At 43.8% G+C, this 121,896-nt stretch overlaps 1 protein-coding gene across 2 annotated transcripts; it reads right to left on the bottom strand.

Moving 5' to 3' along the window:
- Nucleotides 1–2,939: 2,939 nt before the first annotated feature.
- On the bottom strand, nt 2,940–61,508 carry SLC7A4 (solute carrier family 7 member 4). 2 transcript variants are annotated; one of them, XM_063454611.1, is made up of 6 exons: nt 61,305–61,508; nt 35,361–35,403; nt 30,670–31,745; nt 26,195–26,889; nt 9,364–9,472; nt 2,940–4,537 (listed from the first exon to the last, which is right to left on the bottom strand). In XM_063454611.1, exons 3-6 carry the CDS (start codon nt 31,649–31,651, stop codon nt 4,341–4,343), a joined length of 1,983 nt encoding a protein of 660 aa, XP_063310681.1. In that variant the 5' UTR covers nt 31,652–31,745; nt 35,361–35,403; nt 61,305–61,508; the 3' UTR covers nt 2,940–4,340. The 2 variants fall into 2 exon arrangements, with proteins under 2 accessions (XP_063310681.1, XP_063310683.1); XM_063454613.1 differs by lacking the exon at nt 35,361–35,403.
- Between the last annotated feature and the right edge of the window lie 60,388 nt (nt 61,509–121,896).

Genomic DNA, 121,896 nt, shown 5'->3' with positions numbered 1-121,896 from the left:
GGACTGCAATAATATAAACAGCTAAAAATATTTCTTATATATAAGCGATTGCAGATCAATGGATGTGTAATCTAAAACTTAACATTTTATATAATATAGTGTACCATGTTTGTAAACATATTATAGCACATTATGGAATTATAACTTCTGGAAAGGACTTCTGTTGGAGCCTATATTTATTTACTTCTGTGTTTTTGAATTTGGTTTGTCTGTGTTTATTTTATTTTTAAATTGTGTTTCTGGCTTATAGGGTTATGCACAGCAAATTTCAGAACTTCATCATACATTCCCAAATAATAAGTTCCTAAGGGAACTTGAAGGAGCAGTTTACATAACTTACTTTTACAACTTAGTGTAAGCAGTCCATCTCATTTTTAGAAGGTCTGATTGGTTTATCATATGAAAGCTATTTTACAAATGCAAAAGAAATGCCTACACCTATATGTGAATTCTGTACAGTATACATAAACAGTTGGAGAGACACATTTATTTATACACTGCTGCCATTTACAACACAAATCATCATGGCCTATTTGGTATTATTTGTGCCTGTACAGTATGCATTATGTTATCAGAATGGATTTTATAAATGAGAAACCAAAAAGGTGTATATTACAGTTTTTATTTTTTTATTTTCACATTGTGACTTTTCACACAGTACACATAATGGCAGATACAGGTTGGTGAAGAATTATATTGAAACAAATGAATCTAACAAAAACAAAAACAAAAACTAAAATTGTATCAATCTTGTATTTTGGTGAAACGGATATACTGGGGTATTACCCAGATTATATGCGAAGTCGCTAGTTAGATCACAAGTGCGTTCCTCTTTTCATTATAACCCTCAGTATTATTTATTCAGAATATCCTGTGGGCCAATTCATTTGCCTACCATTTGTTTCATCTCTTAGCCTAGATGGATGTAACAGGCAAAGCTATGATAACAACTTAGATGCCTTTAGAAAAGAGAAAAAAACAAAAAACATACGTCTCATTTGACATTCTCAAGTATATTTTAAGTTAAAATATATCCAGGACATAGCTGGAATTGTGTGCACGAAAATGTAGGCATTCTTTGTAGTAGCTCATGGCACCCTGAATAATCTCATACCTGTTAACTGTGCCAAGTGGAGATCAGTATGGGCAGACCTGTAAGGCAGTGATGAGAACGGTGCAGGTCTGTAAAATAGAGGTACATCAGTCTGACTGACAGTCTCCCTGGCCAACCCCACTCAGGGCTGAAGCACTGGATCCTAGCATCAGACAGTAAGCACAGTGCAAGCATGTCCAATGATACAATTGCAATGCACTTCCTGGGATAGTTCCTGCCTTGGGGCACACCAGGGAGAAAACACTGGACAGTGGAACATGCCATTGACATCAGGAGGGTCCTACCAGATCGGAGACTGGTGGGATGTATGCAGTTTTAGCCTTGCCAACTCATTTGTTACACTTACAAGTTACAAGTTCTCAGAATTGGCTTTTACCAAGTCATATTTTATGCTGCATTTGTTTATTATTTGGGGTTGAAAAATACAAACAAGGCTCTATATTTGTACAATATTTATCTCCTTTTTATGTGCATTATTCTAAATTTGTCAGGTGCTTGAAAGGGGAGTATAACTTATTTCAGCCATCACCATGTTATTCTCCATGATGCTGCTCTGCCTCTCCGCTAATGCAGTGTTTCCCTGTAGGGAAACTTTGGGAGGCTAGTGCTCATGCACCAATCAAATGGTCTCTATGACTCCATCTGTCCGAATAGCTGAGTTTAACTCTGCTATTGGGGAAGAATGGCCTTTAGTGGCTTTTAGGATGACAGCCACGAGCAGCATGCTAGCCATGCAATGTAAACATTGCTGTATCTACTAAATGGCAATGTATTTATTTGCAGGGTTAAAAAGACAGGGGCATCGTACCCCGACTACTACTTTGAAATGAAGTGGTCTGGGTTCCTGTAGAGTCCATTTAAACAGCTACTTCATAATGCCAACCTTTTAGGCAGCAATACATTTAAGATTTTTTTTAAATATCATGTACAAATTAATCGAAGACTTCATTCCACATATTAGTATTTGGTAGAGTTCCACTGTTATCAGAAAATGTAAATATACATTTATATATCTTTTAAATATTAAAATGAAGAAGCTTCACCTTTAAAGTTCTCAATTATCCTGCAGAACCGTAGCCAGGCAGCGAGACCATTGCAGACCTCTTATCCAGACCTTGTTGTTTAGATCTATGGAGTCTGTTTTACGGTTCTACTGTCCAGCAAGAATTGATGGGATATTTAAATTACATTCATCAAATCTGATAAGTGGAACTGTTAAATAAAAAGATAGCCATTGCACAGCAGCAAATGGTCCCATTAACAGTTAGGCAGCTGTGCCTTGGGTGCTCTTCGAGAGTTGGACAGGGGTATTAGGAGTTTGCACAGCACGCCCTCACACAGTCAGTACACACTGTATAAATATTGCTCTGTCAAAAGAGGAAGTGCCTATTCTTTGACATCAGATTGGGAAAAGGGGCAGGGTAGCTATTCCTTGCAAATAGGTGTAGTCATAAGAAACAATGTGCAATTAGACAGGTACAGAGTGCCTTCTTACACTAGGACATATGCAATGAACATTGGTTGTTGTGGAGTTTGGAGTGTTACTTAACATTTAGCATTCCGTGGGTGGGCAGCTTAAGCACACAACATCAGAGAGACCAAGGACTAGTATCTTTTCTGCACAGTGGAAAGCAAGAGGTTACCATGCAAATCAGATCGGACGGGTCTCTTCAGAAAGAATTGTTTTTAACGGTTATTCAAAGTATAGTTTTGAATTTAATTATGTTGGATAAAGAAACTTTAAAATCTGCCCAATTACTCTTCAACAAAATTACAATAGCCAAAGCACACCCTTTTAAAAGTGTAAAAAATGCAATCAGCAGTATTTCCACTTATAATAACCAAATTACATTTGGAATGAGGTATTAAAAAAACACTATATGGTCAGCAATACAAACATGTATTCCTGACACTATAGTGCAGGAATCACTGTTTAGATTTCCAGACCCCCCTCTCTGTGGAGTTTAAAGGTAATTTTACTCACCTTTTTTCCCCGCAGGTCTCAATGTGGCTGGCCCTACCTCCATGACTGAGATCATCAACATTGATGATCATAGCCAATCAATGCCTTCCCATCAGAAATGCATTTCTGTGGAGAACCCTGAATGTCTCCATGCATGCTGAAGGCCACTAGTGCTGTAGCCAGCAATGTATACACTGCCTTTTCTCTGAAAACACAGTATTTACAGTTCTAAGGCTGCTGCAACAGGCTATTGACACCAGACTCATTACATTCAGCGGGGGTGGTTCTGGTGTCTATACTGTCCCTTTAAGAGTTAAAATGCTTCTGATATTGTATGTATTACATTTTTTTTCTAGGTCATTTGGTCTTTTAGGGTATAGGACCTTACTATTTAGCATATTTTTCTTTGAGTATTTCTAATTACATGATCCTTGTACTGGTGCACCTCTTATTACTGTATTCTATTACTCTACTTCAAAAGATCAGTCAGATCAGACCAGCTTTGTTGTGGAATAAAATCACTGCATATATACTCTTATTGTAAAATATAGTATGACATTTAGAAACTTAGAATTTGAAAAAAAAAAAAAAAACCCCAAAAAACCATACTTTTATGGTAACCATTAACTTGAATGTTAGAATATTACATAGAAAAGAAGAACCGTAAAATGCGGAGAGAGCAATATTTTCAAACAATTTATTTCTCAGCACTGGGTTGTGAGTACATCTATCACAAAGGTTGGTGGCCCTTAAAAAGCTATTTGAGAAATAAATAAAGGATTTTCACTTTTCGTTTATATATATATATATATATTTATCAATTTAGTGCAGGTCTGCTCATTTATCTTCTGTACATTAATGCTACAATTTTATAAATAATATGCGTAATTCAAACATTATAACATTTGTACAGGAATGCAATGCTTGAAATAAATTGAGAGGTGCGTTGCTCATCCCTCTGGCACTGACACGGTTAAAAGTGTTTTTTGTGCTTTAACAACCCAATTCTTTTAGTTTGTGTTGCCACAACGTTTTCCTATATCCGAATGTTTGTAAAAATTAGATTTTCTGTTTGAGAACAGTTTCAGGACATGGTTATATGGATAATGAACAAGTAACACATCTAAAGCGCTTAAAAAAAATAATTAAAATACGGTTCAGTAGTTCTCTAATTTCTCAGTGCAGATGACAAATTCCATGTGACCCAGATACACTATTACATAGAAGTCCTTTTACTGTAAAGACATTCAGTTTTCAAAGCCATCATCTATTTTGCATTTCATCATCAATAATCTCAGCCCTTCCCATGGAGTCCTGTGTGTTTGGTTGGATCTGCTGAACAGTTTCTTCCATACTGCTGCTTGGAAAGACAACATAACGAGCTGTGACTCCATGACTCTTGGAGTCGTGCAAGTTTTCTTTGCTGTGCCAGATGCCATAACCAAAATACACGATCAGACCTACAAATTTAAAAAAACAAACAAACAAACAAATAAATAAATAAATAAATAAATAATGGAATACATTCATTAGAAATAGGTACATCAATGCATGGTTTCAGAAATTTGCAGAAAACACGTACTTTTTTTTTTAAAATTGATCCTAAGTTATGTTCCTTGTTTATACAGACCTTTTAATGAACCAGTTATGTTATTCATTACTTCAAAATAAATACAATTATATTTTTGGCATTGACCTCTCTTCAAGATGTGAAATTCACACCGTCAATTAAAAAGTGAATTCTTGGGAATTTAAAGTGAATAAAAAAAAAAAAAAAATTGATGGCCCAAACAGCAAAAACTCTGACTCCGCTAAGGTCTACAAACCTCATAAAAAAAAAAAAAAAATATAAGACCACCAGACCCCTAAAGCACTACAGCTCCGTTAGGAACTTTATGTGTTTTTCATTTTACAAGAAGTGCAGATTTAAATAGAAATCTGCACAATTATGCATTTACCGTGTAGCAATCCCCTGGCTGCCAATCAAACAACAGGTCATGTTACTTCCTGGTTTGTTTAGATCAGGGTATATAAACACAAGAGGCAGGGAATTGTTCAGAAAACCTGCCTCACAGAGTCTTCTCATTGAGCTGCATTGGGAAGATTTGATTGGACAGCCACAGAAAGGCTTTGCATTCATAAAATTATAAACTTTGTAATACTTTAAAAAAAAATAAAAATAGGCCTTCTTTGGAATGTTAAATAGGAATAAAATATTAAAAAAAACCATACATTTAATAATTTCTACACACCAAGTGCAACTAAAAAAAACTCAAAATGGATTCACTGATTAGTCCTGATTGTGAATATGTCCTATATGTCTAGGAGTTAAATACATTTTTAGAAGTTTTAAAACAAAATACTTCAAGATTTAATCCTGACCATAATCCCGCAACGAAAACATCTCCTAAATCCATCTCAGAGGGATTCCCTCTTCTGACATCAGCAGAGGGATTGCAGCATGAAAGAGAAAACTACCTCTCGTGCTTCAGCTCCTACACACCGTGATTGTGCTGGGCAAATGGCAAAGCCCAGCACTGATCCAAGAGCAGAGGACAAGTAGGGGGTGATGTCAGCATTACCTATGGGTTAAAATGTGATTAGGATAGAAATATATTAAAATTACATTTAGAGGAAGCTATATTTAGAGTCCCCCTCCCCTAAAACAGCAGTCCTACAGCTGTTGGGCAACATAGATATTTTCTTTTAAGTTCACCTGCCATAGATTGAGTATGGCAACTATATATAGTTCAGCCTCTCTCCTTATAGAAAAACTCAGATACAGCCCAATCAGTTTGGGACTCCTTGGTTGAAAGTTACTATATTAGATTATATTAACTCAAGATCCTGGTATGTCTTTAATATCCTGTCTATGGTTTAACAGTCTATCCTGAAGTGGTAAGGAAGCTATATGTTTCCTTTGACTTCTAATATAATTTTATTTAACTATATAATGCTTGATACATATTTTGTATTAAAATATCAACCTTACATTGTGGCTTCCTCAAGAAAAAAAATTAGCAGTAAAAGGTGAGCTTTTGTGACTCTATATTAATAGTGATGTACCGAACGGTTCGCTGGCGAATAGTTTCTGGCGAACATAGTGTGTTCGTGTTCGCCACGGCGGGCGAACATATGCGCAGTTCGATCCGCCTCCTATTCGTCATCATTGAGTAAACTTTGACCCTGTGCCTCACAGTCAGCAGACACATTCCAGCCAATCAGCAGCAGACCCTCCCTTCTCCTGTACAGCATCCATTTTACATTCATTGTGAAGCTGCATTTTTAGTGAGAGGAGGGACAGTGTAGCTGCTGCTGATTTGAAAGGGAAATTGATAGCTAGGCTAGTGTATTCAGTGTCCACTACAGTCCTGAAGGACTCATCTGATCTCTGCTGTAAGGACAGCACTCCAAAAAGCCATTTTTAGGGCTAGAACATCAGTCTGCTTTTTTCCCTGTGTAATCTAATTGCAGTTGCATGCCAGCCAGCTTCAGTGTCAGGCTCACAGTGGATACTGTGCCCACTTGCCCAGTGCCACCACTCTTATCTGGTGTCACAATAGCTTGCATTTAAAAACCAAATTTTTTTTTAGATTGAATAGCAGTTAGTTGTCTGCAAGCGGGTGTGTCAGGCCTACAGCGTCTACTCTGTCAACCTATGCCAGTGCACAGTGCCACTCATATCTGGTCTCACAGTAGCTTGCACGCATAGTACCACTAATCAAAAAAAAAAAATGACAGGCAGAGGCAGGCCACCCCGCAGGGGCCGTCGTGGTCGTGGTGCTGTGATTCCCTTTTGCCCTAGAATAATGCCCAGTTTTCAGAGGCCACGTACCCTGAACTTGATTCAGGTGATTATTTCTGATGACTTAAAGGTAGGCAGACAATGTAATAGAGCAGCAGGAAATGCTAGCAGAATGCTTGGTTGTATAGGGAGAGGTATTAGCAGTAGAAAGAGGGAAGTGCTCATGCCATTGTACAGAACACTGGTGAGACCTCACTTGGAGTACTGTACACTGTACTGGAGACCCTATCTTCAGAAGGATATTGATATCAAAGAAGGGCTACTAAACTGGTTCATGGATTGCAGGATAAAACTTACCAGGAAAGGTTAAAGGATCTTAACATGTATAGCTTGGAGGAAAGACAAGACAGGGGGGATATGATAGAAACATTTAAATACATAAAGGGAATCAACACAGTAAAGGAGGAGACTATATTTAAACGAAGAAAAACTACCACAACAAGAGGACATAGTCTTAAATTAGATGGACAAAGGTTTAAAAATAATATCAGGAAGTATTACTTTACTGAGAGGGTAGTGGATGCATGGAATAGCCTTCCAGCTGAAGTGGTAGAGGTTAACACAGTAAAGGAGTTTAAGCATGCGTGGGATAGGCATAAGGCTATCCTAACTATAAGATAAGGCCAGGGACTAGATGGGCCGAATGGTTCTTATCTGCCGACACATTCTATGTTTCTATGACATAGTTGACTGGCTAACACAGGACACCCAATCTTCTACAGCTTCCACTCGGAACCTTGACGCACCATCCTCCTCCAGCTTAGCTTCAGGCACCTCTCAAGATACCACTCACCTGCCTGCCGCCACCACCAACACTAGCACCACAGCCGCTTCACTTTATCTGTCAGAGGAGTGATTTACACATCCGTTTGAAGAAATGAGTGATGCGCAACCATTATTTCCAGAGGATGTAGATAACAGGGATATGTCTCAGTCAGGCAGCATTACACACATGGACGTAAGGTGTGAGGATGATTATGTTGTACCCGCTGCTGCTTCCTTTGCTAAGTTGTCAGATACAAGTGAAGTGGTTGATGATGACGTTGCGTCCATGGATGTCACGTGGGTGCCCGCTCGGAAAGAAGAAGAACAGGGCGAAAGTTCAGATGGGGAGACAGAGAGGAGGAAGAGACGAGTTGGAAGCAGGGGGAGGTCGTCGCAAGGAGCTAGTGGCACAGTCAGACAGCATGCATCGACATCCGGGGTCAGCCCGACAGCACGTCAATCAACGCATGCTGTGTCCACCACCAGAATGCCGTCATTGCAGAGCTCAGCAGTGTGGAATTTTTTTTGTGTGTCTGCCTCTGACAACAGCGATGCCATTTGCAACCTGTTCCAAAAGAAACTGAGTCGTGGGAAGTCCAACACCCACCTAGGTACAACTGCTTTGCGTAGGCACATCACAAACGCTTCCTTTAATTTTAATATCCCTGTCCTAATCAGCTGAGAGGAAGATGCTTTACTCATTGGTGATGCGGACATGGGTATTAGCCAAAAAAAGAAAATTACGGTATGTATTTAAACACTTTTTGTTTCGATAACCTTCGGATAAAATGGACAGCTTTGGGAAAAAAAAAAAAAAAAAAAAAAAAGCAGTGTTGCAGAATCTTTTCATCTTGGGTATTTTGATGCAAAGATAACATATCTAATATTCATTTCTCAGTTAAGTGCAAACACTATATTGTTAATGCCAGTAATATATTTAGAAAACAAACATAATAGTGCAGTGCATTTAACCCCTTAAGGACCAAACTTCTGGAATAAAAGGGAATTAAGGGGTTAAATACTCCATGACTAGCTATGATCCGGGTCTTAAAGGATCACAATAGGATCAGGAACACAAACATGTATTCCTGACCCTTTAGTGTTAAAACCACCATCTAGCCCCCCTGGGCCCCTCATGCCTCCATAAATATAGCAAAATCTTACTTGTATTTAAGCCTGAAGGTGTAACTCTGCATGTTGTTAGTTTAAAAAAAAACAAACAAAAAAAACAGTCTGCTGACATCATTAGAAGTGGTAGCCCGATTCAATCACAATGCTTCCCCATAGGATTGGCTGAGACTGACAAAGAGGCAGATCAGGGGCAGAGCCAGCATGATTCAAACACAGCCCTGGCCAATCAGCATCTCCTCATAGAGATGAACTGAATCAATGAATCTCTATGAGGAAAGTTCAGTGTCTGCATGCAGAGGGAGGAGACACTGAATGTTTGGATGCATTTTAGGCAGCCATGACCCAGGAAGGCTCTCCAACAGCTACCTGAGGAGCGGCCAATGAAGTTATCACTAGACTGTAATGTAAACACTGCATTTTCTCTGAAAAGACAGTGTTTACAGCAAAAAGCCTGAAGGTAATGATTCTACTCACCAGAACAAATTCAATAAGCTGTAGTTGATCTGGTGACTATATTGTCCCATTTAAATGGGGATAAAACAAAAAACAAAAACAAAAAAACTAACACAAAAAGAGGCAACTTACCAAGAGCTAACCACACCATAAATCGAATCCATGTCATGTAGTTCAGTTTAAGCATGAGATATACATTCAAAAGTATACTCGTAGCAGGAATCAGTGGGACTAATGGGACCTGGAAAATGAAAACAACAGAATAGGTTTGTAAAAACATGCCCATGTCAATATTAACCAACTCTAATTAACAGACAGGTTAGATGATTAATCAACAGTTGAATATTGCTGGAACTTAACTGGATAGGGAAAGAGATTGATATTTTAGATCTGGACTTTGTTTATGGTAATTTAGGTCCATTTAGCTCATATTACCACCCTTTAGAGCACAATTAACCATAAGGCAACATTAAGCAGTTTACCAAATCTGGGATATTCTACTAGCAGCTCCCAGTAAAATGCAAGTAAGTAAAAATGATAGAGAAACAATTGCATTTTACTGAGAGCTGCTGACAGAACATCCATTGAAGATAGGCTCTAAACTCTGCAGCCTTTTAAAAGGCAAGTCCCTACTTCTACAATTAAGCGCAGCACTCACACTTCATATATTAGGTAGGGGTGTATCACCTTAATATACGGTGCATATTTGGTATAGTATTTATTTGGCGAGTTATTTGGAGTGTCCATAGAGTGATTACAGCTGCTGTACAAAAAATAAAAATCACTTAAATAATAAATAAGCGCCACACATTTCACACTAGTTTTCAATTTTTCTTAACATTAGGCAGTTGCCCAGGGCCCAGGTGTTAGATTGGGGTCTCTTGCCCCATTCACCATCTCTATGTGGTGAATGAAGGGGGGAGGGGGGGGGGGTTAGGGGGGAGAGCCCAACAAACGGGTTACCCGCCTAGAGCGTTGCGAGACACTCCGCACCAATACACCTTTAATGCATTTGATTCATTTTGGCCTCAATATGTTTTAATTTTTGTTTTTGCACGCTCAATTCTTTAAAGTTTTTGGACACAAAAGTATGCTCGCAGTCTCAGCCCCAACAGCACTGAGCGATTTGCTTTTTATTCACAACCTGGCTGCAGTCAGTCAGAGAGACTTTAAACAAGTAGTCACAGCCGTACTATAGGTCTCCCTTGGTATCCTCCTTTTAATGCAGGATTCTTTGTAGTTCAGATCACTCAGTGGCTGGGCTGTCTACATATGTTTGATCTAATATATATATCTATCAATCTCTTATAAAATAAAATAACTTGAGAATTATTGTAATGTGTTGGGAGACTGGAACAAAACACACAAAATATAACACTTTAATGCAGGGCCGGCCCAAAACATTGTGCTGCCTGGGTCCAAGGATGATATGCTGCCTGTCACCAAAACACACCCATATCCATTATGTTATGCAGTGTATGTAGTGAACTTTTGTGTAGTGGATAAATAATTTGTAAATACACAAAAGGATTAGCACTTGACTTTATATATACTTATCTGTGGTATATCGAGCAGAGCAGTGCGCACCGCGGTTCAGGAACTTATGTTTCCTGTACCGGCCGAACTGAAAGGAAGTGCTCACTGAGAGAGCACTTCCGGTCAGTCCATTCGGGTACAGGAGACAATCTCTTGTACTGCGGTGCACACTGCTCCGCTCTGCCACGCTACCAGGAGACACACCAGGGAGCGGGGACCAAGGAGGGGAGAGAGAGAGGGGCACACTATGGGATGAGGGGGAAGGGGGGGTTGGAAAGGAACACTATGGGACAAGGAAGGGGGGGAGAGAGGAATATTAAGGAAGAACACTAAGGTACAGGGGAGGGGTGGGAAAAGGAACACTGGGGTAGGGGGGGAACCACTAAAAGAGAAGGGAAAGGAACAGGGGAGGCGGAAAGTTTCTACCGCACATATTTAGGCCCAAACACACTGCATCCACTACACAAACACACACACACACACACACACACACACACACACTGCATCCACTACACAAACAAGGACCTCCAAGGTAATATTTTCAGAAATATTACCTGTGCCGCGCACTACAGCAGAAAAGCAGCAGGAGATGAGAGAGGTCAATGCGTGGCTGAAGTCTTGGTGCAGGAAAGAGGGGTTTGGGTTGTTAGAGCACTGGGCCAATTTTGCGCTTGGGTACAACCTGTATAGTCATGATGGATTGCACCTAAATGGAAGAGGGTCTGCTGTGCTGGGGGATAGGATGGCTAGAATGTTGGAGGAGATGTTAAACTAGTAGTAGGGGGGTAGGGTACAAACAATATAGAAAATGGAGATAGGATAGAAAGGAGATGGGTTTTAGCTCAGGTATAGGGGGGGGTGGAGATGGGGGGGAGGGGAAGCTCAGAACAGAGGAGGTATGTAATATTGATGAAAATTCACAAAAAGTACAAATGACTCATGATAATATTAAATGTATGCTTACTAATGCAAGAAGCCTATATAACAAAATGAGGGAACTAGAGGCAATAGCATACACTGAACGATATGATATAATGGGCATAACAGAAACATGGTGAGATGAGACACATGACCAAGGACGTATTAGCCGCGAGGTATAAAAGGCATTCCTAGCATTCCTAAAGGTAAGGAGGCGGGGGGGTTAAATTAAAAAAATTTAAAAAGTGAGTGTGTGTAGCGGAGGCCTGATATTCCACGGGTTAACTCCACTATAGATCCCAGTGAGACTCAGGAACAAGCAGTAAAAACGCCATGAAGCAGTAATTCCAGCAAATCACGTAATCCAAGAATATCCCCATACAGATCCCAATGACTGGACGACACACAGCATCAGGAGCAGAACTGACTTTTAATCCACACAGTCTCCTTATAAAGCATTCTCCCATGCAAGGGAAGGATTCACATTAATTAGGACAGTATCCAATAGTATGACCGTTAATTAGGACAGTATCCAATAGTATGACCGTTAATTAGGACAGTATCCAATAGTATGACACATCTCCTCCCCTCAGTATGACACTTAATCTCATTACACATACTGTAGTTTCCCCCCAGTTCTGAATGTACCCTAAAACAAGTAGTTACAATAATCCTGGGGGTACCCCTGGTAGCCCTGATCTGGGTGACTAACATATCCAAAAATCACCCAGATCAGCCCAGGGGTTCGGGAGTTAGGTGGAGGGTATAATTTGACCGACCGCACACGAGATGGTATCCGAAAAGAGTTCCATAGGTCATTTTGGCCCTGCGGTCGGTCTTCGTTCGGGAGGTAAAATACACATTAAATACTGCCATCCACGATTAATCTTGGATTCGCATGAATCCCCTTGTTCGGTACTTTGAAACTACCGAACGGGAGACTGATTAGCCTTCCCGTTCGTGAGTTACGGAGCTATGGAGGTCTCAGCGGTGTTCGGGTAATCGAGTGTCCGATTTGAGTTCCAGACACTCGACGACCAAACACCGCTGAGATTTTCGTGCGTAAGATGGCCGCCGACACGTGTTCGTATCCCGAACAGCGGCCACCCAGATACCGCACTAAAGTACCAATTAACCTGCGGTTAGAGAAGTGTGAACGATTAATAAGGTACACACTTCTCTCTGAGGTGGTCTATTGGTTCGGTAGTTTACATTCGTATGGAGTGGCTGGCAGGAAGAGTTTACTTACTTTTCCTGCAGCTCCTGTCAGCTCCCTCCTCCTCCGCGCCGGTCCAGTCAGCTCCCTTCTCCTCCAGTGTAAGTCTCGCGAGAGCCACGGGGTCAGAGCGTTGCCACGGCTGCGAGACTTACAGTGGAGGAGAAGGGAGCTGACCGAAGCTGCAGGAAAGGTAAGTAAACTCTTCCTGCCAGCCTCCCTCCTGCACAGCCCATCCACTGGACCACCAGGGAATGAGAGCCCCTCTCCCTGGCCATGTATCAAGCAGGGAGGGGGGGCGAAAAAAATCTACATAAAAATGTAAATAATAATAAAAACAATTAATATTAAAATAAAATCAAAAAAATGCCCACCCCCCACCAAGGCTCTGCATCACACACACACACTGCATTCATTATATAAACACACACACACTGTAAATAAATATTCAATTAATATAATTTTTTTTAGGATCTAATTTTATTTAGAAATGTACCAGTAGCTGCTGCATTTCTCACCCTAGGCTTATACTCGAGTCAGTTTTTTTGGGTAAAATTAGGGGCCTCGGCTTATATTCGGGTCGGCTTATACTCGAGTATATACGGTAATTAAAAAAAACAATTTCAATAATAGGGCAGCTCTACAACATATCGACTGGCATAAAGTCCTTAGTGAAAAACCACTGAGGATAAATGGAAAATATTGGAATGGTACATTTCTCAGTATGTACCATTGGGTAATAAATATAAAAAAACAAAGTGAAACCATTGTGGCTTAGTAGAGAAGTAAAACGAGATAAAAAAAAAAAAAATAAGAAAAGAGCATTTAAAGCATTAAAAAAAATGAAAAAAAATGAAAGTGGCTAAACTAGAAAATGAGAAATTGATAGCAAAAGAATGCAAAACAACATTTTAAACATTCTAAACAACATTTTCTTCAGTATAGATTAATGAGGATCATATGGCAAGAGATATGCAAATGATTGCTGAAAAAAAACAACCTACTGATAACTTGTGATTGGATGACTTGAGACAAGGTGCTACAGCAGTTAAAGAAAATGTATGTAAATAACATTGCGGAGCCTGATGTTATTCACCCACGAGTACTTAAGGAGCCAAGTGGGGAAATAAGTGAACCTCTGTATTTAATTTTTCAAGATTCTTGTGTTTCAGGTATAGTACCGGATTGGAGGAAGTCCTTCCAGGAAATCCTTGCCTGGAAATTATAGACCTGTGAGCATAACTTCTGTGACTGGGAAAATATATTTGAAGGGCTAATAAGGGATAATATTCATGAATTCATTGGGAAGAACTTTGTTTTTAGCAATAATCAGCATGGTTTTATGAAATATAGGTCATGTCAAACTAACCTAATTGCATTCTACAAATAAGTAAGTAGAAGTATAGATCAGGGTGTTGCAGTGATCTACTTGGAGATTTGGCCAAGGCATTTGATTTGGTTCCTCACAATAGGTTAGTCTTCAAACTAAAAGAAATTGGTCTAGATTAATATTCTTGTACTTGGGTAGAACATTGGCTTACGGATAGAGTACAACAAGTTGTCATTAATGGTAAATTTTCAGGATGGACAAAAGTGGTAAGTGGTGTCCCTCAGGGTTCTGTTTTGGGACTGCTTCTACTTAACATTTATAAATTATCTTGATAAAGGCATTGAAAGCCATGTTTCAGTGTTTGCAGATGACACAAAACTTTGTAAAGTAATAAAATGTGAGTAGGATATTCCTTTGCTGCAAAGCGATTTGGATAGATTGGGGGAATGGGCACTAAAATGGCAAATTAAATTTAATGTAGAGAAATGCAAAGTTATGCATTTCGGGGTCAAGAATGCCCCATCAACTTACACCTTAAATGGTAGTGAACTAGGGACAACCACACACGACTAGGATTTGGGAATTGTTATAGACAACAAATTAGGCAGCAATATGCAATGTCAATCTGCAGTTGTTAAGGCCAGTAAAGTTTTGTCATGTATAAATAGGGGCATATATTAACGGGATGAAAATATAAGTTTGCCTCTTTATAAATTGCTAGTAAGACCACAACTGGAATATGCTGTGCAATTTTGAGCACCTGTTCTAAAGAAAGATATCATGGCACTAGAAAAAATGCAGAGACGAGCTACAAAATTAATAAAAGGAATGGAGCATTTTAGTTATGAAGAAAGGTTAAAAAATGTAAATCTCTTTAGTTTGGAAAAACGGTGCCTCAGAGGGGATATAATAACATTATACAAATATATTCGGGGCCAGTACAAACCATTATCTGGAAATCTATTCATAAACAGGGTTATACATAGGACACAAGGTCACGCATTTAGGCTGGAAGAAAGGAGATTTCATCGAAGGCAAAGAAAAGTTTGGAATATGGAATTCTCTGCCTGAAGAGGTGGTTTTATCCTCTTCATACAGATGTTTAAACTGCAATTGGATAAATACTTGCAAAAACAAAACATACAGGGATATCATTTATAATTAGTGGGGTAATAGCTGGTTGATCCAAGGAGACATCTGACTGCTATTTTGGGGTCAAGAAGGAGTTTTTCCCAAGTTTGTTGCAAAATTGGAAGCACTTCAGACTAGGTTTTTAGCCTTCTTTTAAGTACGCTCCCGTACTCAAACAATTCGGTATTCAAACAAAAATATATTTGAGAAAAAAAATAAAAAGTCTCGGTATGAGAACAAAATCACACAGCATTAAACTCTATGGTTCCACTTATAAAACTCGTTGGTAGGACGCATCGGTCTCCTAGCACTAGACAAAGCGAACAGAGCTCCATTCTGTCGGTAAACAGAGCTGAAGTTACATTTTCATTTCATTTACATTGTGTTCAGGGCCGGATTAACATAGGGGCTCTTGGAGCTGCAGCTCCAGGCCCTGGCCCAGGCCCATTTAAAAAAAAATTAAAAAAAAATTTCTACTACTCTTAGGTTTGCCACCTGACTGGTATTTTACTGGCACGGCCGGTATTTGAGGCTGCCTGGCCATGCCGGTATTGCAGTAATACCAACAATACAAATGCAGGTATTTTTCTCAGAATAAATGAGAAAATAAATAGATTACTCTGCAATACCAGCACCGGCCAGTAGGGGTCACTTTGTGTGGAGAGAGGCAGGGTTAGGAAGTTACAGCATATCCCTGCCTCTCTCTACTACTCACTGATCCTTGGGGGAGTAGCAACACAGCACAGAGTCCAGACAGTAGCTCTACAGCTCAGATAAGTGAGGGATGGGGGGGAAAGGCAGCAGGGACACATGGGGACACTGAGACACTAGGGGACACAGACACATGGGGACACAGACACTGGGAGACCTGTGAACATTGAGACACTAGGGGACAGATGGGAACACAGACACTAAGGGACACAGACACTAGTGGACACTGAGACACTAGGACACAGACACTGGGAGACCTGGGAACACTGAGACACTTGAGGACACTGGAAAACATGGGGACACAGACACATGGGGATGCTGAGACATATGGGGATATTGGGAGACACAGACACGGAGACACTATGTCCCCATGTCTCCCAGTGTCCCTAGTGTCTCAGTGTCCCCAAGTCTCCCAGTGTCTGTGTCCCATGTCTCTGTGTGCCTAGTGACCCCATGTGTCCCTATATGTCCCAGTTTCCCTTACGTCTATGTCCACAACTGTCCCCAAGTGTCTGTCTCCCAGTGTCTGTGTTCCTAGTGTCCCCTAGTCTGCCAGTGTCCCCTAGTCTGCCAGTGTCCCCTAGTCTGCCAGTGTCCCCTAGTCTGCCAGTGTCCCCTAGTCTGCCAGTGTCCCCTAGTCTGCCAGTGTCCCCTAGTCTGCCAGTGTCCCCTAGTCTGCCAGTGTCCCCTAGTCTGCCAGTGTCCCCTAGTCTGCCAGTGTCCCCTAGTCTGCCAGTGTCCCCTAGTCTGCCAGTGTCCCCTAGTCTGCCAGTGTCCCCTAGTCTGCCAGTGTCCCCTAGTCTGCCAGTGTCCCCTAGTCTGCCAGTGTCCCCTAGTCTGCCAGTGTCCCCTAGTCTGCCAGTGTCCCCTAGTCTGCCAGTGTCCCCTAGTCTGCCAGTGTCCCCTAGTCTGCCAGTGTCTCCTAGTCTGCCAGTGTCCTAGTCTCCCAGTGTCTGTGTTCCCATGTCTCTGTGTCCCTAGTGTCTTAGTGTCCCCAAATGTTTCAGTTTCCCCATGTCTCACAGTGTTTGTGTCCCTAGTGTCTGTGTCCCCATTTCTCCCAGTTTCCCTAAATGTCTCAGTGTCCCCCTGTCTCCCAGTCCCCGGGTCTCTTAGTGTCCCCAGTATCCTAGTGACATGAGGACACACTGAGACATTGGGACACTGGGAGACTAGGCGACACTGAGACACTGTGATACATAGGGACACTGAGACACTAGGTGACTTGCGAGACTGAGACACTGGGAGACAGGGAGACACTGGGAGCAATCCATCTATACAGCAGAATCAAACTGAGTAGTTTGTTGGTGATTTTACAGAATTTTCTCTGATGTCACTCCTTGTGATTTACATCATGTGATGTCACGCATTACTAATTAATTATACAAATGATTAAGGCTGGTATTTTTTTCCAAGAAAGGTGGCAACCTTAACTAACTACTCTTCACGTACTCTTGCTTAAAGGAGCACTATAGGGTTAGGAACACAATCATGTATTTCTGACACTATTATGTTAAAACCACCACCCTGGCCCCTTCTTGCCTCCCTAAATATAGTAAAATATTACTTGTATTCAAATCTGCAGCTGCTGGCTCTGCCTCTGAACTGACTGTCTGCTGAGATCATCAGAAGTGGTGGTCTGAGCAAATTACAATACTTCCCCATAGGATTGGCCGAGACTGTCAACTAGGCAGATCAGGGGCAGAGCCAGCACAAGTCCAACATAGCCCTGGCCAATCAGCATCTCCTCATAACAATAAATTGAATCAATGCATTCCTATGAGGAAAGTTCAGCGTCTGCATGGAGAGGGTGGAGACACTGAATGGCAGTGCTGCACACTAGGGAGTACTGCCCCAGGAAGCACCTCTAGCAGCCATCTAAGGAGCGGCCAGTAGAGTTAATTTTCTCTGAAAAGCCTGAATGGAATGATTCTACTTACCAGAACAAATACAATAAGCTGTAGTTGTTCTGGTGACTATATTGTCCCTTTAAGTTTGGAAGCTTAAGAGGGATGTATGGGAACAAAACTTGTGTGGACTGGCTGACAATAAAATTAGTTTAGGTAATGCAGACGTTGGTCACTTCAACACTGTGGCATGTGCCCTTTATTCTACACTCACTACATACACCTTTTCTCTGCCTCAGACTATATACCAGGAACTTCTGCATGCTAGTAAGAAGGTAAGGAGACTAGTGGACCAGCGAATGCTAGGGGACAGTCCTTAGAAAGCATTGAGTGAGCTCATCATTAGACGCATTTATGTCAAGCTCAGGGTGCTGCCTGCATAGTATGCCCTTAGTTGGACAGCCTGCAGAATTGGCAGGCATATCAGAAGATAGGGATTTTGGGATATCGCTTAAGTGCCTAAAATAAAGGACAGAAAACGTAGTGCAATATTGTCTGAAACCAGTATAATGCAAGGTGTAACATTACACTCACAAATTCCAAGCGTGTTAAAACGTATTAGAGGTGCCTCCCCACGATATAGATGGGGGGTTGAAATGGAAGACCTCCTTCAATAATGACTGCAGGGTGCCCCGGTTTCTAGGACGTTGCAAATATCCAGCCTTACCAAACAGATCCCAAAAACGGTTAATTGATAAATAAAATCAAGATACAAAATACATTAAAAAGTCCACAGGTCCTACGCGTTTCGTTCTATGCAAGAACTTCCTCAGGGACCAAATAATAAAACAATGATTAAAATTCATTCATCAAAAAAAAAAAAATCAAACAATCAGTTCTAACACACCGCTTTAAATAGGGCTAACCCTTAGAGTTCATTGATGTAATAGATGGGCGTCTTCTCTTTCAGGCTTCTTTCATTTGCTCATAGAATTTCTTCCATCTGTGAAGTATTACCGGCTTGATGAAATTTTCGATGGCTTTTTTTTGGATGACTTCCGTGTTCATACACGTGGTGCGCTTGCGTTCCAACGAAAATGGCCGTGCGTTCCAAGGGGTGAAAATATGTGTAAACTCATCATCTCCCCCTCTGGTCGCCGAGAGAAATAATTAACGCCGATGTTGGTACTATTTATAAAGTATATTTGATAATAAGTGTGTAACTGAAAAAAAAAAATAGTAATGTTAATAATAAAATTTTTTGACACCTTAGCACTTTATCATTTTTCACAATGAAATTAACTCAATGAAATATACATTTAATTATGTTTTTCATAAAAGTATATATAAACAAGTGGGATGCTGTGATAGGGAGCCCCATTTTGTTGCATAAATAGGATTAGATTTCATTATTATATGTTAATTATTAGGACGTTTTTTTGTTAGTGCATTATACTGCTCAGTAACAGTTTCTTATTTAGATACATCGGCGTTAATTTTTTCTCTCGGTGACCAGAGGGGGAGATGATGAGTTTACACATATTTTCACCCCACGGCCATTTTCGTTGGAACGCAAGCGCACCACGTGTATGAACATGGAAGTCATCCAAAAAAAAAGCCATCGGAAATGTCATCAAGCCGGTAATACTTCACAGATAGAAGAAATTCTATGAGCAAATGAAAGAAACCTGAAAGAGAAGACGCCCATCTATTAAATCAATTAACTCTAAGGGTTAGCCCTATTTAAAGCAGTGTGTTAGAACCGATTGTTAGATTGATTTTTTGATGAATACATTTTAATCATTGTTTTATTATTTGGTCCCTGAGTAAGTTCTTGCATAGAACAAAACGCGTAGGACCTGTGGACTTAATGTATTTTGTATCTTGATTTTATTTATCAATTAAAACCGTTTTTGGGAGCTGTTTGGGGAGGCTGGATATTTGCAACGTCCATGCAACCGGGGCACCCTGCAGTCATTATTGAAGGAGGTCTTCCATTTCAACCCCCCATCTATATCGTGGGGAGGCACCTCTAATACGTTTTAACACGCTTGGAATTTGTGAGTGTAATGTTACACCTTGCATTATACTGGTTTCAGACAATATTGCACTACGTTTTCTGTCCTTTATTTTAGGCACTTCAGCGATATCCCAAAATCCCTATCTTCTGATATATCTATACTATATGGTTACCAACTGGGAGGCAACCGTGGGATGCTGTTTGTACCTATAAGTTAAGTTATTTTGATATATAACTTGTGTTTGCACTAATCATTTAACTACTGGTGGTTTGCAATTGTTCTTTTTACACAGAATTGGCAGGCAGCCTGACATGCATTCATGCCAGGCTGACCTTCCAATTCTTTGGACAAACATGCCCCCTTTTTGGGCATGTTCACCCCTTTTGGCAGGTCTGGTCACGTGATTCGCGCCAGTGGCACACCCTTTTACCGCACCCATTGATTTCCTGCTTCACTGGACAGTGCTGTTAGATGTTATGGATTTACTTGAAAGATGAAAGCATAAATTAGAGAGAGATTAGCATAGAGTATGTGTTTTTTTATAGCTGCATCCTATGGAGTTTCCCTCCAGCACCATCTCCATCAGATACATGATGCTTGGGAAATATGACTGTTTTAGTGTTTTTGGTCGATAAGATTCCGTAATTAGGCCCATCATAATTGTCAGCACCAGGCCCACTGTGCTCCTAATCCGGCCCTGATTGTGTTTATTGGTTTTCTGTATGATTTTATGCATTTGAGGGATTATTAAACTGTAAAATGTGTGTTAAAATGCTGTACAATTGGGGGTCTGTAACGGATTAATCTAAATTTACATTAATTCTAATAGGAAATTTTGATTCGGTTTTCAAACAACTCGGTTCTCAAACAGCCTTCTGGAATGGATTGAGTTCGAGTTCAGAGGTTCCACTGTATATTTTAACTATTTTTATCATATACATCACTTGAGAACCCCATCTGTCGCCTTATCCATTTTTCCCTGGGTTCCAGTCATGGTGAACCAAACGGACACCTCCAATACATCTTATAAGTATGGATTATACCACCACACGCTAGAGCTGGCTAAGGCTCTATAAAATGTGAGTGTGATACTGTAATTTTTTTTTATTATATAATTAGATTTGATGTATTACACTATTTCCACCCTTTCTGCTTTTGTCTTCCTACATACATCAACAAGAAAATAAAGACAGCTGCCCTACACAAATAAAAGTCCTGCTGTACTAAAGACTAAAACGTCTACGATCAAGAGACTATTATTTGTGAGGACTATCACATGGACTTATTTCTTGCTTGTTCCAAATATCTATTTATTTTTTATGGTCTATTCGCACAGCCCTTTATCTTTTTATTTTTGTATATTCTCTAAAGCAGGGCTTCCCAAACTTTTATGGGCCGAGACCCACTTTTCAAAATGGTAATTTTTCGAGACCCACTTGCTTTTAATGCATATTTTAAAAAGTGAACACCATGGCAATCAGCGCTAGAGGCATACAATTGGCACACCATAGCAATCCGCTTTAGATGCATACAATTGGCACACTATCAGCTTTAGATGCATACATTTGGCACACCGTGGCAATCAGCTTTACATGCATACAATTGGAACATTATGTCAGCTTTAGATGCATAAAATTGGCACACTATAGCAATCCGCTTTAGATGCATACAACTGGCATACCATGGCAATCAGCTTTAGATGCATAAAATTGGTACATCATGGCAATCAGTTGTAGATGTATAAACTTGGCACATCATGGCAACTTTAAGTGCATACAATTGGCGCACCATGGCAATCAGTTTTAGAGGCTTACAATTGGCACACCTTGGCAACCAGCTTCAGAGGCATAAATTCAGAACATCGTGGCAATCAGTTTTAGAGGCATAAAATTGGAACATCATGGCAGCTTTAAATACATAAACTTGGCACAGCATGGCAATAAGCTTTAGATGCATATACTTGGCATATCGTGGTAATCACTTTTAGATGGATAAACTTGGCACAGAATGGCAATAAGCTTTAAATACATAAACTTGGCATATCATGGCAATCAGCTTCAGAGGCATACGATTGGCATACCATGGCAAACAGTCAGATGCATAAAATTGGCACAACCTGGCAGTTTTAAAAGCATAAAATAGGCACACCATGGCAGTTTTAGAGGCATATTTCTGGTATATTATGGCAGTTTTAGAGGCAGAAACTTTGCACATCATGACAATCAGTTTTAGAGACATAGAACTGCTTACTCACAGAGTCAGAATCAGAAGTGCTGTGTCCTGCTCTTTCATCCAGGCACCTCACGTTGATTATCCCAGTGGTGGAACTAATGTAGAGAGTGCCCTGGTGCAAATATGTTTTCTGGGCCCCCCTCTAGTGCAAGTGTGGCCAAAAGGTAGATCTCCATCTGTCGGAGAACTTCAACAATGCTATACCAGATGGGGATCTACCATTTTCTTATCATTGCAGGGTTATATTTGTGAGCAGTGTTTGAGCGTTTGAATGTAAGCATGTTTTTGTATTAAAGGGAAACTCCAGTGCCAGGAAAACGATCCGTTTTTCTGGCACTGGAGGGTCCCTCTCCCTCCCACCCCCCAATCCCCAGTTGCTGAAGGGGTGAAAACCCCTTCAGTGACTTACCAGGGGCAGCGACAGGTCCCACGTCGCTGCTTCCTCCTCCCCCGCCGCTCCTCCTTCTACTTACGTCGGCCGGTGGGCGAGACTGATCTCGCCCGCCGGCCGAGGAGACCTAATGCGCATGCGTGGCAATGCCGCGCATGCGCATTAGCGCACCCCATAGGAAAGCATTGAAAATGAATTTCAATGCTTCCCTATGGGGAATAGAGCGACGCTGGAGGTCCTCACACAGCGTGAGGACGACCAGCGACGCTCTAGCACAGAAAACCTGTGCTATGAAGCAGGAAGTCCCTCTAGTGGCTGTCTAATAGACAACCACTAGGGGAGGACTTAACCCTGCAAGGTAATTATTGCAGTTTAAAAAAAACTGCAATAATTACACTTGCAGGGTTAAGGGTAGTGGGAGTTGGCACCCAGACCACTCCAATGAGCCGAAGTGGTCTGGGTGCCTGGAGTGTCCCTTTAAGTATATGTGTGCATGTATGGGTGTATTTGTATGTACTGTTGCCATTGGAATGTAGTGGTGTACTTGTTTGTAATGTTTGCGTCTGAATGCAAGGGTGTTTGTATGTAGTGTCGGACTTGAAATGCAGGTGTGCTTTTTGAGTGTTGGTGTTTGAATGAAGGGGTGTTTGTAGATAATTTTAGTGTTTTAATGCCGGGGTGTGTTTGTATGTAATGTTTGCGTTTGCAGTACGTGTGTAGTGGATGCAGTGTGTGTGTGTGTGTGTGTGTGTGTGTGTGTGTGTGTGTGTGTGTGTAGTGGATGCAGTGTGTGTATAAAATATACATATACACAATGTGTGTTTGAATGTAAGCATGTTTTTTTGTATGGAGTATGTGTGAAGTGTATACACATATATACACACACACAGAGACACACACAAACACAAATACACACCCTGACAGCAATACACACAATGACACCAAGTTTTCCACACATAGATAAACAGACACTCATGTACACAGATACACACTGACACACAATGACACAAAAGGACACACAGATACATATACACGCAGAGACAGGAGGTGAGTGTGACAGTGTGTGGAGAGGTGAGGGTGACAGTGTTTTAATGCCGGGGTGTGTTTGTATGTAATGTTTGCGTTTGCAGTACGTGTGTAGTGGATGCAGTGTGTGTGTGTGTGTGTGTGTGTGTGTGTGTAGTGGATGCAGTGTGTGTATAAAATATACATATACACAATGTGTGTTTGAATGTAAGCATGTTTTTTTGTATGGAGTATGTGTGAAGTGTATACACATATATACACACACACAGAGACACACACAAACACAAATACACACCCTGACAGCAATACACACAATGACACCAAGTTTTCCACACATAGATAAACAGACACTCATGTACACAGATACACACTGACACACAATGACACAAAAGGACACACAGATACATATACACGCAGAGACAGGAGGTGAGTGTGACAGTGTGTGGAGAGGTGAGGGTGACAGTGTGGGAGGGAGTGTGTGTGCTGGTAACAGTGTGAGGGCAAAGTGAGAACGGATTACAGTGGGCGGGCAGGGGGTGAAGGCGTGGGCAGGCAGGGGGAGAAGGGGTGGCACAGGCGGGGGAAAGGGTTACAGTGTGGGGGGCAGAAGGAGAAAAGGCTACAGTGGGGGGGCAGGGGGAGAAAAGGTTACGGGGGAGAGGGTGAAGGGGTGACATGGGGGAGGGCAGGGAGTGAATGGGTGACATGGGGAGGGCAGGGAGTGAAGGGGGTGACATGGGGAGGGCAGGGAGTGAAGGGGGTGACATGGGGAGGGCAGGGAGTGAAGGGGGTGACATGGGGAGGGCAGGGAGTGAAGGGGGTGACATGGGGAGGGCAGGGAGTGAACGGGGGTGACATGGGGAGGGCAGGGAGTGAACGGGGGTGACATGGGGAGGGCAGGGAGTGAACGGGGGTGACATGGGGAGGGCAGGGAGTGAACGGGGGTGACATGGGGAGGGCAGGGAGTGAACGGGGGTGACATGGGGAGGGCAGGGAGTGAAGGGGGTGACATGGGGAGGGCAGGGAGTGAAGGGGGTGACATGGGGAGGGCAGGGAGTGAAGGGGGTGACATGGGGAGGGCAGGGAGTGAAGGGGGTGACATGGGGAGGGCAGGGAGTGAAGGGGGTGACATGGGGAGGGCAGGGAGTGAAGGGGTGACATGGGGAGAGCAGGGAGTGAAATGGGGAGAGCAGGGAGTGAAGGGGGTGACATGGGGAGAGCAGGGAGTGAAGGGGGTGACATGGGGAGGGCAGGGAGTGAAGGGGGTGACATGGGGAGGGCAGGGAGTGAAGGGGTTACATGGGGAGGGCAGGGAGTAAAGGGGGTGACATGGGGAGGGCAGGGAGTGAAGTGGTCACATGGGGAGGGCAGGGAGTGAAGTGGTCACATGGGGAGGGCAGGGAGTGAAGTGGTCACATGGGGAGGGCAGGGAGTGAAGTGGTCACATGGGGAGGGCAGGGGGTGAAGTGGTCACATGGGGAGGGCAGGGGGTGAAGGGGTTACATGGGGGAGGGCAGGGAGTGGAGGGGTTACATTGGGGAGGGCAGGGAGTGAAGGGGTTACATTGGGGAGGGCAGGGAGTGAAGGGGTTACATTGGGGAGGGCAGGGAGTGAAAGGGTTACATGGGGAGGGCAGGGAGTGAAGGGGTTACATGGGGAGGGCAGGGAGTGAAGGGGTTACATGGGGGAGGGCAGGGAGTGAAGGGGTTACATGGGGGAGGGCAGGGAGTGAAGGGGTTACATGGGGGAGGGCAGGGAGTGAAGGGGTTACATGGGAGGGCAGGCGGTAAAGGGGTTGCAGGGGGTGAAGGGGCTACAGGTGGAGGGCAGGGGTTGCAGTGGGTGAAGCGGTTACATGGGGGGGCAGGGGGTGAAGTGGTTACATGGGGGGGCAGGGGGTGATGGGGTTACATGGGGGGGGCAGGGGGTGATGGGGTTACATGGGGGGAGGGAGGACATGGTCTGGGGCTGTGTCCTACCTGTAATAAATTCCCTGGTGGTCCATTGGGGTAACTCTCCGGTCTGCAGTTCCGCCGGGTGCAGAGCTGCAGACAGTGTAATAAAAATCTCGCGAGCTCCCTGAGTGTTGCCATGGTAACACTCTGGGAGCTCGCGAGACTTCTATCACACGGTCTGCAGCTCTGCACCCGGCGGAGCTGCAGACAGGAGCTGCTGGGCAGACTGATTGGAGGGAGCCCGGCGGCATAGAGTGCAAACCGCCGGGATCCCTCCTGGTGTCAGTCTGCCTGACTCCCCGGCGGCCCTGGATGTGTGGGTCAGCGTGACCCACTGGGAATCGCCCTGCGACCCACCAGTGGGTCGCGACCCACACTTTGGGAACCGCTGCTCTAAAGGGTTTAGAGGGATTGTCCTTTTAGGGTTGCTGCCTTTTTCTATTGATTAGCACTGAACTTTTTTTGTATTAAACCATATCAAACAAGAAAAGGCCAGTCATATCATATATAAATTAATAATTGTATTTTTGACAAGTAAAGTGCATGTGTCATTTAAATGCATTTCTACAGCAGAAATTAACCTCAATTTACATAGATAGTACCTGTCATTGCACAAAATCTGTTTCATGTATTGTGTATTGTGATTTACCTCAAATGTTGCGATTTTCTTCTGTTGTTCATGGACCCAAATAAAAAACAGACTGACTAAAAACCCAATCAAAAATATAACAAGTAGTAAATAAAAACACCACGTGGGGAGATGTAAATGAGTGGTTCCAAATACTAGAACGGAACACAAACATATAGAGAAGACCATCAGCAACACCACTGCTATGGTGACTACCTCCCCAGGATAAAAGTCACTCAAGAACTTCAAGTATGGCTCGAAGACTGCTTTTAGGTGTCCGGTTTCTCTTCGTTCCTTAGCTTTTTTCTGAGTCTCTACCAGCTGGAGTTTATCTGAAAAGGACTCATATTCCTTCATTTCCTCTCCAACAATCCTTTCATTAGCAGCTCTAATGGGTAATGGTTGGGATTTTGGTTCATGGTCTTCTGGGTGGGACTGTTCTGTTTTCTCTTGCTGGAATCTCAACACAATAATACTTGCTGCAACAAAAGTGTAGGCCAGAAGTGTGCCAATAGACAGAAACTGCACTAGAGCTTCCAGATCAAAGATAAGGGATAAAAATGCCATCAAAATTCCAAAAACTACAATGCCAATGATTGGTACTTTGGTGGTTGGGTTTACTTTGGCGAAAAACTGAAAAAATAAGCCATCTTCTGCCATTGCATAGGCAATCCTCGGGAGGGAGAAAAGATTACTCAGAAGAACAGTATTCATTGCTAGAAAAGAAAGTGTGACAACAATTAGTGCTGGTAAAAGACATGTACAAAATAGCAATGTAAAATTACCTATATTCACAATCAGTTATTACAACATCTAATTATCTAATGAAAATGCTGTGGCATCATAAAACATACTAACGGTCACCGAAACCTTCCAGCAATGTAACGCATTAATCCAGGATGCCATTTAGGCAGGTCAACAGGGGAGGCAGGACCAGTCTATAAAGAAGTGGCAACTGCAAAAATGAGGGTTGACCCACCATAAAAGGGGGATTGTTAACCTAGAGGCTGGCTAAGAGCCACTCTGGCTGCCTCCACTCAGGGATATACATATGCAGACTGTTCTTGAAGCGCTCTGCAATGGGCGTAGTGCCGTGACAAATACTCTGCACTGCTAGAGATTCTATGTTGCTTGGAACATTTTCATGGTGTCCCCATTTGGTGGACATCATAGAACAAATCCATTAAAATGAGACAAGGATCCTGAATTCAATGTGTTCCTGCTGGGACAGTTGGGAGGTAAGCCAACCAGTGGCAAAATGTGAAAAAAAAATTTGGGAAGGGTTGGGACAGAAACTGTGTGTGTTGCGTCATCAGCAATGACAGGAACCCCACCTTTAAAATGAGCATGTTAGTTCAATGCCCTACTTAAGAGCACTCATGTGTAAAAGTCCCTGTGTTTGTTCTGCACAGATCAAGCAAATTTAATGACACACTTGCATAAGTGGGATACCAAAGGACAAAAGGTCCAGGAAAGAGTATTGTGCATGTGTTTGGTGGCTGCTTGTAGTGTAATGTTTTGTGTAAATGTGTTGATTTAAGTGGTGTTGTGCTTGTGGTGTAATATGAGACCTGGGGCTGCAATTTATAGGGGCTGTAGAGATTGAGATTGTGTGTGTACATGTGATGTAGCAACTGTGAATATGGAGTTTGTGTCGGGGCAGAAGAGAGTGTGTTTAAGGAATGTAGTGAGTGTTTGCATATAGGGGATCAAGTGTGTACCTAGCAGATGTAGTGTGTGTAGGGGATCTACTGCTTGTCAGGAATGTACTCAGTGGCGTACCTACCAGGATCGCAAGGGGTTTCAGCTGCGACTGGGCCCCTCACTGCAGGGGATCAGGCCGCAGCCACGACCGCTGCGATCATGGGCCTCCTAGATACTGCCCCCCCGTGTTCTCCCTGTCATAGGGGGGCCCCCAAGAGTTGGCCCACTGGCAACCTAATGGACCCCCCCCCCCCTCCGGCGGGCGGCAGAGTTCCTGTCAGACGCGGCAAGGGAGCTGTTTTTTCTCTGCTCCCTCGCGCACAGTTTGCTGATGCGGGGAGCTGGAATATGACATCATATTCCGGCTCTTGGCATCAGTAGACAGCCCGCGAGGGAGCAGAGCAGAGAGAACATAGCTCCCTCACTGCGTCTGACAAGAACTCTGCTGCCCACCGCACTGAAGCTCCATGGCAGCTCTCCAAGTAGGGAGGCTGGGTGGACATTTAATATTAATAATTTGTCTATGTCTGTTAGTGTGCGTGTGTCTATGCGTGTGTCCAGGGACAAACAAGGCATTTGCCTTGGGCTGCACTTTCAAGGGGGCGGCAAAAAAAAGCCGCCCCCAAATCCCCAGGCAAATGTCTTGTTAGCCTGGCGGCTCACTGACAATCCAGGCGGGCAGGCAGGCGGAGCACTGATTAGTGAGCGGTCTCTGCTCAGCTCCCTTGCGCTCCGCAGAGTGATGCCGAGAGCCGGAATATGATGTTATATTCTGGCTCCCGGCATCACTCTGCGGAGCGCGAGGAAGCTGAACAGGAGAAGTGTGTGTGTGTGTGTATTAAGAAAGGGGGTGGCAGGGGAAGGAGGGAGGGGCGCCTGAGTTTTGTCATGCCTAGGGCAGCACAAAAACAGGATACACCACTGTGTGTGTCTGTATGTCTGAGTGTGTGTATATGTTTCTACATAAGTCTGTATGTATGGTTCTGTGTGTGTTTCTGTATGTATATCTGTTTGTCTGCATGTGGGGGGGGGGGGGTAGTGACATGTGGGGTAGGAGGTAGCTGTATGGGGGGCCCCAGGGCAATTTTTGAACCATGGCCCAGTGGTTTCTAGTCATGCCTCTGAATGTACTGTGAGTGTAGGTGGTGCAATATGTGTCAATAATGTGTCAAGTGTGCCTAGGGAATTCAGAGTATGTACAGTAGATGTGTGTATCTAGTATGTATAAGGTATCTAGTGCATGTCAGGACTGTACGGTGTGTGTAGGTGGTGCAGTATGTGTCTATACTGGATCAAGTGTGTGTAGGGGTGCAATGTGTCAATGTATTGAGTGTGATGGGGACCATTTGTGTGGTGTGAGGGTGAGATGGAAGCAAATTAATGTATATAGTTATTTATTAATGTTACTATAGCATTTACGTTGCAGGTTGCGTTCACTCTTCTTGCGAGCGATTGCATTGGCTATTGCCTTGGTAACCTGCAGCAATGCGCTAAACTGTCAGAGCTTGCAGGAGTAATAGTTTGACTGTACCAGTCAGAAAAGTCGAAAAACTGATCTTCGATCTCCCCACCAGCCTGTAAAAGCACAAAGCAAGATCAACGCTTGGATAGCACCTGCCCTGAATTGGTCAGCAGCAGAGATCCTTTGATCTCCCCTGTTAAACTCAGCTCATGGCAATCTCGGCCCACCGACATTTGCCTGGACCTGTCTGTCACCCACATATGAGTGTATGAGTTAAATTGCTTCAGACAAAAAAAAAAACCCAAATAAAAAAGGGACACATACATATTATACTACTCAAACTCATAGTAAACCTAAAAAAACAAACAAACAAAAAAAAAACAGTGATGCATTGTGAGGTCACTCTAGTAACACACAGTTATTTACTAAAGTGGAAATTGCTGAAAAGTTGTTTAATGAGTTTATGTGCACTTGTATGTGTTCCTTCTTACTTAAAGGAGCACTATAGGGTTAAAATGACCATCTAGCCACCTTGGTCCCCTCATGCCTCCCTAAATATAATAAAATCTTACTTGTATTCAAGCCTGAAGCTGCTGACTTTGTCCTTGTTTCCTTTAGACCTGCCCACTGCCGTCAGCAGAAGTGGTAGCCTGATCCAATCACAATGCTTCCCCATAGGATTGGCTGAGACTGACAAAGAGGCAGATCAGGGGCAGAGCCAGCACAATTCAAACACAGCCCTGACCAATCAGCATCTCTTCGTAGAGATGAATTGAATCAATGAATCTCTATGAGGAAAGTTCAGTGTCTGCATGCAGAGGGCAGAGACACTGAATGTTTGGATGCATTTTAGGCAGCCATGACCCAGGAAGGATCTCTAACACACATCTGAGGAGCGGCCAGTGAAGTTATCACTAGGCTGTAATGTAAACACTGCATTTTCTCTGAAAAGACAGTGTTTACAGCAAAAAGCCTGAAGGTAATGATTTTACTCACCAGAACAAATTCAATAAGCTGTAGTTGTTCTGGTGACTATAGTGTCCCTTTAATCTGTTAACCAAATGGCAGGAAAATGCCCCTATCAGTGTTCTATAAAGTATATACATAATATTTGTATGTATATATATTTTGAAGTACACTTATTGGCCCTTTTGATTAATGTGAATAGATTTTGTGAAACTATTGCATGGACGCATCGCAAATCCCCCCCTCCCCCCCCAGTAGAATCATATTGCCTAATGTGTCTTATAAGCAATATAGTCAAACACATCATCAAATGTTCCAACCAAGAGATACATTTTCCACATAGTAATTACAGGCTTAAACTTACCACAGATGGAACCAGCAGCAACAATAAATCCTGCCCATGAATAGCCACGTCTGTAAAATGCATCAGAAAGAGCAGAGTCTGGCACAAGGGAGTTCCAAGGTACCATTAATGTTAATACTGCGGACACCAAAACATAGATTGCTGTTGCAAGACCCAGAGAGACAGCTGTTGCAATTGGAACAGCTTTTTGAGGGTTCCTGGCTTCCTCTGTGGATGCTGCTATTACATCAAAGCCAACAAAGGCATAAAAGCATGTGGCAGTGCCAGACATGATACCAGAGAATCCATAAGGAGCAAAACCACCATATTCATGACCCCAGTTTTTTGGTTCTGCAAGGATGAAGCCAAAGATTAGAATGAATAGAATGATTGCCATACTGATACCAGCAAAAATGTGGTTAAGCCATGAGGACACTTTGGCTCCAAAAGAAATTAATGCAGTGGCAATCAGCAAGATTCCTGCAGCTAGGAAATCAGGATAATGCGCTAGGAATGGGACATTCCAAGAACCAATGTGGGTTTCAGTAAAGTTTTTTATTTTGTGATCAAACATTGAGTCCAGATAGCCACTCCATGCTCTTGCCACTGCCGCTCCACCAATCATATATTCCAGTATTACATTCCATCCGATCAGAAAGGCCCAAATCTCACCAACAGAAACATAAGTAAACATATAGGCAGATCCAGTCTTTGGCACTCTTGCACCAAACTCGGCATAACAAAAAGCAGCTAGCAAGGAGGCAAAGCCAGCGATAAGGTATGATAGGATGACAGCTGGACCTGCTATCTCTTTAGCAACTGTACCTGTTAGTACATACAGGCCAGACCCAACCATACCACCCACACCTAAGAGGGTAAGGTCAACCGTGGACAGGCATCTTTTCAGTGATGTTTCCATTAAGTCATCTTCCAGCGTCTTAACTCTATTTAGTTTGTGACAGAATCGAACCATGGCTGCACCGGAAGGTAGATGATTTCCCATTTTTGCAGGTGAAGGTACTTTTCTGAACCAGACAATATAGATTATCAGTCTATAATAATTAGTCCATAGGTTTGATATTCAAGATCTATAAAGTCTAAAAAAACAAACAAAAAAAAAACATTTAAAGTATATATTTTCATTCTATAGAAATTTTAACATACAATAGAATACCACGTCCTTGTTAAAAATGTTGTAAAATAATAAGAAAACATGAGAAAAACAAAATGTATGGGCTATCTACTTACCTTCATAGCAATAGAGTACACAAATGTATAAATGGAGAATTAGAGTTGAAACATAAAAATGTAATTAAATATTTACAAAATCTATATTTTTTTTAGCAGCTCCTAAAAAATTAGAGAAAGACAATAGTAGAATGTCGGAATGAAAAGCAAATACATAAAGACACAAATAAGAAGGAAAGAAAGGATGGACAATGACATGTAAAAAAGAAGCTACCATCTTTGTGTTGTGTTAGTAAATGCCCATTTCAGATGAATAAATCGTTAATTAAAATTAAATTCAGCCTTTAACAACTGATGTAAATGTTTTATAGGTACACAACTATAATTATTACTACCAGTTTCATAATGAGGCAAATAGATCATTGACTGTAGGAATACATCTGAACAAGTAATTGGGTTTAAATAATTAGCGCAGAAAAACTTTTCTGCTTTAGATACTCGATAATGTTATAATTCAGAGGTTCATACTTTCCAATTTAGAAAATAAATTGTAATTATCTTTTTTTGGCTCCTTACTTGTTGAACAAATAAATAATAATAATAATAATAATGTGAACGATAGAAAATCACTTTAATGGTATGTTAAAGAACACTCCAAGCCTGTTGTAGTTGTTATGGTGCCATGAGTAGCCTGGTGCCCACATATGACAGGAGCGCATTCACTGGCTAAGAGAGCTCAGCTGATACTATTAGCCAAAGAGCACGGTCTTGTGTCGCCCCACTTTACTCTATGGAGCAATTCAGATTCTCCTGAAGACCAAATGCAGGGGATGCAGATGTGGGTGCTTGGTAGGACAAGTATGTTGCAAAACCAATCTAAAAATGGTTTGACATCTTACTATGGGATAGCTCCAAGGTAGTCCTAACACCATAACCAATACAGTGTTTCTTTAAAAGAACATTTTACAATGATCTGAGTCAACAAGCTAAAATATTTAAATTAGAAAAACAAAAATAGGGAGAATGTGTCAGACTGCTAAAGCAATATGGGGGTAACCCCTACTGAATAACCGAGAAAGAAGAAAATAGAAAATACAGAGTATCCTGGAGGGTACAGGAGTATCAAGGAGTACGCCTGCAGTTACTTTGTATCATGACAGCAGTCCATGTGCAAGTAAAATGTAACTTTTAATAATCAATTTAAAAGCAAACTAAGCAAATAAAATGTAACTTTGGATAGTTAATATAAAAACAAACAGGTCTGTGGAGTAATAGTAGGACAGAGATACTAGAAAAGTGGAGAAAGTGGAGGTTAAGAGATGGCTCCAATAGGAAGAAATAAAATAATATAATTATATAGGTCTGTGTAGAAAACCCCAAAATGCAAAGCCACTCCTATAATCAATCACAACATAGCCATATTTGCAAAGAACCTCCCCCACTCCTCTGTCACGTTAAGCTAAAAAGCTACCTAGAGTAGAAATCACTACCCAAACGTTGTAGTATAGCGTCCTTACTGAAATCCAAATTAAATACAGAATAAATGGTCTGGAAAAAGGTGACTCTGTGAATTTATCAAATCATCTAATTCAGCTTGAATTACTATCTGTCGCTTCACCCTCTCCTGTACTAGTCCCTAGTCCCAACGCGCGTTTCGCCGACTAACGGCTCATCAAGGGGAACCGAATGCAGACAAAATTTCCATTTAAATAGCCCGCCCTCTCTCTTGATTGGCTGTGTGTCTTGCCAGTGTTAGAGAGGGGGGGTGGAGCCTAGCTGTGGAGGAGGATGGGCTATTGACAAATTAAACTCATATCGAGTGTACACCAAGTACTTGTTGGTTAAAACTCAAACGTGCTTACACTACAGTTATTTGTTGGTACCGAAAGAATAGACAAACAATGTAGTGTTATTTCTCCAGGATTGGAGGATTGATACATGTTAGTTTATCTGCCAAACGAAACAAAATGAAAATAAAATTGTGACTGTTTAGTTACAGTGTAATATCCAATAAGTAACTTCTCCCAAACATAAAATGGAGATGAGCTGTGCGATTTACTACCATATTATACTGTAATATCAGATAATGACAAGTTGTTAATATGAATGACCCATCTCAAGGAGGAGAAATCAAAAGTGGGTGCTAACTCTCAAAGTAGTGTAAAGTAAATGATCCAAGACAGGGTTTGTCCACATCTTTTAATATACCATATATATTACAAACTAAATCCTTATCGTAAAAATAGTGGCTTAATGTATGTGAATAATTCCTATTATGCTTCTGAAATTAAAGGAGTACATTTACTTAAAGTATATTCAAACTGTTGTAAATGGGGTAATGATCCATATGTATTTAGGAGTGAATAAAAGGAGTAAAGTTAAACTCCTCATTTAGTCCTTTCGGATATAAGGAAACTCAAAGCCCGTTTGAGTTTTAACCAACAAGTACTTGGTGTACACTTGATATGAGTTTAATTTGTCAATAGCCCATCCTCCTCCACAGCATTACGGACCATTGTGGGTTAACTACGGAGGAGGCTAGGCTCCACCCCCCCTCTCTCACACTGGCAAGACACACAGCCAATCAAGAGAGAGGTCGGGCTATTTTAATGGAAATTTTGTCCGCATTCGGTTCCCCTTGATGAGCCGTTAGTCGGCGAAACGCGGGTTGGGACTAGGGACTAGTACAGTAGAGGGTAAAGCGACAGATAGTAATTCAAGCTGAATTAGATGATTTGATAAATTCACAGTCACCTTTTTCCAGACCATTTATTCTGTATTTAATTTGGATTTCAGTAAGGACGCTATACTACAACGTTTGGGTAGTGATTTCTACTCTGGGTAGCTTTTTAGCTTTACGTGACAGAGGAGTGGGGGAGGTTCTTTGCAAATATGGCTATGTTGTGATTGATTATAGGAGTGGTTTTGCACTTTGGGGGTTTTCTACACAGACCTCTATAATTATATTATTCTATTCCTTCCTATTGGAGCCATCTCTTAACCTCCACTTTTCTAGTATCTCTGTCCTACTAGTACTCCACAGACCTGTTTGTTTTTATATTAACTATCCAAAGTTACATTTTATTTGCTTAGTTTGCTTTTAAATTGATTATTAAAAGTTACATTTTACTTGCACATGGACTGCTGTCATGATACAAAGTAACTGCAGGCGTACTCCTTGATACTCCTGTACCCTCCAGGATACTCTGTATTTTCTATTTTCTTCTTTCTCAACAAGCTAAAATAGTTCTAACTTGACAATATATTGAAAATCAAAACATGCTAACAATTCACTGTTGAGTAATAAATTATTACTACTGCTAAATATTTAAGTTTTTTTGTACTCTATTAACGTATGCCTCCCAACATGTCTATGTGTACTTAGGATGCTGCTGAGATATAAATACACACATATACATATATATATTTATTGTGCAATTAGTGAACAAAGTAAGTTTGCCACGCCACAACAGCGGGACAAAGCAAATAACATACATATTGTGACAGATATAAATACATTTTACCTTGTCATAATCAATCCAACATGCTTTTTACTTCCTTTATGCCCTGTAAAATACATATATAAAAAAAAAAAAAAAAAGTTTAAAAATATACACACATGAACACGCAATATATATGCAATTATGTAAACATACACATACATACATACATACATACATACATACATACATACATACATACATACATACACTGAGCTACTGGGAAATAAGCATATGAAGAAAAAATACAAAGTCAATACATCATAAAGTTTGATCCACATTTCTTCCTTACATAGAAATAAAACAACCTGAACTCTCAGCTCTAAGCAAGAAAGCAGCAAGGTTAAAAAAAATGGTTTCTGAAGCTTTAGCAACTGTGCTGTATACCACATCAGTGCATTCAAAGCAAACTTTACAAGTGTTCTTAACCATACCTTGTTTTCTAGGATATGGTTTAATTACATTAAGTTGTGAGTGTGTGTGTCTGTATGTCTGTGAGCATGTCTGTGAGTATATGTGTGTGTCTGTGAGTGTATATGGGGTGTGTCTGAGTGTATGTGTGTGTGTCAGAGTGTCTGTTAGTGCATGTGTGTGTCAAATTAGTGAGAGTCTCTGATTGTGTGACTATCAGTGTGTCTGACAGTGTGTGTCAGTGTGTGTTTATGTCAAATCAGTGAGTCTGTGTTTGTCATTGAATGTATGTGTGTGACTGTAAGTGTGTATCTGCCAATGTGTAATCTGTCAATAAATGTGTGTCAAATCAGTGTGTGACTGTCAGTGACGTCTGTGTGAGACTATCAGTGTGCATCTGCCAGTGAATGTGTGTGTCAGAGTGTGTGCACTATAGGAGCCCAGACCACTTCAGCTCATTGAAGTGGTCTGGGTGCAGTGTCCCAATATCTTTAACCCTGCAAGTATTTCTCAGAAAAGGCAATAATTACCTTGAGGGGTTAACTGCACCTCTAGTGACTGTCTACCAGACAGCCACTAGAGGGACTTCAGGGTGGTTAGGCAACCAAAAGTTTTCTTTGAAAAGGCAGTGTTTACACGAAAATGAGGGGAACTATTATACTCACCAGAACAACTACATTAAGCTGTAGTAAACAAAACAAATAAAGCATATGGAGGGACAACATACATTTACTGTTTTCAGAGAAATTCTAAATGTTTTTGTAATTATATTAAGCAACTGAAACATTAAACCATATAATTGATTACTAAAAATATTTGAACCTTACATTATAACAGAAGCCATATGTTAAAAACAAAAAAATAAACTTTGTTAGCAATTTGATATTCATAATCAAAATATATAATATTAAATGTAAAAAATGATTGGTGTAATTAATAACTAGATTGAAAGGGATACAGGAATAACACACAGTCTTCACTTGACTCATATAAGCAAAGTAATCATCTCTTAAAAGATATTGAATAAAACCTGTGTCCCATGCATAGTCTTATCAGTGGGATCCATCCTTGCTCTTAACACGTTCCTCTAACCTGTACTTCAATCTTGCGTTTTTCACGTAAGATCATTGTTCACCCAATATGATGCACCCCTTGACTCCTGCATATCACATTGTTTTGGATAAGCATTCTCTAGGTATTTCTTATGTTCACGCTCGGTCAGTGCTGGAGTTCTGAAATCTATAACCTTCCCTGTTGGCGTTCAGCCAAACTATTTCTCAATATTTAAACTAAAACCGTAACAGAGAATGTTACCCAATGCCTTTTTGTATCAAAACAGACTTATAAATTCAAAGTGGATTTAAAATTTAGGTCCAAACTAGCTGAATTCATTAACTGTGCTTCCAGATCAGTTACCTTGGCCTAACATTTGAAATTTACTTTGAATTGTCATTTTAATGGCTATGCCGGTTTGTTTCTCAACTATGTATACATTTAGATTTTTGTAATGGCATAAGATGAGCTAAAACCAGCTTGAGATCTGAGCAGGGACCCACCGAAGTGCAGGCTATGTGAGCTGTTGTCCGTTCTCCATATTCTCTTGCACTTTGTTTTTGCTCTCCCCAAGTTTAAAAGGTAATCCAGACGTGGACACCTTGCTCACGTGCCTAGCGGGATATCGGCTATACCTCACGGACAATGACCAACAAGATTGAAAACAATCATCTGGGGTTGCTGTATCGCTTGTGCAGAGAGAGCTGGCCTGTATTTTGGATCTGCTCTGCCCTTTTAAGTGTGATCAGTCTGATATGCACAAAGCCTGGTTCTTTTTGTAATGGCACAAGATGAACTAAAACCAGCTTGAGTTCTGAGCGGGGAACCAGCGAAGGCAGGCTATTTAAGCGGTTGTCCGTTCTCAGAAGTCTCTTGCACTCCCCATCATGCATCTTACATACTCTGTGCCATATGGCGATAGATCCAACTATCAAACATGCTATCTTGAGCAATATTACTCTCTCATAGTTGTGTAAATGAATATGAAGAACGAAGAATAAATAAAAATGCATTGGCCAAGATGGACACATCAGACTATGCAAGCGTCTGATTACAAATACGTGATGTATACAGATCTGCTAATTGAATATAATGGAATGCTTGGTGAAGCTCAAGACAGTTGCACTACAAGATTATCACTCAATCATTCTTCGTTAAACACATCAGTTCAGCAGATTGTCACAAACCCTTAAATCTTGTTTTATTTATTTATTTTTAACCCTACAGACTGTGTGGCTAAAGCAAGCTCTTTTTCCATCTCTGATCTACTGCCATCTGTTGTGTTTCCACCAAGTTGTAGACATGAGAACAGCTAATCAGTCTAACCCTTTCCTGCCACAATCTCTGTGGCTGAATATAACTCTTTGCTTGCCACTAGCTGTGACCTGTACACTTGCCGTTAACATTTCATTTTCTCAGTATGTTCTCAGTCTGTAATTAACACCCAGTTCCAGAGCAGCGATACCCTTTTCAGTGCAGACAGGCAGTCTAGTCTACTGGCTTATTTTTTAATGCAATTATGTTACTATTGTCCCTTTACATAAGTGAGAAAAAGCTTTCACCAAGTCACATACAGCGTCCATGTATTGTGCATGTGGCAACACTTACATAATATTTAAACAACTTCATTTATGCATAGTTTTATAAATTGCAACCCTTTGATTCCAGGACAATAAATATGTTATTATATATAAAGATAAATACATTTTTGCCACAAATAAAACAAACAAAAAAAGCATTTGAAACCATTTTAAAGGAAACAAGTGGTGATAGGCTTCATTGCTTTTGCAAGGTTTTCCAACTGGCTAGATGCACCCTGGCATCATGTGTTCAGTAATTAACTTGATAAGTAGGGAGAGTCAGGTCAGTGAGCCTGGATGTGTGCCAGTCTGTACAAAATACTCATGAACCTAGCTAGCTTCTTTTTGTGGCGAACAGAATCTCGCCACGGGCTCCTGGACGAGCCTGCTTGCTAGCCTCCTACCTCAGGACTATGGGCCCTGCAATATACCTTGCCCAATGTACTTTAAAAGGCTCTGTTCAGGTTTTTTTATGAACTTTTGTACTCCAGAAAGCGAGACCGACCGTTAGCCTTGATTCCCCGGATCTGTTTTGGTCATAGGACCATGTGCACAGTCGGTCAAAATTATGACTTCTATGAAAGTCCCGAACCCCTGAACCGATCTGGGTGATTTTTGGATATGTTGTCCCCCCCCCCCCCCCCTGTATGTTTTTTTTGTACCTGGAGATAATGGAGTTTAGTACAGTTCCTGAAACAATTATCTCCCAGGCACAGGGGATGGATTACCCGGTTTTGTGTTGGAGTGTCCTGGACCTGAGAACCAATGTAATTATGTGTAGGTTTTACTGTAGTCTCCTCTCTGGTCCAGAGGGGGAATGCCCCTGCAATATGTATCCGGAAACCCCTTGCATGGGGAATTGCATAAAAGGCTGCATGTGGCTCCAATGAAACCAGTTCCTCTTCACCCTCAACATAGAGCCTTGTCTCATGTGTGGAGGGAACAGCTATATTCACTACAGGGATTGCTATACTCATACTCCCTTGGATTATAATCACTAGCTTTTGTAAGAGCTCTCTTGCTTTACTCTCTGGATTGGGAGAGGTCTACCCACTGGAAGCTGGATCCTGGTCTTGGGTCCAGGGTGGATGGAGGACAGTGAGACCCCAACCAAGTTGTAACGCTGGCTGCAGGGTTTACGGTGGTTATGGTGTCTGGTGGAGTGCTTGGAGTACACTGTGAGCACTAGGAAGCATCAATTGGCGGAGGCACCCAATCGGGGTGCCAGGCAGTCCGCCACACTTATGTTCAGCCTAAGGGGTGGATGTGGATCCCAAGACAAATATAAAAACTTGTGATTTGTTTCAAAATATGTAGCTGTCCTTTTTACTCCTTATGTTCTCAAAACTATGTGAGGACAGAATGTGTATGTATGAAATGCACAGATGTATATTTTTATATACCATAACTAGCTCAGGGGTACTAGGTAATTTTATTAAAAAAAAAAAAAAAAAAAAAGCCATTCATTGGCTGATCTGTTCCAGATTGCTCCAGTTTGTGAGTTAATCTGTGTTTCATGGTTTCAGTTGGGCTGTCAGTTTTTAAAGGGACACTATAGATACCCAGGTCACCAGCTTGTTTTTTCTTTTTTTAAATAGAGAATATTAATATCCTGTATTCTTATACATTTTCTATCAGATGAAAATAATCAATATCTCCAGTATGCATATTCATGACGGTACAAAACAGATTTTGTGATTGGCACACACATGATTTAAAAAAGTTAGAAAGATTGCCTTAGGGATCAGCAAGTATCACATGAATTGCTTTTTAAATTCTTCAATTAACAAAATAAAAAAATAAAATATCTGAATGTCTTTCTCCTTCAGACACACCTAATTGAACTCACAAGTCTTGCAATCTGCAGAGAAACTTGTGCAAGAAATATGCAGAGAGAATTTCCTTAAAAAGGATAATCCAGGCTGGAGTTGACCCATTTTTAATTGTTACATTTCATTGTGTGCCAGTTATTCCAACAGGCCGGTCACATTTACAAACCCTGAGCAGTGGGTCTGTGCATTAGTTTGTGTAATGCAGTTTGACTGGAAAACGCACAATGGAGGACCTTTAATGCTCAGCATTACAGGAAGTTACAGTAAGCAGCCATTTTAATCCAGGCAGCTCCCAAAAGTGATGTTGCAAGACAGAAGCTGAGGAGACAAACAGTTCAATTCTGTCTCCCCAACTCACCTGCTGCAACTCATTTTAGAAGGGCTGAAATGTCTGTGGCAGCTGCTAATTACAGATGGAATATAACTCCCAATAATCTCAGGCCAGAACATATTCAGGTGCAGCCCTTAGATTAAGTGGTTTCTCCCCCCCCCCCTTTTCATCTTTATGAAAGTCAGAACACAAAAATCTCAATACAATATTTGTAGTGAGAAATAGTATGCTATACATAGGTTACAATAAACATGAAAAACATACACAGTAAAACAAATCATAACATCACAGGTCTCCTCATCCTCCCATCACCCCCCTGGTATAACACATTTCTGGGTCCCACAGCAGTGGGCCTTGTCACCTCCTTAATTTTTTCACATGATCTAGTCGTCCCCAATATGGGTTTAAGTGGGAACATATTTCAGGAGGAAGATTTGTTGTAACGGTAGCATAATTGCAGTGTATGTTTTGATCATCAACTGATCGTCCATCTAGAATTGTAAGGATCAAAAGCAGTGTAAAAGCGCACCTCTCTCCGCTTGACAACTAGAGCAAATTGTGCAATGCATGTGCCAATCTATGCAGAGTCAGGGATCAGCACATAGATTGCTTAGATTGTACGTCCCAGTGGTTTAAGAAAATATAAGCCTTCATCATTTTTTACAAATGATGTCCCCCAGTCCTCCCTATCAAAAGCTTTAATTGAGCTCTGTTTCCCAATTAACCATTTACAAGAGTTGAGTTTGTCCAGTGTAATTTTGAATAGCACTATTGCACAGTGGCAAATGCTTCTCTGGTATTTTAACCCCTTAACGACACACAACATGTGTGACAGGTCATGATTCCCTCTTATTCCAGAAGTTTGGTCCTTAAGGGGTTAAATTCCGCACAAAGTTACTCCACACAGTTAGGTTAGCTGGGTCATACCCGCCATTTGCCACGGTCAGTATGTGCTTCATCCCAAAAAGCTTAAAGTTTACATTTTAGATAGATCGTTCTCTAAATGGTTTAACCCTGTCTTTATTTAGATGTGGTTGACCCGGGTGATGTCTATGGCCACTTAGCTTTGTAAGTTAAAACCTATGGTGTTTAATGTCAGCTTTGTTATGTGAATTTTGCTGGAGGCGTACATTCAGTAATCTAGGGGAGACTTCTATGAGGGATCCTTAACAGTTGGTGGAAGGAGTGTGGCTATAAAAAGTTGTTCTACGATTGTTAAAAAGGGCTGTGAACTGTGGAACCAATACAGAAGCAATTTGAGGTGGTAAGGCACCGGTGCTAACTGCACTGCCTTGAGAAACTCTATAAAATAGGACACCAGTAATGCTGCTTGATCATGGGGCAATGTAGGTAAACAAACCCTGTCCAATTTACAATGTCCTTTGTGTTAGTAAGTTTATTACCCTTCTCGGATGGAAGAAACAGCATTTTGTTTCTGTACAAATTTTGTTTTAAGTTTGGCTGCTAATAATGTGCCTGCCCTATTTCCCTGTGCATAATAGTTTTGTCCTAATCTACAAAGTCTGCATTCTATTATTGGCATCTGTAAGGCATTCAGATTTCATCTAGTATCGTTAAGTCAGCATCCCTGAATAAGGTTAAACTGTGGTAAAATAGGGGTTTGGGCCGGTTTAGTATAGGGAGGCTTTATAACATGTGACTATTCTTTGCACCATGCAGACAATGGCCTAAGATTATGTTTTTTGAAGCATGATGAGGATAATGTAATAAATATATCACTGTCAAATAGGTGCAAAATCCTGCATAATATTGTATATTTACACTGCTAATGATAAAAGGCAAGTCACCTTTCTAGCAGTTACAGCATTAAGGGGACGCTGTAGTCACCATAAGAACTACAGCTTAATATAGTTGTTCTGATGAGTACAACAAAAAGCCTGCAGGGACTGACTATAGACAATGCCTTTCCAGAGTAAGATTTTACTATATTTAGGTGGGGTGGAGGGGAGGGAGCTCGATGGTTATTTTAACACTATAGGATCAGGAATACATCAAGTAAGGAGGATCAAGTAATAGTTCCCATGGAACTACAAGGAAAATAACATGTCACTACTTCATAGAGAATTTATAATCTGTAAATGGTGTTAAAGCCAAGCCACAAAATGAGTAAACTCGTGCAGAAATGGTTATATAAATGCATTTTTATTGATTTATCTAGGTGATGTGGGTGGATGAATGGGCAAATGCCAGAGCTGAAAAGGCTCACGCTGTGCATCTGCACAGCAACAGCCTTTCAGCCAATCAGGTAATCAGGAGAGTCGTGCTGAGCGCGGGAATCCTGATTACCTCAGATTTATAAAATGGCATCATTGATGGAGGACTCGATTTCTGTGTCTGCCACAGATTTAGTGGATGCCTCTCTTAAAGGCAGCCCCATCAATGTTAGAAAGCTCCATAAGAGAGCTTTCCTTGCCACGGAACTATCCTCTTCTTCATCTGAGGAGGATTTGGTCCCAGTTTTAAATAAAAAGCATAAAGGAAGACAGCTGGTCTCTTCCGCCAGTTCCTCGTCTGAGGAAAACTTCTCAGCTTCTCCTTCCCCTCATATTCGTTTGAGTAAGTGAAAATTTAAGGGGACAGGACCCCAAAAAAGGAATTGTGTTTCCCTCGTTTGAGCACCAGAAACACCTTCCAGAGGAAAAGGAATCTCGTTGGAGGTTAGATAGTCCCTCTCCTTCCTCTTCTAGAGCGTTCGCTCACTCTTCCTCCCAAAGCCGTCCCAGTTCCAGATACAGCTCTCCAGAAATAGACTGGGAATCCGAGGAAGTGGTTCGTTCAGCAGCTTCCACTGAGCGAGGGAAGCTAAGCAGTGTTCAGATGGCCAGAGTATGTCTCCTAGGAAAGACTCTCCCATCAAAATTATTTCACTCCAGATGGGCTATGGAGCATGATTCTGAGGTTAGAGATTTTGCTTAACTAGCCTTCAGATCCCCCTTGGTTAAGGAAGATGACCTTCTCCTCAGGAACCACATCGGTATCCTGGACATTCAGACTTTAATGGCCCCAGTGGTAGACCCTGCGCTGTTATCCATCACAGGGAGCAGCGTATCCTCTGATCCCACAGACCAGACTTTTCGCAATATACAGTTTAAAATTGCTGATGCTGTGGGCCCACTATTACTGATGCTGGATAAGGTAGAAAAAGAAGGCGTCTGGCAGGGCAGTGCTAATTATTGGCCAATCCTTTAATTATATATCAAACATCCGCAGATCCCGCTGGCTCCATGCAGCTGGTCTGTCCGACCTAGCCCCCAAATCGCATGAGTTCCCAAATTTAGAGTATTCTTACCTATTCGGTCCCTCGTTCATTCAGGATCAGGAGGTTAAAGGCCGTTACAAGGCAAGGAGATCCTTTTCAGAACTCAAGAAGACTGTCCCTGGCTACAAAAAGCCCTTTCGGACAGAGGGTCGCCCCTATAGGGCTGCAGGAGCATCCCGAGAAGCCTCTCACCAGGCCCAGTACCGCCACTACAGTGGAAGACATAAGCTCCCAGGCGGTAGCAGAGGAGCACATTCCAGAGGCGGTTCAGCTTCCAAAAGAAAACCCATGCATTCAAGTAAGTGTGCCTCCTCATATGCCACTAAATTGGAAGGATATTTCCTCAGACAAATGGGTTCTAAAGATTTTTCAAAGGGGTTTACAACTCCCCCTTTTAAGGCTCCCAGTCCAGAAATTTGCACCCCACAGAGAGGTGAACCCAGTGCTAGATGCCTCCCTTTCCTTAGCTTTAAGTCAAGGGAAAATAGAGTTGTCAGACACGTCTATTACAGGATGGGTCAGCCCATTGTTCCCAATCCCAAAGTCAGACGGTTCCTGGAGACCGGTCCTAAACGTGAGGCCTCTGAACGCTTTCATCAAAAGGAAAAGGTTCAGGATGGAGCGTTTATCAGATCTTCCAGGCTTAGTACAGAAAGCCTTTTTCTGCATAAAGTTAGACCTAAAAGATGCCTTCCATTCAGTCCCCATAGCCAAGGAACACAGGCGTTTTCTCAGGTTTCAGTGGAAAGGAAAAGTGTGGCAGTGGACCGTTATGGTGTTTGGCCTATCCAACGCACCATACACATTCTCCAGAATTATGAAATCAGTGATAGCTCATGTCAGACTAAAAGGTTTCATGTGTCTATACTATCTAGACGACATCCTGCTCATGCATCCAGATGGGGAAGCCCTTGCTTCTCAAATGGATTACCTTGCTTCCCTTTTACAAGACCTAGGATTTGTAGTAAATCTACAGAAATCAGTCCTAATTCCCACTCAAAGCATCCTCTTTCTGGGTTTCATACTGAACACCAGGACTATGTCTCTTGGAATCCCTCAATACAAATGGGACAAATTACTGGTACATCTCAACTCATCTCTCAAGCACCAGAGTTGGTCCTTGAGAGACCTAGCAAAAATTATCGGGAAATTAATAGCTTTAACACCAGCATACAACAATTCCCCCTTACTTTGCAGAAGAAGTCAGCTGTTTTTAGGGAACCAACTAAGACAGGGTGGCCATTGGGAATCAAAATTTATTCTTCCCAAGAAGGTCAGAAGAACTGAAGTCCATTCTGGAGTTAGAAATTCCACTTCCTCGTCCACTGTTAGAGCAGCCTGTGACAGTCACTCTGACGTCAGATGCCTCAAGACACGGTTGGGGTGCGTTTACAACCCAGAACGCCATAAGAGGAATCTGGTCAGACCAAGAGAGTCACCTCCATATAAACATCTTGGAGTTACGAGCTATAAAATTAGCTCTCAAGGGCCTAGTTCCTCTAAACCAGTCACCGACGTTGGTAAAAGTCCATTCGGACAACAGGACAGCGGTGGCTTATATAAACCACAGAGGGGGTACAAGATTAAGGGGTCTTTGCTTAGAGGCTCTAAATCTTTGGTCCTGGGCCTTCAAGCAATGTTCAGGTTTTCGCAGAATATGTTCCGGGAGAGGCGAACAAGCTTGCAGACTCTCTCTCTCGCCAAAGTTTGTCCCTGGCAACGATTCAATTAAAGATTGCTCTTTTCCAACGGATAGAAAGCAATTTTGGCCAGAGACAGGTAGATCTGTTTGCATCCCAAACATCTGCTCAAACTCCCAGGTTCGTCTCTCGGACCTGGACAAAGGGAGCTTGGAAAATGGATGCAATGTCTTTCCAATGGACGGCTGTTCCAGCCCCTTATGCTTTCCCCCCTCCATCTTTACTGATGAAAGTGCTGGAGAAGATCCGCAGGGACAGGGTGCAGAGCTTAGTTCTCGTTTATCCAGTATGGACCTCCAGACCCTGGTATCCCTTGATCCATCAGTTAGTCAAGGGAACCAAGATTCCATTAGGCATGACAGTGGACTGCTTTCAGGGAACCAGCGATCTTCTGCTCAAGCTCCCGCAGCTGATGTGGATCGCAGCCCTGGTAGGCTGTTAACACATCCCCTTTTATCGGATCAGGTCTTGGATATTATTAACTCATCTTTAAGACGTAGAACTAGGGTAAGTTATAGAAAGATGATCGAGGAATTCAAAGAATGGGAGGTTTCTTTTCTGTCTAACACACAAGGATCTGATATCATTCCTTTGGCGTTAGAATTTCTTACCCTTAAGTTCCATTCTGGTTTATCTGTCAGTTCAATCAAGACCTACGGATCTGCCTTAAACTTCCTGATCCCCAACCTGACTCAGGATGCCCTGTATTTGAGATTACTAAAAGGGATAGCCGTCTGCCGCCCATATACCCCACGCTACACATCTACTTGGGATGTAGATGTCTTATTAAATTTCCAAAAGTCTTTGGATAATGCAAAAATTGATTTAAGATGGACTGCTATTAAGTTGGCTTCTCTGCTGTCCTTGGCCCTGGCAGCTAGAGGAGCAGAGTTAACTCAAATACATATTTCAGAACCTTGGTTGTCCAGGTTCCCGGGAAGTTTCCATATTATACTAAGAGGCAGACAAAAAACATCCCATTTTTCTCCTGGTCCGGTAGAATTGGACTTGGTCCAAGATTCTTCCGAACCAGGCTTATGTTTAGTCAGTTTGTTACAATCGTACCTTCAACTTTCGGCTGTATTTAGAAATGATATCAGTCAATTATGCATTACATCAAGGATTCCCTTTCGTCCAGCCAAGGTTAATACAATTAGAGGTTGGATACTTTCCGCCATGTCTACGGCTGGAATTGATGTTTCAGTGTTCAAAAGCCATTCAATTAGGGGAGCCTCAGCTACTAAAGCAGCAGGAAAGGGCCTTCCTCTCCCTACTATCTTAAGAGCTGCAAGATGGTTGTCCAGTAAAACCTTTGTTAGATTTTACTGGAGGCCATCAGAAGTTGAACGCCTTCAGTTTCTTAGGACCACCACCAGGTGTGTGCTATTCTACCCACTAGCTTTGCTAGGTGGTTATGCTTCCCGAAGGACAAATCAGAGTTTGCAGGAATCTATGATCTGCAAACTTTCTTTGTCTTAGGGATGAGCATAACCACCTAGCAATAGCGCCCGTCCCACCCTCCTCCAAGTTAAGGGTTTTGCCTGCTGGTGGTAGTTTGTTTTTCTAAAACATAAGGTTATCTGGTGCTTATTCAACCCTTTGATAACTGTTCTCTGTTTTGTTTTTTTACAGACTAAAGCCGTACTCCAAGACAGGACCAACAAACCAAGGATCCACCTAAGTAGGAGAATATCTCTTCTCTTTTATTGAACTTATTTTGTTGCAATTTATGTTGAACGTTTCCAGTGTTCATTTGTTACTTTCCTTTGGCATACATTGTTGCCTTGTTTTTCAGTTCAGCTGTTTTATACAAAGTTTCAAGTCTATCTTGTATGTCTTTATGATTTATTAAATATTTCCTTGTTCCCCTGTACTATTGGCATCTTGAATTGTTTTATTTTGTGTTTAGACGTTTATTATATTCCTGTACACTGTCGGAAATATTTATCCTCAGTATTTCGTGGGATGTGCTAACCATCCGCAGTTTCCCCAATTTTAAAAATCTGAGGTAATCAGGATTCCCGCGCTCAGCACGGCTCTCCTGGTTACCTGATTGGCTGAAAGGCTGTTGCTGTGCAGATGAACAGCGCGAGCCTTTTCAGCTCTGGCATTTGACTCCGGGAGGCTGCTGCATACCCACTAGCTTTGCTAGGTGGTTATGCTCATCCCTAAGACAAAGAAAGTTTGCAGATCATAGATTCCTACAAACTCTGATGTAACCATTACAGAACCAGCTTGAAGATGGCAAAGAAAGCTTCTAAAACAAATACATATTTTAATGTGTGCAAGTATATTTGCAAGGAATGTCACCCTCACTCAAAAGGCATACCTAGGTTACTTGGCACCCTGGGAGGGTATTTTTATTGGCACACCCCCAAACTGTAGAATGGTCGTTTCATATGCAACTTGATTTTGAACTTGATGACTAGATACTTAATCCAGCAGATTTGAATATTAGGTTTCTCCTTTTAGTTGAAACTCCTAACTGGCTAATTCAACCCCATCCATACGATTCTTTATCCATTAAAGATAATAATAACATAAGACATACACAAATGGATACCAATTTATACGATGCCAATGTAACTTAAATTGGGAGTACATGTTTTCACACACAACTGTACTCACTTTCCAATAGCCTGCTAAACGAATCGCAGGCAATATCCGAATTGAAAAATAGAAACTAAGTCAAGTTAACTGAAAAACTACTCCCACGTGTGATTGGATCATTTCCAATCAGAATTAACAATCAGAATTAACCTTATGGTTTATATACTTGCCTTTCCTGTTCCTCCCTGCCCTGTTGTGGTCTTTGCTTGCTATTATTGCTACTGAACTTGTGCTTTCTGGTTACGTACTCTCTGGCTTGTTAATCTGACTTTGTGACTTTCTCCTACCCTTTGACCTCGGCTTGTTTCTCGTTATCCTGTCTTCTGGTTCCCCTTACTCGGCGTGTCTCCTGACTATTCTTTGTGTGCTTAGCCCGGCCACTCTAAGGTCCGGTACTGCACCTTTTCTCTGTGTGTGTTAGCGTGTTTGGTTCCCCCAATCGTGACAGTCATATTGCCTTCCAAGACTAACCGTATTTGCCATGTTTTCTCTAATGTCCACTAGGACTTCAAAAATATAATTCTAGCCGAAATGTAAAATGTATGATGGACAAATATTTCCTATTAAAAGGAGAGAAGCAATAACCTAATATAATATATTCTTTCAGACATTAATGTTCTTTCAGCAACTACATACTGCTCTTTAAAAAGGCATAAAAGTAATATTTTAAATATACAGGGAGTGCAGAATTATTAGGCAAATTAGTATTTTGACCACATCATCCTCTTTATGCATGTTGTCTTACTCCAAGCTGTATAGGCTCGAAAGCCTACTACCAATTAAGCATATTAGGTGATGTGCATCTCTGTAATGAGAAGGGGTGTGGTCTAATGACATCAACACCCTATATCAGGTGTGCATAATTATTAGGCAACTTCCTTTCCTTTGGCAAAATGGGTCAAAAGAAGGACTTGACAGGCTCAGAAAAGTCAAAAATAGTGAGATATCTTGCAGAGGGATGCAGCACTCTTAAAATTGCAAAGCTTCTGAAGCGTGATCATCGAACAATCAAGCGTTTCATTCAAAATAGTCAACAGGGTCTCAAGAAGCGTGTGGAAAAACCAAGGCGCAAAATAACTGCCCATGAACTGAGAAAAGTCAAGCGTGCAGCTGCCAAGATGCCACTTGCCACCAGTTTGGCCATATTTCAGAGCTGCAACATCACTGGAGTGCCCAAAAGCACAAGGTGTGCAATACTCAGAGACATGGCCAAGGTAAGAAAGGCTGAAAGACGACCACCACTGAACAAGACACACAAGCTGAAACGTCAAGACTGGGCCAAGAAATATCTCAAGACTGATTTTTCTAAGGTTTTATGGACTGATGAAATGAGAGTGAGTCTTGATGGGCCAGATGGATGGGCCCGTGGCTGGATTGGTAAAGGGCAGAGAGCTCCAGTCTGACTCAGACGCCAGCAAGGTAGAGGTGGAGTACTGGTTTGCGCTGGTATCATCAAAGATGAGCTTGTGGGGCCTTTTCGGGTTGAGGATGGAGTCAAGCTCAACTCCCAGTCCTACTGCCAGTTTCTGGAAGACACCTTCTTCAAGCAGTGGTACAGGAAGAAGTCTGCATCCTTCAAGAAAAACATGATTTTCATGCAGGACAATGCTCCATCACATGCGTCCAAGTACTCCACAGCGTGGCTGGCAAGAAAGGGTATAAAAGAAGAAAATCTAATGACATGGCCTCCTTGTTCACCTGATCTGAACCCCATTGAGAACCTGTGGTCCATCATCAAATGTGAGATTTACAAGGAGGGAAAACAGTACACCTCTCTGAACAGTGTCTGGGAGGCTGTGGTTGCTTCTGCACGCAATGTTGATGGTGAACAGATCCAAACACTGACAGAATCCATGGATGGCAGGCTTTTGAGTGTCCTTGCAAAGAAAGGTGGCTATATTGGTCACTGATTTGTTTTTGTTTTGTTTTTGAATGTCAGAAATGTATATTTGTGAATGTTGAGATGTTATATTGGTTTCACTGGTAAAAATAAATAATTGAAATGGGTATATATTTGTTTCTTGTTAAGTTGCCTAATAATTATGCACAGTAATAGTCACCTGCACACACAGATATCCCCCTAACATAGCTAAAACTAAAAACAAACTAAAAACTACTTCCAAAAATATTCAGCTTTGATATTAATGAGTTTTTTGGGTTCATTGAGAACATGGTTGTTGTTCAATAATAAAATTAATCCTCAAAAATACAACTTGCCTAATAATTCTGCACTCCCTGTATATGTAACAGATAGTGTTGACAAACACCAGTTTAATGGGTTGAAATGTCAACTCCACACTTTTATGGAACGAACTTGTGATTTGCAATTTGAGGATATTGGGACTCCATTATTTATTTTCTGTTGCTTATGGACATATGGAAACTCTTGGATAGCACACTCCGTTTACCTCAGAGTGAAACTCCTCTTTGTGTACTTATGGCACTAGAGGGCCCTTACCACAAGCTTATAATATATGTTTTCTCAAAAATAGATATATAGTTCATAATAAAAAAAAAAAAGCGAGCGCGGAGCCTAACCTTCCATGGAGTAAGACGTGTGCTCTCCTAGCTCTCTTACCCCGGGCATACAATCCGCATCCATCAGCCTCCACAAAGGTGCATCTCACCCTCAAAACTTAACGCAGACCTACAGCAACCCCATCACCACACATTCAGATGGGGGGGAACGAAAAAAAGAAAAGAATCCACACCGTCAGTGGCCACGATGTTCCGCGCCAAAGAAGACAAGCAGCCATCTTGGGCCCAGAGCCAGGCAGACACAGGCTCGGACTCTGAAGAGAGTGACAGGGAATCTACAGACACATCCCCTCTTACTAAAGATGATCTCCGAAGAATGCTCAGAGAAACATCGGCCGACATCAAGGCCTACACAACGGCAGCACTCGAAAAACAAATATCAGGCCTCAAAGAAGACATAGAGGCGCTGACCTCTCGCACAGGCACCAGTGAACGCCTCATAAAAGAAACCCAAATACAAACAACCACCCACGGCAGAGAACTGGAGAATCTGTCGGACAGGATACGTTTTCTGGAGGATGGCCTAGAGGACTTAAATAATAGATCCCGCAGGCAAAACATACGCATACGGGGCCTACCGGAAACCGTCTTACCGGACGCCATACTGCCAACCATTACAGCAGTATTCCACTCCCTCCTGCCTGACACCCCAGAACACGACATATACATAGAAAGAGCACACCGAGCGCTGAGGCCGCCGACATTCAACCCCAATATCCCCAGGGATATCATCGTGAAACTCCTTCACTTCCCAATTAAAGAAAAGCTAATGAACGCAGCCAGAAACCGCCCACCTCTATATCAAGGGCAACAGCTTCATTTCTATCAAGATCTGGCGCCTACGACACTGAGGAAACGCCGAGAACTAAAACCCCTCACCACCGCGCTAATTGAATCCGGGTGGCGCTATATGTGGGGGCACCCTTTCAAGCTGACAGCTAAAAAGGGAGACCAAACCTTCACCCTCCATCAAGTCACCGACATGCAGGATTTTGCAGCGCATCTGGGAATCCCCTTGCGGTATCCACCGGCCGACTCCAACCGTGCCACTCCAGGAGACAACAGCCGTAAAGAAGGACCCCGCTCCAACACAAGCCGCATGCAGACCAAGAGGAAAACACCATCGGTCCCCCAGGAGCAAACCCAGACAGACACTTGAACGGTACCATGAACAGCTGCCAGAACCACATCGGCGGACCCACAAAGAGCGGAAAGTTCCACTCCGCGAATGTGGTCCAAGGACACTGTTCCTCCGGTAGTATGCACTACGAACTGTTACACCCTAGTTAAGATTAACGTTTCTGTTTGATATGCAAGTTTATTACAATGTTATATTTATTTGCCATGCCATTACACCCCAGAGCACTATAACTGCCCCTCATTAGGCCTAGACCTGGCAGGCCTCAGTCCCAAGCCTATAATAATGTCGCACAAGTGCGAGGGACAACATACATACCCCACACACCCCGGACCCCAACCGGGTCGGGGAGCTACATAATCGCCTCCCAACCACACAAAACGACCACACCGGGGCACGACAGGCCACAAGGCAAAGTAGAAGGCCTCCCTGGCCTCCCCAAGACCCATCACCTTATCTCAATATCTGCCCAACCACTTAAGTGTATCTAGAGACGCGACACACCAGCGCGCAGTCTCTCTCCCCTCACCACATCACCAGCGAGATGCTGCCCTTTTTATGCCCCACTTGTGGATGTCCCCACTCCTCATCCTCCGACCCTACTCGGCAGGGGGGGGGTGGGGGGAGAGATGGGGAGAGGGAAGGGTTGGGAAACGCCACAAAGACCCAGAGGTCTCACAGTGCTTCATTCTCAGACCAGGCCGGACCGAATTAGCTAAAGAGCACCCAGGGGGGATGGCAAGTTTCGATACCCGGAACCCACACTGAAAGGCAGACACGCAGGGGGCATATTTAATATGTACAACTTTGAAACTGGGCCAAAAGTAAGGCAGAACAACAACTAAGGCCTTACCGGTGACACCCTTACAGAAGGAAAGGGCGTAGCGCCCACAGATTTAACCGGGGGGGAAAGCAAGAAAAACTAGCGGTAACATTTTAGTAACAAACCCCAGGGGAGGAACACTATTTCACAAAAAGAGGTTTGATTAATGCAGAATGTGTCCCACCCCAAGGTACTACTTATATGCTTATTTCTATTTTTTACCAGAACCGCACACCTTACCCCTCTTCTTTGTATTATATCGTTAGGGGTGTTTTGAACCGTCATTTACTTTGAAGTGCAGTTGTGTGACAAACTATAGCGCCTCACTGATATCCAAGCTATACTTAGTCACCAATGTTACATAGCGCCTCTCTGCATGTGTATATGTATTTATCAGAATGTATCCCATTGCCTGACAGAAGAGGCTCCCTAACCTCACTAGAAACACCCCCGCACGACGACATCATGACAACGACCCCCCCTATGCCCCACAACCATACGACTTACCTTAGAGCAATATAAGGCGAAGAGGGAAGGGCGACAACCACCACCCCCTAGGGCTATGTGAGCCAATCACAACCTGACACTCTAAAATTAACTCCCTCGAGAGACCCTGAGCACACGAGACCACCCCATCAAGCTTACAAGCCTCACAGAGAGCAGAAACCCCCCCTGAGGTATATATGCAGCTCCTGCAGCCCAAAAGGTACCATAACCTATTAAAAGGCCCACCAGACCCCAGACACAACTCCCCTGACACTACACCTTACCCAATCAAGTACACGACCAGAGACAAACAACTAACACCGACTGCAGTGCCCTCGCACGCGCCTTTGTCTTTCAGCAAAAACTATCCTCGAAACCTGGAACATGAAGGACAGACAGAACGCCTAACCTGGACAGACACAAGCGACTGCCCACCAACGAGAAACCAGACACCAACCTTGAACCCACCGATTTCAAAACGCGAACAGGTTAGCAGAAAAACACACTTACCACAGGCACAACAATGACACATGACCGACACCGACACCTGCATCACCCACCAAAGAAATCACGACAAGCACATACGACCTAGGAACCACTCACACACATAACCAAGACAAGAACCACGCAGACCATGGCGATTAACAACGCCCTCATGACCTCACATCACGAAACTGGCTCTCATACATCACCACCCTCCATCACAATAACCTGAAAACAGACCCTCTAACACACTCACACTCGCACGACGCGAGTCAAACCAACCAGCACAATTGAAACTCTTACTCAAACCACCCTACCCGAGATGCACCCTCGGAACTAGAACAGAAAACCCGGGGACAGAGAGGGAGAGGCGAAGCACCGACCCACCTCCACCCTCAAAACCCCAACCAAACGTATAACTCCTAGCTCACCTGACCACAAAGCATAAACAAGAACACCAAAACCTCACATTGCTTACAAACTATAAACATCCAAATAAGCAAACCCAGCCGCCCAAAAGACGCCTGGCAACCAACCAGTAAGACCAGGACCCAACCCACTCCCCTATACCCAGATCCACCCGGGACATCCCACAAACCACCCCTGCACCGCCACCCGTCACCCGACCCATTACCCCGAATCCCCACCCCTCCCCGCTAACCAACAACCCCGCTCTCCCCCCCTAACACGCACTACATAAACGAAACACCACACACAAGACACAACACAGCCACACCCAGCATGCCGGCCACTCTGACCTGCCTATCGATAAATTGTAAAGGACTAAACAATCCGACCAAACGACACCAACTAATGAGATGGGCAAACAGATCTAAGGCGGACGTACTCCTCCTTCAAGAGACACACTACACTGAAGCTAAGCAATTCCCTCTCCTGAGCCGACACTACCGAATCAACCATTTCGCCAGCTCCCCTCACGGCAAGCACAACGGAGTAGCCATCATTATCCGAAAATCGTGCCCACTCGTCATCCAGCGCACAATAGCAGACCCACAAGGCCGATACCTCAGTGTCACGGGCAAAATAGGCACACACTCATACGCCTTCACTTCCTTGTATGCCCCAAACACACCCTCCAGCACTTTCTGGCACACGTTACAAGCACACCTAGCTCTGTTTCCCTCCCACCACTCCATACTTGGCGGAGATTTCAATGCATCCCCTTCACCCTCAGTCGACAGACTCCGCACTCGCACGCACACTCAACATGGACCGCCGACGGCCAAAACAGACAAACTGCTCTCCTCATTCATCTCACGTACCCACCTCCTAGACGCATGGAGATCTCAACACCCAACATCTTTAGATTACACCTTCTTCTCGCACCCACACCACTCATACTCCCGCATCGACCTTTTTCTCATCTCCCCAGCACTGGCACCAATGGTTCACTCCACATCCATAGGCCCCATTACGTGGTCCGACCACGCAGAAATAACACTCACAATTAACCTACCTTGCACAGTCCGACCATGGTCTTGGAGACTGAACCCCCACTTGCTTCATAACCCACAAATCAGACAAGAAGTAGACAGGGCCCTCACAGAATACTTCCAACTGAACAAATCCGCGGACACCTCAGAAGGGACCCTATGGGCTGCCCACAAGGCAGTGATCAGGGGAGTCCTAATAAACCAAGCAACAATACATAAAAAACAAAAGGTAGCACACCTAGAACAAACACTCAAAACCCTCCGAACCCTTGAAGCAAAGCACAAAGCAGACCCAACACAAGAGCTAACCGAACAGATTAAAAAATGCCAAACTGACATAAAAACATATATGGCAAAAGACTCCACAAAAGCCTTACTATGGACAAAGCAACTCTTTTATGACAAAGCCAACAAAGCCGACACATTACTCACACGAAAACTCAAACAAAGAACCGAAAACAAACAGATACACAAAATACGCACCCCTGATGGAGCAATCACAGAAGCCCCAGAAGAAATTGCTAGCGTCTTCCTAAAATACTATGAGGCTTTGTACGATCACACACCAGGAGCACGCCATAACCCAACACCTATTAAAACACTAACAAACATATCTCAACCAAGTAGCGTTACCCTCCCTCAATGGAGAAGCAGCACAAACACTGGCCAACCCCATAACAACAATAGAACTCGCAGGGGCGATAAAAGCCCTGAAACCCAACAAAAGCCCAGGCCCGGACGGGTTCACAGGGCTCTATTACAAAACATACGCCCCCACCCTGATCCCACACCTTTGCAACCTATACAACACCATCTTACAAGGCGACCCACTACCAAAAGACATGCTACAAGCCAACGTATGCCTCCTTCCAAAACCCAACAAATCACACTTAGAACCAGGACACTATCGACCGATCTCCCTCCTCAACGTAGACTTAAAACTGTTCACCAAAATCCTTGCCGACCGCCTAAACCCCCTCATACCCAAATTGATTCACCCAGACCAAGTAGGCTTTATACCGACGCGACAGGCCAGCGACAACACAAGACGGACATACGACCTCATATGGACGGCACAAACCAGACACACACCGACCCTTTTCCTATCTCTAGACGCAGAAAAGGCCTTTGACAGACTATTATGGCCCTTCTTATTCGCCACTCTAACCAAATTTGGATTCCCCCCAACATTCATTACCGCCCTACAGGTACTATACGCCACCCCACAAGCCCACCTCCTATTACCCCTAACAAATCCCCCCTCCTTCACGATACACAATGGCACACGCCAGGGATGTCCGCTGTCCCCTCTCCTCTTTGCGCTCTCCTTGGAGCCGCTCCTGCAAACACTCAGAACAAACGAAAACATACAAGGCCTAAAAATCCGCGGAGAAGAATACAAAACTGCAGCATATGCAGATGATCTACTCATCACAATAACAGAACCAACAACTTCCCTCCCACCACTCCTTCAAGCCCTGGAAACCTACGCCAACATATCCGGATATAAACTGAACATCGACAAGACTGAAGTCCTAGCCATACACATAGACGCCCCCACAAAAACAGCTATACACCAAATCTACCCCTTTGACCTCGCACCCACACATATCAAGTACTTAGGTATAGCCATCCCAGCAGACCTCTCTCGCAGCTATGACCTAAACTACACACCCACGATCCAAAAAATCAAACAAGATGTAGAGAAATGGCAAAACATGCCAATATCATGGCTGGGAAGACTGACATCGGTTAAGATGAATGTCTTACCCAGGCTCTTATACTTATTCCAAACTCTACCAATCCCAATTAAAAACACTGACATCAAGCAACTACAATCTACAATCGACAAATTCATATGGGCCAACAGACGCACCAGGATCAAAAGACAAACCCTATACGTTCCCAACAAAGCAGGGGGTTTAGGCCTCCCACACCTCACCCACTACTACCAGGCAGCTCAGCTAACACAAGCACAAAACTGGCACGCCCCTTGCGGAACCAAAAGATGGGTAGACCTAGAGCACGATATCTTTGGCAGGGACTTCCCATCATTATACATATGGCTCCCCAGAACAGCAAGACCTCCCCTACCCCGAACATCCCCCGCAATCATCAACACTATCAACATCTGGGACAAAGTAACCCAAAAAAGTGGCTTGACAACACAACCCTCACCCCTGACACCAATTCTTCGCAACACACACTTCCCACCCGGCATGACACCAAAAGACTTCGCCCGATTCGAAGAAAACGACCTCACACGACTACACCACTTCTATAGAAACCAACAACCAATACCATTCGCGGACCTCCCACAAACTACACCATACCGCACCTTCGACATGTTCCGCCACCTACAGCTTAGAAGCTTTCTCGAAACTCCGACAATAAAACAGGCCGGCACAAAAACTCTTACGCCCTTCGAAAAACAATGCATACAAACCCCTACACACAAAGGACAGATCTCAAAGCTATACACCCATTTAATTCAAAACGTTAAACACGGAGCACTTACATATGTGTCGGCTTGGGAGAGGGACATAGGTCCAGCCGAGGATCCAACAGACTGGACCGACATATGGGAAGCCACGGCATCCATATCCATATGTGTGAACCACAAGGAACAAGCATACAAGACACTACTGAGATGGTACGTCACCCCACTAAAACTCAAACAGATGGGCAGGTCGGACAATGACCTATGCTGGAAAGGCTGTGGACACAGAGGCACTTACATACACATGTGGTGGGAATGCACACACACAACACAACTATGGAACCAAATAGAAACCATGGTATCACAGATCCTCCACACTAACATACCACACGACCCATGGATATGGCTACTATCCAAACCCATGGCCAATACACCAAGATCCCAAAACAAATTGATTGCCAAAATTGCACTAGCAACCAGGAGAGCCATCGCTGAGAAATGGGGAAGCCCAGACACACCCACGCTAGACACAGTAAAAAGGAAAATTAAGGACACAATCAAAATGGACGAATTGTCCGCACTGGTTCACGACACGACCACACATTTCAATAAAATTTGGGACCCATGGTTCTATGAATACCCACCAACAGCCTAGACCACCAGCGAGCACCCACACGGGATCACATCCCAAGTACGCGACAACCATACATATCCCACACCCATAACCCCCTCAGCCCCCCTCCCCCCGAGTCAGTAGACCGCTAGAACACCCCTACACAAACCACACTCTCCTACCAACCAAGCTACGATACACGCCGGCACCAATGGCGAACAAAAACAAAGGACACACATGACCAAACAATAGCAATACGCAGAAAACACACACTCACGATTAACAAAGCAATACAGCACCCACAACGCACACCACACCACACCACAAATGACGCCGAAACGACCCACAAACCACACCCATACCGATGACATATAACGGACAATAACTCACTTAGAACGGAAGAGCGCAAGACACAGAGACAGACACTACAAGCTGACAATTCAGGATATCTCCCACCCCGACCCCTCTCATCCCAGAGGAGCCCGAAACCCAGCGGGACGACTTGACCACTGAAGTACGCAAACACAAAGGGTACAACAGAAAGATCACGAAAGCACAGTGTGCAAACAAAGGTACCCCACAACTGCACACCTATGATAGGACAGGACATCCTACCCCCAACCCTTTAATCTTCTGTACCCTACCCAAACCACTAGACCAGGATGTATCACGCAAGAATAGAATAATGATATGTATCACAACTCTGAGATCCATAATCACAAGAATATTGCAACTGTCGAAATATTCGAAATACTGAAATAACTTTATGTGCAAGCAATATATGTTCCTTTTTCATGTTTACCAAATGTTTACCCCCCGCTTATTTTCTGTACCCCTTACCCCTAAACAAAACAAAACAAAAAATCTTTCAAAATAAAGAATTTATAAAAAAAAAAAAAAAAAAAAAAAAAAAGCAAAACAAAAAACAAACACACAACAACATTTCAATACAATGTATTAATAAAACTGATGATAAAAGTAATGACGGACATATCAGGAATGTATACAAAGTTTGACATTACTGAGTGAACTGGTTCTAACCCAAGATACTAATAACTGCCATCATGAAGTACCAATGATCATTGGATCTTGCTGATTTGAAAGGTTATACTACTCACAGAATAATAGTATCGTTATAGCAGCCAGTTACATTTTAATCATGTGATTCCTTGATAAACACCAACATCAGAACAGTGCAGAAACTGGTCAGGTGACTTAAATATCTATTAGCGGACTTCTTATTGCCTTCACCACATTTCAGCACTCCAAACACAAACTGTCAGGGTACACTGACTATATCTGATACAAAGGATGAGCGTCAACTTTGTCAAAGGCTAAACCCAAAACATTCTACTAAAGCAAAAAATGTAAACAATCTTTAGTTTCCCTTATCCAACACAGCCAAATAAAGAACACTTTAACGTTTGCCCACAAACACAATCAGACAAAATAGTATATGTGGTACACTAGTGTGCCCCTCACCATGACAGCATGGCCATATTTTTCAGTATCTCACGGTAAGAAATAAGTGTACTGTAAAGCCAAAGCACTCTGGACATAATTCAATTTTTAACCCCTTAAAGGACCGCTCTAGTGCCAGGAAAACATACTCGTTTTACTGGCACTAGAGTGCCCTGAGGGTGCCCCCACCCTCAGGGACCCCCTCCCGCCCGGCTCTGGAAGGAGGAAAAGGGGTAAAACTTACCTTTTTCCAGCGCTGGGCGGGGAGCTCTCCTCCTCCTCTCCGCCCCGTCGGCTGAATGCGCACGCGCGGCAAGAGCTGCGCGCGCATTCAGCCGGTCGCATAGGAAAGCATTTACAATGCTTTCCTATGGACGCTTGCGTGCTCTCACTCTGATTTTCACAGTGAGAATCACGCAAGCGCCTCTAGCGGCTGTCAATGAGACAGCCACTAGAGGATTAGGGGGAAGGCTTAACCAATTTATAAACATAGCAGTTTCTCTGAAACTGCTATGTTTATAAAAAAATTGGGTTAACCCTAGCTGGACCTGGCACCCAGACCACTTCATTAAGCTGAAGTGGTCTGGGTGCCTAGAGTGGTCCTTTAAAGACCAAACTTCTGGAATAAAAGGGAATCATGATATGTCACACATGTCATGTGTCCTTAAGGGGTTAATGTGTTTTGATGGTGCCATTTTTACACTTAAATCAGGATTACAAATTTGACATTCATTCCAGTTTACTTATCACATCACATCACATTATTCACAATAAAAATATAAAATAAAAAATGATATATATATATTTTAAACATGTTAACAGCTATCTTATATGATCATTGAATATACAACCTCACCCCCTGTATCTGACATTACTCACCCTCAATCTCCCAACCAGCACAAGGGCCATCCTGCAGGCCTGCGTCCAAGGCTTATTGTAATTAAGTGACAAACAAAAAATATATTAAAATGTGTGACAACATGCAGCCTGGCTGTCCAAACATCTCCAGTAGAAATGAAGAACAGCTATAATCCAGCTAAACCCGTGCATTCTACTAATTTGGTTTCACCCACACAGACTAATGTCTCCTGCAAACACACCAGATGCTAAGAGATAATGAGAGCAGAACATGTACTCATCAAATATTCAGTAATGCAAAGAATAGGGCACCCAAGCCAGCACAACATGACTATCAGCCTGCACACACACACTGTACTCTAGATTTTGTACAGATGTGTAGATATAAAGAATATAAAATAATCCATACATAAATCAACGATTACACACTAAACCAAGAATTGTAGGGAAATGACAATTGTACATTTTAGACCAGAATAGAGCAGGAAAATAAAGTCAGTGGGATATCACCACTATGACCACCTTGGCCTACAATTTATAATTCCATGGTCAATAATCCAGTTTATGGACTATTCCCCCAAAGTGACCCATATGGCTGGGAGTATTCACCACAAATTAAGATGTTTAGTGGATCAACCCCTTAAATCCTTAGCTCAATACACAGGGCGTGACACTTTTTGAGTGGATTAATAAATATACATTATATTCTAGGGTGTTTGCACAAATCTATATATAGTGCATATTATTAGTGTGGGTGTGTAAACAAAAGCAGAAAAAACACAGACTCGCACAACACACAGGACAGTGGATGTCCAAATTACATACAATACAAACACAGACTCTCAATAGCAGACAATATAAACCCTTTACTGCTTACCTAGAGCAATTGGAACTGTATCCACATATAAGCGCCAAGTAACAGCCATCAGTAGAGAGATACAGTATCAGGCTCTGTGATCACATCCTGGAGGAAGCCCACAACCCTTGGATGAGGAGATTCGATCACCTGTGTCTCTCTGGGTGTCATTATGGAACGCACGATAGCCAAGGCTCCCCCGTGCGATGAAAGCTGACACTTGGGCTGCTCAGGGCGGGGACATGTAGCCTGATCCTGGAACATTTAAAGTGACAGCATGGTGATTTTCTGAAACCTTTGTTATAATGACGTAGAACTAAAGCCTTGGCTCTTAACCCATTGATTGCAAGAAGAGAGCTGGCTTGGGTGATTAGCAAAACGTTCCAAAATAAATTGGTAACTGTTTCTTTTCAGGATATTAAGATTTGCCTAAGCTTTTTAAAACTATAAGCATGCCTAGAGAATACAATACGCTTTTTAATAGGTCACTGTAAATCCGAGGTGCTCTGTCACGCCTTCAAAATATAAATTGTATGTTTAGAAGTACCTGGTGTATGTGTGTGACAAAAGGGTCTGGACACAGAAAAATGAAAATATACTTTTTAACGGTTATATATGTAAAAGGCAGAGAGTGATTTGTGAGATACTGACAATGTCAAATCAGCATATTTTAAACATGGCTATTCAATGTCTGACTGACCCCATACCAAATGAAGGAAATCATCCAGTGCTGTGCAGATCCATTCAGATCAGAGACGTAACTAGAAACCACAGGGCGGTGGAAAAAATTGTCTTGGCCCCTACATGTGTCTTATTTCCCCTCAAGCCTCTCCATGTGTCTCATTTCCTCCCAAGTGTTGTATTTCCTCCCACCCAGCCCTATATGTGTCTCATTCCCACCAGACCCTCCTTGTCTTTTTCCCCATCTCCAACCCTCTATGTGTCTCTCTCACCCTCCCTTGCAGCCCCTCCATGTGTCCTCCCCTGCAGGCCCTACATATGTCTTCCCCGTCCCCTGCAGTCCCTCAATGTGTCTCCCACCACAACCCTGTACCTGTTTGCCATAATTAGTGATGTCGCGAACATAAAATTTTCGTTTCGCGAATGGCGAACGCGAATTTTGGCAAATGTTCGCGAACCGGGCGAACCGCCATAGACTTCAATAGGCAGGCGAATTTTAAAACCCACAAGTTGTTTCAAAGGGACTAACACCTGGACTGTGGCATGCAAACTCCGATCAGCGGCTGCATCTTGCAGCCGCTTAGTAGATAACTCCCTAATTCCCATGGTATCAGGGAGTTATCTACTAAAAGACTGAAAGACCTAAATTGGTCTTACAGCCACATTTACTAATACTAAGTAAAGATTACTTAGTATTAGTAAATTCTGCCCCTGCTCGCTATACCACGAGTAGGGGCATGTCTAGTAAGCAGTGAGCAGCCAGTGGCTGCTCGCTGTAAAACCCCCTCCCCCCCAAAAAAAAAACTATTGCCCCCCACCCCTGTGCGACGGGTGGGGGCCATAAATTACAATGGGGAGGGGACCTACTGCCCTCCCCCCGGCCCCCACCCTTGAGCGGTGGGTGGGGGCCATAAAGATAATGAGGGGGGGGACCTAATGTCCTCCCCCCTGGCCTCCACCCCTGAGAGTTGGGTGGGGGCCCTAAATACTAAAAAGGGGGGGACCTAATGTCCTCCCCCCCCGGCCCCCACCCCTGAGAGGCGGGTTGGGGCCCTAAATACTAAAAAGGTGAAATCCACCATTCAGAGTGCTCTGTGTCATTTTACACAGCGTGGGAAAGTTCTTTGGAATTTTCCCATGCTGTGTAATTTGACTCCTAACTCTCTGATTGGTGGATTAAGTAACCAATCAGAGAGTTATGAGTCAAATTACACAGCGTGGGAAAATTCCAAAGAACTTTCCCATGCTGTGTAAAATGACACAGAGCACTCTGATTGGTGGATTTCAAACCAACCAATCAGAGTGCTGTGACAGGTAAATGTAGAGACTTACATGTCAGTCTCTTCATTTACCTGTCAGAGCACTCTGATTGGATGGCTTAAACCCACCAATCAGAGTGCTCTGAGCCTAATTGCAGGGCTGGGCAAGGCTTTATAAGCCTTCCCCCGCCCTGCTGAGCTCAGTCTGCGCGGAGCCCTCGCCGGGTGAACATGGATTATTTTTTATTTTTTTTTATTTATTTTTTTAATTGCGTCGGTTATTATGGTTTTTTATTTGGCCTTTTTTTGGGCTGAAAAAAGAAGATTTTAGAAGAAAGAAAACATCGAATGGTAAGTTTTTTTTTTTTTTTACAGGTACTTAGTTAAAGGTCCCCCCTCATTATTTTTAGGGTGAGGGGGGTAGGTAGGGGGCTAGTTTTTTTTTGGGGGGGGAGGGGGTGACTAGGGGTTTGGGGACCCCTAGGCACCTGGGGGGGGGACATTTTTTTAGGGCCCCCACCCGCCGCTCAGGGGTGGGGGCCAGGAGGGAGGACCTTAGGTCCCCCCCCTTTTTAGTATTTAGGGCCCCCACCCACCATTCAGGGGTGAGGGCCAGGGGGAGGACATTAGGTCCCCCCCCCCTTATTAGTATTTAGGGCCCCCACCCGCCGCTCAGGGGTGGGGGCCAGGGGGGAGGACCTTAGGTCCCCCCCCTTTTTTAGTATTTAAGGCCCCCACCCGCCGCTCAGGGGTGGGGGCCAGGGGGGAGGACCTTAGGTCCCCCCCCTCATTATTTTTATGGCCCCCAGCCACCGTTTAGGGGTGGGGGCCAGATGGAAGACAGTAGGTCCCCCCCCATATTATTGAGTAAACTTTGACAACCCCCACCCCCGAGCGGCGGGTGGGGGGGTTGTCAAAGTTTACTCAATGATAGGGAATAGGGGGCGGACCGAACATCGCATATGTTCGCCCGCCGCGGCGAACGCGAACAAGCGATGTTCGCCGGGAACTATTCGCCAGCGAACTGTTCTGGACATCTCTAGCCATAATTACTGTACAGCACAGCACTTCGCTTCCCTCCTTATACCGCCATAATGTATATACCCACATTGTCCCTCCCACCAATAAATAACACAATACCATGTTAGTGGGTAAGGGCAATGGCCACAGTTTTATTTTCCTGTAACCAGCAATACCACTGTCAGCTGCAAGTTTTACCAAGTAGATAGATAACATAATTTTATAACCAGAGCATCTTCAGCCTGTTATTCGTGATCCACCAAATCAGCCTGCGACTCCCCAAGACCATCCGGGCAGTGTCCTTTTATAACTTGCTGGCGCAGGAAATCCCGCCATCGCAGCCTGGACCCTAAACTGGGGAATGGCTGCCTCCCCCGGAGCCAGCGCTTTGTCAACCATCGTTTGAAAACCCATATTAAACACATCCAATCCAATGGGGTAAAGGTGAACCCCATCATTCCTCATCATGTTACGACTGTCGCCCTCCAGCTCAACATGACGAATATACAGGCCCCCTAAACTATGAACAAATATGGATATCGTCGCGTTGAGCCGACGACGAGACCGTTCCAGGGCCTTAGCGTTACGCAAGAATTGCCAACAGGGATGGAGAACCACCTCTGACCAAATTAACACTAAGCTGGGAAATAAAGCAAAGATGTGCGCCAAATCATGCTTACATCATCATGCTTACATGCATGGATTAAGTCCACCGTACGACGCATCCCCAGATCATTACCACCTGCATAAATAAGCAACATTACCGGGCCAGAAACAAAACCCTGGAGGGCTACACATTGCGGTAAACCTGATGCCACCTGAGGCCCCTTATCCCGTGCCATTTTACCCTAACCTGGTCATGAGAGAAGCTCAGATTCCTGCCATGCAGTCTTTGCTCCGCCTCCGCCCGACGAGCTGCCCAGTAAATAAAGGAGTGTTCTAGAATCCAAAGAAAATTAACAGAACCTGGCAAACAGTGGTTATTAACCCCCCCGATCGCCTACAATAAGTGAGGGTGCACATAAAAGCGAAACCTGCGAGAGTTCCAATGTCCCAAACGCTGAATAGCAGCATCTGTAAACCCTAATCTGCTAGCCTGAGTAGCCGCACCTATGTGAAAAGAATGAGGAGAATAACCACTATCCTGTACTCTCAGCGAGCGCAAAGCTGACTTAAAAACACTTGAACATTGTGTGCGCAAGAGTACTGACCCGTCCTCATGGATAAGAAAGGAACCCTCCCGGGATGGGCGAACCCGAAGGTAGGAACGAACCAAAGAAACTGGACACCAAACATCATCCGTAGCGTCAATCCTAATAGCTCGACCAGACCCCAACTGATCGGTTTTAGACTTTCTAATCCACAATTCCACTGAGCTTCGGTCACAGGAAATATCCGAGATAGACATCACTGAGGCACTACTGGCTCTAGGGGCAACTAACTCACCAATCTGCAGGGTCGCATAAAAACAAAGGGAAAAGGCCACTCTAAAGAGAAGCACTTCAAAGGGGGAGAAACAAACTGATGGAAGAACCCCACACAGATTTTCAAGTAAGAGGACGGAGAGCGGACGACGGACGTCCGCCACCCGATCCCTCCTCCAACGCCATAATATTCGCTCACTAAGGAATGACTTCATAACATCTTTCCATCGCATAAACTGCATAAGGAAGGAAAGGGCTGACACATTACGCTCTACCAAAGCCACTGATTATTCTGCATAACGCAGAAGTGGACAGAAATGCCAGTTTTGCGCACAACCTATCATTGGATGATGAATCAAACTCCCCTACTGAATCTGATATCCATTGTTCCCATACCGATCCATACGCCTGCCAGGAAGAAGGAGCCAAAAAAACCCTGATTAGTTCAGTTAAGTTCCAAAATCGAGGTTCCATAAGAAGTCTGGACACGTCAGGCCGGTCGCGTCGGCTCTCGGAGCTATTTCCAGAAAACAATCCCACTGCAGATGAGACAGAGAATCCGCAATAAAATTATCGACCCCTGGAACATAAACCTCACAAAACCATATGTTAAAATCTAGACATCGCAACACCAACCGCCGTAAGAGAGCTAATACTGGGGGGGACCCTGATGTAAGCCGACTTACCACATGAGCAACATTCATATTGTTTGTCCAAAAGAGAACCTGTGTGTTCGTGAAAACAGAACCCCATAGCTCCACTGCCACAATAATGGGAAACAGTTCCAAGAAGGTTAGGTTGTGGACAAGTCCTCACCATTCTAAGTCGAAGGCATCGACCCGCACCCCAGTGGCCCGGGAATTATGCACCAAACCCGATAGATCCTAAAGCATCAGTAAGCAGTTTCAGGGTGGAGTTGGCTATCGATTCGATACGCCATTAGGTATGCCCATTGTATCCCAACAAAAATTTGCTCCACACACCCAAATCTGCCTTTAAACGACGCGTTATGCGAATGAAGTGGAAGAGGAGACGAATGCCTACCGTTGCTAGGGAGAGCCGCCGGCTAAAAACCGGACCCATAGGCATGACATGACATGCAAAATTTAAGTGTCCCAGGAGAGTTTTAAGTTGTCTAAGTTGAACCTTTCGAGAACCTTAACCAAATCCACCATGGACGACAATACTCGCAATTTATCCTCCGGAAGACGGAACTCACGTCGGACCGAATCAATCTCGATTCCCCCCAAAAAAGAGAACTGTGCTAGCGCCTTCCGTTCTATCTTCCACAATGGGAACGCCTAAATAAAACATAACCTCCTGAAAGTGACCTAACAAGGAGATGCAGGCCGGCGAATCCGCTGGACCGATTAACAAGAAATCGTCCAGATAGTGAAGGAGGGAAAGGCTACCCGACACATGCAACACGACCCATTCTAGAAAGGAACTAAACAACTCAAAGTAATAACAGGAAATAGAACAACCCATGGGAAGACACATGTCAAAAAGAAGTCACCTTGAAACTGGCAACCCAAAAGATGAAAACAGTCTGGATGAATTGGATATCGGATTTAACTAACAGGACCCCTTTCCCTGCATCACAAACCAACTCCAATGATCTATCAAAGAATGCATATCGAATCCGATGATCGTCCTTTGATATGCCATCATTCACCGATGAACTAACGGGAAAGGAGAGGTGATGAATTAACCTATAAGCGCCCGGATCTTTTGGGACCCAACCCAAAGGTGACACCCGCAAGTTGTCAAAAGGGGGGGAGAGGGGAAATAAAAAGGGGCCAGCCATACAACTTAAGCTCACTTCTTTTATCAATTTATCCAGTAAGATAGTTTCCTTTCCCCGAACCGACAACGCAAATGCCGCCTCTGAAGACTCTTGAAATGGAAATTAAAAAAAAAAAAACCTCTGTGAAACATTCCCAAAGAATTTCTGCCTCTCGACGTTTACAAGGTACAGACAGAGCCTTTCCGCCTTCACCGGGGTCTTCATGCCTAGGAACGTCATCCTTGGACACCGATCTAGGCAAAGGTTTTCCCCGCTTAAAACAGCGCACGGCCGGGTGGGCTCCTCCACAATAGGAGCATTCATGTTTAAACCGGCAGCTACTGTACCATCTGCAATGGCTATCGTTGAAGAGCCAGCAAATGCCTTTTTTGTGTCCCACCAACCCTCCAGCAGGAGCGCCGGCGGGTGCTGGAAATGTCGCCGGGCGTCATCAATAACGGCCATAAATTACCGTCCTGTACACTGAAATCCATCTGAGACCGAACCGCCATTTTTTGCCTAAATTGTTGGTTAAATTTGAACCAAGCCCCCCATGCAAACAAGGACAGGGCCCGCTCCGGAAACTTACTAGATAGAATGCTTGCAAAAGTAACAAAACCCTGAAGCCAATTTCCAAAGGTCCGAGGAAACTGCTTACCTTTTTCTCCTTCCGATGGATCACCACGACGCGGTCTGTCCACCATTTCCTTATTTAGCGGGACTAGAGATAAAAGGTGTACAAACTCAACCTTTAAACATTTTTCTTAAACTACCAAAGGAACATGGAGACCCAATGGCGACACCTCACAAACTGGGCCAAGTAAGGGGGCATTAACGGGTGCCTCTTCACCCAAAGGAATGGAACTGTCACCCTGTGCAGCCAGAAAATCTCCGCTACCTGCCTGCGCTGCGCAAGGAGATAATTTATCTAAAACCACCCTAAGCAAGCCTATTACTTTGCTGGACATTAGACCCTGACTAACTGCGCAGATTGCCAAGAACGAGTGCAATAATACTCACTAGCCTGGAGCAGAGAGTTTGGTCCCTCAACTCTCTGAACTACCGAATGGATAGGAAAGTTCTGTTCTCCCAGCCGACTTGAAATTGCCGCAGGCATTCGGCGGGTTTCATAATCCGAATCCTGGCATCTGTGATGATCTGACTGCCCATCCTCTCCTGAATCTTGCTGGGTATGTGAATCAAGCAGCCAAAGATCTCCCGAAATCCCTCTCCGTTAGTCCCACGAACGGGCCCTCTCCTGTGAAGCTCTGTAAAGATCACCGGAGTTCGCCAAGCGAACATCTTCCAACTCCCTTACGCCATCCCTTTGTCTGCGTTCGGCACTGTCATACTCACGAACGCTGTTCTATCGCATGCCACTAGAGGGGCCAATGGAGGTGGAGTTAACCCTAGCAGGTAATTATTGCAGTTTAAAAAAACTGCAATAATTACATGCTCAGGGCTAAGGGTGATGGGAGTTTTCACCCAGACCACTTCAATGAGCTGAAGTGGTCTGGATGCCTACAGTGTCTATTTAATAAATATAGAAGGATCCAATTGTCCACCCCCAAAAACATCTGACTAATGTTCACCCACCCAACACACCTGGGGTGGCTAAGGCTTCTCTACTCCCTAGCTCCATTACCCAATAAAAAAAATCCTGTTAACTTCCCTCAACCTAAAATAGTGAGAGAGGATCCAAAATATAATACCTGTTAAAAGAAATTATGATTATCATCAGATGTCTTCTTCCTTTATAAATCTTCTTTTCTTCAGCCCCACAAAACGGCAGACAAAGAAACAATTTATTAAATGTTACTATGACAACAAATCAAAAACAAATTGGAAATGTTGACTAGCAGAATACTTGCCACAACAAAAATAAATCCACAAGAGCCCCGCAAGGGCACCAAAGAAAATTAGCTTTCAAGTCGGGGGTAAACCTTTATAAAGTCTTCATCATGCATAGAAATCTCAGTAGGGTGCTCTGAATGGATATCTTGTAAGCCTACCAACAAGAGCGCTCTAATAGGCAAGTCTAATTTCTCATGAGACTTGCCTGGGAATATTGGGCAGATTTTGGCAGGGTGGATAATTTTTTTTTCTTTCTTTTTATGACTCTCAGATTTAGAAATTATGGGCTGGTCAGGTTTTTATTCTTGTGTATCATAATTTTGTCAATTCCTCAGTGATAAAATAAGTGATTCAAATAGTTATGATGCTGAAGGGATTTTATCAAAAGGGTAGGAAAATTAAAGTGACGGTTTGTTTTGCTGCGATCTCTGTTCTTTTTCACACCCTCTTTCCCTATTTTCCTGCCTTTTCTCCCTCATCCCGTCAGTTTCCTTTCCCTTTCCATTATCCAAAACTTATTTTAAATCTAATAAAACAATAAAGTGTAATTCTATTAAAAGAATCTATTACAAATACGTTGACGTAGAAAATCAAACTCCATTCACACAACCATTCATACCTGTCCCGGCGTGAGAGTGGAGGCGTTCGTTGGAAGGAGTCTCAGGCAAATCTGTAACCAGAGGCCAGTGTCTCCATATGTCGTTATATAACCCCAAGTTCTCAAGACTAACATATACAGCTTTCTCCATGAATCTCTGATAGTTAATCTGTGAGGCTATTTCAGTCCACTCAGGGATCGCCTCAGATATCCATTTTTTCACCAAACAGACTTTGGTGGTCATTAATAGCATTTTTATTTCTTCTTTCAATTTGGGGAAATCCAAATGGAACAAAAGAGCTGGGGGTCAGTTCAATATGGGACTGTGTTAAACTTGTAAGTTCATTTTCTAACTTGACCTTCAAACAGTAATAGGCAGGTACATTCCCACCATATATGCCGTATAGTTCCAGTTTTCCTCTCACATCTCCAACAAAGATCACTAATGTTGGATGGAAACTTACTTAACCTGTCTGGTGTCAGATACCATCTGTGTAAAATTGAGAGATAATTCTCAAACAGTGAAATACTATGAATATTTTTTTTTTGTCAGATTTAACATGGTAACCCATTCACTGGATACAAATTCTGTGCTCAGCTCCCTTTCCCATTTCATAATCCCACAAAGCTTTGTACCTGTTTTGCTCGTATACAATAATTCTCTAATTTTAGAAGACAAAGTCGAACAATTATCTAGGTCATAGAATTTATCCAGCTTATTACTGCTCTTAAATTCCCTATTTTTCTAAAAAAAAAAATTAATTTAAAGTAATTTACTGGAAATTCCATGATTTGTACATAGAGTAGTGAATGGTCTGAAAATCACTTCGTCAAATAAGTCTCCAATATATACAATTCCAGCATTTACCAAACTCCTTATATTTATATTATCAAGATATAGGGACAAAGTTTCTATAGGAGCATCCAAGGAGACACATTCTTTACTATTATGCTTCCGTCTTGCAAGATATTTTTAACATTAAGTCGTTTTATAGCCAAGTTATCTGCCCAAAGCCAGAAAAAAAGGGTTCTTGTTGGATAAAACTTGTCTTTCATAACTAGAGTTGGGCGGACACCTGGATGTTCGGATCCTGCGGGTTCGGCCGAATTTTGAAAAAAAGTCCGGGTTCGTGCTCGAACTTGACCCTGAACCCGAACCCCATTGAAGTCAATGGGGAACCGAACTTTTGGGCACAAAAATGCCTCTAAAAAACTCCTGGAAAGGGCTAGAGGGCTGTAAAAGGAAGTAAAATGTGGGTAAGAGTAGGACAAGTGCCCTGAAAACAAATGTGGATAGGAAAATCACTTAAAATAACATAAAAATTAAAAATACAGCTGAGACATAAAATAGCACTAGATGGAATCTTTGATTTTAGCTTTGGAAAAACATAAATCAAAATCTAAAGCATGGCTATCGGGAGGATCACCAGAATTATCCATTTGAGAGAGGGTTGGAGTGCAGGGTATTCTCTTTCATTGTTCAAACTGAGCTCAACTCCTGATGCATGGAGAAAAGGCCTTCACAAGCCTCTGCAATTGTGTACATAGTTTATCCTAAGTGACCCATAGGTTGAGGAGGCGGAGACCGTGGCGGTGTAGGTGTAAGCGGTGGTGGAGGAGGAGTAGGTAGCCAACACTGTTTTTATATATATATATATATATATATATATATATATATATATATATATGTTTAATATTTACACATCACGGCACTTTACTTTTCACATATACTGTACGTATTAAGATAAGCTTTGTCTATGCCATATTTCCTTATGCCATACGGTTTTATCCATTCAGGTTACAGTTACTACTAAAAAACCTATACGGATTGTCAGGTTCAATACCATACTACCAGGTACATACACCTGCTCATGTAGTTATCCATCTCTTACCTTCCCTGGAATAGTAATAGCGTACTGGCAATTAGGGTTCTAGGGCCCAATGGGTATTACCCCCTTTTTTCTCTGCATTATGCTGTGGTTAGTGGTCCCGCGAGGCCAACACCCCGCCTCACACTCGGAGGCATACAACCCTCGGGCCACTCGTGAGCTAGCCGCCTCGCATTGTATCATAGAGAGGGCCTCACCTGTCACTCCCCTTCCTATTTTCTGGTTACTGTCACGGAGAGGCCAACATCCTGCCACAACGTTCAGTCGGCACACAAAATCCCCTTGCGCCAAGCATAGATAGAGCCTCTCAAGCCACTTGGCAACTAGCAGGGCCTCACCAGTCACCAAAAAACACCAAGCCTAATCGTTTCGCCTTACGGCTTAGTTAGCAAACCAGTACAAGACCCCTGGGTACAAATAATAATTGCAATCTTTATTGTTATTTAAGTATTTCTCAAAAAGAGGGTGAAGAATCACCTCTTCCTAGCACCCCGGCTTATGACAGACTGGCAATCTCGAGTCGGTCACCACAGCCCTCACAAGGCTGGGCCTCACGCTACTGTACAACCAGCACCAACCGAAACTCAGTTACCTGGTACATCAGTTCTTATGACACACAAGACGTTAATCCTGCACATATGATCCCAGCACATTGGGGAAGCAAGGCATATATATGTATGATGATGTATCTGTGATGGTCAGATCCAGGGATTTCAGGTAAATCAGGAACTGACCATCCCTTGGTTGGGTTGGCATTTGGAATATGTAGAGATGTTTATTTGTGCAGGTACCCATACAGAAGGGATTTTGTCCCAAACAAATGGACGAGCACTCTCAGGCTCCAGGTACCAGCACCTCTGAACTACCAGAGACGATTGATATGAGTAGTTGCATTGCATACAGACTGTTGCATATATGTTCAAATGGTTCAGGGCACATGGCAAACCATGTGTCCCAATACAACTTACAAATAACGTACTCACCATCTGTACACACCAATGCATTTTCAACACTCCTGACTTATCACCCTTCCAGACTTGTAGTAGATTTACTAAAGCTCTGGAGCTTCAAAGGGCTCCCTTACAGGTATCATAAATACACCTTTAAGGAATATAGCATGCCCTCACTTAGTCAGCATAACAGAACCATTGGCTGTAAACACACTCATAGCCAAGATTTGCAGAGGGGTCTTCCAATCTCCACCATTTACAGCATGGCACCAAACACAAACACATTGGTATTGTCACATGGAAATCTTCCCTTAAACAAAGACTAACCATAGACTTATTGGCACCACACACCTCCGCTACCCCAAGTCCCAACTCCCTCATTCCCTCCGAAGAGTTTCCTTACTATACAACACCATTGATCTACCTTTAAAGCTATCACTCAAGCATGGGTTGAAGCTTGGTTAAGTAAGACCAATATCATCAACGCAGTAAATGGCTACCATCTACCCTACACACTGGCACTTACATGGCATAAAATGGGCAATCCTTTCCCCGCTCAACTTTCGGGCTACAGATAGACTTGGGCGTCCCAGTACCCCATAAGAAACAGAAGGCCCAGACACTATCATCACATTACTGGGCATACGAATTGAGTCGGCATCCATGCACGCAAGTTACCACAAGACAAATAGGGAACATTCTCAACTACATCAATCACTACCTCCTGCTTAGTACTTACAACTGCAAGGAACTACAATCCCTTCCAGGTTCCTTAATTTTGCCATGCCAATCATACCACAAGACCACACTTTCACATCCAGAGTACTTTCCCCTTTTTCCACACTTCCAACATGACGATCAGAGGATGTCCCTAGACACCCCAGCAACAGCAGACCTGCACATGGGGGGGAATTTCTTAACCACTTGGCATGGTAAAAGCATGTTCCTTTCAGGATTGTCTGACACTTCTCCAACCAGATGGTCAGACACGGCGTCTACCACGGGTTTGGCAGCGATCTACTGGGAACCATTACTTTGGAGCTGTTGGCCATGGCATCCAGGTTTGGAAATGTTTCCACCACCTCAGCCCCTTTGGGGGATCTGCCCCATTGTAGCAGCTGCTGTGGCATGGGGTAAATCATGGTCAGGGTCATCAATTCGTTGTTACTCAGACAACTAAGCACATATCATATCATCAACAAATGCCACTACTCATCCATAAGGTCATGATATTTCTGGGGAACTCACTTGGTTGCCAACTTATCACATTTCTTTTACTTTCATGTACCAGGCGGGGGTATACATCCCTGCCGACAATTGTCTCATTTATATTCCAGGCATGTTCATCATACGCTTCCTACAGCCGCCCATACAGTCACGGCCACTCTTTCGTTCCAGAGACAAAATCATGGATTAGACATACTCATGCAGCATAGCATGCACTATCCCACCTAGCACTTTCGTCCCATACTTGTAGAACGCATAACACAGCTTTTCACCTGGCTTAAAGAATCTCATTGGAACACGACATAGCTCAACCTGTGTCATACCATTTCTCCTAGGTTTTGCTTCTTTTTGCCACCTTAAACTTAAACTATCTCACACATCATTAATTATATATTTTACAGGCATTCAACAACACAGGATAACCTATGGCCAAAACTACCATACCAGACAAGAATATACTCAGAGGTTTTCAGGAATCCGTTCCCCCACGTTCCTCTTAGAGAATACCAATAGCCATCCAACTTTTCATCCTTATCAGACCTATTAGATCTACAACCATTCAATTATACTACCAAGTCGGCCATTACCAACCATGCACATTGCCTTTTATGCCTTTCTCAGGCCAGAGAATCCACTACCATCACCACCACTCAGACAGATCATTGTCTTTAACGATCCCACGTACATAAACACATATATCATTACCTATTGGCTCTACCACATTCCAAAACGAGTCAACACGCACCAACAATAGAGATAACATACTATCGTACCCACAGCAAATGGTATCCACTTTCGGTCCTAGATTCCTACCTTCAAAATCCTTCCAGGAATTAAATACTGTAATGCATTTAAGGAAATGTCTGGTTAATTTGTATATATTTGTTGACTGTATTAAATCTTTGATTATTCATTTTTGCCCTCTTTATTTACAGGCCTACCGTATTGTCGGTCTCGGCACACCACAACCGACTTGCTCCCTTTATACTAACCTACGCTTATGCTGGATCCTATAAGGGACACCTCTTACCTGACTCATATCGCTTGAGGTCAGCATCAGAATGACCCTCCCACCCACTCCTCATTTCAACACTTTCTCTTTTCTTTCCATTTACTTTACTTTCTTACTCCTTGGTGGGCCCTCTTTATTTACAGGCCTACCGTATCGTCGGTCTCGGCACACCACAACCGACTTGCTCCCTTTATACTATTCTACGCTTATGCTGGATCCTTACTCCATATACGGCTATTTGCCCCTTACACAAATATATATATATATATATATATATATATATATATATTTTATAATTGGGGTAGCCCCCCAAATATTGGGACATATAAAAAAAGAGTAGCTGTTGACATTATAGTTGCGCAGGCACTATGTTGACTCTAGAGAACCTCAGGCTAATCGCACATCCCAGTGACGGCGAATTTGCATTCGTATGTCAATCCATATCAACTTTCGATGCCATTGACAGTGCCTACCATGGTGACCACGGGTAACGGGGAATCAGGGTTCCATTCCGTACAGGGACCCTGAGAAATGGCTACCACATGCAAGGAAGGCAGCAGGCGCGCAAATGACCCACTCCCGACGCGGGAAGGTAGTGACGACAAATATCAATATAGGACTCTTTAGAGGCCCTGTAATTGTAATGAGTCCACTCGAAATCCTTTAACTCTGATCAATTGGAGGGAAGTCTGGTGTAGAGCCACTGACCGTACGTGCTGCAGCTGAATCTCCACTATCGCCTGCTGCTACTCGCACAGTCTCATGAGGCGGTGAGTGGGAAAGCCGAAGTTACGCTGCAGCGCAGACACGCGAGCAGCAGCAGGGTGAGAACGCCAAAATCGCGCACAGATGCCCCGCACTTTCTGCAGCAGCTCTGATATATCTGGGTATACACCGTGGCATCACAAGGGCCACCCAGAACGGGCTCAACGCCCATCAAGCCAAGTTCCCGGAGGAGATCACCCAGCTCGTCATGCTAGAGCACTTTTTCAATGTGCTCCCCAACGAGAAGGCGACAACGCATTCGTATGTCAATCCATATCAACTTTCAATGCCATTGACTGTGCCTACCATGGTGACCACGGGTAACGGGGAATCAGGGTTCCATTCCGTACAGGGACCCTGAGAAATGGCTACCACATGCAAGGAAGGCAGCAGGCGCGCAAATGACCCACTCCCGATGCGGGAAGGTAGTGACGACAAATAACAATACAGGACTCTTTAGAGGCCCTGTAATTGTAATGAGTCCACTTGAAATCCTTTAACTCTGATCAATTGGAGGGAAGTCTGGTGCAGAGCCACTGACCCGTGCGTGCTGCAGCTGAAACTCCACTATCGCCTGTTGCTGCTCAAACAGTCTCTCCAGCATGTGCAACATGGAGTTCCACCTTGTGGGCACGGCGCATATGAGGCAGTTAGTGGGAAGGCCAAACTTATGCTGCAGCACAGACAGGCGAGCAGCAGCAGGGTGAGAACGCCGAAAGCGTGCACAGCCGCTACAGTGAATGTCACATCCTGTTCCAAGTTGCGGATCAGTCTGGTGATGGCTTCTGGTATCCAGTACTCTTTTTACTGAAGCTGCATCAGGGTCCTGGTATGTGGCCGCACAAACGCTGGTGCTCAACACCAGGGGGCGTGCGGTTACCCTGCACCAGACCCTGCTAATTCATTCCACACTGTGACTCCTAACTTCAACATCAGGCATACTGGGTCCTGGTCGTCCGACCGCCGCCCAGACAGTGTCTGGGTCCCGGTCACCGGAATGCCCACCTAACTGTGAAACTACAAATGGATTGTTAAATCTGGTACGAACCCGAACTTTGCAGTTCGGGTTTGCTCAACTCTATTATGGATCCTTTGATCGCTACATGTATTACTTGGATAACTGGTAATTCTTGAGCTAATACATGACGACGAGCGCTAGGGGACGGCCACTCCGCTTTTGCACCCTGCTCCCTCTTATGCTGTGCTGGTGCCTCTGTGCGACCAGCGCCTCTTCCTCCAAACTGCACACGTCACTCGCATGACCTTGATTCCATATGGGGTCTAGGACCTCATCATCCTCCACATCATCTTCCACCCACTCCTAACCCTGCCCTCCTTGCCGGTATGCACACTGCAGAAAGCCACAGCAGTTGGCACCTGTGTTTTTCCAGCATGTAAAGTCTGCAAAGGACATATGGAAATTGTTTTAGAATTGTATCCAGGCAACAGTTTTCCCTATAAACTGATCTCTCAGTTTGACTTGTGAGGGTATTGTCCCAGAATTACAATATTTTTTAAGTACCTCTTAGCTATTGATAACTGGTTTAAATATAGCAGCTTGTTATCTGGTAGTTTCTAGTGTATAAAATATAAATCTGTTTTCTATCACTTAGATCTGTGTAACAAGTGTTGTAGGTGTGAAACAATATTACAAGTGACCGATGTAGTAAATTTTTTTTTTTTTTTTTTAATTCTTTATTTTTGAGTGCATATAGGTTAACAGTTACACACGTGTGTGCCATGCCCCAACGGCAGGCACCCATTATATAGCAGTAAACATTGTTTTTGTGTGGCATAACATAGAAATACAGTGCACAATTTTTGTTTTTGTTGTAAGCGACACTTGAAAAGGGCATCGCACAAGTATTAAAGATGCAGAACAAAGTTAAATATACGCGTAGGTAAGGTGGTAACTCAAATTGTTATAATTGTAAAATAAATTCGCCAGTAGTTATAGACGTGTAAAGCTTTAACTAGACATTCATACACATGAATTTGGACTGTGCTGTAAGCGCCTCATGTATCAGTGTGCTGCAGTTCCCCTTTGTGGTGTATGGCTTAATGGGGCGATCAGGCGGCCAAATCGATTTTCGTCTTTCCAACGTGAATGCATGGTTCAATGCCATGTAGCGGCCTAACTATTGCATCAGGGCTGACGGGGGGGGGGGGGGGTCTAGTGTTTAGAGCTTATTAAGCATAATGAAATGCAGTTACGCAAAGGGCAGGCAATGTGGACTGGTTCAATGGTACCTGATGTGTTCTTCCTTAATAAAAGGTTAGGGCGAATGTCACAGCTATCTAGCTGCCAGTGTATCGCATCACCCATTATCGCCTCAATTAAGAGCATTGTAGGTCAATATAGGGAGTGCAGGAAGAGTCCAGCCCCATCAGGGATGCTGCAGAAGATTTAGCTCATCTTAAACGACAGAAAAAAAACACAAAAACAAAGCAAAAAACAAATATACCAATACAACATATATACATGTATAGAAACCCGTACTCTGTACGTAAAAACTTAATATAAAACCTTCGTATAAGGCTCCTACTGGCCCAGCCTAATTAAAAACAGTAGAGCCCAGAAGCGAAAATCCCTTATTATATGAAGCAATGGTGAGTGCCTCATGTGGTGGGATCTAGAAGGAGACGTTGGGAGTACTATGGGCTAAGAGGCTACGGGATGTAGGCCTGAGAACTGGGTATGAATCTTATGGGGTGGTTATCAGGACCACCGGGGTCTGGAGGGTATGTTGGAGGGGGCATTAGGGTGTTTACGGTAAAGGCATGTGAGACCTTCTTGGGTGTGTTTGCATGCCGTCCCAAAATTATTTTACTCTAAGGATACCAACTAGTCTTATGGGATGCCAATATACCCCCAACATTGCTCGTGAGAGACGGTTTAAACCCCTTTATCGCCTGAGAGGGCCCCGCCACCATAAATCCCTATGGCAGAGAAGGGAGCACATGACAATGACTAAAAACAATAAGAACAATAATTAGCAGATCAGTATGAGCGGGTGGTATACAGCTGGCCGTACTTGCATCACAAAAAAAAGTATGGCAGATCTGGTCCCTGTCTCATGCTCGGCGGCAAATGTCCGCAATGAAGCCGGAGCATTCAGCAGTTCCATCCAAGTCATCAGCTCGTGCATGGGTCCGGTCCAGCTTGGAATTATGTTGTGGGCCCCGCTCTAGCAGTTAGCGCTCTGTCCCTGGGTACAAAGACACGGGTAGCCCCGGGGTCCCATCCATGAGGGTTTGTCGGGCCCAGCGAGTCCGGTGGTAGTCCCAGTGCGAGCAAGTGGCTTGGTGCCTCCGATAAGTCCCGTATGGTGATGACGGTGTCTCCGCGTGGTATCTGGAGTGATCGAGACTGGCTCCATCTGTAGCTGATGATCTTCGTGTGCAGGAGGGAGGTAAGTGGTCGGAGCGACCGTCGCCAAGCAAGGGTTCCCCCTGACAGGTCAGCAAAGAAAGTTAGAGACATTCCCTCGAAGTTATAGGGAGTTTGCCCTCTGACTGCTGCCATCACTGTCGCCCGGTCCCTGAGGGTCTGGAACTGTATCACAATGTCCCTGGTAGCTGCGGCTGGTGCCTTAATCGGCTTCTGTAGTCGGAAAATACCCTCCAGCGATATCGTTTTAGCCTGTTTTGGTGGAAGTATGGCTGTCAGGAGGCGCCTTGCAAGGTGTGGGAGTTCTTCTGGTGGCACCGTCTCCCCTACACCCCTTAGTTTTATGTTCTTCTGTCTCCTTTTGTCTTCAAGGGCGTCGAATCCACTCTCATAAGTTGCGCTCTGTTTTGTGAGCTCTTCCACCTGTCGTGTGAGGACATTAATTTGTTGTGAGTGGGCTTGTGTTTTGTGCTCCATTTCTCCGATGCGGCCTGTCAGGCCCCGTAGGTCCTCACGGATCATGGCCACATCCGCCGAGATTTTAGTGTGGAGCTCTGCCATGAGTTCCCTGATGGCCGTTAAAGTTACTGGGGCGGCATCGGGAGTTCTGTGTTGAGGTGCTACTTGTGTAGTCATTTGCCGAGCCGTTGCCAGCGTGTGGTCATCGTCCCCTTCCTCCGACATTCCGTCGGAGAAGTCGGAACAGCCGCCATGGAGAGCCGCCATTGTAGACTCCTGGGCGCCATGTGCCTGCCTCCAGAGGTCCCCGATGCTTCTCCCCTGCTGGGGTCGGTCAGGTTTCAGTTTTTTCGTCTTCTTACCCATTAGTGAGTGTAAGACGTTTCTCAGGTGCCTTTTTTGAGGGGGTCACCCCTATATTAAAAGTTAGTTTTCTCGTTGTTTAGCCGGAGCTCTGAGGCGGTGCGACTGTCCGCTTCGGTGGTTAGGCCACACCCCCCCGATGTAGTAAATTTGAATCAAAGTTACGCTTCGATTTGACTGTCAGATATGAAGTACAGGCCGCAAATGTACTATCTAGCAGTTTAGCACCAAAACAATAAGAATTTTTACAACAACTGCGCAGTAGGCGCACTATTAGACGCTTCTATTTGACTCTCAGATATGAAGAGCATCCCCAAAATGTACTATTTAGCAGTTTAGCACCAAAACAATTAGAATGTTTACAACTGCGCTGTAAGCGCAGTATTTGACTCTCAGATATGAAGTGCACCCCACTAATATACTTTTTGGCATCCAAAAATTTTTACGTTTTAAAACTGCAATATGACAGCAGTATTTGACCCTTCTATTTGACTCTCAGATTTGAAGTGCACCCCACTAATGTGCTATTTAGCACCAAAATAAAATGACTTTTTAAAACTGCAATGTGACAGCAGTATTTGACGCTTCTATTTGACTCTCAGATACGAAGTGCACCCCACCCCACTAATGTACTAGTTTGCAGAATTCTTTCCTAAGCTGTCCTTATCAGCGGCAGCATCCTCTCCCTACACTAATAAGAACTCATGTGCATGCGACGCTACGTGACTCCAGCTTATATATAGAGGCTGGGTCACATGCTGCACTGGCCAATCACAGCCATGCCATTAGTAGGCCCAGCTGTGATGGCTTCTAAGGGCACACGAGTCAAACGCTTGTTGATTGGCTGCCTGCATCCTTTGAAAACGCGCCATTAAATTTCCGAACATCCAACTCCAACCCGAACATACAGTGATATGTCCGTGTTCGGGAGCGGGGTCCAAAAAACATAATGTTCGGTACGAACCCGAACTTTGCAGTTTGGGTTCGCTCAACTCTATTCATAACCTAACCATAAAAAATGTTCTGAGACCTTAAATTTCCATTTAATCAAATGCGATAGCATTATGGAGTCATAAATCAAGTATACATCGGGGAGGGATGTTCTCCCATCTTTTAATTTGCGGGACAAATTTGAGGAGGAAGTTCTAGGTCTACGCCTCCCCCATACAAACGTAATAAATTATTCCTGGAATTCGTGTAACGAAGGATAAATAAATAAATGGTTCACAAAGCCAAGTATTTAACCCCTTAAGACCGCAGCCAAATGTACAAGTTGTGAACGAAACAAAATGTAAACAAAACCTGGCATTTGCGCTATATGTCTGTCCAACCGTAATTCACCTCTTTCATATTAAATGCACCCCCCCCTTATTATATATCATTTTATTCAGGGGAACAGAGCTTTAGTTTAATATCAAATATTTAGCTATGAAACATAATTTAATATGAAAAAAATGGGAGAAAATAAGATTTTCTTTTATTTTTTTTAGTTCTACATGACATTTTAACTGTCAATGTCATAATACTGTTTGCTTTTACTGCAATAAAATACACATATTTTTATTCAGCAAAGTCTCCCGTGTAAAACAGTACCCCCTATGTACAGGTTTTATGGTGTTTTGGGAAGTTACAGGGTCAAATATAGCGTGTTACATTTGAAATTGAAATTCTCCAGATTGGTTACATTGCCTTTGAGACTGTATAGTAGCCCAGGAAATAAATTTACATCCATAATGGCATACCATTTGCAATAGTAGACGACCCAAGGTATTGCAAATGGGGTATGTCCAGTCTTTTTTAGTAGCCATTTGGTCACAAACACTGACCAAAGTTAGCGTTAGTATTTGTTTGTGTGTGAAAAATGCAAAAAACGCCAATTTTGGCCAGTGTTTGTGACTAAGTGGCTACTAAAAAAGACTGGACATACCCCATTTGCAATACCTTGGGTTGTCTACTATTGCAAATAGTATGCCATCATAGGGGTAATTTTCATTCTTGGGCTACCATAGGGTCATAAAGGCAACGTAAGCAATCTGGCGAATTTTAATGTGAAAAAAATGAAACACAAGCCTTATATTTGACGCTGTAATTTTTGAAAACACCATAAAACCTGTACATGAGGGGTACTGTTGTACTCGGGAGACTTCGCTGAACACAAATATTTGTGTTTCAAAACAGTAAAAAGTATTGCAGCAATAATATCGTCCGTGTAAGTGCTGTTTGTGCGTTAAAAATGCAAAAAAGTCACTTTTACTGGCGATATCATCATTGTAATACATTTTACTGTTTTGAAACACTAATATTTGTGTTCAGTGAAGTCTCCCGAGTAAAACAGTACCCCCCATGTACAGGTTTTATGGTGTCTTGGAAAGTTATAGGGTTAAATACCCTAGCAAATATTAAAGCAAATTAAATTCCCTTTACTTTCGGCATGGGTTGTCAGGCAGGTCCCGCTAATTGTAATTAATTAGGATACCTAATTATGTAAAATGATTACATAAATATAAGTGTAGAATTAATATATGTATATATATACATATGTGTATATATATATATATATAATTTTTTAAAAATATTTTTATTTATATATAGGTATATATATAGTGATATATATGTATATATTTATGTATATAGATATATATATTATTTCGTTCTATGTGTATTTTGATATAAATATATATATATATATTAATATCACAATAAAGTTAGAACGAAATAAAACACATCTATATATTTTTTAATATTTAATTTTAAATAATTTTTTTTTTACGCATTTACATATTTATTTTTATATTATATATAAATATATATATATAACAATAATTATATATATATTTAATCAGTATCAGTCTACGTGTAATTTGATATTAATATATATATATAATTATATATATATTAATATTAAAATACACCTAGACAGTGTATGTGTATGTGTGTATATGTGTATATATATACTTAGATCATATATATATGATATATATATATATGATCTAAGTATATATATTTTTTTTTTTTACACTTATTTAACTTAATTTAATTTTATTTCCAGCCAGCAGGGGGACCAACTGTCATTACTGTCGTTAGTCCCCCTGCTGGCATTGCTGCAGCCAGCTATCCCGGCCATGTGATTGTGAGGTCCTCGCAAGGACCTCACTCTCACATGGCCTGGGGGGGCTGAAGTGGACGGAGGTGCCGCGGGGGGCTCCCTGGGAGTCCCCCCAACCGCGATCGCCGGCGTGGGATCGCAGGCGACCGGGTAAGTGAAAAAAAAACCGGAGGGCGTACTATTACGTCCTGCGGTGTTTAGAGCCGCTTTAAAAAGGACGTAATAGTACGCCCTCCGGTCTTAAGGGGTTAATAAGCATATTGCTATAAAATTCTATACATTGTTTGTAGATGTCTTTTTAACACTGTATCACATTTGACAGTTCAGCTGCACACTATATTGCAATTCCTTCTATGTTTTACAATTGAAACCATAAACCAAAATACTTGTTTTAATGAGGTAAGACACACTTTACACATTGTCTGGTTGTCCTGTCCTTTAAATGAACTGACCAGCCTTGTGTACTACTAAGCCTCATTTCATTAATTCTAATAACGGCATTCATTGCAAATGGTTCCATTTCTCCTCTTGCACTTGCACTGTAATCAGTTCTAATTTCACTTGACTTGCATTGACATCGCCATTAAACACTTTTTATTGCAGATATGTCAAATAACATTAGAAGGCTCTAAGTGTATTTCTCATTTTATTCTCTGTGACCTTGGGAGGAACAAAACATATAATTCTTATGGATTATAGACCTTAGAACAGAATAGCATGACCGTATGGATGTAAAAATCAAACCTTGCTTTCCATGTGAGGCTAGACTAGACTAGGAAGGGGATTATGGAAGCAACATAACCTAGTGGGAGGGAACATAAATATTTTGCAGAGCGAAAAGGATAAGAATCTTAGCGCAAGGTTTACTATTATTTTCATTTTTCCAATATTTACCTCTTTAAAGGATCACTTTCATAACCAAAACAAAATCTAGACTTGATACATGCTCTTTCTTAAGTGTGCCCACATACACTGATCAAAATTATAATTGCAACACTTTTGTTTTTGCCCCCATTTTTCATGAGCTGAACTCAAAGATCTAAGACTTTTTCTATGCACACAAAAGGCCTATTTCTCTCAAATATTGTTCACAAATCTGTCTAAATCTGTGTTAGTGAGCACTTCTCCTTTGCCGAGATAATCCATCCACCTCACATGTGTGGCATATCAAGATGCTGAATAGACAGCATGATTATTGCACAAGTGTGCCTTAGGCTGGCCACAGTAATAGGCCACTCCAGACTCTGGGTCCTTGGTTTCCAAATGAGATGCAAAAGTTGCTCTCATCAGAAAAGAGGACCAGTGAGCAACAGACCAGGTCTGTTTTTCTTTAGCCCAGGTAAGACGCTTCTGACGTTGTTTGTTGTTCAGGAGCGGCTTGACAAGAGAAATAGGACATCTGAAGCCCATGTCCAGGATACTTCTGTGTGTGGTGGCTCTTGATGCACTGACACCAGCCTCAGTCCACTCCTTGTGAAAGTCCCTAACACTTTTAAATGGCCTTTTCCTGACAATCCTCTCCAGGCTGCAGTCATCCCTGCTGCTTGTGCACCTTTTTCGTCCACACTTTCCCCTTCCACATAACTTTCTATTAATGTGCTTTGATACAGCACTTTGGGAACATCCAACTTCCTTTGCAATTACCTTTTGAGGCTTTCCCTCCTTATGGAGGGTGTCAATTATGGTTTTCTGCACAACTGTCAGGTCAGCAGTCTTCCCCATGATTGTGATTCCTACTGAACCAGACTGAGAGACCATTTAAAGGCTCAGAAACCCTTTGCAGGTGTTATGGCTTACTTAGCTGATTAGAGTGGGACACTGTGAGCCTAGAATATTGCACCTTTTCACAATATTCTAATTTACTGAGATTGTGGATTTGGGGTTTTCATGAGCTGTAAGCCATAAATTATCGCACTTATGACAAATCACGGCTTGAACTATCTTGCTTTGCATGTAATGTGTCTATCTCATATATTAGTTTCCCCTTTTACGTTGCATCAACTGTATATGCAGTATCTGACAAACGTTAGTACACCCCTCACATTTTTGTAAATATTTTGTTATATCTTTTCATTTGACAACAGTGAAGAATTGACACACTGCTACTATGTAAAGTAGTAAGTGTATAGCCTGTATAACAATGTAAATGTGCTGTCCCCTCAAAATAACTCAACACACAGCCATTAATGTCTAAACCAGGGGTAGTTAACCCTTTAATACCTACTGCCCACTTTTGTATCTTTTTTGATGGTAAAATTTCCTTACCGCCCACCAGTGACACAGTAACTAATTTTATAGCGCAAGTGCGTTTTTTAAATTATTTTTTTTAGAAAGGAGGTTTTTAAAAAAAAAAAAAAGAAAAAGTACTTCAATTTATCTATTTCTTTTTCCTTTTTTTCTATTCTACATTTTTTCTGTGTGTGTGTGAAGGGTGTTGTGTGTGTGTGTGTTTGTGTGTGTGTGAGGGGGCAGTGTGTGTGTGAAGGGGGCAGTGTGTGTGTGTGTTTGAAGTGGGGCAGTGTGTGTGTGTGTGTGTGTGTAAGGGGGCAGTGTGTGTGTGAGGGGTGTAGTGTGTGTTTGTGTGAGAAGGGTGCATAAGGTCTATGCTCTGTGTAGCTCGGTGAAATGTGAAAATCTATCTTAATGTCTCCCCCTGCCCCCTTCTTACCTTTTTACCAGGGAGAGGGTACATAATGCTGAAGCCCTGGTTGTTCAGTTGTGGCATGTTCACTTTAGCCTGCAGCTCCTGCGGCTGCAGGCTGACTCTGCTGTCCTTCTGCGAGCACAGCACTGTATAGGAGTGTTGCCATGGTAATGCGTGGTAACACTCCGACCAGTCTGTTCATGGGAGACCCTTCCCTCCCTTTGCTGGAATGAAGTGATCTTTGATCTCCTCACCAGCACGAGAGGGATAACAGCAAGGCTGGCTTTGAATGGGCCGATAGGGGAGATTAAATGATCTTCCCTATCTGCCTTGGTCTATGGTCATCGAGGCCCACTGGGCATTTTCTGCAGAACCCACCACCGCCCACCTAAAATCCCAAACTGCCCACTAGTGGGCGGTAGGGACCAGGTTGACTACTGTAACGGCACCCCCAGGCATAAAAGGGGTTAACAGCTGTTTAGGAGATATTCCCCTTCCAGATATACAGGCAGCTACTGTAGACACCAATCCACCGAACCGGAGAAGCATACGAATGCTCTCAAACATATAAAAGCTGTAAACAGCCGAATAGGAAAAAACATACGAACAGTTTACACTCCTGGCAATCGGTCTGAAACAGCATACAATCCAATTCCCCCAATAATGAGACGACACTTCGTTTTGAGGTTCAAGCTGAATCAGCCAGAGCTGTAGGTTTATTGTTCTTATATACACATTCTTACACATTAGTGTAACCAATAAACACATACAATACACTCAGACACTCCCACACAAAATCCTCCCCTCTGCCTGTGATACAATTACCTTACACAATGTGTTAATGTAATTATCACAGGCAGAAAAATACACAGTTTTACACAATATTCATAACTTTAAAAGTATGCACATAAAACTTACATGTTCAGAATCAGCATACTTTGGAGTATTTGCATATATACATACGTCAAAATCATACAAATTGGTCCAGTGGGTCAAAAGTTAGATCAAAGTCCTTTGTGACCAAATGAAGCATGGCTTTTCTGCCCAAAACCAGTTCCACAAAGTCTTCTATCCTGGAGATAATTGGGAAGTAATCCAATTATCTCCAAGGACAGAGGCAAAACTCCATTAGCCACATGGTAGCAAAAGACAATAAAATACATAAATATATATATAACTGTGCAGCTATTGCATAAAAACAGGTACATTCAACATTTCCCCAGATAGCTTAGATCTGAGCGCACATTATTACTGAATGGCACTCAGATCACATACATACAGTTCAATTTCCATGGAGCCAAAGTCTATCACATAGTCTTTCGTTATACGATTGGGCTCCATGGCATAGCTATCTGGGGTATCACTGTTCAAATAGGGAAAGTACAGAATGACCCGGCTTTCGTGTCTTTGCAGGGGAAAATCAAGCATTTCAACATGGGGCCATAGTCCAGAGGGAGCAGGCGTCACAACTACCGTACCGTCACAACTCATGGTCTAAACCGTTGGCAACAAAAGTGAGTACACCACTAAGTGGAAATGTCCAAATTGGGCCCAAAGTTTCAATATTTTGTGTGGCCACCATTATTTTTTAGCACTGTCTTAACCCCCATGGGCATGGAGTTCACCAGAGCTTCACAGGTTGCCACTGGAGTCCTCTTCCATTCCTCCATGACGACATCACGGAGCTGGTGGACGTTAGAGACCTTGCGCTGTGGACAGAAAACTCTGCTGAAATTCTTTAAAAAAACCTTCCATTTGAGGATGCCCCACAGATGCTCAATATGGTTTAGGTCTGGAGACATGCTTGGCCAGTCCATTACCTTTCCTTCAGCTTCTTTAGCAAGGCAGTAGTCGTCTTGAAGGCCATTATCATGTTGGAATACTGCCCTGCAGGCCAGTCTCCGAAGGGAGGGGATCATGCTCTGCTTCAGTATGTCACAGTATAATATTAAAAATAAATTTGATGACTACATTGAGAAAAGATTAGAAAAGGGAATTTTAACTATTAAGGAAGCTAAATATCTATCTACACCGTACCCTAAAACACCAGTGTACTACCATCTCCCAAAAGTACATAAGAACAAAGAGAACCCACCAGGGAGACCCATTATATCTGGGATAGATTCTATCTCAGCTAAAGTATCAGAGTATCTCGACCATCTGTTACAACCTTTAGTGGTTCGAAATCCGGCGTATTTGAAGGACACCATCCACATTCTACAGCTAATTGATAAGATCATTTGGAAAGAAGGTAATTTTTTAGTCACATGCGATGTAACTTCACTTTACAGCATTATACCGCAAGAAAAAGGACTGGAAGCAGTACAATATTTTTTAAACAAACATAATTTTAAAGAAGAACAAGTTTTATACATTTTAGAAGGCATTCACTTAATTCTAACAAACAACTTATTTTGGTTCAATGAGACCTTTAACCTACAGATTAGGGGAAATACGATGGGCAACAAGTTCGCCCCAAGCTACGCCAACTTATTCATGGCCAATTGGGAGGAACAATTTGTATATCAAGGACACCCATGGGGGCGAACTTGGTGGGCTATCGCCGTTTTATAGACGATATATTTTTTATCTGGACGGGCACCAACACAGATTTGAATGATTTTATTATACATCTGAACAACCACCAATGGAATATTGTTTAACCGCACAGATCAGCATGGATACAATCAATTGTTTAGACTTAGAGATTGATATAATAGATACCAAAATTGTAACAAAGAACCATTTTAAAGAAGTTGATGCTAATGGATACATCAGTAAGGAAAGCTGCCATCATGCCCCTTGGCTAATGAATGCCCCTAGGGGCCAATTGACGTAATTGTACAAATGATCAGGATTATATAATACAGGCAAATAAAATTAAAAAGCAGTTTTTACAAAAGGGATATGAGGAAATAAAACTTCAAACAGCTTTAGAAGATGTCCTTAAAATTCCCAGAGAAAGCACTTTGACTTATAAGGATAAAAAAAGGCCAAAAATGGGGGCGGTAACAACGCTCCATTCATATGTAGTTAACAGAAAAATAAATAAAATCATCAATAGACACTGGCATATTCTGAAAGACGACCCCGTCTTTTTACCAGACAAACCCAAAATAATCTACAGAGGGGATAGGAATTTAAAGAGCACCTTAGTACAAAGCTGCAATAAAAATAAAACATCAGTCAATAAAACCTTCCTAAATATGAGTAAAGGTTTCTACGGATGCGGACAATGCCTGGCATGTAAAAACACTAAAAGCTAGAGAAGACATATCGTAGACATGGAACCGATTATAAATAAAAAATTCCAAATAAAAGACAATTTAACTTGTCACTCAAAGGGAGTAATCTATATTTTAAAATGCCCATGCAACCTCCTATATGTAGGCCGAACAATTCGCAATCTAAAGACAAGAGTGGCAGAAGATGTAAGAAATATAAAAAATGGTGTAAAGACACATAGTGTCAACCCTACCGGTTGTATTCTATGACTTCCGTATTAGTGTTACTCCTCTTCGCTACTCTGACTTGTCTAATCGGACACCTGCCTGTTCTCATTCTTCCCCAGGGGGTCCAGTTCCCTGGATTCCCCATAGTCTCGTGGGGTTCTCCTACGCCTGGTCTGATAAATTCTTCGAGTCAGGCTGGGTCTGTATATTGGTTAGTCTTTGTCCATGATCTCCCAAGACGCTTTTATGCCTTCCCACCTAGTGCTCGCGTCCTCAAACTTTCGTGCGTTACCCTGATTTTTCCTGGCTGTGAGTTCATAGTGTAAGTTGGTGGAAATTTGTCTTGTTAGGGCCAGTTTTGTCGGAGCCGTGTCTGTCTTCCATTCTATGGCTATGAGCGTCAGTGTCGCTATTAGGGTGTGGAAGACCAGAATCGCTTTGCTTCCCGGGACTCTGTCCATGTTCATGAACAGTAGGCTCATTTCTGGGGTGATCGTGAAGTTACCCTCTATTATTACATTAAGTATACTTTCTACCATCTCCCAATAAGGTCGGAGTACCCCGCAAGACCACCATATGTGGTACATTGTACCTTCTGACTCCCCGCACCTCCAGCACTTGGGTGATGTTCCTGGATATATTTTTGCCAGTCTCACTGGCACCATGTACCACCTGTAATATATCTTACGCATTAACTCTAGGTGTGACGTGCATGTAGTGCTTCCCTTGTGAGCCATGGTCGCGTGCCTCCACTGGGTTGCATCAAAATGCTTCCCAATGTCTGCCTGCTAGGCTTCACTGAATCTGTCTAGGTGTACAGAGTCTCCTATATTAAGGAGTGTATAGCACAGGAAAATCAAGCCCTTTTTCTGCTTTGGGTTCAAACAAGTCCTCTCAAACTCCATGAGCGTGGTCTCCCCCTCCCTTGTGGTCATTTGGGCCCCTAGCATGGATTTTATCTGAAGGTATGGGAATATCAATTTAGGGGCCAGATTGAATTTTTCCTGGATGGTAGGGAATGGTAGTACCTTGTGTGCTTCCAGTATGTCTCCTACATGTGTGCAGCCTCTCTTTGTCCACTCTCTATGGTCAAGTGTGTTATTTGCTACCTGTAGGCATGATAAAGGCGTTGCCGGTGACCACGGTGACATAGAGACCAGTGATTTATGTGTTTTGTCTCAGGTCGTCAACAGTGTTTTCGTGGTTGGTAAGATATTAGGTTGGTTGGGTCGCAGTGATTTAGGTACCCACAACAGTCTGCGGAGGTCTGTCCCCTGAAGCCAGTGATCTTCTATTTCTAGCCATTGTGGGGTGTTTGATGGGGATTGTATCCCTAACACTGGGGCCAGTAACGTCGCCTGGTAATAGAGTTTGATGTTCGGTAGGGCTAGACCCCCTTGGTGAATGGGTCTATACAGGTGTTTGGCAGCTATTCTCACTCTTTTGTGTGCCCACACGAATTTAGTGAGGATCGACTGTGTTTTGTTTAATTATGAGGTTGGTAGGTCTATTTGCAGTGTTCGAAATAAGTATTGTAGTTTGGGGAGGATAGACATTTTAAATGCTGCCATCCGACCCAGCCAGGAGAGGTATTTATCTCCCCATAAGGACAGACTGGCCTCCACCTCTTTTTGCAGGGCTTCATAATTGGCCTTGAATAGTCCTCCTATTGTCTTTGTTAACTTAATTCCCAGGAAGGAGACGCTGTCCACCCTCCAGTCCATTACAAACTTCTCCCGCAACACCTGTAGTACGTTGTGAGGTATCCCAATCCCCATGGCCTGGGTTTTAGTCACGTTCAATTTGTAATAGGAGCTGTCCCCATATTCCTTTATTACCGTCAGTAGGTGCGGCATTGAGATCAGTGGTTGCATTAGGGTCAGGAGCACATTGTCTGCAAAGAGATTGGCTTTGTACTCCTTTTCCCCAATGTGTACTCCGTGTATGGAGCCATGTTGCCTAATCTTTGACGCCAGTGGCTCCAAAGCCAGAACGTACAACAAGGGGGACAAGGGACATCCCTGTCTCGTGCCATTGGAGATACTAAATGGGCTTGATAGAAACCCCGCGTTAAGTACCTGGGCTGTCGGGGCACTGTACAGCGCTTTGACTGCTGCTCTAAATTCTCCTGGTATTCCATTTGTCATGACTGCCTCTAGGAATTTCCAGTGCAGGCGGTCGAACGCCTTTTCGACGTCTAGGGAGATGACAACACCTCCCTCTTTGTGTATTTTGGGTAAACTGTGCAGTATATTCAGTACTTTGCGCGTGTAATCCGCACCCTGTCTCCCTACCACAAACCCCACTTGATCTGAGTGGATTAATTGTGGGAGAAGAGTGCCCAGTCTCAACGCGAATAGCTTGGCGAAAATTTTCGCGTCCGCGTTGAGCAGGGATATAGGTCTAAAATTTTGTGGGATGGTGGGGGGCTTCCCTGGCTTCTGTAATGTTATGATGTGGGCCAGTAGCGTGTCTTGTGGTAGTTTCTGCGCGGCTGTCGCCTCCGTGAATGTGTGCAGGTGTGGTGTCAGTATATGGTGGAATTGTTTGTAGTATCAAGCCCGTCCGGGCCCGGGGCTTTGCCTTTCGGCAGTTTTTTTATTATGGTATGGATTTCTTCCTCCGTGATGGGTCTAATGAGATCAGTCGCCTGTTGGGTCGTGAGTTTCGGGAGGTCTATTGTGTCTAGATACTCATTTATGTGTTCCGTCGTGGGCTGAAATGTGGTGTCATGTTTATGTATGTTGTACAAGTCGGCGTAGTAGTTGGCAAATTCATTGCATATGTCTGTAGGTATCGTTTTCTTCTCTCCCGTACGGGACACAAGAAAAGCAATTTTTTGGTTCGCCCTACGGACTTGCAGTCTCCTAGCTAGTAGTCTGCTGGCTTTGTTCCCCTGCGTGTATTGATTCATTTTTAACCTCTGGAGCATGTAACCTGTCTGTTCTATTGCCTTTTGGTGTAGCAGGTTGGTAATGGCAGCGATTTGCAATTTGAGCTCAGCAGAAGGGGAGATTTGATTCCGTGTGTTTAATTGATATAATTCTCTCTTCCATTGTGTGATCTGGGCCGAGGATTTCCTGTGTAAGTATGACGCCCTCCTAATAAAGATTCCCCTGACTACGGATTTGTGTCCCGCCCATAATGTGCTCTGGGATATGTCTGGGGTAGCATTCTCTGTGAAGTAGTTAGTCAATGCTGTCTCTACCTCTTTCTTAAATGTCGGGTCATTCAGCAAGGAAGCATTCAGCCTCCACGGGCTTCGGTGCTTATAATCAAATTGATCTTTTACCGACAGCGTTACCGGTGCGTGGTCTGACCAGGTAATCTGTCCAATATCACAGTCCGTGATTTGATTAAGTCCCTGTCCATGAATGAGAAATCCGTCTATCCTCGAGTACGTGTTATGTACTTTGGAGAAGTGTGTATACGCCCGTTCCGAGGTGTGGGATAGTTGCCAGGTATCATAGTAGTGGTGAAGTGAGAGGAGCTTCTGTAGCTTTTTACACTGTCTGTGGAGTATTTTATACCTTGGACTGTGTTGTGAAGTGTTAGTTTCTAGCTTCGGGTCCCAGACATGATTAAAGTCTCCACAGATAATTGACACACCTTCTTGTATCGAGTCTAGTTTCTGTAGTATGTGTCGTAGGAACGTGCCTTGTAATGTATTGGGTGAGTATAAATTGGTGATTGTATAGGTCGTATTGTTAATGGTGTATTTCAGTATTATATACCTCCCATTGGGGTCCACCTCTGCGGAGATCATGGTAAATGCTACCTGCTTAGAGATCAGTATAGATGTCCCTTTGGATTTTGTGGGGGACGTTGCGTGGTATTGGTGCGGGAAGTCAGAAACTGTCGGTGGGATATAATTGTCCGTCCTGTAATGAGTCTCCTGGAGACAGATAACGTCCGCATCTGTGTTCCTGAGTTCTCTATATAGCTGGTGTCTCTTAACCGGTAGGTTTAACCCTCTTACATTTAGAGAAAAGATTTTCATGGGGGTTTATACCCAATGGATTTGGTAAGGGTCGTAGTAGGTATTAAGAACCAGTATGGGGGGTTCGCTCGTCCCAGCAGCATCAAGTCGAGCGACTTACCCCTAGTTGAGGGCGGGATTTGGGCATATCTCACTCGCTGGGTTAAGGGTGATTGGGTGAACAAGGGTACCTGTACAGAGTTTGGGACTCCGTCGATTCGGCCAGCTATGTGGACTCTCTGTAGATACCGGGGAGGAGGTGTGGGTCGTTTGGTCCCAGCTAGACCGGGGTGGGGTGGGGGACATAGTGATAACTGGGAAAACATATAATACAAATACAAAATACACTGGTGTGCCATTTTCGGCTTAGGTACTCATGGTACCTGTGGGGGCAGAAGTGTTCACTTCCTCCCTGTGGGGTGGCGTCCCCACGACTACCCACTTCATAGCTTGCTAAGTGGTCTGTTAGGTTTGGCGCATAGCTGGGCAGTAGTGCCCTCTGTAGGGTGTAAGTAAGAATTGCATAAGACATATACAGCCCACCATATGGGTCTGGAAGCGTCTTCTTTGCGCGGCTTGCCTGAAGCACTATTTCTTTCACGTGGTAGTAGTGCATTCTGATGAGAATGTCTCTAGGGGTGTCTTGGGGACGAAAGCTGGGCTTGGCAGTTTGTTGGTACCTGTCCATGAGCAGCAGGTCTATTGGCACGTCCGGCGCCAGCGTTTTCAACAGGCTAGTCAAGTAGGCCGCAAGTTCTGTGGGTCCCACTTCCTCACTCACCCCACGAATCCGCAGGTTGTTGCGACATGCTCTGTCCTCAATGTCTGCTAGCTTAGTCTCATACTGCTGCATTCGATTGTGCAGCCCTGCCATCTCCTCTTCCATTCCCCTGTGTGCCTCATTCAGCTCTGCCACTTTAATTTCAGTCCCAGCAGTTCTCACCTCCAGTTCTTTTAAATCTTTATGTAGTGCCCCAATTGTGGCTTTGAAGCTGTTTTCCAGCCTTGCAGACATCTGTTCCAGCATTAAACCATAAAAAGTAGGTGCGCAAAATAAATATATCTCTTATACAGTATAATGTGCAAAGCATGCAAACGTGTCATGCAATTAGCTACATAAATGCAGATATATATGCATATTGGGAAAACACCATATATCCAATGGCTTGTGCAGATTAATATACACCAATATAAAAAAATTATTATACTTGCACAGGTCTGCTCAGGTGGTCCAATCTAAAAATATAAAGAGACACAGACCTAGTGCAATATCGTTGAAAAAGGTAAACTTAGATAAAGAAGAATATTTCCAAACTCACAATTGTGGAGTGGTTGAAGTACCACTCAACTTGAGAAAGCCCCAAGAGGCGGGGTGAAACGCGTTGCGTGAAACCGGAAACCGGAAGTCGGAAGTAACTGCGCTGGACGGGAGAGTCGGAGTCAGAAGTAAGAAAACTACTGCTTTCGTTTCATCAGGAAAACGTAACCCTGGACTTACTGAACTCTCAAAACAGCGACAGGAGTATATATTTTTAATCTTATTTTTAAGCATACTTTTTTATGTTGGAATAAATGGAATTTTACTTTTGAACTGACCGGTTATCGAGTGAATGCTTCCAGTTGTCTACCCATTGGATCCTACGATTACAAGGGGCTGATCCTCCCAGAGCCAGATAGTTTGGAGTGGTACTTCGACCACTCCACAATTGTGAGTTTGGAAATATTCTTCTTTATCTAAGTTTACCTTTTTCAACGATATTGCACTAGGTCTGTGTCTCTTTATATTTTTAGATTGGACCACCTGAGCAGACCTGTGCAAGTATAATATTTTTTTTATATTGGTGTATATTAATCTGCACAAGCCATTGGATATATGGTGTTTTCCCAATATGTATATATATATGCATTTATGTAGCTAATTGCATGACACGTCTGCATGCTTTGCACATTATACTGTATAAGAGATATATTTATTTTGCGCACCTACTTTTTATGGTTTATTTCTTATTTGGTGAATTGTATCAGATCCCCCTGTAGGTTGCTGCATTTATTTGTTTAATTTATTTTTTTTCTCCATACTCCTGCGCCATCCTATTCTATTTACATTTTAATCTGTTCCAGCATTGCCCGCATCATCTCTTGTGTGAGAGGAGCATCCGCTTCTATGGCAGCATGCTGCTGTTCTCCAGCCTCCTCGGCGCCATCTCGGGCTTCACCTTGCAGCAAGGCCTGTCTCCCCTGGTGTGTCCGTGAGGCAAAGAAGGCACTCCGGTCAGTTTTCTCAGCCTGTCTCTTTCCTTTAGCCTGTGACATGATCGTTGGGGTATATGGGGCCCCAACGATCATGTCACAGGCTAAAGGAAAGAGGACACGCCACCAATTGGTTTTAATGTTAATATACTTATTCTTAAAAAATGAGGATTTAAATTAATTGAACATGCCATTTACAATAAGTAAAGAGGTTGCAGCACTAATACAGTCTGCTTTCTATTGCTAACCGAAAAAGAAATAAATTTGCATCAAATTGCTAATTGAAATGAACTATATCTTGCCAATAAAGTTTATTACGTCCACTAGACGAAACGCTATGACGGTGGAACGCACGTTGCGTTCCACCGGAGTGACGAATGCGGAAGTTCCCATACACGCTGGAACGCACGTTGCGTTCCAGGACGCAACCCGGAAGCGGAAGTGAGACACATCAAACCCGGCGAGCGGGCGATTTAAAGCAAGAAGATGAGAGAGGAAAATACATGACAGCCAACTGAGGAAGCCTTTTAAGAAGGCGAAACGCGTATTGGACTACTGTTACAGACTATCAAGTCTATCCAGACATTTACCTGGTATAAATTATTTTATTTATTTTATGTCTTGATTTTTATTACTAATAAAGCACCTTTTTGGAACCCAACTCTCTGGACCTGGCATTTTTAATACTTTAAGCCGGCCAAAAGGGAGAAAGGGAGCATCAAGCATTTTAAGAAGAAAAGCACAAAGCACTTTTAAAGAAAGCACCAAGCCCTCAAGGAAAGAAAAAGGATTTGGACATCCTTGAATGGTCCAGAGGCGCATACCACCTGAGTCATATGAGGGTATGACTCCAGGCTTGTGAGTTATAATACCTTACTATATATACTTGAATCTCTTGTTTAATGTGTTGCACTATTTGCTGTATAATTTTGTTTTACAGAATACTGACTGAATTGAATATTTAAGAGCTCCACCTTTTTATATGTATGTATAACTATGTGTTTTTAAGTGGTGTCGGGAGACCACATTTTAGGTGTTTGAGCACTATCTTTTACTCACCTCCATATTGTGCACATACTTAGTTGTATTATATGTCACAGTATATGTTCGCATTCATGGTTCCATCAATGAACTGTAGCTTACCAGTGCTGGCAGCACTCATGCAGGCCCAGACAATAAATCTCCCACCATCATGCTTGACTATATTCTAATTCTTTGTACTTCTTTGTACTTCTCACCTGGTTGCTGCCACACGCTTGACACCATTTGAACCAAATAAGTTTATCTTGGTCTCATCGGACTACTGGACATGGTTCCAGTAAGCCATGTCCTTAGTCTGCTTGTCTTCAGCAAACGTTTTGTGGGCTTTCTTGTGCATCATCATTACTAGAGAATTCCTTCTGGGACGACAGTGTCACATATTGTTCCTGGCTGCGGATAATTTCTGGCAATGGCTTCTGATATCCAGTATTCTTCTTAGAATTCTTGTTTAGTTTTTCTTGGTTTTTCTGGTTTTCCATTCTATGTCTGGTTTTCTTTATGCTGGGTTTTCTGGGTCCATTCCTGTATTCCATTCCTGGAATTCCCAGTCTCCTGGATTCCTTTTAATGTTTGTTTTTGTCGCCACATCCGTTCCTTTGCCATTAATCCTTTTGTTTCAGTGTTCCTGCTAGCAATGATCTCATTTCCCCGGCTTCCTTCCTTGCAAGTAAGTACTGTGTGTGTTTTATTGTTGTATTTTTAGTCATGCATATCTAGGCAGTTAGGACCCACCGTAATTGGAGTACTTTGACGCAGTGGTGGGTTGCATACATCTTGGCCATTTATGTATGTCTAAATCTCCAATGTTTGTTACATATATAGTACTTAATTATGTCTCCTCTTGTTTTGCCTTGTATCTCTTGTCTTGTTTTATTTTGTCTTGTATTCCCAGTTTATGTACAGTCCTACCCTGTCCTGCCCATGTCCTGTTAATGTTTCCCTCATGTATTTGGTTCTGCTTTCTGTCCTTCTCCGGTTCTGGGTCATTCTAGTCTTGCCTTGTTTCTAGTACTGGATACATATCTGCTGCAGAGTCTCCCTATCCAGATCCTGGGAGGTCTGCATATTATCATCTGGTACCTGGTATCTGCAGTAGCTGCATCAGGGCTCTGGTATGTGGCCGCACAAACCCTGATGCTCAACACCAGGGGGCATGTGGTTACCCTGCACCAGGCCCTGGTTTTCCATTTCGACGCTGAGACTCCTATCTTCATCATCAGGCATAGAGGGGTCCCGGTCTCCGGACTGCCACCCATGACAGACAGCCATGCAGACCAATTTGATGCAGTGTGTGGTGTATGGTCTGAGCACTGACAGGCTGACCTCCCACCCATCCAATCTCTGCAGCAATGCTGGCAGCACTCATATGTCTATTTCCCAAAGAGAATCTCTGGATATGATGCTGAGCATGAGCACTCAACTTTTTTGGTCGACCATGGAAAGGCCTGTTCTGAGTGGAACCTGTCCTGTGAAACCGCTGTATGGTCTAGCTCACCGCGCTGAAACTCAGTTTCAGGGTCTTGGCAATATATTTTTATAGCCTAGGCCATATTTATGTAGAGCAACAATTCTTTTTTTCAGATCCTCAGAGAATTCTTATAGCACCGGGAAAACATTACTACTGAACAGGGCACGGTCGGGTGCCGCTGTCCTTTTACCAGTGGCTGATGCCAGTTGCTTAAAATATCCTAAGGAGAATAGGATAGACCCAAAAACCTTTGAGGTACTGAAAAAGACCTGCAGCAAGACTTGTTGGCAACAGGCACAGTGGTTTCAGTGAGTACAATAAGCACATACTAAACACAGAAGGTTTCCATGCCAGAACTTCAAGACGTACACTAGTACTGACCCAAAAGTACAAGAAAAGTAAGCTGCAAATTATTCATAATATAAATAACCCAAAGAAGTGGATTCTGTTCTGTGGAGCGATGAAACAAAACTGGAACCTTTCAGTCTGATGGATCAGGGGTATGTGTGGAGGAAGAAGAATACACTGAAAAGAACACTGCCTAAAGTTAAGCATGATGATGTCTCAGTGATGCTCTTGAGCCGCTTTGCATCCTTTGGCATTGGAAACCTGCAGAATGTGGAAAGCAATATGGATTCATTGAAGTATCAGGAAAAATCATAGGAGAAAATGTCATGCCGTCTGTGAGGAAGCTGAAGCTTGGGAATCACTGGACCTTCCAACAAGACAATGAACCCAAGAATATATCAAATTCCACTAAGGCTTGATTGCAGAAGCCCTGGAAAATTCTACATCTAGAGATGTTTGGGTAAAAAGATTGTCATGTAGGGATATTATTTAGAGTTCAAAGATCTCCCCCATGATTTTTGAAAAAGTTACAAAATGTTATTACATCCATGCTGGCTGAAAATAATTTTTTCCTGTACCTATAGATGAGATTTGTCGCCTTTTTCTGGCCCCAAAAGGGAAGACAGTTTGGAGACCCTTCCTGGATTGAATGTTTTGCATGTGTGAAGATCCAGGATGGAATCCTTGCAGTCTATATGAGCAGTATCACTAAAGGACTAGATGGTATTAAAAGACCTCAGAGACTCCTAATTTCACATTCCAAAAGCAGCTTCACATTAACAGTTTTTGAGGTACTTAAGACACTACCAGTTACACCCCATGGGTGTTTTCAAATGTTTTTGTGTCTTTACACGCAACAATCCGTTTGCAAGGAATACCAATTTTGCACTTTTTCAACAATGTTCTTCTTCTAGCAGACACAAGTGAAGCACTAGCAGTTCACAGAGGTCTGCTGCTCTCCATTGTCCTGAATCATGGCTTGCTCGTCAATTGGATAATGTCAGGGTGCTATACCCTAATATGCAGAGCTTAGAAAGGCTGACATACATTTAAAGAACATATTACTGGATCTAAGAGTGGATGGGCTTAATGTATACACCAGAGTAAAAATCCGTGAAAAATAGATTAGCCAAGGTCAGAATTACATAGGTATGAAATAACAAATACATTAGCCATGGTCAGGATTACAAAGGTATGGATAAACGGCTACAATAGCCATGGGCAATGCTGGAAAAATCAGAGAATAGCAAAATAATGTGCTAATAAGGAACTGAGAACAGAGACCACAACAGGGCAGTGAAAATGGGGTCAAATGCCTTTAGATATAGCTCACATGGTCCACATAACTCTGCCATCCCAAAAATTGTGAGGGATTGAGTTTGCCAGAGTGATGTGGTCGCTCCTGGACCAAAAGTGATAATATATATATATATATATATATATATATATATATATATATATATATATATATATATATTTATTTGAACCATCAAGAAGGAGTAAGGAGTTTGAAGCTCAGGGCACAGGTTAACCTCAAATGATTTCTAAGCCTTTTATCTTCCTGGCTCTAAGAACATGAAGGCAGATTTTCTGAGCAGGCAGATGATTCATCTGGTGAATGAAAATTGACCAAAGCAGCCTTTCGCCATATAGTGAAGACCTGGGTCTAATGCAGGTGAACTGTATCCACTCTCATTCTAACAGGCAAGTCCCCAGGCTATTTGGCTGCAAATTTCACCCAGTAGTGGAACGAGTGAATGTCCTTTCAAGCCCATGTCAATCCCATAAAGGATATATGCTTCCTCCTCTAGCTCTAATTTTCCAGCTACTACAAAGAATGAAGAAAGAGAAGTTTGAGATCTTTGCGGTTCGATCTTGGCGGTTCGATCCGCCCCCATTCATCATCATTGAGCAAACTTTGACCCTGTGCCTCACGGTCAGCAGACACATTCCAGTAAATCAGCAGCAGACCCTCCCTTCCACACCCTCCCACCTCCCTCCCAGCATCCATTTTAGATTCATTCTGAAGCTGCATGCTCAGTGAGAGGAGGGAAAGTGTAGCTGCTGCTGATTAGATAGGGAAATTGATAGCTAGGCTAGGGTATTCAGTGTCCACTACAATCCTGAAGGACTCATCTGAGCTCTGCTGTAAGGAAAGCACCCCAAAAAGCCCTTTTTAGGGCTAGAACATCAGTCTGCTTTTTTTTTTCGATTGTGCAAAAGGAAGTAATGGCATGTCTGGCACACAGTGTTGGGGCAAGGGTCCATCTGACCACTGATACCTGGTCTGCAAAGCATGGTGAGGGCAGGTATATCACCTACACTGCGCATTGGGTAAACCTGCTGACGGCTGCCAAGCATGGAATGCATGGCTCTGCAGAGGAGTTGGTGACACCGCCACGACTTGCAGGCAGGCCTGCTGCCACCTCCTCTACTCCTCCTACTCCATCCTCTTCCATAACCTCCTCGGCTGAGTCCTCTTCTGCTGCTGCGTCTTGCTCCACATCAACGGCACCCCCCCCCCAGCTCCCCAGGTACTATTCCACATCCCGGATACGGCAGTGTCACGCCGTCTTGTGTTTGACTTGCTTGAAAGCAGAGAGTCACACCGGACAAGCACTCCTGTCCGCCCTGAACGCACGGGTGGAAAAGTGGCTGACTCCGCAGCAACTGGAAATCGGCAAAGTGGTTTGTGACAACGGAACAAATTTGTTGGCGGCTTTGAAGTTGGGCAAGTTGACACATGTGCCATGCATGGCACATGTGTGTAATCTGATCGTACAACGCTTGTGCATAAGTACACAGGCTTACAGGACGTCCTTCTTGTCTCTGTACTTAACTGCCAACAGCTCCTCTTGGCGCAGAGCGAGGTCTCCCCCCTTCGTAGCTGGGTGCGTGCAAGTTGTCCTGGGAAACCTATGCTGTTCTTTTTAATTGTGCCGCAAGCTACTGTATCAAAACAGTACAGTAGCTTGAACAAAGGGACACTTGTATAACAATTGTCAGTATACAAGTGGTACCCTTTGTTCATCAGGGGGAATATCAGGTGCCAGACAATCTTGCCACTGGTTCCCATATGTTCTGGGCAACCTGGAGGGTCAAGGTGGCTATCCTTTCCCACGTACACCCGGAAGGCCTGAGTATACCCAGTCTCGCTATCACAGAGCTTATACATCTTTACACCATACCTAGTGTGCTTGGAAGGAACATACTGCTTGAATCCCAGCCTTCCCTTATACTTCATCAGGGATTCATCCACGCATATATTCCTTCCAGGTGTATAAGCCTCTGCAAACCTGGCAGCAAAGTAGGTAATCAGGGGGCGGATTTTAAACAGCCTGTCAAACTGGGGATGCTCCCTAGGGGGGACACAGGCTGTTGTCGCTGAAGTGCATGAAATGCAGAATCATTTCATACCTCTTCCTCGACATACATTGGGAGTAAATGGGGTTAGAGCAGATGGGGCTACTGCTCCAGTAGGAGCGGATGGAGGGCTTCTTTATGATGCCCATCAGCATAGTCAATGCCCAGAATCTTTTAAATTCTGGCACAGTGTGTATATTTGCCAAAAAAGAGTCCGGATTTGTAGCTCGGAATTGATGGGCATATAAATTAGTTTGGGCGACAATGTTCCCCAATACAGGGATCCTTAGGACAGGTGTCAATCCATACCTGCCAAGTGACCCTATGTAGGGGGGGCAGTCTCTATTCTGCTCTGTGTCAGTGTGTATCATGGTCTCTGAGGACGAGGAACAGTCTCTATTCTGCTCTGTGTCAGTGTGTATCATGGTCTCTGAGGACGGGGAACAGTCTCTATTCTGCTCTGTGTCAGTGTGTATCATGGTCTCTGTGGACAGGGAACAGTCTCTATTCTACTCTTTGTCAGTGTGTATCAGGGGCTTTGAGGACAGGTGTGAATCCATATCTGCCAAGTGACCTTATGTAGGGGGGAACAGTCTCTATTCTGCTCTGTGTCAGTGTGTATCATGGTCTCTGAGGACGGGGAACAGTATCTATTCTGCTCTGTGTCAGTGTGTATCAGGGGCTTTGAGGACCGGTGTCAATCCATACCTGCCAAGTGACCCTATGTAAGGGGAACAGTCCCTATTCTGCTCTGTGTCCGTGTGCATCAGGGGCTCTGAGGACAGGTGTCAATCCATATGTCAAGGTGTCAATATGTCATACGTCAGGTGTCAATCCATATTCATTGCGATTTAGGAATGTTAGGTGATTTCTGCCCTTTATGGATTAAAAGCAGACTCTGCATCAACTGTGTAATTTTCCATGGGAGTTTTGCCATGGATCCCCCTCCGGCATGCCACAGTCAAGGTGTTAGTCCCCTTGAAACAACTTTTCCATCACTTTTGTGGCCAGAAAGAGTCCCTGTGGGTTTTAAAATTCGCCTGCCCATTGAAGTCAATGGCGGTTCGCCCGGTTCGCGGAAGTTCCTGTTCGCCATTCGCGAACCGAAAATTTCGGGTTTCGCGACATCACTAGTCCCTGGTTCTCACTTCTTTTTAAATTTTCAATGGAGAATACAATTCAGCTTAATGACATCCTGCAACCAAATCCTCAGATATTCCAATTGAGGGCATAGCATTTGAGTGGAAAAGGCTAAAGGACAAAAAGTTCTCTAACTCAGTGATTTTAACAATGCCCTAAGCCAGAAAGAAATCTACATCCCAGTCCTACTATTGGATATGTGATGTGTTTTCAATTTGGGCTTTACAAAGAAGTATATCTCCTATTTCTCCATCAACATCTTTCTGGAGTGTTTAACCCCTTAAGGACACATGACATGTCATGATTCCCTTTTATTCCAGAAGTGTGGTCCTTAATGGGTTAAAGGCGGGGCTAGAGAAACCCTTGGATACTGTTCCTCTGACCATCCTTTCATACAAGGTGGAATTCATGGTAGCAAACAAATCTGCACGCATGAATTTAGAGATTGAGGCTTAATCCTGTGATCCTCCTTACACCGTTTTCCATCAGGACAGTGTAATGATGCACACAGTTCTAGAATTTAAAAGTGGTGTCAACATTTCATAACAACAAAGAAATTGTAATTTTTACCCAGTTCCATCTTTACAAACCAATATATGTTGGCATTCTCTTATTCTAGTTACCAATAACATTTCAGGACATGTTATAGCCTGTTTGCTCTGACTGTTGGGTCCAGATGAGGTTATGAAGCCTCATTGACGACTACAGGTAGATGGATAGTCTCACCTGTTATCAAGTCCTACAGAACCTTCACTTTTAGTCCCTAAAGTGTCCGTGCCCATTTTACAAGAGCTTTTTCTTCTTCATGGGCAGCTGCAGCTAGAGTTTCACCAAAACAGTAACTTGATCATTTAAAAATACCTTCATATGCCACTACACACTGAATGTCCATTCCAAACAAGAGGATAAGTTTGGCCATTCTGTTTGGAGCACTGCTTATTAAATTATAATTTTGCAGTATGTTGTTGAGTACATACATTTTTTCGTCTCCCTTGTGTATAAGCTTGGGCATGGTAAATCCGTAATGCTGCCATGGGTATTCCCAGGAAAATGGAAACTTTATCCATGCTTACCTCTATTTTTCTTTCCCAGTGTTAAGCCATGGCAGCACTATGCTTTCCCCAGGAGTTGACTTGTTACTAGTCAGATGCTATAAGTGCAGGTGATCCTTTTATTTTAATTATAGAGGTTATTCTTTTTCAGTGGAAGTTGTGGTGATGAGCTAACACATCAGTAGTACTACTATGGCATATCACTGGGAAAGGAAAATAGCTGTAAGTATGGATACATTTTCCATTATACATGCATAATAATTTACTATGATTGAAATATTAAATTTTTTAAAAATATTTTTTTTTTACAATTTCCTTAAAATACAGTCTTTTCATACCCTTTGAATCTTAACATAGATACTTGGTGATGATTTCACTAGGATGTCCATGCAGCCTGCATATGTTACAGCACCAACAGTGTTGTGCACTGGCAGAACAAAGCATTAGGGGAGATACACTCAGGGCCGGTGCAAGGATTTTTGCCGCCCTAGGCAAAAGAAAGATTTGCCGCCCCCCCTCCCACCCAGTGACATCACAATGCCCCACCCATATGATCTGCCATATGAACCAACGCCAGTGCTGCACACAGTGTGTGTTTACATTAAAAAGCCTGCAGGGACAAACTATAGACACCAGAACCACGTCATTAAGCTGAATAGGTTCTGGGGACTATAGTGTCCCTTTAATGTGAGATAAATTAGAGATTAGTGTCACTAATAATATACTAGATTGCCTACTTACAACCAGTTGAGGATGGTGATGGGCTCTGGCTGCAGTTTGGCTCCACTGGTCTGGTGTAGAACAGGATCTCTGGAGGCTGTTTGTAACTGTGGTCACAAAATTCAATGTTCTGGGAGAACAGGAAGCAGCACCATTTTTTGGGACCTCTTACGCAGCTCAAGGTCTGGGCCCCAGGGCCTGACGGTGAGTATGCCCATAAGGCCCACCCATAAGTCCACCTACATGTTCCACCCATGAGTTCGCTCACAGGGAGAGGAGTGTGAAGGGGATGTGTTATGTGTTACTGTAGAGGAGATTATGTGTGTGCTTATGGAATATATAGGGATACTAGTTTGTGTAGGTGATGCAGTGTGTGTGTGTAGTGGAAGCAGTGTGTTTTTGTGTAAGGGATAGAAAGCAGTGTGTGTTTGTGTATAAGGGATGTATTGTGTGTTTCTCGTTGTGTGTAAGGGATGCATTGTGTGAATGTGTGTTTGTATGCATAAGGGATGCAAAGTGTGTTTCTGTGTATGTAAGGGATGCAGTGTGTGTGTCTGTAAGGGGTGCGTTGAGTGTGTGTAAGAGATGCATTGTGTTTCTGTGTGTGTGTAAGAAAATGAGTGTGTGTTTGCATGTGTGTGTAAGGGATGCATTGTGTGTTTATTTATTTATTTTATTTATTATTGCCATTTATATAGCGCCAACAGATTCCGTAGCGCTTTACAATATTATGAGAGGGGGATTTAACTATAAATAGGACAATTACAAATAAACTTACAGGAACAATAGGTTGAAGAGGACCCTGCTCGATTGAGCTTACATTCTATAGGAGGTGGGGTGTAAAACACATTAGGACAGGAATTTACAATCAAATAAGGTGGGCTGCCCTTTAGGAGAGGGCAAGAGACAGGTATGTGAGGTAAGGGTTAGTCTTGGAGGCCATAAGCTTTCTTAAAGAGATGGGTTTTAAGGCACTTCTTAAAAGATGCAAGACTAGGGGAGAGTCTGATGGCGGTAGGCAGGCTATTCCATAGGAAGGGAGCCGCCCGTGAGAAGTCCTGCAAGCGCGAGTTGGCCGTACGAGTGCGGACAACGGACAGCAGGTGGTCACGGGCAGAACGGAGAGACCGAGAAGGGACATACCTATGGATCTGTGAGGAGATATAAGAGGGGCTAGAGTTGTTCAGTGCTTTATAGGTGTGAGTTAGTACCTTGAATTGACTCCTATAGCATACAGGAAGCCAATGTAAGGACTGGCAGAGGGGTGAGTTGTGAGAGAAACGACTAGAGAGGAAAATCAATCTAGCAGCAGCATTCATTACGGACTGTAAGGGTGCAGTACGGCTATTGGGAAGACCAATCAGGAGAGGGTTTCTGTTTCTGTGTATATGTGCAAAGGATGCATTGTCTTTATGTGTAAGGGTTGCATTGTGTGTGTGTGTGTGTGTAATGGATGCATTGTGTGTTTCTCTGTGTGTAAGGGAAGCATGTTGTGTTTCTGTGTGTATAGGGATGCATTGTGTGTGTGTGTGTGTGTGTGTGCGCGTAATGTGAAAGAGCTCCTTGTCCTGCCCCCTGTCCTATAGAGCTCTCCCTTTCATCCCTTAGAGATCTCCCCTGCCCCTTAGTGGTCTCTCCTCTCCCCATTACCCTTAGTGGTCTCCTTTTCTCCCCGACTTTCCATTAGTTGTCTCTCGTCTCCCCCTTAGTGGTCTCTGCTCTCCTCTGCCCCCCTTCCATTAGTGGTCTCTCCTCTCCCCCCACCCTCCCCTAGTGGTCTATCCTCCACCCCCCCTCCCTTAGCGGTCTCTCCTCACCCCCCTCCCCTAGTGGTCTCTCCACCAGCCCCTCCCACCCCCTCCCCTTTAGTGGTCTCTCCTTCCCCACGTTCTCCTCAACCCCCCCTCCCTGGGTTTTCATCTCCCCGTGTTCTCTTCTTCTCCCCCCGTATTCTCCTCTTCTCCCCCCCCGTGTTCTCCACTTCTTCCCCCTCCCTGTGTTCTCCTCTTCTTCTCCCCCCTCCCTCCTTGTAATCTTCTCCACTCCCCCTCCCCCTCTGTAATCTTATTTTCTTCTCCCCCCCTCCCTCCAATCTTCTCCACCCCCTCCAATCTTTTCCACTCCTCCCCTCCAATCTTCTCCCCCTCCCTCACTCCAATCTTCTCCACTCCCCCCCTCCAATCTTCTCCACTCCCCCGCTCCCTCCAATCTTCTCCACTCCCCCCTCCCTCCAATATTCTCCACTCCCCCCTCCCTCCAATATTCTCCCCCTCCCTCACTCCAAACTTCTCCACTCCCCCCTCCAATCTTCTCCTCCCTCCAATCTTCTCCACTCCCCCCTCCAATCTTCTCCCCCCTACAATCTTCTCCACTCCCCCTACAATCTTCTCCCCCTCCCTCACTCCAATCTTCTCCACTCCCCCTCCAATCTTCTCCCCCCTCCCTCACTCCAATCTTCTCCACTCCCCCTCCAATCTTCTCCACTCCCCCCTCCAATCTTCTCCCCCCTCCCTCACTCCAATCTTCTCCCCCCTCCCTCACTCCAATCTTCTCCCCCTCCCTCACTCCAATCTTCTCCACCCCCCCTCCAATCTTCTCCCCCTCACTCCAATCTTCTCCACACCCCCTCCAATCTTCTCCCCCTCCAATCTTCCCCACTCCCCTCCCCCTGTTCTCCCCCCTCCAATCTTCTCCACTCCCCTCCCCCTGTTCTCCCCCTCCAATCTTCTCCACTCCCCCGCTCCCTCCAATCTTCTCCACTCCCCCCTCCCTCCAATATTCTCCCCCTCCCTCACTCCAAACTTCTCCACTCCCCCCTCCAATCTTCTCCCCCCTCCAATCTTCTCCACTCCCCCCTCCAATCTTCTCCACTCCCCCCTCCAATCTTCGCCACTCCCCCCTACAATCTTCTCCACTCCCCCTCCAATCTTCTCCCCCCTCCCTCACTCCAATCTTCTCCACTCCCCCTCCAATCTTCTCCCCCCTCCCTCACTCCAATCTTCTCCACTCCCCCCTCCAATCTTCTCCACTCCCCCCTCCAATCTTCTCCCCCTCCCTCACTCCAATCTTCTCCCCCTCCCTCACTCCAATCTTCTCCACCCCCCTCCAATCTTCTCCCCCCTCACTCCAATCTTCTCCACACCCCCTCCAATCTTCTCCCCCCCTCCAATCTTCTCCCCCCTCCAATCTTCCCCACTCCCCTCCCCCTGTTCTCCCCCCCTCCAATCTTCTCCACTCCCCTCCCCCTGTTCTCCCCCCTCCAATCTTCTCCACTGTTCTCCCCCTGTTCTCCTCACCTCCCCTGTAGCGTGGCCGAGCTGCTCTCCGGTCCGCGGGTACAGGAGCTTCTGTTTCCTGTACCCGGCCGGACTTATAGGAAGTGCACACTCAGTGTGCACTTCCTGTCAGTCCGGGCGGGTCGCGGCGCGGAAAGGAGCGCGGCCACGCTACAGGAAGGGGAGGTGATGCAGTGTGGCAGCCGCCTGAGCGCTCTATTTAGAGCGCTCAGGCGGCTACATTATTTAAAGGGCCGGTGATGGGGGCACAGGGTGCCCCCTCCTATATGGCGCCCTAGGCGGCTGCCTAGTTCACTTTATAGGAAGCGCTGGCCCTGGATACACTCTTTTTCATCCCTGTGCTGTGTACCTGAGATCTGAGGAAGGTCATTACTGAGACTGGTGTCTGATCACACAGATGGTGGGTTCAGGCACACAGGGGGCTATTGGGAGACTCCTTCAGAGTCTGTTTAGTCCCTGTGAGGCTCTCCATGGCAACCCTGGTATCCTGCGATGTAAGTAATGAAGCAGTGGTGTCACTAGGGTTGGTGTCACCTGGTGCGGTAACTCACAGTGTCACCCCAACCCCCTTAATAATGTTTATTTTTATTTTATTTTTACTAATGTAACTCGTAAATCATAACTCCCATCATGGCTTGTGCAAGGATTTTTGCCGGATTTTTCACAATCTCCCATGTGAAAGCTCTCACCCATCTTTTTGCTATATCAAAAAAAAATAATCCATATCATAGTTAATTTTTTCTCTTCTCCCTCGCCTCGTCAAACTGTCTGGCGGACTCTAATACAAATATTGTACTATTTGGAGTTATACAAAGTGGATAAATTGCAGGCAGATCACTCTACACTACTTCAGAAACCAAAGCAAAAACTTTCCTGAACAGTCTCATCCCAGACTGGGAATTGGAACCTGCTGCACCTCACTCACCTCCAGCTTCACCTTTGGTAATTATAGCCAGTTTCACTGTTAATTGCCAAAAATCTAACACCATTTTTTTTTTTAAATCCGGCCCTAGGTCCAGGGAACTCCCTGATATCCAACTCACTTGGTCTAACCCAGAATACTTGGGTGTCCATATCCAAAGACAATTGTCAAAACTCTATCATGTAAACATACCCCCAATTCTTGACTCTGTGACTATGGACTTGGATAGGTGGCCCCTCTTACCACTTTCTGTTTCAGGCAGGATAAGTCTATTAAAATTATTTGCTTCCCTTAATTAGTTTACTCACTTTAAGTCCTAATGCTTTTTCTATCAAACAAAGATTAGTTATTTTTTTTATAAAAAGCTTTGCGCTTGCTAAGGAAGGGGGCATCGCCTTGCTTGAGTTTGACATATATAAATATAATATAAATTTCATGGTGGACTAAACTTGTCAATAGTAATGACTACAAGTTAATGGCCCAAACACACCACGCTCTGGATTGGATCACAGGAGAATGACGTTACTCAGAAGTCCATTTAGACTCAGAGATAAGTCCTCTTTCTCTGTTGTCACTTTTGCATACTTCCCAATCTTCCTTACCACCACCAGTAGAATCAAATCCCTTATTTTTATATCTCATTAAAGGAGATTGATGTTAAAAAATAGGGGGTGCATCCTACCAGTTCAATATTTTTGTGATTATCAGCAAAAGGGTGTAACAACTATTCATTCTTGGTGTGGGCTAGTCAGGGGAAACTTTCATGATATTTTGTAAACTTTTCATCTTGTACGATTCTCACTATACCTGAAAATCAGGGGAAATTCCTGGATCTTCCTCTCCACAAAATCTCCTACTTCCAATTGGGGAACTATATTGGGACTGTTATACAAGATTTTCAAGAGATCGACTGGCAGAAACCAACAGATTTACTTTTCCATGCCACCCTTTTACACTTATACTCTAACTCATGACTCTACTTTCTACTAAGATAAGTACCCTAAAAACTGGCCCATCACAATGGCTACAACACTCACCTGATTGACCATCGAGGACCTTCTTAAACAATATGCACTCTTAGTCAAATATATTTGTCACATTTCACAAATGACCCTAAACATACTACACCATGCTTATTATACACCCCTCAAATTATTTAAAATAGGAAGTAAATCGTCGTGACTTGTTTTAAATGCCCTTCAGATGTCTAAGATATGTATCACTCTTTCTGTGACTGTCCATGTATTCAAACATTCAGGAGTGTGGTGACGCGGTATCTCAAAATGTACCCTCTTTCTCAATTACCCCATATTTGTCTCTTTTCGGATCCTTCCCTTCAACGAGAACCCCTAATAAGAAATCTACACACATGTCACATGTAGTGTTGTCGCGAACCCGAAATTTTCGGTTCGCGAACGGCGAACGCAAACTTCCGCAAATGTTCGCGAACCGGCGAACCGGGCGAACCGCCATTGACTTCAATGGGCAGGCGAATTTTAAAACCAACAGGGACTCTTTCTGGCCACAAAAGTGATGGAAAAGTTGTCTCAAGGGGACTAACACCTGGACTGTGGCATGCCGGAGGGGGATCCATGGCAAAACTCCCATGGAAAATTACACAGTTGATGCAGAGTCTGCTTTTAATCCATAAAGGGCAGAAATCACCTAACATTGACACCTGTCCTCAAAGCCCCTGATACACACTGACACAGAGCAGATTAGAGACTGTTCCCCTTCCTCAGAGACCATGATACACACTGACACAGAGCAGAATAGAGACTGTTACCCCTACATAGGGTCAATTGGCAGATATGGCGGGGTCGTGGGAGGGGGAGGATGACTTTCACCTCTTCCCCTGTTAGAATCCCGTTGTGCTGTGACATCACCCTTATACACTGTGTAAAGCATACTATTTAATTTGATCAGCATGGCCACTTGAGTTTTTATAGTTTTCACGCTGCTTGTAGTTTATATATGGTTCACAAAAATCAAACAAACGATAAAGTAAACATGTAAGGATTCAGAATATTTTTTCAAACCCTTACACATTGTGTGTACGTATTTTTTGTCTTAAGTTTGTGGCTTTAAAGAGGTTCACGTTGTTTCTATGATGTGCATAACATGTTCTTGTAAATGTTTGTTAAATTTTTCCTGGAATTGTAATTTTTGAATCTGAATAAAGATAGTCAAATCCCTGATACACACTGACACAGAGCAGAATAGGGACTGTTCCCCCTACATAGGGTCACTTGGCAGATATGGATTGACACCTATCCTAATGATCCCTGATACACACTGACACAGAGCAGAATAGAGACTGTTCGCCCTACATAGGGTCACTTGGCAGATATGGATTGACACCTGTCCTCAAAACCCCTGATACACACTGACACAGAGCAGAATAGGGACTGTTCCCCCTACATAGGGTCACTTGGCAGATATGGATTGACACCTATCCTAATGATCCCTGATACACACTGACACAGAGCAGAATAGAGACTGTTCGCCCTACATAGGGTCACTTGGCAGATATGGATTGGCACCTGTCCTCAAAACCCCTGATACACACTGACACAGAGCAGAATAGGGACTGTTCCCCCTACATAGGGTCACTTGGCAGATATGGATTGACACCTGTCCTCAAAACCCCTGATACACACTGACACAGAGCAGAATAGGGACTGTTCCTCCTACATAGGGTCACTTGGCAGATATGGATTGACACCTGTCCTCAAAACCCCTGATACACACTGACACAGAGCAGAATAGAGACTGTTCCCCGTCCACAGAGACCATGATACACACTGACACAGAGCAGAATAGAGACTGTCCCCCCTACATAGGGTCACTTGGCAGGTATGGATTGACACCTGTCCTCAAAGCCCCTGATACACACTGACACAGAGCAGAATAGAGACTGTTCACCGTCCACAGAGACCATGATACACACTGACACAGAGCAGAATAGAGACTGTTCCCCGTCCACAGAGACCATGATACACACTGACACAGAGCAGAATAGGGACTGTTCCCCCTACATAGGGTCACTTGGCAGGTATGGATTGACACCTGTCCACAGAGTCCATGATACACACTGACACAGAGCAGAATAGAGACTGTTCCCCGTCCACAGAGACCATGATACACACTGACACAGAGCAGAATAGAGACTGTTCCCCGTCCACAGAGACCATGATACACACTGACACAGAGCAGAATAGGGACTGTTACCCCTACATAGGGTCACTTGGCAGGTATGGATTGACACCTGTCCTCAAAGCCCATGATACACACTGGGGGGAGCTACTGTCCTCCCCAACCCCTGCGCGATGGGTGGGGGCCATAAATCACAATGGGGGGACCTACTGTCCTCCCCCCCTCGGCCCCCACCCCTGCGCGGTGGGTGGGGGCCATAAATCACAATGGGGGGGGCTACTTTCCTCCCCCCGGCCCCCATCCCTGCGCGGTGGGTGGGGGGCATAAATCACAATGGGACGGACCTACTGATAGGAGTGGAGTATTGTTCATATCAGTTTAATACCTTCCGCGTCTCCTATCAGTGGACGTGTATATAGCAGCCATTTTAGGAACCGCACACCTGGGACCCGAGCAAGGTCACCTCGTTCAAGCTGCTCTGGTTCCTTGATGAGCCAGCTGCCCGTGAGTTAACATGTCCCGTGGAGAAGCACTCTGTCCTGTAAAGCCTCACCACAAAAAAATTAAATAAATAACAGCACTCGGAGTGGTGAGTTTAGTAAATGTTCATATCAGTTTAATACCTTCCGCGTCTCCTATCAGTGGACGTGTATATGGCAGCCATTTTAGGAACCGCACACCTGGGACCCGAGCAAGGTCACCTCTTTCAACAGGCGACATGATTTGGCCCTGTAAAACTATCCTGGATATTCTCTACAATTTCTATGGATATGGCATTGATTTATGTAACAGGGAGATGGAAGAAGATGCTTGGTCGGTCCTCTTACTTGAAATTTGGGGCACTGCGCGGGCAAGCTAATGTGCCACCAGATAGGAGTGGTGAGTTAAGTATTGTTCATATCAGTTTAATACCTTCCGCGTCTCCTATCAGAGGACATGTATATGGCAGCCATTTTAGGAACCGCACACCTGGGACCCGAGCAAGGTCACCTCTTTCAACAGGCGACATGATTTGGCCCTGTAAAACTATCCTGGATATTCTCTACAATTTCTATGGATATGGCATTGATTTATGTAACAGGGAGATGGAAGAAGATGCTTGGTCGGTCCTCTTACTTGAAATTTGGGGCACTGCGCGGGCAAGCTAATGTGCCACCAGATAGGAGTGGTGAGTTTAGTATTGTTCATATCAGTTTAATACCTTCCGCGTCTCCTATCAGTGGACGTGTAAATGGCAGAGATTTTTAATTGTTGAATCACCTCCCCTTTTTAGGCCAAGGTGGGAAGATGCTTAGACCACTGGTATATTGGTGCCATCTTGGAGGATTTTTTTTTGGTTTGGTTTTTGAAGCCACAGTGCTGCACCAGTGGGCCTAAAAATTAGGCATGTACACATGCCTGAAAAATTTGGTATTGTTGCAGCCGCTGCTGTAGCAGCGGCCAGAAAAATGGATGTTTGTTTCACAGGCAGAAAGTGCCCTAAAACATGGCGGCTTGAACCCTAGTTGGTGGCGGATAAGTCACGCAAGTCAAACGTCATTCAGAGCTAAAATACAGCAGCGTGTGGACCATTTTTAGCCCAAGGCAGCTCATCTCATCAGGCCTTTTTTAATCGAATGTATCGCCCAGTGTCAGTCCCTTCGGGATCCATCCCTCATTCATCTTAATAAAGATGAGGTAATCTAGACTTTTTGACCTAGGCGACTTCTCTTCTCAGTGACAATACCTCCTGCTGCACTGAAGGTCCTTTCTGACAGGACACTTGAAGCGGGGCAGGCCAGAAGTTCTATCGCAAATTGGGATAGCTCAGGCCACAGGTCAAGCCTGCACACCCAGTAGTCAAGGGGTTGATCGCTCCTCAGAGTGTCGATATGTGCAGTTAAGGTGAGGTAGTCTGCTACCTGTCGGTCGAGTCGCTCTCTGAGGGTGGATCCCGAAGGGCGGTGGCGATGCATAGGACTTAAAAAGGTCCGCATGTCCTCCATCAACAACACGTCTTTAAAGCGTCCTGTCCTTGCCGGCGTGGTCGTGGGAGGAGGAGGAGGAGGATGACTTCCACCTCTCCCCCTGTTAGATTCCCGTTGTGCTGTGACATCACCCTTATACGCTGTGTAAAGCATACTTTTTAATTTATTTTGCAAATGCTGCATCCTTTCCGACTTGTTGTAATTCGGTAACATTTCCGCCACTTTCTGCTTATACCGGGGGTCTAGTAGCGTGGACACCCAGTACAGGTCGTTCTCCTTCAGCCTTTTTATACGAGGGCCCCTCAACAGGCAGGACAGCATGAAAGACCCCATTTGCACAAGGTTGGATGCCGAGCTACTCATTTCCCGTTCCTCCTCCTCACTGATGTCATTGAAGGTATGTTCTTCCCCCCAGCCACGTACAACACCACGGGTACCAGATAGGTGACAACGAGCACCCTGGGATGCCTGTTGTGTTTGGTCTTGCTCCTCCTCCTCCTCCTCAAAGCTACAATCCTCCTCTTCCTCACAATCCTCTTCCAGCGTTGCCGCAGGTCCAGCAAGCGATGCTGATAAGGCTGTTTCTGGTGGTGATGGTGACCACAACTCTTCCTCTTCCTCTTCACGCTCATCTACAGCCTGATCCAGCACTCTTCGCAGGGCACACTCCAGGAAGAAAACAAATGGTATGATGTCGCTGATGGTGCCTTCGTTGCGACTGACTAGGTTTGTCACCTCCTCAAAAGGACGCATGAGCCTACAGGCATTGCGCATGAGCGTCCAGTAACGTGGCAAAAAAATTCCCAGCTCCCCAGAGGCTGTCCTAGCACCCCGGTCATACAAATATTCATTAACAGCTTTTTCTTGTTGGAGCAGGCGGTCGAACATTAGGAGTGTTGAATTCCAACGTGTAGGGCTGTTGCAAATCAAGCGCCTCACTGGCATGTTGTTTCGCCGCTGGATATCGGCAAAGTGAGCCATGGCCGTGTAGGAACGCCTGAAATGGCCACACACCTTCCTGGCCTGCTTCAGGACGTCCTGTAAGCCTGTGTACTTATGCACAAAGCGTTGTACGATCAGATTACACACATGTGCCATGCACGGCACATGTGTCAACTTGCCCAACTTCAATGCCGCTATCAATTTTTTTTCCGTTGTCACACACCACTTTGCCGATATCCAGTTGCTGCGGAGTCAGCCACTTTTCCACCTGTGCGTTCAGGGCGGACAGGAGTGCTTGTCCGGTGTGACTCTCTGCTTTCAAGCAAGTCAAACCCAAGACGGCGTGACACTGCCGTATCCGGGATGTGGAATAGTACATGGGGTGCTGGGGGGGTGCCGTTGATGTGGAGCAAGACGCAGCAGCACAAGGAGGTTATGGAAGAGGATGGAGTAGGAGGAGTAGAGGAGGTGGCAGCAGGCCTGCCTGCAAGTCGTGGCGGTGTCACCAACTCTCCTCTGCAATGCCACGCATTCCTTGATTGTCAGCAGTCAGCAGGTTTACCCAATGCGCAGTGTAGGTGATATACCTGCCCTGACCATGCTTTGCAGACCAGGTATCAGTGGTCAGATGGATCCTTGCCCCAACACTGTGTGCCAGACATGCCATGACTTCCTTTTGCACAATCGAGTACAAGTTGGGGATTGCCTTTTGTGAAAAGAAATTCCGTCCGGGTACCTTCCACTGCGGTGTCCCAATAGCTACAAATTTTTTGAACGCCTCAGACTCAACCAGATTGTATGGTAAAAGCTGGCGGGCTAATAGTTCGGACAAGCCAGCTGTCAGACGCTGGGCAAGGGGGTGACTTGGTGACATTGGCTTCTTACGCTCAAACATGTCCTTGACAGACACATGACTGTGGGCAGATGAGCGGGAACTGCTCAAGGCGGGAGACGGAGTGGCGGATGGTTGAGAGGGGGCAAGAAGGACAGCAGTGGTTGACGTGGCTGAAGATGCTAGACCAGGAGGAGGATGGCGGCTTAGAGTAGGCGTGCTGCTTGTACTCGTGTTGATCCCATAGGCGTTTGTGATGTGAGATCATGTGCCTACGCAAAGCAGTTGTACCTAGGTGGGTGTTGGACCTCCCATGACTCAGTTTCCTTTGGCACAGGTTGCAAATGGCATCGCTGTTGTCCGAGGCAGACACACAAAAAAAATGCCACACTGCTGAGCTCTGCAATGACGGCATTCTGGTGGTGGACACAGCATGCGTTGATTGGCGTGCTGTCGGGCTGACCCCGGGTGCCAATGCATGCTGTCTGACTGTGCCACTAGCACCTTGCGACGACCCCCCCCTGCTTCCAACTAGTCTCCTCCTCCTCTCTGTCTCCCCATCTGAACTTTCGCCCTGTTCTTCTTCTTGCCGAGCGGGCACCCACGTGACATCCATGGACGCATCGTCATCATCAACTGCTTCGCTTGTATCTGACAACTCAGAAAAGGAAGCAGCAGCGGGTACAACATCATCATCATCACACCGTACCTCCATGTGTTTAATGCTGCCTGCCTTAGACATATCCCTGTTATCTACATCCTCTAGCAATAATGGTTGCGCATCACTCATTTCTTCAAACGGGTGTGTGAATAACTCCTCTGACATACCAAGTAAAGCGGCTGTGGTGCTAGTTTTGGTGGTGGCGGCAGGCGGGTGAGTGGTATCTTGAGAGGTGCCTGAAGCTAAGCTGGAGGAGGATGGTGCGTCAAGGTTCCGAGCGGAGGCTGTACAAGATTGGGTGTCCTGTGTTAGCCAGTCAACTATGTCCTCAGAACTTTTCAAGTTCAGGGTACGTGGCTTCTGAAAACTGGACATTATTCTAGGGCAAAAGGGAATCACAGCACCACGACCACGACGGCCCCTGCAGGGTGGCCTGCCTCTGCCTGTCATTTTTTGGGGGATTAGTGGTACTATGCGTGCAAGCTACTGTGAGACCAGATATGATTGGCAATGTGAACTGTAACAGTTCTGCAGAGCACACACTGTAGGCCTGACACACCCGCTTGAAGACAAGTAACTGCTATTTAATCTATAACAGTGAAAAAAAAAAATTGTTTTTAAAAGCACGCTATAGAGACACCAGATATGATTGGCAATGTGCACTGGAACAGTTCTGGAGAGCACACGCTGAAGGAAGGACTGACAGAGCCGCTTGAAGGACACTGACTGGCTGCTATTAGCTTACACTAGAAACCTTTTTTCTTTGTAAAAGCACGCTATAGAGACACCAGATATGATTGGCAATATGCACTTGAACAGTTCTGCAGAGCACACACTGTAGGCCTGACACACCCGCTTGAAGACAAGTAACTGCTATTCAATCTATAACAGTGAAAAAAAAATTTAGTTTTTAAAAGCACGCTATAGAGACACCAGATATGATTGGCAATGTGCACTGGAACAGTTCTAGAGAGCACACGCTGAAGGAAGGACTGACAGAGCCGCTTGAAGGACACTGACTGGCTGCTATTAGCTTATACTAGAAACCTTTTTTCTTTGTAAAAGCACGCTATAGAGACACCAGATATGATTGGCAATGTGCACTTGAACAGTTCTGCAGAGCACACACTGTAGGCCTGACACACCCGCTTGAAGACAAGTAACTGCTATTCAATCTATAACAGTGAAAACATTTTTTTGTTTTTAAAAGCACGCTATAGAGACACCAGATATGATTGGCAATGTGCACTGGAACAGTTCTGGAGAGCACACGCTGAAGGAAGGACTGACAGAGCCGCTTGAAGGACACTGACTGGCTGCTATTAGCTTACACTAGAAACCTTTTTTCTTTGTAAAAGCACGCTATAGAGACACCAGATATGATTGGCAATGTGCACTTGAACATTTCTGCAGAGCACACACTGTAGGCCTGACACACCCGCTTGAAGACAAGTAACTGCTATTCAATCTATAACAGTGAAAAAAAAAATTGTTTTTAAAAGCACGCTATAGAGACACCAGATATGATTGGCAATGTGCACTGGAACAGTTCTGGAGAGCACACACTGTAGGCCTGACACACCCGCTTGAAGACAACTAACTGCTATTCAATCTATAACAGTGAAAAACAAATTTTGGTTTTAAAAGCACGCTATAGAGACACCAGATATGATTGGCAATGTGCATTTGAACAGTTCTGCAGAGCACACACTGTAGGCCTGACACACCCGCTTGAAGACAAGTAACTGCTATTCAATCTATAACAGTGAAAAAAAAATTTTGTTTTTAAAAGCATGCTCTAGAGACACCAGATATGATTGGCAATGTGCACTGGAACAGTTCTGGAGAGCACACGCTGAAGGAAGGACTGACAGAGCCGCTTGAAGGACACTGACTGGCTGCTATTAGCTTACACTAGAAACCTTTTTTCTTTGTAAAAGCACGCTATAGAGACACCAGATATGATTGGCAATGTGCACTTGAACAGTTCTGCAGAGCACACACTGTAGGCCTGACTGTCAGGATCGGGACAGGGATCCAACACGCAGAGTACAAACAGGTACAGGATACGTATACCGGACCTTAGAATGGCCGGACTAACGTACGGAGAGTATAGAGAATGGTCAGGGACAAGCCGAGGTCGAGGGAACGAGAGGACAGGTAAGCGAGGAACAAGCCGGGTCAAGGATAACAGAGGTAAACAGAGTAAGTCAAACAAGCCGGGTTGGAACCAAAGGGATAACAGAAAATACCAGAGCACTGTGTGACTAGACAGGCTAGAACCACGACAGGGCAATGAGCAAATGGGAGAAGCAAGTTTAAATACCCTGGCTCGGAGGGATAGACACGCCTCCGACGAGATCTGATTAGTCTCTAAAGGATTGAGTGACAGGTCGTTCCGGGCTGGCGTCATGACGTCAGTTTCCGGACGTCCTGCTACAAAAGGAAGTGACTCCCTCGCGGCCGGCGTTTACGTGACCGGGTGGACCGCGAGGAACAGAGGAAACAGCCCGTCCGGACGGATAGACGTCTAAGTCTCTCTCGGAGGTAGAGACTTCAGGTACCCTGACAGTACCCCCCCTCTCAGATACGCCCACCGGGCGGAAGGAACCAGGACGAGATGGGAAGCGGGAGTGAAACGCCCTGCGGAAACGAGGAGCATGAACATCCTCTTGAGGTACCCAACTCCTCTCCTCAGGACCATATCCCTTCCAATCGACCAGATATTGTACTCTCCCCCGGGAGATTCGAGAATCGATAATAGAGTTAACCTCATACTCCTCCTGACCCTCCACCTGAACAGAGCGAGGAGAGGACGTTGTGGAGGAAAATCTGTTGCAGACTAGTGGTTTCAGCAATGAAACATGAAATGAGTTAGGGATGCGTAAGGCAGTTGGAAGAGCTAGACGATACGCAACTGGGTTAATTCGAGTCAGCACCCTGTAAGGTCCAATATAACGAGGAGCGAACTTCATGGAAGGTACTTTTAAACGGATGTTTCTTGTACTCAACCATACTCTATCACCTAGGAACAAACACCGGAGCCGCCCTTCTACGTCTATCGGCGTGTTTCTTAACCAGCATAGAATTGTGCAGAAGAATTTGTCGAGTCTGATCCCACAACTTCCTCAAATTGGCAACATGAACATCAACCGACGGTATCCCTTGGGAAGGAGAAGCCGAGGGAAGAATAGATGGATGAAAGCCATAATTCATGAAGAAGGGGCTTGAATGAGTAGAATCACAAACGAGATTGTTGTGTGCAAACTCCGCCCAAGGAATCAAACCAACCCAATCGTCCTGGTGTTCAGAAACAAAACAACGTAAATATTGTTCAATTTTTTGGTTGGTGCGTTCAGCAGCTCCGTTAGACTGAGGATGATAGGCAGAAGAGAAATTCAATTTGATACCCAGTTGAGAGCAGAAGGACCTCCAAAAACGGGAAACAAATTGGGAACCTCTGTCAGATACAATTTGGGAGGGTATCCCATGTAAACGAAAAATCTCCCTTGCGAATATCTCTGCCAATTCGGGTGAAGACGGGAGTTTAGGCAGAGGAACGAAGTGAGCCATCTTGGTGAATCTGTCAACCACGGTGAGGATGACAGTCTGTTTTTTAGAGATAGGCAAATCGACAATGAAGTCCATAGCTAAACAGGACCATGGCTTCTCTGGAACCTCTAAGGGATGCAGAAATCCACATGGAAGCGTATGAGGTTGCTTAGTCTTAGTACAGACCTCACAAGTATCGATGAAATCTTTAATATCCTTACGCAAAGCAGGCCACCAGAAATCTTTGGAGATTAAAGCATACGTCTTGCGAATGCCAGGATGCCCAGCTACCTTGCTGTTGTGGAAACACCGTAACACTTCCAGTTGGAGAGCAGGAGGAACGAAGTGTCTATCCCCAGGAGTCTGTTTAGGAGCTAGATGTTGTAACTTTATGATCTCGGTAAGCAACGGAGAATGAATCCTGAGATTCGTGTTAGCGATGATATTACATTTAGGAACTATCGAGGAAAGAACTGGCTCAGCTATAGTGGACGGTTCATATTGGCGAGATAAAGCATCGGCTTTGGAGTTCTTAGAACCAGGTCTATAAGTAAGCACATAATTGAAGTGAGTCAGGAATAAGGACCAACGAGCTTGCCTGGCGGATAGGCGCTTAGCCTCCCCAATATAGGACAAGTTCTTGTGGTCCGTTAAAATAGTAACAGGATGTAAGGTCCCCTCTAATAAATGTCTCCACTCCTTAAGAGCCATAATGACCGCTAACAGTTCCCTGTCACCGATGTCATATCTGCTTTCAGGACCAGATAGTTTCTTAGAGAAAAACCCACAAGGGTGTAACGGTTTGTCCACCCCTAACCTTTGTGACAGAACAGCCCCTACTCCCGTCTCAGAGGCATCGACCTCGAGTAGGAACGGCAGAGTCGTATCAGGATGGACCAAAATTGGAGCAGAAGCAAAAAGTTCCTTGAGCGTCTTGAAAGCAACAAGAGCCTCAGTAGACCAGGTCTTAGTATCAGCCCCTTGTTTGGTCATATTGGTAACAGGCGCAATAATAGAAGAGTATCCCTTAATAAAGCGCCTATAATAATTAGAGAAACCAATAAACCTCTGAATAGCCTTGAGTCCCCTAGACAATGGCCAATCTAAAATAGATTGGAGTTTGTCAGGATCCATCTTAAAGCCTTCCCCAGAAATCACGTACCCAAGAAAGTCTATCTGAGACTGGTCAAAACTGCATTTCTCCAATTTACAGTATAGGCCATGTTGCAGAAGTTTGTGCAATACCTTTCTGACTTGTCTGTGGTGGGTCTCAATCTCCCTAGAGTGTATAAGTATGTCATCCAGGTATACAATGACACAATCATGTTGAAACTCCCTAAGAACTTCATTAATCAAATCCTGAAATACTGCCGGAGCATTGCAAAGACCAAATGGCATAACCGTGTATTCATAGTGACCATAACGGGTATTGAACGCTGTCATCCACTCGTGTCCATGCTGGATTCTCACCAAGTTATACGCCCCTCTGAGATCTAACTTGGTGAAAATTTTAGAGCCCTTTAAACGATCAAACAGCTCGGTAATCAAAGGAATGGGATAGGCATTTCTGATGGTTATCTTATTCAAACCTCGGTAATCAATACAAGGTCTCAAAGTACCATCCTTCTTTTTAACGAAAAAAAAACCAGCCCCGGCGGGGGAAGAGGATCTCCTAATGAATCCCTTTTCTAGATTCTCACGAATATATTCCTCTAGAACTGAGTTCTCTTGAGTGGATAGAGGATATACATTGCCCCTCGGAGGAATAGTACCAGGTAGAAGCTTAATTTTACAATCAAATGACCTGTGTGGAGGTAAGGTATCGGCATTCTTCTTGTCGAATACTGCTTTTAAGTCCTGGTAGATGAACGGTATCTGTCCCTCTGTAGACTGAGTGGAACTACCCGGTGTGTTTATTACAGCCAATGGGGAAACCCTGCATAAACACTTCTCCTGGCAGCCCTGACCCCATGAGAGTATCTCCCCTAACTCCCAATCGATAATAGGGTTATGTCTTTTTAACCATGGGTACCCCAGGACTATG

Source organism: Pelobates fuscus, chromosome 5 (genome assembly GCF_036172605.1).
Source record: "Pelobates fuscus isolate aPelFus1 chromosome 5, aPelFus1.pri, whole genome shotgun sequence".
NCBI classification, from domain to species: domain Eukaryota; kingdom Metazoa; phylum Chordata; class Amphibia; order Anura; family Pelobatidae; genus Pelobates; species Pelobates fuscus.
Note: the sequence above shows the minus strand (reverse complement) of the source record. Positions and strands in the feature narration are given on the sequence as shown.

Excerpts from the sequence above, each read along its gene's own strand:
- SLC7A4 (XM_063454611.1), bottom strand. The coding sequence starts at position 31,651 with ATGGGAAATCATCTACCTTCCGGTGCAGCCATGGTTCGATTCTGTCAC. Across the intron at positions 26,890-30,669 it reads TGCTGCTGGTTCCATCTGTG|CAATGAATACTGTTCTTCTG; the intron begins GTAAGTTTAAGC and ends TTTCTTTTCTAG. Across the intron at positions 9,473-26,194 it reads AGAAAATCGCAACATTTGAG|GTCCCATTAGTCCCACTGAT; the intron begins GTAAATCACAAT and ends TTCATTTTCCAG.